We start from the raw sequence: 144179 nt of genomic DNA on the forward strand, positions 1-144179 counted from the left end.
GAAGTTGCCTAATAATTATGCACACCTGATATAGGGTGTTGATGTCATTAGACCACACCCCTTCTCATTACAGAGATGCACATCACCTGATATGCTTAATTGGTAGTAGGCTTTCAAGCCTGTACCGGTTGGAGTGGAACAACATGCATAAAGAGGATGATGTGGTCAAAATACTCATTTGCCTAATAATTCTGCACACAGTGTAGATACACACATACATACGTATGTATGTATGTACATGCATACATATAGCAGAGCATACATACATATATACATGCATACATACATACATATATACATACAGCAGAGCACACACACATACATACAAACAGTAGAGCATACAAACTTACATACAGCAGAGCACACACACATACATACACACATACATACACACATACAGCAGAGCAAGCATACATACATACAGTATCTCACAGAAGTGAGTTTACACTTCACATGCCATCACTTAAATGGCGTGTGATGACCGGGGGACCCTGTAAATGCGTGTCTGTATGGGCGTCTATTTTGAACACAGGTGAGGGCTGAATGTATCTGTATGTTAATACGGATGGCTAAAATGGATAAAGTGAGGTTATGTATGGTCGTTTATATATGTGGCTATCTGGGGCTCCCTGCCCTCTTGCCCGCATGTGCTGCTCCCTTGGAGGTTGTTGGGGATGGAACCAGGGGCTCAATGCGATGGGGAGTATAGATTGGGTTTAGATGCAGTTGGATGGCGGCATGTGGAAGGGTTGGCTGGGGTGGGGGATACGGGTTTGGAGATGTAAAACGGGTTGAGGGGTGGGGGGTCGGTTGGCTGGGTCTGGGGTGTGAATGTTAGAGGGTGGGGTGGGGGAATTTGGGGGCATTGTGATCTCTGGGGTGCCTGGCCGGGGTGCTGGGATGGGCCCAGCTGCCCCGGGGTGGTGGGTGGCCCTCGGGCTTGTGGTCCCTGGGTTCTTGCCCTGCTGCCCCGGGTCCCCTGGGGCTGGTGCTTTCTGGCCTTCCTCTGCCGCCTTCTCTCTGGATGCCGTTCTTGCGGTGGACTGTCTTGGTTCTGTTCTTTGTGGCGGCTGCTGGTTGCCCCGGGCTTGGGGCCCTCTCGTTCTGTGACTGATCCTTGGAGGGGGCGAGGTTTCATTTGCATGATCACTCAACACAATTCACCCCTAATGCTTAGTACACACACCTACACACACACATACACTAGTTGCTGTTGTGTTAGTTGCCGTTCATGGTTTTTACAGTTTTTCCTCTCACAGGGGCCCCTATAAATGGTCCGTTGTGGTCTCTAGAAGCCTTCAGGATGTTTCCTGGTTCTTTCCAGGTGCAGCGGCTGTTTAGTTTCTCTGTTTAACTTTGATTGCAGCTGTTGTGGTTTGTTTTTCTTTTGCTTTGTTCTTTTCTCTTCCCATTTCTCCTCTATCCACCTTTTTTCTCTGTTTCTCTGGTCCGGTCCAGCAGTTATAAGCAAAAACATATTTTAAAATAATAATAAAGAATAACATTTAAGATTAAAGGGGACCCCCCACATCCAACAGGCTCCTCTTGGCAGAGTAAATTTGTTCAGCACAACACGGCAGCCAGACCTTCATTCTGCTGTCATGACGCTGGACAGGAGTTAAAATAAAAAATACATTAAAAAAAAACAGAACCCTGGGCTCACTTTGCCAACACAGAAATTGATAATAAAAATTCTCTGACTTGTTTCCACGTCTCAAACAGATATTTCTTATGCAGTTACCATGACAATCATATTTCTCACTGTCCAGCAGCAACGACTGATCGTAAAGATGGCGGTCGTCTCAAACTGTCTGGTCCAACTGGTCCCTACACTGCCCCCTACTGGTTACTGGAATATTGCAGCATTTGAATGTGTAGCAATTTTTAAGGATGTAAAAAATGCTTCAAACAAACAGAAAACAAACCATGATGAACAGAGTAGCTGTAATTAAAAGCAAGTTTATTCTCACCCGCAGAATTCACCAAGTCAGGCAGATTCACTTTGTTTCAGCTCTGAATTTAAATAAACCAACTTAAGAGATGTAATCGCTCTCAGAAACATCCTCGGTGAAAACCTCTCCTACAAACTCTAACATTAAGACGTTTTTTATAACGTTTCCAAAGAACTATTTCAGAGCCAAAAATCCAATGATGAAGGAAAATCCGCCAACCAGATCTCAAAGATTCATATTTTCTGCAGTCTTCGTAGATCATTAAATCAGAGGTTCACGTAAAAAAAAAAATCAGCCCAAAGACAGAAAATCCACCAAACACATGAAGTACAACTGTTAGGAGACAAACCCTGTCCAGACTGAAAATATTTCTCTCGTCAGATTTGTTAAAAGAAACTCAGAAAAACAGATAAAGACAAAAGTTGACGTCATCCCTTCTGACAGGTATGTTTTCTCATCACGTCTCCTCATCAGTATCCACCTGCTCAGTGGACCGTCAGCGGTGGGGTGGGCCCCTGCAGCTCCAGACCTCTGAGGGGGGAGAATGGAGGCAGGTCTTCGAAGCCCAGCAGCTGGCGGGTGGAGGACTCCCAGTTCAGGCCAAACTCCAGCCGGCTGCAGACGCATGGATACTGCAGGTCGGCCAAGCACACCCAGTCCACTGCCGCCTTCACCTGCTGCAGACGCCCAGTCCTGGAGGTAGACAGCAACCATCAGATCAGACCCAAACACTGAGAACCGGGACAAGCACAGAACTGGATCCTAAGGCTCACCAAACCAGACTGAAAGCTTATTTTAGGTCAATGTTTGGAAATGATTTAGTTGCTGAATGTGATCAATGAATCATTGTTGGCATGATGTTAGTATGGAGTTAGCATAGTGTAAGCATTGTGTTATCCTGTTAGGAGAAAAAAAACATTCCTTCTCTGTTTTATTACAATATATTCAGACATATTAACAGATAACATTTCTGACTGGGAATCCACTCTCTGAGGTCCTAGATGAGGGCTCAGCCAGGTTTCCCTTGCCCTCCATCTGGGTGGGGCATGGTAGCAAGAGCCTGGTGGCGGAGCCTTTGCCCACTGGGCCGGATCGGGCTCAGCCCACCATCCATTAGAGGGGCCATGGGGGTAAGATGCAATATGAATTGGGCAGTGGCTGAAGCTTGGGACCCTGGTGGTCTGACCCTCGGCTGCAGAAGCTAGCTCTAGGGACGTGGAATGTCAGCTCTCTGGTGGGGAAGGAGCCTGAGCTGGTGCGCGAGGTTGAGCAGTTCCGGCTAGATATAGTTGGACTCGCCTTGACACACAGCTTGGGATCTAGAACCACTGCCTCGAGAAGGGCTGGACCCTCTTCCATTCTGGAGTTGCTCCCAGTGTGAAGCACTGACCAGGTGTAGGTATGGGCATGCTCACTGCCCCCGACTTGGCACCTGTACATTGTGGTTTACCCCGGTGGACGACAGGGTTGCCTCCCTCCACCTTCAGTTGGGGGAACGGGGCCTGACTGTTTGTGCTTATGCACCAAACAGCAGTTCAGAGTACCCACCCTTTTTGGAGTCCTTGGAGTACTGAGCACTCCTTTTAGGGACTCCCTCATTCTGCTGGAGGACTTCAATGCTGATGATAGTGAAACCTGGAGGGGCATGATTGAGCGGAACTAGGCCACAGTTCGATGATGAAGTTGTAGTCGCATCATTGGACTTGCGATCTTGGACACTCCGGTGAAGAGAGGGGCGGAGCTGTCACCTGATCACCACCTGGTGGTGAGTTGGCTCAGATGATGGGGATGGATGCCGGTCAGGCCTGGCAGGACCAGACATGTTGTGAAGGTCTGCTGGGAACGTCTGGCAGAGTCCCCTGTGAGAGAAAGCTTCAGCTTCCATCTCCGGCAGAACGTCAGTCATGTCCCAGTTGCGGTGGGGGACATTTGAGTCTGAGTGGGGTATGTATTGGTTGTCAGTGCCTGTCGTGGGGGCAAGCCCCAAACTTGTTAGTGGACACCAGCAGTGAGAGATGCCATCAGGATGAAGAATGAGTCCTATTGTCCCTCTTTGGCTTGTAGGACTCCGGAGGTATCGGCAGACTAAACGGAACGCAGCTTCAGAGGTTGCTGAGGCCAAAAACTCAAGCATGGGAGGAGACTGGAGAACAACTTCCAGACGGCTTCGAGGAGATGCTGGTCCACCATCCAGCGGCTCAGGCGGGGGAAGCAGGGCTCCATCATTAAGCGCTGTGTGATTGGGGGGGGTTGCAGGTCAAATGGCTGTCTGATGCGGTAGAAACCAACTACGGGGATGCCTGTTGTGAACCACCCTGCTATTTGTGAGCTGTTTGTAAATGGACAAAAAAAGGAGCGCTTATTTCTAAATGAAAGAAAATTCAGAGCTCTAAGAAATGGCTGTGGAGACTTTTTCATTCATGTGAGATGCTTTACCCTTCGAGCCTGCTGACTGTTCCATAACAGCTAGACCCCAACAATATGATTCATGACGCAAAAGCTACTCAACCTTAATACAACAAATTTACAAGACTACATCTGGCAATAACAGTCACATTTATCACAATTATCTCTTTCCCTGTGAAGGATGTATTTGATACTTGAATGTTTCTATAAAGCAAACCAATAAATTCAACCTAAAATGCAATTTAATATGGACAGACAGGGTTGTTCTTAATATACTAAATCATAAACTATTACTTTTCATTACATTTGCTTCTAATCTCGTTCTCTACTTGTACGTTTATTTGGGACAACTAGAAGCACAGGTCAGACCTCTGCAAGCCATGGTCATTGTTTTGATGATGAATGATTGAGGGCATCATCTTTTAAGCTGGAAGCTGTGATGTCTAACTGATCTCCCCATGGTATCATCCTTTAAAACATTCCTGGATACAGGCGGTGATCCGGATCACCCCGAGAGTCTAATCACTTGTTCCATATTCCATTTCTGACATTTCCTGAAAATTTCACCAAAATCCATGAATAACTTTCTGAGTTATGTTTCTGACAGACAAACATTCACAAACCGTCCTTTTCTCAGGCCCTTTTACTCATAATGTTCTCTGTCTGGAATTTTAAAAATTAAAAACTTACAAACGCTGAATATCTCCTCCTGTCATCTCGCTTTCCTCCATGTTTTACTAACTGCAGCTGTGCCATCCGCCTCCCATAACAACAAAACGCTTTCAAGGCGCCTTTAAAACCGGCAGCAGAGCAGTACCGATGTGGATACGCTAAGAAAGATACATAGCACATTTATCCAGCAGCTGTATCCGATGCACACTGAAGTTACCAGTGCAGTCGCATCGCAAACATCTGTCTCGGACCACTGATTCAGATCAGTGATCTCTCCGTCCCTAGTGTAAGGTGGGGATGGGGGGCTGCTGACTGCGACTCGGGACGTTGTGAGGCGGTGGAGGGAATACTTCGAAGACCTCCTTAATCCCACCAGCACGTCTTCCGATGAGGAAGCAGAGTCTGGGGTAGCTGGTGCTGGCTCTGAGGTGGCTGAGGTGGTTAAAAAGCTCCTCGATGGCAGGGCCTCGGGGGTGGATGAGGTCCGCCCAGAGTTCCTTAAGGCTCTGGATGCTGTAGGGCTGTCTTGGCTGACACGCCTCTGCAGCATCGCGTGGACATCGGGGACAGTTCCCCTGGACTGGCAGACTGGGGTGGTGGTCCCACTTTTTGAGGGTGTGCTCCAACTACAGGGGGATCACACTCCTCAGCCTCCCCGGTAAGGTCTATTCAGGGGTGCTGGAGAGGAGGGTCCGTTGGATAGTCGAACCTCAGATTGAGGAGGAGCAGTGTGGTTTTCATCCCGGTCATGGAACAGTGGACCAGCTCTACACCCTCTTCAGGGTTGGATGGATGGATGGGTGGATGGATGGATGGATGAATGGGTGGATGGATGGATGGATGAATGGGTGGGTGGGTGGATGGATGAATGGGTGGGTGGGTGGGTGGATGGATGTTATGTTTCAGATCCAGCATCATCTACTTGTGCTTTTTTCTGATCTGATTGTTTACGTTTTATTTCTTGGATTAAAAATCTCTTACTGATCAGTTCCTGATCAATTTACCTGAGCTGATGTGTGTGTGTTTTAGGTTTAATCTAAGCTGGTGTGTGTGGTCCATCAGACCTGGGGGGTGAAGTCTCCTCCAGGCGAAACAGGCTGCGCAGCAGTTTTCCTTCCTCCACCTTCTCCATCCTCAGCAGCTGCAGGACCAGGAGAGTCGCCACCATCCTAAGGATGTCTGTGTGGGCCTTCACACCTGTAACACACACACATTTTTTCCTGTTTACAAACAAAACACCAAGGATTACTTTACTCACCCCTAAGACAAATAAAAACTAACTATGGATTCTATGTCAACTTTGTTTTCCAGCTGTCAGGAACAACACTCAGCTGCCAGCAGCAAAAAGACTTTAAATGATTTCAGACAAACATTAAAGTTAAAAATAAAAATGGTTCCTCTCACCTAGAGAACTGATGCCTTTGCTCTTCAGGAAGATGTTGGTGAAGACGTCCACGTTCAGGTTTAACAAGTCTCCCAGTTCCGTGGTCAGATCCCAGAAACCGTCCTGCCACAGACGAACATCATCATCATGATCAGAGTAAAGACGAGGAACCGGGACACCGACAGAAACCGAAACCTCGGATCAAACAAGTCTCCTTAACTCTGAAACCTTTACACCGAATCAGATCATTGTTTCTCGGTAATTTTAGTCAAGTCTCAGGTCTGTTTATTCTCAGCTTTTCTGTGTCAGAATGTCATAAAAATAATGTGCTTCGTATCAGCAACTCCAGCCCTGGATGACAGATGATGGTGTTTCATTATTTACTGAACAGAAACTAAGAGTCAGAATCTGAAAATCTGTCCAACCTGAGGACAGGTGTGTTTCAGCACGACGACTGTTTTCAGTAAAACCTTTAATGAAAAGCTTTAATTACAGAAGAAACCTTTGGAAACTAATAACTAAACACTGATATCAGTCTCAAGGGTTTGTGGATCTTTGAGTCTATCTGGGAAGGGTTATGAGGTCATTTCCAAACTATCCCGAGGTACCAAAAATCCAGCCCAGTCCACCAAAGTTCTGGCCCAGCTCCAGCCCCAGAGTCCACCAAAGACCTGGCTGGATCCGGGCCAGGTCTTTGGTGGACTCCGGGCTAAATCCGGGCCAGGTCCTTGGTGGACTCTGGGCTGATCCGGGCCAGGTCTTTGGTGGACTCCGGGCTGAATCCGGGCCAGGTCTTTGGTGGACTCCGGGCTGAATCCGGGCCAGGTCTTTGGTGGACTCCGGGCTGAATCCGGGCCAAAGGATTTTTGCTATCTGGGTCTGGAGTCCATCATTCATTCAGCACTGAAGACAGCTTCCAACCTTCCCAGAAGCTGACGTTCCTACAAGTTCAGTGCAAGATCAGAGTGTAAAAAACCCAAGATCTACATCTAGTTTAATCAGAATAAACTTTAATTTGCTGAACATGTTCAGCAGCAGGAAAATCTGCTTTGTTCCAGCCTGTTGAGACACATTATTGAGGATGGACGCACAAGCCTTACAAACATCGTCATCCTCAGGAGGCAAACATTCCCTCCAGAATCAGACACGACAAACAACGGAGAAGGTTAGGGTTAGAGGTTACCACGAGAGAGGCGGAAAACCTCACCCAGGAAACCATGACTCCAACTTCCTGCAGCTGGAGCTTGTAGAAGCCGCTGGACCACGGCGAGGAGCTGGTTCTGACTTTTTCTGTTCAGTGAATAATGCTTTTACACGCTCATTCAGGACCAGATGGTTCTCACTGTGTCCTGAAGAAGGTGGAAGCTGCAGCACGGGCAGCTTCTCAGCTTTTAGTTTGTTATGAAAAGGATAAAAAGTGAAAATGTGTCACCAAGTGCTGCAGCTGGAAGATCTTCGTCCATTTCAGCTTCAGTTCTGCGTCCATCAGCTTCCTCCTGGAAAAAGCACACAGGTAACTCACAGCAGCAAAGCACAGACTAACAACACCTCCTTTAAACCAGGCGGTCAGTCACTCGGCCCTCCGGAGGGTCCGATATAAGTCATGTATTAGATAGTAATATTTTAATAAAAGTAAGGATTTATTTAGTTCTATATTTACATTCTCGTGTTCAATATAAATTTACAAGTTAAAATAAAAAACAGGCTAAACTCAAAATTAAAATATCACGCAAAACTTCAATTATTTCAGTAATTCAACTTAAAAAGGTAAACTAACATCTTATGTAGACTCATGATGTGCCACGTGAGATGTTTCCAGCATTTATTTCTAACAACTCTGATGATTCTGGCTTCCAGCTGATGAAAACCCATAAAATCTAAATCTCAGAAAATCTGAATACTGTGAAAAGGTTCGGTGTTGCAGCCACAATAACCAGCTGATCCATCCAAACACCTGCAGAGGCCTCCTGAGCATCTAGATGGTCTCAGTCTGTTCCAGTAGAGTCCAGCATCATGGGGAAGGCTGCTGACCTGGCAGCTGGACAGAAACCATCACCTCCCTCCACCAGGAGGAAAGGCCTCAGCAGGCGGCTGCAGAAGAAGCTGGATGATCAAAGTGCTGCATCAAAGCTCATCAAGAAGAAGCTGAGAGGAAGGAGAAGCTGGAACAAGCAGCAGGATGGAGCAGCTGGTGGAGCTTCACCAGGACTGAGGCTGGAGTTAGAGCTTCCAGAGCCACCACACAGACGGATCCTGGACCTGGACTTCATGTCGTAGTCAGGACCACAGGCTGGTAACATCCACGCTGCATGGAGGCAGGAGTCCATGCAGAAGCTCAGACCAAGACCTGGGTTCATATGCAGGACTAGACCGAGACCTGCTTCATATGCAGGACTAGACCGAGACCTGCTTCATATGCAGGCTAGACCGAGACCTGGGTTCATACGCAGGACTAGACCGAGACCTGGGTTCATACTCAGGACTAGACCGAGACCTGGGTTCATATACGGGACTAGACCGAGACCTGGATTCATATGCGGGACTAGACTGAGACCTGGGATCATACTCAGGACTAGACCGAGACCTGGATTCATATACAGGACTAGACCGAGACCTGGGTTCATATACGGGACTAGACCGAGACCTGGATTCATATACGGGACTAGACCGAGACCTGGGTTCATATGCAGGACTAGACAGAGACCTAAGTTCATATGCAGGACTAGACCGAGACCTGGGTTCATATGCAGGACTAGACCGAGACCTGGGTTCATATACGGGACTAGACCGAGACCTGGGTTCATATACGGGACTAGACCGAGACCTGGGTTCATATACGGGACTAGACCGAGACCTGGGTTCATATGCAGGACTAGACCGAGACCTGGATTCATATGCAGGACTAGACCGAGACCTGGGTTCATACTCAGGACTAGACCGAGACCTGGGTTCATACTCAGGACTAGACCAAGACCTGGGTTCATATGCGGGACCAGACCGAGACCTGGGTTCATATACAGGACTAGACCGAGACCTGGATTCATATACAGGACTAGACAGAGACCTGGATTCATATACGGGACTAGACCGAGACCTGGGTTCATATACGGGACTAGACCGAGACCTGGGTTCATATACGGGACTAGACCGAGACCTGGGTTCATATACGGGACTAGACCGAGACCTGGGTTCATATGCAGGACTAGACCGAGACCTGGATTCATATGCAGGACTAGACCGAGACCTGGGTTCATACTCAGGACTAGACCGAGACCTGGGTTCATACTCAGGACTAGACCAAGACCTGGGTTCATATGCGGGACCAGACCGAGACCTGGGTTCATATACAGGACTAGACCGAGACCTGGATTCATATACAGGACTAGACAGAGACCTGGATTCATATACGGGACTAGACCGAGACCTGGGTTCATATACGGGACTAGACCGAGACCTGGGTTCATATACGGGACTAGACCGAGACCTGGGTTCATATGCAGGACTAGACCGAGACCTGGATTCATATACAGGACTAGACCGAGACCTGGATTCATATGCAGGACTAGACCGAGACCTGGGTTCATATACAGGACTAGACCGAGACCTGGATTCATATGCAGGACTAGACCGAGACCTGGGTTCATATGCGGGACTAGACCGAGACCTGGGTTCATACTCAGGACTAGACCGAGACCTGGGTTCAAATGCGGGACCAGACCGAGACCTGGGTTCATATGCGGGACTAGACCGAGACCTGGGATCATACTCAGGACTACACCGAGACCTGGGTTCATATACAGGACTAGACCGAGACCTGGGTTCATATGCAGGACTAGACCAAGACCTGGATTCATATACAGGACTAGACAGAGACCTGGGTTCATATACAGGACTAGACCGAGACCTGGGTTCATATACGGGACTAGACCGAGACCTGGGTTCATATGCGGGACTAGACCGAGACCTGGGTTCATATGCAGGACTAGACCGAGACCTGGGTTCATATACGGGACTAGACCGAGACCTGGGTTCATATGCAGGACTAGACCGAGACCTGGATTCATATACAGGACTAGACCGAGACCTGGGTTCATATGCAGGACTAGACCGAGACCAGGGTTCATACTCAGGACTAGACCGAGACCTGGGTTCATATGCGGGACCAGACCGAGACCTGGGTTCATATACAGGACTAGACCAAGACCTGGGTTCATATGCAGGACTAGACCGAGACCTGGATTCATATACAGGACTAGACCGAGACCTGGGTTCATATGCAGGACTAGACCAAGACCTGGGTTCATATGCAGGACTAGACCGAGACCTGGATTCATATGCAGGACTAGACCGAGACCTGGATTCATATACAGGACTAGACCGAGACCTGGGTTCATATGCAGGACTAGACCGAGACCTGGATTCATATACAGGACTAGACCGAGACCTGCGTTCATATGCAGGACTAGACCGAGACCTGCGTTCATACTCAGGACTAGACCGAGACCTGGGTTCATACTCAGGACTAGACCGAGACCTGGGTTCATACTCAGGACTAGACCGAGACCTGGGTTCATATACGGGACTAGACCGAGACCTGGGTTCATATACGGGACTAGACCGAGACCTGGATTCATATGCGGGACTAGACTGAGACCTGGGATCATACTCAGGACTAGACCGAGACCTGGGTTAATACTCAGGACTACACCGAGACCTGGGTTCATACTCAGGACTAGACCGAGACCTGGGTTCATACTCAGGACTAGACCGAGACCTGGGTTCATATGCAGGACTAGACCGAGACCTGGATTCATATACAGGACTAGACCGAGACCTGGGTTCATATGCAGGACTAGACCAAGACCTGGGTTCATATGCAGGACTAGACCGAGACCTGGATTCATATACAGGACTAGACCGAGACCTGGGTTCATATGCAGGACTAGACCGAGACCTGGATTCATATACAGGACTAGACCGAGACCTGGGTTCATATGCAGGACTAGACCGAGACCTGCGTTCATACTCAGGACTAGACCGAGACCTGGGTTAATACTCAGGACTAGACCGAGACCTGGGTTCATATACAGGACTAGACCGAGACCTGGGTTCATATGCAGGACTAGACCGAGACCTGGATTCATATACAGGACTAGACCGAGACCTGGGTTCATATGCAGGACTAGACCGAGACCTGCGTTCATACTCAGGACTAGACCGAGACCTGGGTTAATACTCAGGACTAGACCGAGACCTGGGTTCATACTCAGGACTAGACCGAGACCTGGGTTCATACTCAGGACTAGACCAAGACCTGGGTTCATATGCGGGACCAGACCGAGACCTGGATTCATATGCAGGACTAGACCGAGACCTGCGTTCATACTCAGGACTAGACCGAGACCTGGGTTAATACTCAGGACTACACCGAGACCTGGGTTCATACTCAGGACTAGACCGAGACCTGGGTTCATACTCAGGACTAGACCAAGACCTGGGTTCATATACGGGACTAGACCGAGACCTGGATTCATATGCGGGACTAGACTGAGACCTGGGATCATACTCAGGACTAGACCGAGACCTGGGTTAATACTCAGGACTACACCGAGACCTGGGTTCATACTCAGGACTAGACCGAGACCTGGGTTCATACTCAGGACTAGACTGAGACCTGGGTTCATACTCAGGACTAGACCGAGACCTGGGTTCATATACAGGACTAGACCAAGACCTGGGTTCATATGCAGGACTAGACCGAGACCTGGATTCATATACAGGACTAGACCGAGACCTGGGTTCATATACGGGACTAGACCGAGACCAGGGTTCATACTCAGGACTAGACCGAGACCTGGGTTCATATGCGGGACCAGACCGAGACCTGGGTTCATATACAGGACTAGACCAAGACCTGGGTTCATATGCAGGACTAGACCGAGACCTGGATTCATATACAGGACTAGACCGAGACCTGGGTTCATATGCAGGACTAGACCAAGACCTGGGTTCATATGCAGGACTAGACCGAGACCTGGATTCATATGCAGGACTAGACCGAGACCTGGATTCATATACAGGACTAGACCGAGACCTGGGTTCATATGCAGGACTAGACCGAGACCTGGATTCATATACAGGACTAGACCGAGACCTGGGTTCATATGCAGGACTAGACCGAGACCTGCGTTCATACTCAGGACTAGACCGAGACCTGGGTTCATACTCAGGACTAGACCGAGACCTGGGTTCATACTCAGGACTAGACCGAGACCTGGGTTCATATACGGGACTAGACCGAGACCTGGGTTCATATACGGGACTAGACCGAGACCTGGATTCATATGCGGGACTAGACTGAGACCTGGGATCATACTCAGGACTAGACCGAGACCTGGGTTAATACTCAGGACTACACCGAGACCTGGGTTCATACTCAGGACTAGACCGAGACCTGGGTTCATACTCAGGACTAGACCGAGACCTGGGTTCATATGCAGGACTAGACCGAGACCTGGATTCATATACAGGACTAGACCGAGACCTGGGTTCATATGCAGGACTAGACCAAGACCTGGGTTCATATGCAGGACTAGACCGAGACCTGGATTCATATACAGGACTAGACCGAGACCTGGGTTCATATGCAGGACTAGACCGAGACCTGGATTCATATACAGGACTAGACCGAGACCTGGGTTCATATGCAGGACTAGACCGAGACCTGCGTTCATACTCAGGACTAGACCGAGACCTGGGTTAATACTCAGGACTAGACCGAGACCTGGGTTCATATACAGGACTAGACCGAGACCTGGGTTCATATGCAGGACTAGACCGAGACCTGGATTCATATACAGGACTAGACCGAGACCTGGGTTCATATGCAGGACTAGACCGAGACCTGCGTTCATACTCAGGACTAGACCGAGACCTGGGTTAATACTCAGGACTAGACCGAGACCTGGGTTCATACTCAGGACTAGACCGAGACCTGGGTTCATACTCAGGACTAGACCAAGACCTGGGTTCATATGCGGGACCAGACCGAGACCTGGATTCATATGCAGGACTAGACCGAGACCTGCGTTCATACTCAGGACTAGACCGAGACCTGGGTTAATACTCAGGACTACACCGAGACCTGGGTTCATACTCAGGACTAGACCGAGACCTGGGTTCATACTCAGGACTAGACCAAGACCTGGGTTCATATACGGGACTAGACCGAGACCTGGATTCATATGCGGGACTAGACTGAGACCTGGGATCATACTCAGGACTAGACCGAGACCTGGGTTAATACTCAGGACTACACCGAGACCTGGGTTCATACTCAGGACTAGACCGAGACCTGGGTTCATACTCAGGACTAGACTGAGACCTGGGTTCATACTCAGGACTAGACCGAGACCTGGGTTCATATACAGGACTAGACCAAGACCTGGGTTCATATGCAGGACTAGACCGAGACCTGGATTCATATACAGGACTAGACCGAGACCTGGGTTCATATGCAGGACTAGACCAAGACCTGGGTTCATATGCAGGACTAGACCGAGACCTGGATTCATATACAGGACTAGACCGAGACCTGGGTTCATATGCAGGACTAGACCGAGACCTGTGTTCATATGCAGGACTAGACTCTCACATGGTCACAGTTGTGGACCCAGTTTCCTTTTCTTGGATTTCATGTAATATTCTAATTTTGGGGTTTTCATCAGCAGCATAACGAGTCGGACTTTGTTCTTCTGTCTGTTCCTGTTTTTAAACCACAATGATTTAAAGGAAATGTCAGAAAATTAGAATTAGGTTTTGTTTTGTTTTTAATGTGAACTTCTATTTCCTTTTTTCTTCTCTTTTTACTTTGTTAAAAAATAAAGATAATAAACTAAAACTAATCTCTAACGTGTCCATGTGAGGTTTCATTTTTCTGTTTAGAGATGACGTTCGTTCAAGGTGAGAACAGATCTGATGATCTGATGTACGATAACGCAGCGTAGGTTCTCCGGCTTCCTCCCCCCGTCAACAAACATCATGACTGTAAATTCTCCCTACGTGTGAATGGTTGCTGGTCTCTGTGTTGGTCCTGCGATGGACTGCCAACCTGTCCAGGTGTACCTGTCCAGGTGTACCTGTCCAGGTGTACCTGAGTCTTACCTGCTAAATGCTGGGACAGGCTCCAGCTTCTCCGCGACCTGAAGGAGCCTAAGCGGTACAGAAAATGGATGGATGAATATAACAGAAATATAAACAATTCGATGTATTAAAAATATATACAAATCAATTAAATTAGTCAATTTTATAAATTTAAATAATTCTATAAATAAAATGTTAAATTGTAAAATTTCTAATTTTAAATGTAGAAAAGTGATAAAAAGTTTTTTGATCAATTTTATTTCTATATATAAATATAGATGTTTATATATAAGAACATAAATATTTTGTATTTATTAATGAATTTAAAAATAATGTATTTATATATGTATATATATAAACTTACATAAAAAATATCAGACTAAATCCATCAAAACGAATACAAATAAAATTAAAAATATAACATATATAAATGTGTAATTGAGATAAACTATAGCTGAAACCCATTTTTCTCCAGATATTCCAGGTTGTTGATGTTCTAAAACGATAGTCTTTGTACTACAACATTATTTCTTTGTACTACAACATTATGTCTTTGTACTACAACATTATTTCTTTGTACTACAACATTATGTCTTTGTACTACAACATTATTTCTTTGTACTACAACATTATGTCTTTGTACTACAACATTATTTCTTTGTACTACAACATTATGTCTTTGTGCTACAACATTATTTCTTTGTACTACAACATTATGTCTTTGTACTACAACATTATTTCTTTGTACTACAACATTATGTCTTTGTACTACAACATTATTTCTTTGTACTACAACATTATGTCTTTGTGCTACAACATTATTTCTTTGTACTACAACATTATGTCTTTGTACTACAACATTATTTCTTTGTACTACAACATTATGTCTTTGTACTACAACATTATTTCTTTGTACTACAACATTATGTCTTTGTGCTACAACATTATTTCTTTGTACTACAACATTATGTCTTTGTACTACAACATTATTTCTTTGTACTACAACATTATGTCTTTGTACTACAACATTATTTCTTTGTACTAGCAACATTATGTCTTTGTGCTACAACATTATTTCTTTGTACTACAACATTATGTCTTTGTACTACAACATTATTTCTTTGTACTACAACATTATGTCTTTGTACTACAACATTATTTCTTTGTACTACAACATTATGTCTTTGTGCTACAACATTATTTCTTTGTACTACAACATTATGTCTTTGTACTACAACATTATTTCTTTGTACTACAACATTATGTCTTTGTGCTACAACATTATTTCTTTGTACTACAACATTATGTCTTTGTACTACAACATTATGTCTTTGTACTACAACTTTATTTCTTTGTACTACAACATTATGTCTTTGTACTACAACATTATGTCTTTGTACTACAACATTATTTCTTTGTACTACAACATTATGTCTTTGTACTACAACATTATTTCTTTGTACTACAACATTATGTCTTTGTACTACAACATTATGTCTTTGTACTACAACATTATGTCTTTGTACTACAACATTATTTCTTTGTACTACAACATTATGTCTTTGTGCTACAACATTATTTCTTTGTACTACAACATTATGTCTTTGTACTACAACATTATTTCTTTGTACTACAACATTATGTCTTTGTACTACAACATTATGTCTTTGTACTACAACATTATGTCTTTGTACTACAACATTATTTCTTTGTACTACAACATTATGTCTAGGTTATTGTGCTTTTATTTGTGACCCGCTGGAGGCAGATTGGACGATGAGTTTGAGACTTGTGATTTAAAATGAGAAATCAGGAAACAGAATATTTCAGACTCACTCAGATGATGGAGGAGCTGCTGCAGGAGGAGCAGGAAATCCAACGCTGAATGATGCCCTTGAATACACCGTATCGAGGTCAAAAAGACCTCCAACAGGTAAAGTCTTTTTATGAAGAACTCGACGTGGAGCGTCATGTGTTGGCGGAGGGTCTTGTGTAACGGTCTCAGGCGGAGGGGAAGGTGACTCTGACATTAAAGACCTAGTGAAAGTAGAAGTTCTTTCCCACAGAGCTTCAGAACTGGACATGAGGGATCTGTCCACTGTGGTTTGAAGAGAACGCTTCCTAGATAAAGCTTCAGTTAGGTCTTTAGTTGGTTCTTCAGGTCGATCAGGAAGCACATCACCCTGAACAGATGCATCTTGGTAAGAGAAACGCCTCCTGGCTTCATCAGACTCGACTGTTGGCTGTGGCTTGGCTATGACCAGGTTTAGAGGTTCACTTGAAGGTTTGCTGCCAAGGAGCAGGGGAACACCAACAGCTGCTGGTGGCCAGACACCGCTGTCCCCTAGCTGAGTTAAAAGCTGAGAGCGGGGGAAAGGTTCAGCAAAACTGCTGCCAAAACCCTGAGGCAGACTTCCAACAGATGATCTCAGGATTCCTCCAACAGAGAAGCTGCTGGATGCAGCAATTCTTCCCATAAAAGGTTTAAGAAAGGATAGCTGAGGGGTTCTCCCCTCTGGTTGATGGGAGTCAGCAGCTGACTGTGTTCCTGCAGGGCTCTGTCCAAAAGGTCCACCTGCAGGGCTCTGTCCAAAAGGTCCACCTGAAGGGCTCTGTCCAAAAGGTCCACCTGCAGGGCTCTGTCCAAAAGGTCCACCTGAAGGGCCCTGTCCAAAAGGTCCACCTGCAGGGCCCTGTCCAAATGGTCCACCTGCAGGGCTCTGTCCAAAAGGTCCACCTGAAGGGCTCTGTCCAAAAGGTCCACCTGCAGGGCTCTGTCCCAAAGGTCCCCCTGCAGGGCTCTGTCCAAAAGGTCCACCTGAAGGGCTCTGTCCAAAACGTCCACCTGCAGGGCTCTGTCCAAAACGTCCACCTGCAGGGCCCTGTCCAAAAGCAAAACCATCAGTATTTTGATGTCCGATAACTGTAAGTCCAGGCTGTCCAGTGAATCCAGGACCGGATAATATTACTGGAGATCTTTTAGCCCGGTACACCTTTGATGATAGCACATGGACTGGTGGTGTCACATCGGACATGGAAACACTCACATATAGAGAAGGAGGGAGTGGAGCCGACCCGAGAGGAGCATGAACTGCAGGAGGAGGAGGAGGAGGGACGACAGAGGGGAAACACTTCACAGTAGAGAAAGGACGACGGTGGTGGGCTTCAGTAGGTGGAGGACCAGGTACATCTTCAGTGAAATTCTTCATTTTAACTTTCCCATATACACATAGACCCTACAGAAAGAGTAATGACAAGAAAACAAAGTGAATATGAATAAAAACTGAAGTACTAATGTCAATGATCACACTAGTGCTTCAGCCTGTGTTTGAATAAAGTTCAAAAACTTTATTATCCCCTCAGGGAAATATGCTCTACAGCCAGTAGAAAGACAACATCCAAACAAATGAGTTAGAAAAAAAATCACCCCCCTCACAGTTGTCATGAAGGTAAACTTGACCTTTTAATCCTAAAATGGATTTTTGTACCAGGCTTTAAACATGTTTATTTCTGCTGTGAAGTTGGTCTTTTTAACATGGGGATTTGCTCTGTTTTGGAGCCCCTAGTGGATGAGGGGGGAACTGTAACTTTTTACACTTCTGCATAGGCTTCACATTTTACCGCCGGAGGTTGTCGGCTGGAAGAAACTTACCATGGGTACATAAAAAGGGGATGTAGGTGAGTAATGGGGGGTCTGCTGCACTTTATCAGCCTATAACAGAGACAAACACAGACATGTTAACATGACACATGTTGCATTAAAGTTTATTTTCTTTATCAGTAAATGTTATTTAAATTACTTGCTGCAGTTTTTGCCCTGTTTCTACCCGCTGGAGTGCCTGCTGCTCAGCCTTAGTACCGATGGAGAACCGAACTTATACCCATATATCAGCAAACTGGCAATGGCGCAATTGTGAAAATGTATCATCAGCTGTTTAGGGATTTTGATGCTCCTCAGTTTCTGCAGATGGTACAGGCGTTGCTGGGCCTTTCCTACCACTGAGACCATGTTAATGCCTCAGCTCGTCACTCTGAGCTGTGGGGTAACTCAGGGATCAATTCAAAGCTTCTTTGTTTTCCTTATAGACTACATGTTTTCCTCTGAGGATGGCAACATGGCCTCTTTGCACCTTTCGGAACAGGCATGAGAATTTGTACTTTTCTTCTGACTACAGTTTGGAGTAATCGGCCTTCTGGGACTCTGAGTGGAGCATTGGCGGGTTTGCTGCCTGCACATGTGATTCGATTACGATTCAGATTCATGTGTGACTACTTGATTACGACTACTTTAAAAGTGGAAATGTGTAACATGGTTTCTCATATCTGGATGGATGGATGGATGGATGATGGATGGATGGATGGATGGATGGATGGATGGATGGATGATGGACGGATGGATGGATGGATGACAGAGTTCATTGTTTGGGTGGAAGAAGGCAGAACAGTAACAGACTGAAACCGATTGTGGCTAAATTCACAAGCTTCAATCAAAAAGAGCAGGTGAAGAGACGAGGACAGGAGCTGAGAGGAAAGGATTTCAGCATCAACAACCAGTTTCCCAAAGAGATCCTGGAGAGACGAAGGTCCTGTTTCCAATCCCGATAAAAGTTTAGAGAAGAAGGTTCCTGTGCAAACCACAGTGAAACAGTGAAATGCAGAGTTTTACAAAGAATTAGAAATCCTCAAAGAGGAGTCTTGCAAGACGTGATTTTACGAGAAAAACGGCTAATGCACTAAACACCATTCAATGGAAACACCTGGAAATCACAATAGTATGTCACATGTTCAACCAGAGCCTGAAACTGGGGAGAGTTCCACAGCTGTGGAAAACAAGGTGATGGTTTTGCGCCATCACCTTTGCTGCTGTAACAGTGAAATTTCCCCACGGTGGAACAAATAAAGGATTATCTTATCTTATCTTCCTTTGTCGAAAATTTAGAAATATAATTTTTATTTAGCAAAAAACTAAAATGGAAACGCAGCTAATGAAAACTTTTATTCTCCATAGAACCCACTACACAGGACAAAGGGTGTTCAAGATGGGTCAAGCACAATCAAGCATCTGCTCACATTGCACTAATAACACACCTGATAAATTATTTGATATTATTTGCATGCTTTGTGGTCTTGCACACCTGTTCAGAAGTTTTGCTTACAGGTATGTGAGGACCTTTCAACATGGTTTAAGTGTAATATTACTGCACATCCCACACTGTGCCTACTTGGTGACCTGGGTGATATCAACATAGAAATGAACTCAGCACACATGGCCCTCACTGCCTTATGCATCGTAAAGAAAACTATTCTCATGAATGTAAAAGCAAAAATAATCTGTCCATTAAACAGTTTAGGAATCTCCTTTCAGATTGCATCAGTAAGGAGACAGTGTCTGCCTTTTAAACATCAGCTGAATGACCTCAACTCTCTGTGGTCCCCTGTGATTGGCTCCATCACTTAGTGGGGGTGGCAGGTTGTGATTGTGCTGCTCCGAGCAATTTGGTACTGTCTTGGGGAGGGGGGTTTGGGTATGCCACTGCAGGGATGGGTTGGTGCATGGCCTGGTTTCCGGTAGGTGCTCTGGGGCCCACGGTGGGAGACACTGTGGAATGGGAGACACCTACCCAAGAAGGTGGGGGTTTGGGTAGGTTAGGGATGTGGGAGGAGGGGGTAGGTTGGGGATGTGGGAGGGAATTGGCTGGGTTAGGTTAATGGACGAGTGAGGGTGTAGGTTGGGTGACTGGGTAAGGTTGTTGGGTGGGAGGGTGGATAGGCGGGTAGATGGAAGAATGGGTGTGGTTTTGTGCAGGTGGGTGGACAAAGGGGGTGGTGATGGTGGGGTGGGAGGTTGTTGGGTGGGTGGAGATTAGTTGAGTGGGCCGGAGAGGGGTGGTGTGCTTGTACTATACAGTGTGGGTGTGGATGCGGGATGCACAGGTGATCATTAGATGTATGTTTGGGAAGGTGAATGTCTGTATATATAAGTGTTTGTATGTGTATGTGTGTGTGTGTTTATAATCGTATCCATAGAATAGAATAGAATAGAAATACTTTATTAATCCCTTTGGAGAGTCCTCAAGGAAATCATGTCTACATTATCATTTTAATTATCATTGTCATTATGATTTATTATTTTCGGCTATTATTATTATTATTATTATTACAGTTAGTACTCCCCAGGGGGTGGTGTGTGGGAGATATTTGGGGGGCGCTGTGGGTCCTTGGCTGCTGTCACTTGGGGCTCTGGGCTTGGTGGGGCCGGGACCGTCCTGCCCTGCGAGGGTCCCAGGAAACGGGGGTGCCTACTGTAGCCAATGGGGCGCCTCATCTTCTGGGGGGAGTTTCCCTTTTGCCTGGTTGTGCCACTCCTCACACCCCTCCCTCCCCGGCTCTTGCATTTACATCCACACACTTAGGGCTTTCGGGAGCGTGCACGTTGCACGGGGTGTGGTGGAGGGGCCTCAGTGGCTGCTTCTGCTGCACCCTGGGATGGCTTGCTCCTCAGTTTTAATCACACCTCATCTTTACATAAAAACAATGACACTACAAAAACACACACACAAAATGCTTTGGGGGGCGAGCTGTGTGGTATTATGTGGGAGGGACTCTTTGGGCGATCCTCCTTGAGGGCGTCGTCACCAGTTTTATCAATTTTACCTACTTTATAAACATGGCTGCCTTCCTCTGCCTCCCTCTGTCTGGATGCTGTTCCTGCGTTGGACTGTCTCGGTTCTGGTTTCCGTGGTGGCTGCTGGGTGCTTGGGGCTTGGGGCCCTCTTGGTCTGCCTCTGGTCCTTGGAGGGGACGCTGTCGATACGCATGATCACTCAACACAATTCACCCCTAATGCTTAGTACACATCCCTACACACCCAGACACCCCTATACATATACTAGTTGCTGTTGTGTTGGTTGCTGTTCATAGATTAACAGTTTTTCTTCTCACCCGACCTAAAGGGGCCCTATAGACGGTCTGTTGTGGTCTCTAGAAGCCTTTAGGATGTTTCCAGGTTCTTTCCAGGTGTAGCAGCTGTTTAATTCCTGTGTGGAGCTTTATTGCAGTTGTTGCAGTTTGTTTTCTATTTTTTGTTTTGTTCTCCCTTTTCTATTTTTACTTTTTCTATTTCCTATTGCGCAGTTTTAAGTAAAAAGATGTTTTAAAATAATAATGAAGAATAACATCTAAGATTCAAAGGAAGCCCCATATCCATACGCTCCTCTTGGCAGAGTAAATTTGTTCAGCAAACACAGCAACCAGACCATCATTCTGCTGTCATGATGCTGGACAGAACAGCTTAAAAAGACTTGGAAACAAACATGAGGTGAATTAAAGGTTTTATGACTAACCTGAAGTGGTCCACCATTCTTCCACTTAGTATGGTCCTCTAACCTGTCATCCAGGGACTCATAATTGGCACTGCTGATATACTTTTCACTCTGGAACGCAGATAAACACATACATCAGAATTATCTAGAAAAAATGAGAGGATGGATAGACGAACAGACGGACAGATGAAGTTTTGATTTCAGCAGTGGGGGGACAGAAGGATATTTTATAAAACTAATCTTTCAGCTCACCGTGTTTTCTAGTAGTTCTTCTTGTTTTCTGTTGCTACTTTTAAGCCTATTGTTCGTTTTTTTGGTTTGACTGGCTGTAAAGCATGTAGTAAAACATTATCACCCAATTCTGTGTTTAACCTTGTTAGTCAACTTCACACCAACTCAGTACCACCAGTTTTACTTATTTATGGAATACATCATTTATAGAGCTCCACCTGATGGTGGGCCGGTCAAACTCACAGGAGGGAAGAAACTGAATAAAATGTCCATTATTCAGTGTAAGCAGTCAAGTATTAATTTTATTTTAAATAAGTATAACACAATGTAAATGAAAAGTCAACAGCAAACCACAGACGTGTCAACATAATGACCTCAAGCCAAGTTTCCAAACACATGTTGTCTGCAATCATTGGCAGAGAAAAATTCCTGGCAGGTTCTTCGTGTTCAAGGATCAACTCTTCATGTAGCTGACAAACGGCCACATTAAGGTGTTTCTGCCTCATGCAGGTGTGAAGCAGGTCTTTAACCTCCTCAGTGCTGGAGCTCCTCTCAGCTTCAACAACAGCCTCACAAGGACCTCCACCTGGTTAACAAGGACCTCCACCTGGTCGACAAGGACCTCCACCTGGTCAACAAGGACCTCCACCTGGTCAACAAAGACCTGTGACTTCAGGCAGCATGTCTCATGTCCCTTTTTAATAATAATAAAAATAATAATACATTTTATTATCAGCACTTATAAAACTTATAAAAGAATACACTTTACAAGATTACTGTGAGCTTTGTAAATGAGGAAGATGAGGAGGATATGCTGCTTCATGGAGCCAGTGAAGGTGTTGCAGGATGGGTGTATCACATTTCTCTGAGTAACTTACACTTTGACTTTTAAAGAAGTCTCTTATGACCACTTTTCATTTTTTAGATATCCTGGCTGCGCCTAATTGTCAAACACACATGCGCACATGGATACAAATTCAAACGTTAATGTAAAACAAACTTCTGATATTACAATCCTTCCAGCTCACATGACCCAGGCAAAACAAACGCCCAACTTACAGCTGCATATTAACAAGGACTCCTGACCGCAGACTAGCTTACCAGTGAGCAAGCAAGGTGGAGTGACAGCGGGGACAGCCAATCACACAAGAAACGGCAGAGCCAATGGAGGAGCTTGTGGGCGGTCTAAGCTAAGGGGAACAGGCTTCAGCTTGAGCGGCCATTTTCCGCTTGGTCCTAGTGCTTGACATGTCTCTGTTTACTATAGCAAAATATTGTTCTTGGACAGTAAAAAGTGAAGGGTACCAAAACGAAGTAAGTACTCGTGGGCGTGTGACAGCAAGTATTTGTGAGCGTGTGACAGCGAGTATTTGTGGGCGTGTGACAGCGAGTACTCGTGGGCGTGTGACAGCAAGTATTTGTGAGCGTGTGACAGCGAGTACTTGTGGGCGAGAGTGGGTGTGTGACAGCGAGTACTTGTGGGCGTGTGACAGCGAGTACTCGTGGGCGTGTGACAGCAAGTATTTGTGAGCGTGTGACAGCGAGTATTTGTGGGCGAGAGTGGGCGTGTGACAGCGAGTATTCGTGGGCGTGTGACAGCGAGTACTCGTGGGCGTGTGACAGCAAGTATTTGTAAGCGTGTGACAGCGAGTATTTGTGGGCGAGAGTGGGCGTGTGACAGCGAGTACTCGTGGGCGTGTGACTGCGAGTACTCGTGGGCGTGTGACAGCAAGAATTTGTGAGCGTGTGACAGCGAGTATTTGTGGGCGAGAGTGGGCGTGTGAAAGCGAGTATTCGTGGGCGTGTGACAGCAAGTATTTGTGAGCGTGTGACAGTGAGTACTCGTGGGCGTGTGACAGCGAGTATTCGTGGGTGTGTGACAGCGAGTATTTGTGGGTGTGTGACAGTGAGTACTCATGGGCGTGTGACAGCGAGTATTTGTGGGCGTGTGACAGCGAGTATTTGTGGGCGAGAGTGGGCGTGTGACAGTGAGTACTTGTGGGCGTGTGACAGCGAGTATTTGTGGGCGTCTGACAGCGAGTATTTGTGGGCGAGAGTGGGCGTGTGACAGCGAGTACTCGTGGGCGTGTGACAGCGAGTATTTGTGGGCGTGTGACAGCGAGTATTTGTGGGTGAGAGTGGGCGTGTGACAGCGAGTACTTGTGGGTGTGTGACAGCGAGTATTCGTGGGCGTGTGACAGCGAGTACTTGTGGGTGTGTGACAGCGAGTACTCGGGGGCGTGTGACAGCGAGTATTCGTGGGCGTGTGACAGCGAGTACTCGTCGGCGTGTGACAGTGAGTACTTGTGGGCGTGTGACAGTGCGTACTTGTGGGCGTGTGACAGCAAGTATTTGTGGGCGTGTGACAGCGAGTACTCGTGGGCGTGTGACAGCGAGTATTCGTGGGTGTGTGACAGCGAGTATTTGTGGGTGTGTGACAGTGAGTACTCATGGGCGTGTGACAGCGAGTATTTGTGGGCGTGTGACAGCGAGTATTTGTGGGCGAGAGTGGGCGTGTGACAGCGAGTACTCGTGGGCGTGTGACAGCGAGTATTTGTGGGCGTGTGACAGCAAGTATTTGTAAGCGTGTGACAGCGAGTATTTGTGGGCGAGAGTGGGCGTGTGACAGCGAGTACTCGTGGGCGTGTGACAGCAAGTATTTGTGAGCGTGAGACAGCTAGTAGTCATGGGTACAGTGCAGGGGAGGCTGTAAGTGAGGGGTTCTTGGGTGGATCGATGGGGGTAAGGAGTAGTAAGGATACATTCACAATAAAGCCGGTTGGCGACGCGACCACGAGGTTAAACAGAAAGTCTATTTTCAGCCGTTGGGGATCAGTGATGTTGTGTTTTATATAGAGTTGTGTTATAGGAGTTATTGCATTTATAAAATGTAGCAGCACACCATTGTCGTACCGAGCTCCGTTCACCTGTGGGGTTCCTCAGGGATCAATGTTTGGACTCCTCTCAGAGCGCCACACTTGTGAATTATGCAAGACTCACCATTTCCATCAGAGACTGCTGATCAGAGGACCAGCTGACATAGGGGAGGAAGTCCACGTCCTCCTCTGCGATCAGCTTTGAGACGTTGGTGACTCCGTCTTCTGCTTGGTTCAAATCCTAATACAATATTAAAAAACTGATTCAGTCAGGAACTTGTAATAAATCCTTTAAATCCAGGTTTAATATGAGTGAACAGAGCTGAAACATACCCTCTCCTCGATGGCCACGAAGCTCGTGAACTGAGACAAGATGGAGAACTCTTTACTCAGCTCAATGATGAAGGACTTCAGCTCTGCTTTCTTACCCTGAAGAAGCAGAAAGTAGTGTCAACACGTGGCGCTCCGGCTGGACATGGACAGGACAGAAACATACCTCGTGTTCAGCTTCAGAGGTTTCCAGACTTCCGTCTTCGTAGTCTCTGATCAGGGCTCTTGCTGCCAGCTTGTGAAGAAACTGCACACAGATGAAACAGCCAGTGTGAGCTCTTAGTGTTCAGCTTTTCATTGCATTTAGTCGTAGACAGAGAATGACGGAGCTCTTACTGTGCCTCTGGTCTTCTGCAGCTCGCTGGTCGACACCATGGTCTCCAGCTCCACACCGCAAAGGTTTCCAAGAAGAGTCGCCTGCAGGAGAAAAACAAATTCAACCATTTAAATTATAAAACAAGAAAAAAGGTTTGCAGGTTCTGCATCTGGTGGATTTACAACCTGGCCATGCTGGACTGTAAATCAATTCAATTTATTTTCTTTACAAAGTTGAGCATCCAAAGATGAACGTCCAGCTTCAGTCAGCAACAGATCCATCTAGAAAGCTTGGACTGAGCTAGATTTTACCAGCCATATCATACTTTTACCACCTGAAGAACAGATCTAGAATAAGGGGATTAATGACTCAGCATGATTTAGAAAAAAACTTCATCATTATCTGTTTTAATTGGTAAATACAGATCTACTCAAGCAATGTGACATAAAGTTCCCCAAGGCACCGCGTTGGGGCCCCTATTGTTCAGCATCTACTGTACAAGCGAAGATGTTCAGTTTGTTTTCCTTCCGATGGAGGTTTTCCTTCCTGGATCTGGTTCCAATGGAGGTTTTCCTTCATGGTTCTGGTTCCGATGGAGGTTTTCCTTCCTGGTTCTGGTTCCGATGGAGGTTTTCCTTCCTGGTTCTGGTTCCGATGGAGGTTTTCCTTCCTGGTTCTGGTTCCGATGGAGGTTTTCCTTCCTGGATCTGTTTCCGATGGAGGTTTTCCTTCCTGGTTCTGGTTCCGATGGAGGTTTTCCTTAGGTATGTAATTATTTCTATGAACATAGTTATTATAAACTGGACTGATGTGGATCATATAATGGACGCATTTAATGTGGATTAGAATTGGACTGTGAGGATTCTGGATCTGGTTCCGATGGAGGTTTTCCTTCCTGGTTCTGCCTCCTCCTGTCTCCTCATGCAGCTCAGGATGGACAATTGAAGCAAAGACTGGACCCAGTCCGTTTTTTTTTTTTTTAGCTAAGTCATTGTTTTCATGAATTTGGGTACCTTTGAATCTTATTGTTTTCTACAGTAAGTGGGTTTTAGTAAATTGTTAGTAAATTGGGATGAATTGACTTGTAAAGTTTGTGGAAATAAAGTGTCCTGACCAGAGGAAGAACTCTGTGTCTGATGGACTGCATGAAGACTGTACCTGAGTGCAGTTTGGGACAAATCCATAAACCAGAGTGTGGCAGTCGCTGAAAAGAGCGTGCAGCTGTTTGGGGGCTTGAAGAGGAGGAGGAGCGGCAGGATTAAACTGCTGCCACTTCACCGACACAGAGCTGCAGCCGGGGGACAGCATGCGCTTCACCTGAGACGCCACCTGCAGAGCGAACACGCAGTAAAACATCTGCTCGCTGAAAAATGGGAGAGGAAAGATTAAATGTTTCACCTTCTCGGCCCAGCTGTGTTTGGCTTTACTGTCAAAAAACTCATAAGCTCCGCCCCCTGCCTGTGCCAGGGCTCTCAGCATGTGGCGGTTGGCTGTTGGGCTGAAAAGACAAAGAAAGTTGAACACACCATCCAGTGGCTGTAGAGAGCAAGACGCCGTGACCTACACACACCTGAGGCCGCAGGTGAAGAGGCGGCTATGCTGAGCGTTGTCTCTGAGCAGCTGCAGGGTGAAGGCGGCGTTCTGGATGTGGCCGTCCGACAGCAGAAGCAGGTTCCTCACACCGCCGGACGGCGGCAGCAGGCTGAGCGATTGCAAGGGCCGCCACAGCTCGGTGCTGCCCCCTACTGGAGAGAAGCGCTGGGGGAGGCAGAACAGCCGAGTTACTGAAGAGTCGGAGACGGTTAGTGGAGTTACTGAGTAATTATTAAGTAATTCTAAGTTACTAAGAAGTTTTTATCAGTTATTGATGAGTGGTTGTTATTTACATGTTAATTCAAATCTAAATAAGCGTCTCAGGAATTACTGATGACATTAATGAGTTAACTGACGAGTTATAACTGAGTTACTAACACGTTGACATGTTAACGAGTTAATGAGTTACTGACGAGTGAAAGACGAGTTCATGATAAATTAATGACAAGTTACTGAGTTACTATTAACTAGAAAAATCACTGACAAGTTATTAATGAGTTAATAATGACCAGTTGACAAGCTTAGAACTAAAATGTAACCTGAACGGATGATGATGTAACACCACGAAAAATACATTCAAATCAAACTTTATTGGTTCCAGTTAGCCGTGGGCAAAATATCCTATACATCCCTACCAATAGTACCTATATATACTATAGTATAGTAATAGAATTAAATCCTTCTTTACTTTAGTTTAACTTTCCCGTAATGGAATTTATAATGTTAGGACATGATCTGCAATATCTGTTATTTCTTTAAAAATAATGAAATTATTAGTAAATTACCAAAAGAAAAAAAAAAAGAAAAAGAAAGACCAGTAGAAAACACAACTGCTGATTTTCTTCACTCATGCTGTAAGAAAACTCTTGAGTGTTTGTAGGATTTATTCCGACCTGAGAACAAATCCAGGATAAGAAGATTTCCATGAATGCTGCAAACTTTGTGAAAACATTTAAGAAGGACTTTGTTAATAAGAGCAGCTGGTGAACGGGCCACAGATGTTCAGCCAGAAGCAAACAGCTGCACCGGCAGGTCTTTAACGGGCAGAACTCACCTTGATGAAGCTCTCTGCTGCCTGATGAACCCGAGCGAGTGGCTGTGCTGTGAGGAACGCTTCCATGTGATCTGACAGACACAAACAAGGAAAACTTCCCGTGTTAAAGACGACAGAGGAAGAGAAAAACACACACAGATACCAGGAGACAAAGCTTGTTTCTAAAAACTCTGCTACATGTAAACCGCGGCAGCACAACGCCACGGCAAAATAAAAGCCGCCATGCATCAGAATTATGATTCCTTTTTTCAGAGGTTACAAATGTCAATTATAAAGTATGACTGGATCCATAGAGCCATATGAACATAAAGTCTATATATGTGGACATTTACCGACTATAATTAGAGGGCAGTTGTGCTCAGGAAATGTCACACCTGCGAACAGCTTCATTTGAAAAACAAACACTGGTTTTAACTTCCTGTCTGGCTCTACTGCAGCTTGCTTTAGAGGGAGTGAAGGGAGAAAGAAAAGGCTGAGAGAAGGGTACCTAAGCAAGAAGAAGCTTACCCAATATTTTGCTCAAGCCTGTGAAAATGCCCTTAATGTGCCCGTGCTGCTGGTTATGATGTAATGTTGATGTTTTAGAGTAAAACGTGATCCAAAGTCTGCACACAGCGTTTTATTTTTAAAATATCCACTTTGCTCGGACTGACTTCCTGCTAGAACCTTCCGCTCTCTTCCAGATTCACCAGGTTTTCAAGCGTCAAAAACAGAACATATTTCTGGGGAAGCGGAGCGTCACAACGCTTCAGGAACGCTTCAGAAATGCTTCAGAAATGCTTCAGAAACGCTTCAGGAACGCTTCAGGAACGCTGCAGGAACGCTTCAGGAACGCTGCGTGGCGCCTGGTGGGAGCACTCTGGTTGGCTAGTGTAATATTTAGTGCTGGGCACGTTAACGCAACGCTTAATTAACGCCATTAATTATTTTAATCGCACGTAAAAAAAAAAAAAAAAAAATTCTGGCCGCTGGCTTTGATGACAGAAACATGGCATCCATGTCTCCCTTCCCTGCTGCAGCGGTGCGTCTGACGTGATCGGGAGAGAGCGGGTTTATTAAAATAAAGAGATGTTTTCTGTCTGGAACAGGAAGAAGAAAAAAAGAACCGACGTTTCTCTTTGTAAAATACATGCAGATGGACAGAACATCGTAATTTTTGGATGGAAAACTTTTTTATTACTATTTTTTTTAATAAATGCGGTTTTAATTTATGCAAGACAGCAAAGGTGAGACATGTTTTCTGACTTTTACAAACATGCAGCATAAATCGGGTCTTCTTCTGCCTCTGGTTCGGTGAATCTTGGTCATATTAAGATGAAACTTCCAGCTGTGGAATCTGTGAGATGTGAGCTTTCAGTAGAGGAGCCGTTTGTTCGTGTTCATGTCGTGGGGTGGACACGGGGAGACATCATTTGTGTTTACATATTTTTCGGACTTTGTGTAGCTGCTCTTTAAATAATTTGTTGTCTTAACTGTGTTTGTTGGTGATAGAAATGGTTTTACTGAGCTGGTAGCTGAGATTCTGGACTTTCTGTGGATACCACACATGTTTATAGTTACATCTACAGACCTGACGCTACACCCGGAAACCAGATGTTAACCCTTAACTCCCGGTAGCGGAGGCTGCAAATTAAAGTTTAGAGAATTTATATCCAGAAATGTGGATAATGAAGCAGTGAAGGTGCATGGATGGAAGTTATTGTGCATATTGTGAATATTTCTCTCTCCTCACCATCTAGAAGCTGTGAGATTCTCATCCTGCTTTCTGTCTGTTCACCTGATGCTGATATTCATCACATATTGTTCCTTCTGTGTTTAGAAGGAAGCAGCTTCACAGCTTTAAATTCATCCTGCTGACTTTCTACCTTTTAGTTAGTAAATCCTGAACATTTCATCCTTCTTTCTCATAAATATGTGATTTTATATATGAAGAAATATTTTAGCTGTTGCTGTTTAAAGAGAAAACTGCTGCTAAACCTGTTTATGTGTTTAGTGCAGGGGTCTGCAGCCTTTCCAATCCAAAGAGCCATTTTTCCCTCAGCCAGCTAAATAAAACTCCTTTAGAGACGCAAATGTTACGAGACTTTTCAAAAAGGCAACTTAATATATATTTTTAATGAAGAGCCACCATAGGAAGTTTGTTATTTTTGAAGAACCACATTTTTATTTCTCTTTTTAGGTTTTAAAATAAATAAAAACATAAACCCTTTATAAAAAAAAAAAGAGAATAAACAGACTTTCTGCTAAGGAATGTAGATATTTGTGTAAAATGATGTAAAAGAAAGAAAAAAAAAAGTCCCTGGTTTCCAACCTAATGACAAGAAAGATAGATTTAAAAAAAATATTTTAGCCACGTATTTAGAGGCATTGTGGAGGGTCCAGAGAGACACTTGCAGCTCCAGAGTTGCAGGTTGGTGACCCCTGATGTCGTGTTTGTAAACCAAAACTTGCTGCATTTTCTTTTTATAACTGTAGGCCTTTTTTTAAATTAAAGAGACATTTTGCACGTAACAATTAATCGCGATTAATCGCAGCATGTCATGCGATTAATTGCGATTAAAAATTTTAATCGTTGCCCAGCACTAGTAATATTATAATAAAGGTTACTGATATTAAAAAAAAAGTAACTGTAATAGTATAATGCATGTTTGGGTCATGGGTCTGGGCTTTCCCACTGTCCTGGTCTTCCTGGCATGGTGTGGGCCCTCTGCCTTTGGTGTGTGTGTGTGTGTGTGGGTGGGGGGGGTTGCCTCTGGGCTCTTGGGGCTTTGGGCCCTTCACTCTGACCAATCTGGATGGCCGGGGCCTGGAGAGGATGCTGATCACCGGGGCCTGTGCTACATGACCGGAGGGGGCTCTGGCTAGGCCTTCTTCTGTTGGGGGTAGTCTTTGTGGTGGGGTGGCTTGGGTTCCTAGTCTGGGATTGCTGCTGATCGCCCGGGTCTCAGTCTGTCTCTAGTCTCCGTAGAGGCGTGGTCATATTTGCAGGATCATACTCATCTCTGATCCCTCCTCATCCTCATGCTGACACAGCCACTGAGTTGTCCAGTGGGTTTATACACTAAGAACTATGCTTGTTTTTGTTTTTTTTTAACAGATTTATTTGCTCGAGAATAAAAAAAGAGAGGATCTCTTCAAAATCAGCAAAGATTTATTCTAATTCGGATCACAGGTAAAGCAATGCAGCCCTGGGCTCAGAGGACTGATCATCCTGCTGAACCATGAACTCTGGATGTGATCACATTTTGTCTTCTATAAGCCGGGAGACTGCTTCGTACGATGGGATGGCTTCACACACAACCAAAGGTAACTGGCCAGTTATCATAGATGTGAGCAGGCCACCCACTGCTCGTGGATGTGCTCTTCAGTGTGGGTGAATGATGAATTGAGGCGTGTATCTGATGTAACTAACCCGACTGATAACTGATGATTCTTAATCTTGCATGTCTGTCACTCTGTACTCAATGTTCTTAGCTGAAGGACACACTGAACCAGATGAGTTCTATTAAACACAACTTTTAAACATTCATAGCAAAGCTAACACGGTTACATGTGTCTTTGGTACTTTGGTTGTCGTGATACATCTTGTTGTTGCTGTCTTTGTATTGTATTATTTTTTTTTCTACGAACTCCAGATGATTGTCAGCTTAGTTTACTTGTCCAGAACCCTAAGGAACTCCAGGCAAACCTCATGCACAGCTTTTAACCACCTCAGCCCCAGATATAGGAGAGCCCACCCCAGGATCCCCCGGCTATGCTTCATCATCGGAAGACAAGTCGGTGGGATTGAGGAGGTCTTCGAAGTATTCCCTCCACTGACCCAAATCGTCTCAAGTCGAGGTCAGCAGGTCCCCATTCTAGCCAGAACCGCGAGGATCAGACCGCCAGGGTCTCCGCTGCCCGGCTCACACTGCTCCTGCCCGGTATAGCCCCTCCTGTAGGTAGTGAGGCCATGGGAGGGGGGATAAGCCCGACCGGGCCCCATGTGCAAAGACCCGGCCACCAGGCGCTCATCTCTGTGCCCCACTTCCAGGAGGAGTCATTCCCCAGTGGAGAAATTGCTCCAGGTGAGTCCTCATTTCGCTGTCTCTTGGCTTAGATGAGGTAGCGGGGGTTGATGTTTGGTTTGGCTTCTCCATGAAGATGTCATAGTGCCGATCTATAAAATCTGTCAGGATGGCCAAATCCTCCTTGCTGTGCTCCAGATTGTTCCTTAAAAGACACACTTTTTCTACTTTCAAGAATTTTTAGATTAAACTGGTGAAAATACAGTTCAATGAATGAATATTTGAGCGTGCCTGGTTTGAATCTGCAATCTCGCCGGAGAATGAGAGGGCTAAGATCCTGTGGGCCTTCCCGATACAGACCGACCGGTGGTGGCCAACCAACTGGACATGTGATCATGGATAAGCAGCAAAGCCGTAATGATGGACGTAGCCATCCCACCAATGGAAATATCAGGAAAAAGGAACACGAGAGCCTGGAGAAATACCAAGGATTCAATGAAGAGCTGGAAAAAGCCTGGAAGGTGAAGGCAACAGTAGTACCAGTGGTCATCGGAGGGCTGGGGGCCGTGTCCTAGTTGCTAGGTTTCGTTCTATTTGGGATGGGATGTTGCTGGAGGTCTACAGGCTGGGTGGGGCAGCTTTTCATTCCTACTATCAAAATAGATCTAGAGGAGCTGCAATCCTGGAAAATAAGGATTAGATTTATAAGGCGCTTTATCAAGGCACCCAAAGCGCTTTACATTGCGTATCCATTATTCATTCACACACACATTCACACACTGATGGCAGAAGCTGACATGCAAGGTGCTCAACCACAACCCATCATGTTTATAGGTTATGATGCTGTTACTGGTCCGACCCACTGGAGACCAGATCTGGATGTGGATCCTGGACTAGGATGAGCTGGACTCTCTGACACACTGAGATTTTATTTCTTGTGTTGGGAAGTTTTCCGTTTAATCCCGGGAAACCGACCTGTTCCAAAGAGGATGATGTTGAGTCTCAAGTTGTGGTCCAGCTTCCGGAGAACCTGCAGGGCGATTCTCTGGGCCGAGCGGAGCGCCTCCCCCCTCATGGACTCGGGACGGTGTCTAACAGCAGGACGACCTCATCGGCAGCCGAGGAGGAGCTGAGCTGGAAGTCTGGGTAGAAGACCAGCATGCAGGCCTGAAGGACAGAGGAGACGGTCAGAGGACAGCGTCTGACCGGAGTAAGACGAGAACGGAGGAGACATGCAGACACACCTGGCTGTTCTTGTCGGGGTGCTTTTCCACCCACATCCGGGGCAGGTGGACCTCGGACAGAGTAATTGACAGCTGGAACCCGTCTGAACCCATCACCTGACCCGGCAGAACGCTGAGCACCGCCTTACAGTCCGTCCTCTACATGTCAAACACAAAATGACTCAAATTAATAAAGAAAATCTGGATTTCATCAAACTTATTAGCTTCCTTTATTTTTAATTCTTATTTAACCTTTATTTTACCAGGAAAACAGGAAAAAAAATTCTTTAAACAGAACATCCTCGCCAAGACAGCAGCACAAAGAACAGAAACTAATGCAACCAAAGTAAAAACATAATGGAGGCAAAACACAAACACATCAAAGCTAAAAGACAAACCAGGAGATCTAAAACAACATGCTAATCAAAGCAGCTACACCAGGGCGTCTCCAGCTTTTAAGGAAACCCTGGGCTTAGTGTGGCTCACAAAACCCTTATGATGATGAAAAAACAAGGACCAAGGTTTCCCTTGCCCGGACGTGGGTCACCGGGGCCCCCCTCTGGAGCCAGGCCTGGAGGTGGGGCACGGAGGCGAGCGCCTGGTGGCCGGGCCTTTGCCCATGGGGCCCGGTCGGGCTTAGCCCGAAAGGGAGACATGGGCCTCTCCTCTCGTGGGCTCACCACCTACGGGAGGGGCCATAGGGGTCGGGTGCATTGTGAGCTGGGCGGCTGCCAGAGGCGGGGACCCTGGCGGTCTGATCCTCGGCTGCAAAAGCTAGCTCTAGGGACGTGGAATGTCACCTCTCTGGCGGGTAAGGAGCCTGAGCTGGTGCACGAGGTTGAGCGGTTCCGGCTAGATATAGTTGGACTCACCTCGACGCATAGCTTGGGCTCTGGAACAACTGCCCTCGAGAGGGGCTGGACCCTCTTCCATTCTGGAGTTGCTCCCGGTGAGAGGCGCCGAGCAGGTGTAGGCCTGCTCATTGCCCCCCAACTTGGCGCCTGTACATTGGGGTTTACCCGTTGGACGAAAGGGTAGCCTCCCTCCGCCTTCGGGTGGGGGACGGGTCCTGACTGTTGTTTGTGCCTATGCACCAAATAGCAGTTCAGAGTAACCCACCCTTTTTTGGAGTCCTTGGGGGGGGTGTTGGAGAGCACTCCTTCTGGGGACTCCCTCGTTCTGCTGGGGGCCTTCAATGCTCACGTGGGCAATGACAGCGAGACCTGGAGGGGCGTGATTGGGAGGAACGGCCCCCCTGATCTGAATCCGAGTGGTGTTTTGTTGTTGGACTTCTGTGCTCATCATGGATTGTCCATAACGAACACCTTGTTCAGACATAAGAGTGTCCACATGTGCACTTGGCACCAGGACACTCTAGGCCGCAGTTCGATGATCGACTTTGTAGTCGTGTCGTCGGACTTGCGGCTGCATGTCCTGGACACTCGGGTGAAGAGAGGGGCGGAGCTGTCAACTGATCACCACCTGGTGGTGGGTTGGCTCAGATGGTGGGGGAGGATGCCGGTCAGGCCTGGCAGGCCCAAGCGTGTTGTGAGGGTCTGCTGGGAACGTCTGGCAGAGTCCCCTGTCAGAAGGAGTTTCAACTCCCATCTCTGGCAGAGCTTCAACCAAGTCCCGGGTGAGGCGGGGGACATTGAGTCTGAATGGGCTGTGTTCCGTGCCTCTATTGTCGAGGCGGCCAGCCGCAGCTGTGGCCATAAGGTCGTCGGTGCCTGTCGTGGCGGTAACCCCCGAACTTGTTGGTGGACACCGACAGTAAGGGATGCCGTCAAGCTGAAGAAGGAGTCCTATCGGGCCTTTTTGGCCTGTGGGACTCCAGAGGCAGCTGATGGGTATCGGTGGGCTAAGCGGAGCGCGGCTTCGGCGGTCGCTAAGGCAAAAGCTCGGGCGTGGGAGGAGTTTGGAGAGACCATGGAGAATGACTTCCGGACGGCTTCGAGGAGATTCTGGTCCACCATCCCGCGGCTCAGGAGGGGAAAGCAGTGCTCCGTCAACACTGTGTACAGTGGGGATGGGGGGCTGCTGACCTCGACTCGAGACGTTGTGAGGCGGTGGAGGGAATACTTCGAAGACCTCCTCAATCCCACCAACACGTCTTCTGATGAGGAAGCAGAGTCTGGGGTAGCTGGTGCTGGCTCGCCTATCTCTGGGGCTGAGGTCGCTGAGGTGGTTAAAAATCTCCTTGGTGGCAAGGCCCCGGGGGTGGATGAGGTCCGCCCAGAGTTCCTTAAGGCTCTGGATGCCGTAGGGCTGTCTTGGTTGACACGCCTCTGCGGCATCGCGTGGACATCGGGGACAGTCCCCCTGGACTGGCAGACTGGGGTGGTGGTCCCCCTCTTCAAAAAGGGGGACCGGAGGGTGTGCTCCAACTACAGGGGGATCACACTCCTCAGCCTCCCCGGTAAGGTCTATTCAGGGGTGCTGCAGAGGAGGGTCCGTCAGATAGTCGAACCTCGAATTGAGGAGGAGCAGTGTGGTTTTCGTCCCGGTCGTGGAACAGTGGACCAGCTCTACACCCTCTTTGGGGTCCTCGAGGGGGCATGGCAGTTTGCCCAACCAATCTACATGTGTTTTGTGGATTTGGAGAAGGCATTTGACCGTGTTCCCCGGGGACTCCTGTGGGGGGTACTCCGGGAGTATGGAGTGCCGGACTCGCTTGTAAGAGCTGTCTGGTCCCTGTACGACCGGTGTCAGAGCTTGGTCCGCATTGCCGGCAGTAAATCAGAATCGTTTCCAGTGCGGGTTGGACTCCGCCAAGGCTGTCCTTTGTCACCGATTCTGTTCATAACTTTTATGGACAGAATTTCTAGGCGCAGCCGAGGTGTCGAGGGGATCCGGTTCGGTGGCCTCAGGATTGGGTCTCTGCTCTTTGCGGATGACGTGGTTCTGTTGGCTTCATTGGGACGTGATCTTCAGCTCGCACTGGAGCGATTCGCAGCCGAGTGTGAGGCGGCTGGGATGAGAATCAGCACCTCCAAATCCGAGACCATGGTCCTCAGCCGGAAAAGGGTGGAGTGCTCTCTCCGGGTCTGCGATGGGGTCCTGCCCCAAGTGGAGGAGTTTACATATCTCGGGGTCTTGTTCACGAGTGAGGGAAAGATGGAGAGAGAGATCGACAGGCGGATCGGTGCGGCGTCCGCAGTGATGCGGGCTCTGCATCGGTCTGTCCTGGTGAAGAAGGAGCTGAGCCGAAAGGCAAAGCTCTCGATTTACCGGTCGATCTACGTTCCTACCCTCACCTATGGTCATGAGCTGTGGGTAATGACCGAAAGAACGAGATCTCGAATACAAGCGGCCGAAATGAGTTTCCTCCGCAGGGTGGCCGGGCTCTCCCTTAGAGATAGGGTGAGAAGCTCGGTGATCAAGGAGGGGCTCAGAGTAGAGCCGCTTCTCCTCCACATCGAGAGGAGCCAGATGAGGTGGCTCGGGCATCTGGTTAGGATGCCTCCTGGACGCCTCCCTGGTGAGGTGTTCCGGGCACGTCCCACCGGAAGGAGGCCCCGGGGCAGACCCAGGACACGCTGGACAGACTACATCTCTCGGCTGGCCTGGGAACGCCTCGGGATCCCTTCGGATGAGCTGGTGAATGTGGCCGGGGAGAGGGAAGTCTGGGTTTCCCTGCTTAGGCAGCTGCCCCCGCGACCCGACTCCGGATAAGCGGAAGAGAGTGGATGGATATATGTATCCAGGAGTAGTATTACAAAAGTGCTTCAATAGCAGCAGTACTGTGTTTTTTCCTAAAACCTGATTGCAAATTTAAAAGAAGCTTTGAATATATATATATATATAAGATTTGAATATAAAAATTCTTTAAGTCGATCACACACAAGAGATTCAGTCATTTTTGACTTGAAATGTGATATCGACCTGTAGTTGGTTAAAACTGCCGGATCGCCTCCTTTTAAAAGAGGAACAACAGAATCTGACTTCCAACTGATGGAATTTCTGTACTTTCAATCCAAAGATTAAAAAGTATCTTAAGAGGCTGTGCGACAGCCATTTTCAAAAAATAAATCTCTACCAAGTCTGGTCCAGGAGGTTTTCTGTGATTTAAACATTTGAGGCCTTATGCACTCGCTGCACAGTAAAAGGTACAAAATGAAAACATTTGAGGGTTTATACAGGCAGTCGTTGAGGCAGCTCCTAAAGAGTTACACTCTGATTCACCGTTTCACCATGAATTAAAATCTACCAGCATGTAGCGAGTCCCAGGACCTTTTCCAGGTCGTTCCAGGAGCAGCGTTTAAAACTTTTTCCTGCTCTGACGTCAGCAACAGTGAACAGTAAGAGGTGCGATCAGACTTTATCCAGAAAAGCCTGTTTCAGCTGAAATGGTCTACGTAGGAGACATCTACAGATGCTTCAGTCTTATCAACGTCAGACCAGCAACACCAGCAACAGCAGATCGGCGAGAGCTTGTGATGAACAGGAGCGTCATGGTAAAGTGCATCAGGCCTTTAGAGGAAGCATTTAAATTATTTATTTTTTTAACTTTATTTAACATTAGTAGAAAACACAGAGAGCAGGTCCAATACACACACAGCAAGACGCCACATTCTTCTCATACGCAGAAGTTTACAATCAACAATGCAAGAAAAAATATTACAAAGCATAAAAAAGTAAATAAATAAAGACACAATTACAAAAAAACAATAAATAAAACATTTTTGGCTGAGAATGTTTCTTCATAAATGTTAGATTTACTCATCTCTTGTTTGTAGATACATGAACCAACATTTCTCATGGTTTTATTTACATGCTGCCAAATATGAAGAGACACGTCCCATCTTTCCCGTACGAGTCCATCTTCAGTAGCAACCTCGCTGTGATATTTTCCTTTCAGCCCGTTCACAGTAATTACTTTATGAGAAAGCTTTTTATTATTACAAGACAACAGTATAAAACAATTCACAAATATTACAAAATAGGCCTTATAAAATGCGACACCCCAGAAGCCATAGCTGGCTTATAAATGGGGCTCCACTAAACACACAATAAGATATTTATCCAATCTAATCAATTCCATCAATCTTGCGTAAGTCTAGAAAACTACGTAGAATTCTATATTTAAGAAGACATGTTTAGTTTCCAAGTTTTACTTCATTTGCAGTGAATGCAATCATAAGGGCTATGTTCCATATAAAGATAATTTATATTTAAATATTTGATTAATTTAATATACCAGCTGCATTTTATTTTAAACTAAATATATGTTAATAAAAGTGCTTGTTTTAATTTATTTTTATAGATGGAGAGAGATTGTACTTTAAGGGCTATCGTTAACAAAACAGGTCCGAGGGAAAATCAAATCACCACTTTCCTGTGGGAGCACTGATGTTTACTATTGTTTTACTGCTCCGCCGACTTCGGTCCAATATTTGTGTAATTTCGAGAAGTCCCAGAAAAATGTCGCTGCTGTCGGGCGCAAACCTCCCATCTCCAAAACTTTTCAAAAAATGAAAAAAAACTGTATGGTTTTATAATAACTTGACATAATGTCATCAAACTTGCTGTTGTGTTTTACATCCTATATCTTTGGTTAAATATTTGTAAAACTACAGACATAAAGGCTGACCAATAGTTCTTATTTACAAAGGAAAACAGAAATCACCAATTTCGGACACAGGAGGTTTTTGCCCGACAGCAACAATGTTTAAAATCAGCGACCTAGTCACAGTCCCAACAGAGTTCACGACGTTTCTGCTGAATTTTGATGTTTTTGTTTTTAAAATGTGATTTATAAATGAAGTGATTGGAACCAGACACTTTTAAAGGAAAAATCTCATCCGTAGTTTCCATGCAAATTCCCTCCAATTACAGATATTTCAACATCTGTGCCACAGCTCCGCCCACTCCTCATCCTCCACTATCATATTTATCTCCAACATTTACTCTCAGTATCAAGTGGTTGCAGTTACATCCAAATGAATCCTCTTATGAATGTGTGACGGTTTTCTGGGGGGTAGTCCTGTCTCAATCCAGAACTGTTTTGCTTCCTGCTTTTGCTGCCGTGCGGACGCTTCCTGCTCTGCTCTCCTTTCTGCTTGCATTTTTCTTCTTTTTTTCTTCTTTTTTCTTATCTTTACCGGCAAGAAATTTAGGAACAAGGACTCCTGGTCACTTATAAATCACTGGAACGAATATATTTTTTGATAAATTTAGTTGATTTCCATCGGAGAACTAGTGGAACGATGTCTCCTAACCCTGCAGTATCAGTGAGCTGCACTGAGTGTGAGCAACTTTCTTTGAGGATAACACAGCTGGAGAAGAGGATTGAAACACTGCAAGACATTCGTGTGAATGAAGAATTTATTGACTCTGTAGTAGCTTCTGTACATGCTACTGAGTTGTCAAATGGATTGAGTCACATCTTCATACGCGAAGGCATGTCGAATGTGGAGCCTCCCGCTACAGACCTGGCTGATACACTTCCCTGGATGTGTTCAAATGACATTGGAATAGCTGAGGAAAATCCCAAACCGGACCATCAGACTGATCCCTCCTACTGGAACACTGTTGGTGCCAGACCAAAGTCATCAACCCCGGCCAGAACCTGGTCTGATGTTGTTCGTCGCAGAGGTAAATCCAGCAGGAAATTTAAAGCTCCAGCACTCACTCCACCACCTGAAGTCTCACTGCATAATAAATATGATGTGTTGAGTCATATTAAAATGAATGATGATGAATGTAATGCAAGGATTTATCAAAATTCAAGAAATAGCCCTAAAACTCAGCCCAGGGCTAACCAGACCAGGAGGAGAGGCCAAAATCCCACAAACAGGAGGACTAGAGAAGCTATCAGCGCCTCCACACAAAAACAAATAGACACAATTCTGATTGGGGACTCTATAACACAGCATGTCAGGATGGCAAAGACGGAAAATTTAACACTTTTTGATACATCAGTCAGGGAACTGACAGAGATGTTGCCGACCATTCTGTCTTCACATCCAGATGGTATGAAGATTATTGTCCACACAGGGTCTTTTGATATTCTGAGGAGGAAAATTGGCTCTGAGATCCTGAAAAAAGACTTTTCTCTGCTGTTGGAGAGACTGTGTCAGTTGGGAGCACACCATGTTTACATTTCAGGACCCATTCCTACAGCGGGTAAAGGAATTGAACTTTTCAGCCTGAACACATGGTTATCAAACGCATGTATCACCCATGGGATAAAGTTCATTGATAACTTCAATATCTTTTGGAACTGTAAGGAGCGATTCAGACCTGATGGTGTGCATCCAAATCTAACTGGATGCAGATTACTTGGTGCACACTTGCGTCATGCTGTTGGGACGGCAAACCCAAACATGATGTACAGATAAGAGCGAAGGACACAGCAGAGAAGCGATCAACTGCCAGCTCTCCCCCCTCACCAGACCCTCTTCTCCACATCACCCAAGGTCTTAAAAGGATGTCTCTATCCATGTCTGAACCCCAGCGACCACCATCTACCAAGAAATACAGGGCTCCCCCCCCTCCCCCTCCTCATCCTCCTATTAGATCATCTGTCCTGACCGAGCAGGGCATGGGAGGAGGTTCCCAGAGCAGCAGAATTCACAACAAAGATAACATGCCATGATGTGTTCAGGGTCCTTGCTGTAGTTTTGCTACTACTGACAGCTGTTCTGAGATCAAGCCTGGACCCAGTAGGATTCCTGTGTTAGTAAAATAAGGAATCGAACACGGTCAGCTTGTGGGGTGAATCGATCTAATCTGTTAACTGTACCTTGTATAACTCAGAATACAACAGAGACCAGTGTAAACTTCATAAAGCTAGCTGTACTAAATGTTAGATCTCTGTCCAACAAGTCACTGTTAGTTAATGACTTCATCATTTCTCACAGTTTAGATTTTCTTTTTCTGACAGAAACATGGTTAACAGAAGACACAAGTGCTACAGTTCTTAATGAAACAGCACCCCCTCATTTTAGTTTCATGAATAAATGTCGAAACGGGAGGAAAGGGGGAGGAGAAGCTGCCTTATTTAAAGATTCATTCCAGTGTAAAGAAATGTCATTTGGTGATTTTACTTCTTTTGAATATCTTAGTTTTATTTTAAGGGGCATTCCTAAAATCCTATTTCTAATCATCTACAGACGTCCAGGACACTGTGTAAATTTTATTGATGAATTTTCTGAATTATTGTCGGTTATCTCTACTGATTTTAACCATTTCATCTTAACTGGGGATTTTAACATTCACATAGATAACATGACGGATGGTAATGTCAAGGAATTTTGTTCCATATTGGACATGTTTGGTTTGTGGCAACATGTTAAACAACCGACCCACATTCGAGGTCACATTCTGGACCTGGTTATTTCAAAGGGTGTTAATATTTCTTCTGTTGCGGTCACTGACTCGGCCTTGTCTGACCATTTTTGTATTTTGTTTGATTTACTGATCACTCAGAATGCTCAACCAACCTGCTTCTCCGTTAGGAAGAGGTACATTAATGAAAGAACAAGTGCTAAGTTTGTGGAGGCCATAGCTATGTTACCAACAACCAGTGCAGAGTCAGTTGATAGACTCCTGGATAATTTCAATCTGAAAATCTTGAATGTAATGGATGCTGTTGCACCGATAAGAATCAAGAGCAACTTGAGCAAACAGAAAACACCATGGAGAAACACCACTGTGGTTACCAGCCTAAAAAGAGAATGCAGAAAAACTGAGCGGAAATGGCGGAAAAATAAACTTCAAATTTACTATGAGCTGTACAAACAAAGCCTGCGTAACTATAACAATGAGCTGTGCAAGGCCAGAGAGCTGCATTTATCTGAAATGATTAACAGGAATGTCAACAATTCTCGCACTCTGTTGCTATGATTGAAAAAACTTACAAATCCTCCTAAACAGATAAGCCCAGAGCTCCTTTCCACTGAGAAATGCAACCAATTTGCAAACTTTTTTAGCCAAAAAATTAAAAACAATTAGGCAAAATATTAATTCCACACAGTCAAACAAGAAAATTAGTCTGTGTCTAAAACCCGGAAATAATTCTGATGTCATGTCACAATTTAAAATGGTGAATTTAAAAGTCCTACAAGAAACAGTTTGGCATTTGAAATCAACAACATGCACTCTGGACATGATACCATCCGACTTTTTAAAAACAGTTTTTACCTCAGTAGAAAGTGGTCTCCTACTGATAGTTAACAGCTCACTGGCATCAGGCATTTTCCCAAGTCACTAAAGATAGCTGCTATTAAGCCACTCCTAAAGAAAAGGACTCTAGACGCCTCTATAATGAACAACTATAGACCTGTCTCTAACCTCTCTTTTATTTCCAAGATTATTGAAAAAGTTGTATTTCACCAGCTTCATGACTTTTTAAATGAAAGTGGAAATCTTGATAAATTTCAGTCCGGCGTCCGACCTCATCACAGCCCTGAAACAGCTCTGGTCAAAGTGTTAAATGACATTAGGTTGAATACCGATTCTGGTCAAGTATCAGTCCTGGTTCTGTTGGATCTCAGTGCTGCGTTTGATACTGTAGATCACAGAATCCTGTTGCACAGGCTGGAAAACTGGGTTGGACTTTCTGGAGCGGTCCTTAACTGGTTCAGGTCCTATTTAGAAGGCCGGAGTTATTTTGTTACGATCGGCAGCTATGAATCCGAGCGAGTGGCCATGACTTGTGGAGTCCCCCAGGGGTCAGTCCTTGGACCTCTTCTGTTCAACTTGTATATGCTCCCTTTGGGTAAAATATTACAAAACTATAGCATTAATTATCGAAGTTATGCAGATGATACACAACTTTATGTGTCTCTGTCACCAGATGACTGCAGTCCAATAGACTTAATGTGTCAGTGTCTGGAGCAAATAAACACCTGGATGAGGGAGAATTTCCTACAATTAAATGAAGACAAAACTGAGATTATTCTGTTTGGTAGCAAAGAGAAGAGGGTCAGCATTGGCAAACACCTGGAGACTCGGGCTCTTAAAATTACCAACCAAGTTCGTAACCTGGGAGTGTTGATAGACTCAGATCTGACTTTCAGCAGCCATATCAAAGCTGTCACTAAGACAGCTTTTTACCAGCTCAGAAACATCAACAGAATTAAAAGTTTAGTCTCCCAGAAAGACCAAGAGAAACTCATCCATGCATTCATCTCCAGTAGACTGGATTACTGTAATGGTCTTTTAACAGGACTTCCTAAAAAGAGCATTAAACATCTGCAGCTCATCCAGAACGCTGCTGCTAGAGTTTTAACCAGGACTAAGAGATCTGAACACATCACACCAGTTTTGAAATCTTTACACTGGCTTCCAGTCAGTCACAGAATAGATTTTAAAACCCTTCTGATCATTTACAAATCCCAGAACGGTTTAGGCCCAGAATACATCTGTGATATGTTCAGAGAATATAAACCTAGCAGAGCTCTTAGATCCAAAGACTCTGGTCAACTAGTCCAGACCAGAGTCCAGACTAAACATGGAGAAGCAGCATTTAGCTGTTATGCTGCAAACAAATGGAACAAACTGCCAGTGGAGATTAAACTTTCCCCAAATGTAGACATTTTTAAATCCAGGTTAAAAACTTTTCTTTTCTCATGCGCCTATGCATGAAATCTGCACGGTAACTTTTTTTTTTTAACTTATCTTGCTTTTAATCATTTGAATGTAATTTATTATTTTATTGTGATTATGTGTTGATTATGTGTTGATGCCTTTTACTATTCTAAATATCTGTAATGTCTTTGTTTTATGTAAAGCACTTTGAATTGTCCTGTACATGAAATGTGCTATACAAATAAACTGCCTTGCCTTGCCTTGCCTTGTTCTAGGCTCCTTGGTGCTGTTCATGATGCGGTCCAGCCTGGCTGGTAAAAAATACAGAATGGAAGCCATTTTTGTTGCTCTTGGTAAGTCTCATTTCTCCCTGATCCCTTCCCATGTTTTAGAGGGAAATCAACCCACTCATTTTGGATCCTCAGTGTTTTCCACACTCCTGGGTTCTGAAAGGGGAGAACCACTAGAGAAGTGAACACTGCTCAGTATGGACCCACCTTGCTTCACCACCTTCTCTGATCCATGCCACCAGAATTCTTGACTGGGCAGCCCAGTAATACCCTCTTAATCCACCATGTCTTTTCCCAGAACACAAAACTTTTAGCCTTATCCTCAGCCTGTTCTGCCAAATTAAACTATCAAAACTTTGTCTTGCAATTTACTTTTACACACAATGCGTTAAAAGGAAAAGAAACTTGGGCAGGATGTTCATCCTAATCACCTCCACCCTTCCCATTAATGACAGTGGGAGCGCTAATCTGAGCAATAAGTTCACCATAGTTATCTGCATAAAGCTGCGAGGAGTTGGCGACGTTAACCCCCAGATATCTGAATGCCTGTTTTGCCCAACGGAAAGTCGCTATGTTGTCGAGCTGGTTTGGCCAGAACCCCGTCACCATCATGGCTTCAGACTTCCCTTCATTAACTTTGTACCCAGAAATCTCCCCATAGCTTCTAGACACTGCATCAGTGGGGGATAGATGTTAAAGGGTTTTATGAAGAGGAGAATATCGTCTGCAAACAAAGTTAATTTATGTGTTAAACCTCCATCTGTTTGTTCATTCTGCCCTATTAACTGAGCCAATGGTTCGATACTTAAGGAAAAGGTAATGTAACAGAGGACTCCCCTGCCTTGTTCCTCTTTTCAGCCTAAAAACCTCAGAACAACGTCCGTTCACCCGTACTCTGGATACAGGGTTTTTATTTAAAGTGTTGATCCAGTGTCTCCATTAAAGAGCAGCTCTGCATCCCGGACATCGAGCTTGTCGCCGTCGGACTTCGCCCATATTATTTGCCGAGGGAATTTACCAGTGTTATCGCCATAACTGTTTATATTCCACCGTCTGGTAACGCAGAAGCAGCGTGTGACGTCATCCACTCTGTAACTGCGGGACTACAGATTAAACAACCTGGGGCCTTCATCGTCATCACAGGTGATTTTAACCATGTGTCTCTCTCATCCACTCTACCAACCTTCCACCAGTTTGTTACATGCACCACCCGTGAAAATAAGACTTTGGATCTGCTGTATGCAAATGTTGAGGATGCATACAGCTCCACTGCACTGCCACCATTGGGCAGGTCAGACCACAACCTAGTCCTGCTCTCACCATCATATAAGCCTGTTGTTCAACAGCACCCAGTCACAGTGAGGACAGTGAGGAAATGGTCTCCTGAGGCCATGGAAACACTGCGTGGAGCGCTGGAGGCCACGGACTGGGATGCGCTGTATGAGCCACATGGTGAGGACATCGATGGCCTGACGGACTGTGTCTCTGACTACATTGGGTTCTGCATTGAAAACACCATCCCCACAAAAGAGGTTCGCTGCTACCCTAACAACAAACCGTGGGTTACCAGCAACCTGAAGATCCTTCTTAATGAGAAGAAGAGAGCCTTTAGATCGGGGGATCATGCTGAACTCAAGTGTGTACAAAGGGAACTAAAACACAGCATAAGGGAGAGCAGGGACAACTACAGGAGAAAACTTGAACGCAAACTGGGGGACAACAACACCAGGGACGTCTGGAGGGGGATGAGAGAGATCACAGGCTTTCAGAGGAGAGGCGGGGGTGCAGCCGAGGGGGACAGGCTACGTGCCAACGAGTTGAACATGTTTTTCAATAGGTTCAACTCAAACCCCCCCCTCCACTGGCAGGCCCTCTTCTGCATCTCAATCTCAATACAACAACTCCCCACCTCCCCCCACCAACACCAACACCACCACCTACTGGGACCCGTTCTCATCTCCTGCCCCCAGGACTTCCTCACAGCCCCCACAGCTCTTCCCCACCTCCGGCTGCAGACACCTCTTAGCACCTCTGTTGTCACCTCCACCACCCAGCCCACTGCTTACATCCACCTCAGAACCTGCTATACCCCCTACCCCCCAGTCTGGACTCCACATCACATCCAGCCAGGTGAAGAGAGAACTGGAGAGACTCAAACAGAGGAAAGCCGCTGGACCGGACGGACTCAGCCCTTATGTGCTGAAAGCATGTTCCGGTCAGCTCTGTGGAGTTCTCCAGCACCTCTTCAACATGAGCCTACGCCTTCAGAGAGTGCCAGTGCTCTGGAAAACATCGTGCCTGGTCCCAGTGCCCAAAAAAGGACGTCCTACTGCACTGGAGGACTACAGGCCAGTAGCACTGACCTCTCACATCATGAAGGTCATGGAGAGACTGGTTCTGGCGCACCTCAGGCCACTGGTGAGCCAATCACAAGACCCCCTCCAGTTTGCATATCAGCCCCATGTTGGGGTTGATGATGCAATCATCTACTTGCTGCAGAGGGCCTACTCCTCCCTGGATAGACCTGACACATCAGTCCGCATCATGTTCTTCGACTTCTCCAGCGCCTTTAACACCATCCAGCCTGGACTGCTGAAGGCCAAACTGCTGGACATGTGGGTGAGTGCTCCCCTCGTCGCCTGGGTAGACGACTATCTGACGGGCAGACCGCAGTTTGTGAGGTTACAGAGCTGCGTGTCTGATCGTCTGATCAGTAACATTGGGGCCCCCCAGGGAACTGTGCTGTCTCCCTTCCTCTTCACCACATATACATCAGACTTGAAGTACTGCACTGAATCGTGTCATCTGCAGAAATTCTCTGATGACACGGCCATTGTGGGATGTGTGGAGGGGGGGAGGGAGGCGGAGTACAGGGACCTGGTGGACCGCTTTGTGAGGTGGTGTGGGGAGAACCATCTACTGCTGAACGTGGCGAAGACGAGAGAGATGGTGGTGGACTTTAGGAGGAAAAAGCCTCTGCCCTCTCCTGTCTGCATCAATGGGACGGATGTGGACTCAGTGGACTCATACAAATATTTAGGCGTCACACTTAACAATAAGCTGGACTGGTCCACCAACACTGACGCCATCTACAAGAAGGGGCAGAGCCGGCTTTACTTCTTAAGGAGGCTCAGGTCCTTCCACGTCTGCAATAAGATGCTGCAGATGTTTTATCAGTCTGTGGTGGCGAGCGCCATCTTCTTTGCTGCAGTGTCCTGGGGTGCGGGCATCAAGGCAAAGGACGCCAACAGACTGAGGAAACTGATCAGAAAGGCAGAGTCTGCTGTCGGCTCTAAACTTGTCACCCTGGAGGAGGTGGTGGAGGAGAGAATGCTGGCAAAACTGCTGGCAATCAGGGACAACCCCTCCCACCCCCTCCATAACACACTGGACAAGCTAAAGAGCAGTTTTAGCAGCAGACTGATCCAACCCCGCTGCTCTAAGGAACGGTACAGGAGATCGTTCCTTCCTGCTGCAATAAGACTCCATAACTCATCTACCTCTGCCAGAGACACGATCACACAACTGGACTAAGTCAACCACTGAACTTACTGCAACCTATAGTTGTCGCTCTGATATACAATTATATAATATTTGTATCCTTTGCACATCATTCAACATTCTGTATTATCTTGCACTTCCTTTATTTACATAGTCATATTTACATATCAATATCTGATAGCTATTTTCATTATTACTCATCTTGCCACTGCACTTTATCTGCCAATTCACTCTTGTATTCGTTTTTTTTTTTCTCTAATTTATTCCACTGTGGATTTTTTTATGTTATTACTGGACTACTGTAACAACGCAATTTCCCTTCGGGGATAAATAAAGTTGTCTGTCTGTCTGTCTGTCTGATCCATTTGAGGAAAGTAGAGCTGAAAGCCATTGCTTCTAAAGTATAATCCAAATAACTCCAATCTAACCCATCAAAAGCCTTTACGGCATCCAAACTAAGCAACATTAAAGCATGTGTGCATCTCCTGGTCAGGGATTGCACATTTAAGGCTCTTTGTATATTATTGGCACCCTGACGTCTTGGAATAAATCCAGTTTGATCAGGATTCATTTTCCTACGCAGATCTGCAGCCTCCTTGCTGAGATGGAGCTGAGAATCTTAACATCAGTTCCCAGCAGACTAACTGTTCTGTATGAGTTTTTTCTTTCTTTATGAACTACAGATGTTATATCCTCTGACTAGCTCGTTTCTCTGAAGCATTATTAAGTACTTTACACAGTGCTGGTGTCATTCTGTAAAATTCACCGGGGAAACCATCTGTCCCAGGGGAATTTTTTAATAACCTCTTCCATTTCTTCTTCTGAAATTGGCCATGTCAGCCAGTCTTTTTCAGTCTCTGTGAGCTTCAGCATTTTAATATCATTACAAATTTCATTAAGCTTGTTTCTATCTTGTAATATATCTGATGTTACAGAAGGTCTTAAAAGCATCTGCAACCTGTTTTGGGTTGGAAATCATAGAAAGTGATGCAGGATGTTGCATTTTTAGGACAACTCTGTTAGACTGCACCTTTTTAACAGGAATGCTAGTAAACAACTAGCTTCTCATAATATTTCTGATTTGGCTATCTAAGTGCCCTTTCAGTTTTACACATGCTCAGAAAAATAAACACAGTGTAACTCCAAGTCAATCAGACTGTGAAATCAAACTGTCCACTTAGGGAGCAACACTGACTGACAACCAGCTCCACATGCTGTTGTGTAAATGGAAAAGACAACAGGAGGAAATTATCTGCAATTAGCAAATCACCCCCAATAAAGGAGGTTCTGCAGGTGGTGACCACAGACCACTTCTCAGTTCTGGTTTCTGGCTGATGTTTTGGTGACTTTTGAATGCTGGTGGTGCTTTCACTCTAGTGGTAGCATGAGACAGAGTCTACAACCCACACAAGTGGCTCAGGTTGTGCAGCTCATCCAGGATGGCTCATCAATGCGAGCTGTGGCCAGAAGGTTTGCTGTGTCTGTCAGTGTAGTGTCCAGAGCATGGAGGCGCTACCAGGAGACAGGCCAGTACATCAGGAGACGTGGAGGAGGCCGTAGGAGGCAACAACCCAGCAGCAGAACGCTACCTCCACCTTTGTACGTGGAGGAACAGGAGGAGCACTGCCAGAGCCCTGCAACATGACCTCCAGCAGGCCACAGATGTGCATGTGTAGCTCAAACGGTCAGAAACAGACTCCATGAGGGAGGTATGAGGGTCCGACGTCCACAGGTGGGGGTTGTGTTTACAGACCAACACCGTGCAGGACGTTTGGCTTTTACCAGAGAAAACACCAAGATTGGTAACTTCACTACTGGCGGCCTGTGTTCTTCACAGATGAAAGCAGGTTCACACTGAGCACATGTGGCAGACGTGACAGAGTCTGGAGATGCCGTGGAGAACGTTCTGCTGCCTGCAACGTCCTCCAGCATTACCAGTTTGGCAGTGGCTCAGTAATGGTGGGGGGTGGCATTTCTTTGGGGGGGCCGCACAGCCCTCCATGTGCTCGTCAGAGGTAGCCTGACTACCATTAGGTACCGATGAGATCCTCAGACCCCTTGTGAGACCATGCTGGTGTGGTTGGCCCTGGGTTCCTCCTAATGCAAGACAATGCTAGACCTCATGTGGCTGGAGTGTGTCAGCAGTTCCTGCCAGACGAAGCATTGATGCTGTGGACTGGCCGCCCGTTCTCCAGACCTGAATCCAGCTGAGAACATCTGGGACATCATGTCTTCATCCACCAACGCCATGTTGACCACAGACTGTCCAGGAGTTGGCGGATGCTTTAGTCCAGGTTTGGGAGGAGATCCCTAAGGAGACCATCCGCCACCTCATCAGGAGCATGTCCAGGCGTTGTAGGGAGGTCCTACAGGCACGTGGAGGCCACACACACTACTGAGCCTCATTTTCACTTGTTTTAAGGACATTACATCAAAGCTGGATCAGCCTGTAGTTTGTTTTTCCACTTTAATTTGGAGTGTGACTCCAAGTCGAGACCTCCATGGGTTAATAAATCTGATTTTCTTTGATAAGTTTTGTGTGGTTTTGTTGTCGGTACATTCAACTATGTAAAGAACAAAGTGTTTAATAAGAAGATTTCATTCATTCAGATCTTTCAGATCTAGGATGTCATTTTAGTGTTCTCTTTTTTTCTAATCTTTTCAGCTTACGGTTCAGTTGTTTGTATTTTTCATCTGTGCAGCCAGTTCGATATGATTCCTGCTAGTTACGGCCTTTGCTCCATCCCATAACACCATCACTGTCATTTATCATGAAATATTCTGCTATACTTTCTTTTAACTGTTCGAGGATATGAGCATCTGTTAGCATAGTGCTGTCTCAGCTAAAGCCTGATAGGCTCAATAAAACATCCCCGTCTGGTGCAGGTTTGTCTCTGAGATGTAAAAAAGGTCAATTTGTGAATGTGACCCATGTGCCTGACTGAAATCTTTTATCCCACGACTCAACGCTGTCTATCAGTCCTAACTCCTCCAACATGACCCTCGCAGCGCTAGATTTCCTCTTCAAAGGTTCTTAATCTTCAGGCATTTTATCAAGGTTCCCATCCATAATACAGTTAAAGTCCCCTCCATGAATAATAGTAGCTTTAGCTTCAGTCGCGAGTAGTAAGGCTAACCTTTAAAGAAAGCTGTGTTATCTTCATTTATTCATAACGGTGACTTCTTCTCCTTCACATTGACCGACTAACAGAATATATTTGCCATGTTTGTCCTTCACCTCTCTCTCTGCCCTCTTTCTATTTACCGAGCAGCGAGCTTAGCAGACCTGCTCCACCATCCTCTTCCCACTTTCTTATGCTCAGAATCTCTCAAATGAGCTTCCTGCAATAAGACTACAGAACTGTTCGTTTTTTAACCGATTTAGTATTTTTTTCTTTTAATGGGATTATTACCGTTAATATTGTTGAGATGTTGTAACTTATCATCGGCCATTTTTTCTTCTAAGTCTTTGAGTCCTTCTTCACCTCTTTTCTGCTCTCCAGGTAAGACGCTGCTCCAGCTTGTCCCTCTCACTCACCTGCACAGTGATGCTCAACTTCTCGAGTGTCGGCATGGCCTCGATCAGGGAGGGAACGTCTTTACTCCAGACTACAAATACACTCTCAGTTGTGCTGGGTACTTGCAGCTGGCTTTCCCTGTACAGATGTTCAGTTACCACTTGAACTTTAGCACTCTTCTTCTGGACATCAGAAGAAAAGTCTGTATAACACATTGGTTTGTCTCTAAACAGAACCCGTTTCTGGGCCCATGCTTGACGCAGCACTGTCTCCTTCACCAAGAATCCAGGAAACGTACGATAACGGAGGGTGGCGGAGCTGGCTGTCCTAGCACCGGTCCAGGAGATCTGTGGGAGCTGACCATGTTGCTATTCATTGTTTTCTGGGACAGTTTTGTAGATCGTCGCATGTTGTGGTGAAGATATCCTCCCGTTTCAACAGGTAGCTTATCGTTCTATCATGTCGGAGGACATTATCCTCATTAGCGCCTATCTTGTCCTCGGACTCCGTGGTTCTCTGTTCCATCGCTTCCATTCTCTATTTCAGGTCTGTCACAGATGCCGCCCACCTGGACACGGCAGCCATGGTGTCCCGGAACGTTTCCTAGTTTTTTTTCCTCAGTTCTCAGATAACTGTTGCGCTAGCCGGCGCTCTTAGCCAGGCTAGGTGTAGATGCTGAAATACATGTGACTCTATCATCTGCATAAACATGGAAACTTGCATTGGAAATACTTCAGATGATGTTATGGTTTAAATCTTTCAGAGCCGCCGCATTTGTGATGTTTGAAACCTGGACTGAAAAGGGGTCAAAAACACTGCTGTCAACCGGGGTGGTAGTTATGAAGGGTCAACATTTTAAAATGTTTTATTCCCTAATTTAATAATAATACATTTCTGTGAAGCTTTTTGAAGCACCCACAGCGCTCCTCATCCGTACCTGGCGATGGAACCTACATGTGTAGCCTCAGCTGTCCTGGCACAGACAGACGGAAATATGGCAGCTAACCAGAGCCAACGGCCTCTCCGACCACCACTAATCATTCATACACCAGCAACACCGACACTGGAGGCAAGGAGGGTGAAGTGTCTTGCCCAAGGACACAACAACAGATTGACTGGAGAAGCAGGACTCAAACCACCGGTCAATGGACGACCCGCTAAAACCAAAAAAGTATAAAAACTGCACATTCACCTTCATCCTGACTTTGTGAGTGGTGCAGAGGAGGCTGCGGATCTCGTGGGGCATCTCCACCGAAACATCCAATGTGAACTCTCTAAGGAACAGAAACATCTGGAGTTCACTGAAACTTCCACCCTGAGGGCAGGGAGCGCGGATTAAACTGGTTTAAACTGGATTAAACTGGAGGAAATTATGCAGCCCACCTTGTTTCTGTAGCATCGGTAACACACACCTTCTCCATGGAAACCTGATCAGACAGAAAACACACATTCAGCTCACAGATCATCAAGACAAACCAGTGTTGTCAGCTGGCTTGGGCTCCACCCCCTTACCTGTGTGGTCTGGTTGAGGGCGGCGCTCTGTTGCCATGGAGCCACACTCCCGGGCAGCGAGAACAGAATACTGCCGTCCTCCACCACCAGCTCGGATACGAAGGTCACCTTGATGAGGACGGTGGCTCCGGGCGGCAGGTTGCCTACGCTGATGGTGAACACGTCCTGCAGACAGAAGGAGGAAATGATGTCACAAAAGGTGAGAGATGTAGTCTTACATCATCAGAGGGATGGCGGACCTACCGGAGCATCCTGGTCCATCAGGTACGCTCCGTGGCCCTGTTCAATGGCCTGCTTGTACTCCTTACGAGCCTTTTCCTTCTCCTTCACCTGAGCCCCAAACACACACACACAGAAACACTTTGTTTTACTGGTGTCAAGGTGAAGGTGAAGTCAGACGAGTCGCTGGTCAGCTCACCTGACCGACTACATGTTTGCCGTTGATGAAAGCCTCAAACCCGCACACAGCTGCAGAATCATCCAGAGGGAAGACGTACTTGGCCTCGATGGGCGCAAAACTCTGATTGGTGTATTTCTGGAAAATGATGACCTGACAGGAAAACACGAGTCAAACACCATCAGACGACAGACACACTCCGGACTCAGACTTTCATCGCATCATCAATGTTTTCACCTGAGACAGCAGATCCATCAGTTTGCACTTCACATGGATGGCCTGCAGGGGGAGTTGCTGTCCTGAGCTGTCCAACAGGCCGGCCGTCACTTCCTGGAGAGGATTCTTCATGTGTTCGGCCTCCTCATCCTCCGACCTCAGCTCTACACAGATATATAGCCACGGAGTTAACAGCAAAGGCAGCACAGACACGTTTTCATTTAGATTTTTAGTTTTCATTCATTCATTTACACGTCCACTTCAGGGTTGGAGGGGGCTCACTTTGGTCTGAACATGTGACCTATCAGAGCTCACTTTGGTCTGAACAGGTGACCTATCAGAGCTCACTTTGGTCCGAACATGTGACCTATCAGAGCTCGCTTTGGTCCGAACATGTGACCTATCAGAGCTCGCTTTGGTTCGAACATGTGACCTATCAGAGCTCGCTTTGGTCCGAACAGGTGACCTATCAGAGCTCGCTTTGGTCCGAACATGTGACCTATCAGAGCTCGCTTTGGTCCGAACATGTGACCTATCAGAGCTCGCTTTGGTCCGAACAGGTGACCTATCAGAGCTCGCTTTGGTTCGAACATGTGACCTATCAGAGCTCGCTTTGGTCCGAACAGGTGACCTATCAGAGCTCGCTTTGGTCCGAACATGTGACCTATCAGAGCTCGCTTTGGTCCGAACATGTGACTTATCAGAGCTCGCTTTGGTCCGAACATGTGACCTATCAGAGCTCACTTTGGTCCGAACAGGTGACCTATCAGAGCTCACTTTGGTCCGAACATGTGACCTATCAGAGCTCACTTTGGTCCGAACATGTGACCTATCAGAGCTCACTTTGGTCCGAACATGTGACCTATCAGAGCTCACTTTGGTCTAAACATGTGACCTATCAGAGCTCGCTTTGGGCTGAACATGTGACCTATCAGAGCTCACTTTGGTCTAAACAGGTGACCTATCAGAGCTCGCTTTGGTCCGAACATGTGACCTATCAGAGCTCGCTTTGGTCCGAACATGTGACCTATCAGAGCTCGCTTTGGTCCGAACATGTGACCTATCAGAGCTCGCTTTGGTCCGAACATGTGACCTATCAGAGCTCGCTTTGGGCCGAACATGTGACCTATCAGAGCTCACTTTGGTCCGAACATGTGACCTATCAGAGCTCGCTTTGGGCCGAACATGTGACCTATCAGAGCTCGCTTTGGTCCGAACATGTGACCTATCAGAGCTCGCTTTGGTCCGAACATGTGACCTATCAGAGCTCACTTTGGTCTGAACAGGTGACCTATCAGAGCTCACTTTGGTCTGAACATGTGACCTATCAGAGCTCACTTTGGTCTGAACAGGTGACCTATCAGAGCTCACTTTGGTCCGAACATGTGACCTATCAGAGCTCGCTTTGGTCCGAACATGTGACCTATCAGAGCTCACTTTGGTTCGAACATGTGACCTATCAGAGCTCGCTTTGGTCCGAACAGGTGACCTATCAGAGCTCGCTTTGGTCCGAACATGTGACCTATCAGAGCTCGCTTTGGTCCGAACATGTGACCTATCAGAGCTCGCTTTGGTCCGAACATGTGACCTATCAGAGCTCGCTTTGGTCCGAACATGTGACCTATCAGAGCTCGCTTTGGTCCGAACATGTGACCTATCAGAGCTCGCTTTGGTCCGAACATGTGACCTATCAGAGCTCGCTTTGGGCCGAACATGTGACCTATCAGAGCTCCCTTTGGTCCGAACAGGTGACCTATCAGAGCTCGCTTTGGTCCGAACATGTGACCTATCAGAGCTCGCTTTGGTCCGAACATGTGACCTATAAGAGCTCACTTTGGTCCGAACAGGTGACCTATCAGAGCTCACTTTGGTCCGAACATGTGACCTATAAGAGCTCACTTTGGTCCGAACAGGTGACCTATCAGAGCTCACTTTGGTCCGAACATGTGACCTATCAGAGCTCGCTTTGGTCCGAACATGTGACCTATCAGAGCTCACTTTGGTCCGAACATGTGACCTATCAGAGCTCACTTTGGTCCGAACATGTGACCTATCAGAGCTCACTTTGGTCTGAACATGTGACCTATCAGAGCTCACTTTGGTCCGAACATGTGACCTATCAGAGCTCGCTTTGGTCCGAACATGTGACCTATCAGAGCTCGCTTTGGTTCGAACATGTGACCTATCAGAGCTCGCTTTGGTCCGAACAGGTGACCTATCAGAGCTCGCTTTGGTTCGAACATGTGACCTATCAGAGCTCGCTTTGGTCCGAACAGGTGACCTATCAGAGCTCGCTTTGGTCCGAACATGTGACCTATCAGAGCTCGCTTTGGTCCGAACATGTGACTTATCAGAGCTCGCTTTGGTCCGAACATGTGACCTATCAGAGCTCGCTTTGGTCCGAACAGGTGACCTATCAGAGCTCACTTTGGTCCGAACATGTGACCTATCAGAGCTCACTTTGGTCCGAACATGTGACCTATCAGAGCTCACTTTGGTCCGAACATGTGACCTATCAGAGCTCACTTTGGTCTAAACATGTGACCTATCAGAGCTCGCTTTGGGCTGAACATGTGACCTATCAGAGCTCACTTTGGTCTAAACAGGTGACCTATCAGAGCTCACTTTGGTCCGAACAGGTGACCTATCAGAGCTCACTTTGGTCCGAACATGTGACCTATCAGAGCTCACTTTGGTCTAAACATGTGACCTATCAGAGCTCGCTTTGGGCCGAACATGTGACCTATCAGAGCTTACTTTGGTCTAAACATGTGACCTATCAGAGCTCACTTTGGTCCGAACATGTGACCTATCAGAGCTCACCTTGGTGTGAGGAGGGTGGGGACAGCTCGGACAACACGTCCACGGTGGGACTGAACTCCTTCAGCTGGTCTCCATCCACACAGAATCGAACCATGTACCTGAGCCGGACCTGATCAGGTGAGTACACCACGTACTCGTCATCCTGAACACACCAACACGTGTTAGAAACATCTGGAAACCTCCATGTTCACCTGCTGATCTGTCAACACGTCACACCTCAAACTCAGACGTAGCGGTCCGGCTGCCTCGGACTCCGTGCACGCTGTGGTGGCCCTCGGGGGCCTGGGTCAGCATGGGGTCTCTCTTGTGGACGTGCTTGCAGCGTCCCAGCGCTACATCACATACCAGCAGCAGCCGGGAGCCGTCGGTGAGGCTGGGTTTGGAGTATTTGAGAGTAGTGCTATGGATGGAGATGATGGAGGGTAAGTGAACGCATCATGGTGACGTCATGAATCAGCTCCAACACAGTTTAATGGAATAAACGGTTTCAGTGTCGGATCTGGGACCAACCTGACAGCATTGCTGAAGTAGATCCCACTGCCCAGATTCCCAACGTCTGTTCTCTCAACCCCATGATGCTCCACACCGACACGAGGAAGCAGCAGGCCCCTGAAGAAAGGAGATGTTAACGGCATCACAGATAGAGGTCAGCTTTAAACGTCCATTTTCTGAACATGGAAGATGTTAGAAACTCATCTGTAGCAGCTCACTGAAGATTTATTTATGTAACTGAAGGAAGTGGCAGTTTTACAATGAAGTGTTCAGCAGAATAAGAGAAAATAATAGAAATTAGTAGTATGACTCTTCATGTGTCAATGGGAGATTTACTGAATGGACTTTTACTAAACTAATTAAAAGGTTTAATACATATTGGTGCAAACAGGGAGGATTCACTGTCTATTTACATAATAATAATAATAATAATAATCATTAATAATAATAATAATAATAATAATAATGCAGATGTTGCTGGAAAATCTGGGACATGAGTCTCGGGCCCCTCTCTGGACCCAGGCCTGGAGGTGGAGCACGGAGGCGAGTGCCGGGTGGCCGGACCTTTGCCCATGGGTCCCGGTCGGGTTCAGCCCGAAAGGGTGACCTCAGATTCTAATCACTGATGTGCTGCAATTGTATGATGCCGTCATGTCAATATGGAGCACAATCTCTGAGCAATGCTTTCACCTTGTTCAATCGATCACACACAGAATTAAGGACGTTCTGGTGGAAAACTTGCAGAACTCACCGGGACAGAATTCCTACGAAGTTGTTGGTACGGGAGGAATGGAGGAGGGGCTTAATGTTGTCGAGATCACTCCTGAAAGTCTGAAGCTCCAACCCTCTGCTGACACGCACAATCTGCTGGATCTGCACACTGCACACACACAGAAGCCTGGTCATGTGTGAAGCTTCCTGCATGCATGTCTGCGTTTGGTCCTAATGAAGACCGACGTACCTGCCGTGCAGCAGACGGGTGACAGTCTGGAACTCGGAGCTGCCGGGGGGGACCGTCTCGATGCCACACCTCAGAGCACGGTACTTCCCCACGCTGGACGGGGTCTGGCTGTTCAGAGTCATCTCACTCACATTCAGAACATCTCTGATCAACTGGAGGAACAGAAAAGACTCACAAACAGTCAAGGTGATCCACAGGTCAGCACCAGACAAACGGGACGGATGGATGGGTGGATGGATGGATGGATGGATGGATGGATGGATGGATTGATGGATGGATGGACGGACGGATGGACGGACGGACGGATGGATGAACGGACGGATGGATGGATGGATAAACGGACGGATGGACGGACGGATGGATGGACGGATGGATGAATGGATGGATGGACGGACGGATGGATGGACGGATGGATGGACGGACGGATGGATGGACGGAAGGATGGATGGATGGACGGACGGATGGATGGACGGACGGACGGATGGATGGATGGATGGATGGACGAATGGACGGACGGACGGATGGACGGATGGATGGATGGACGGACGGATGGATGGATGGACGGATGGATGAACGGACGGATGGATGGATGGATAAACGGACGGATGGACGGACGGATGGATGGACGGATGGATGGACGGATGGATGGACGGATCAATAACATAACATAACGTTAACCAATCATCTCCCTTCCCTCCACTGATCAGGTCTAATACAACAGCTGACAGACCGAGCTGCAGGTTCTGTGTTAGAGCCGGTTACCTTGGCAACGCGTCACAACTTTGCATCAGACGGTTCACGTCTCTGCGTCGTCCATTAATTTATGATAATGGACAGCTCGTCGGGCATTAACTCGCTTATACCATGGTCACTTATGAAAGAAACAAAAATGAAATAAATTATTAATGCGTTAATGTTGTTTTTTACCATTAGGTTTTTCACAAGAAGCGGCTGAGTGGACTATTTATTATCTCTCATTGTGATGCGTTGCCAAGGTAACCGGTTCTGACACAGAACCTGCAACTTGCTCGGTGAGCTGTTGTATTAAACCCGATATTAAACCCGGCCAGATGTTCAGAACTTGTCATCCATCTCTGCAGGAATTCATGTGACTGGTTGGAGGTTACAGTTCAGGAAAGCTGAGAATCTGAATCCTGACAGACTTCTGGAAACACAGGAATGTTTAAAAAGAGTCTAACATGGTATAAACCTTACCTGACAGAGGTCCAGCTTCTGCGAGAGCAGCTTGGTGCTGGGGGGTGGGGGCTGGAGTTCCTGGTGAGGCAGCAGGGTGTACACCTCCTCCAGGAGGGAGGAGGCCTCAGACTGATCCCCTGCCCTCAGCACCTTCTGAGCCTGAAGCAAGAAGCCCTCTGCCCTGCTCACCTGCATGAACACACACTGCTCAGAACTCAGTCTTGGTTTAAAGTCTGACAGGTTTTAGATTCTTAGAGGAAACCTCACATCATTCAGGCTCAGCTTGTCGATGGAAACTCTGAGCACGTTGCCGAGGCAACCCAGAGCCTCAGTCCATAGAAGCTCCACAAACAAACCCACTTCCTGTGATAAACTTCCTGTGTTCAGCTTCTCCTCCAGCAGCAGCTGTCAGTCAAGCAGAGCACAGATCAATAACCTGATCAGCAGCAGAAACACGTTTCTATCAGGTGTTCCAGGAGGTGTCTGAGTCAAACCTGTTGGAGGGGGGAGGACCCGAGGTCCTGGACCTGCTGAGGCAGGTCAGTCCTCTTCTTCAGGCCAGAAGCCTCCAGGGAGTTTCTCAGGGCCTCGAAGACGTCCAGAGCTTCCTCTGAGGAGGACGGGAACACCAGCTGATCCCTCAGCACCGCCTCCTGTTCACACAAACACCTCAACACCTCAAAGGTTTCTACACTCTTACAACAAGGTTAGGATATAAACAGAATCTCATCTCCACCCAGATTTTATTGCCAGTAGAATATAAACAACATCAGATGATATATCTAATGTGGACAAAGGTTCACCAATCTAAGAAAAACTGGGTCTAAAAATTGTGGAACAATAAAAAAAAAATGTTTGTCTGACTGAAGATCCATCTACAGATTCAGAGAATCAGGAGGAATCTCTGTGTGAATTGGTGAACATGAAGATCTACCCAGCAGTGGTTCAGTCTGTAACAGGGTCCGGTGACCCGACCTGTAACACAGGAAGGGATGACATCATACCTCTGCTGGTGCGTCGTCCTTCCTGTACCGGACCACACGATAGCGCCGTCCCTGCTCCGTCCCGACACTCTGCAGCTCCAACACACACCAGCTGTTCGTCTGTAGGGACATCAACAGCAGATTCAGAAGCAGAACCACAGACAAGAACTGGAACCAAGAGCTAGAGTCAGAAACAGAGGCAAGAACTAGAACCGAGAGCTAGAGACAGAGGCAAGAACTAGAACCAAGAGCTAGAGCCAGAAACAGAGGCAAGAACTGGAACCGAGAGCTAGAGACAGAGGCAAGAACTAGAACCAAGAGCTAGAGCCAGAGGCAAGAACTAGAACCGAGAGCTAGAGACAGAGGCAAGAACTAGAACCAAGAGCTAGAGCCAGAGGCAAGAACTAGAACCAAGAGCTAGAGCCAGAAACAGAGGCAAGAACTGGAACCGAGAGCTAGAGACAGAGGCAAGAACTAGGACCAAGAGCTAGAGCCAGAGGCAAGAACTAGAACCAAGAGCTAGAGCCAGAAACAGAGACAAGAACTGGAACCAAGAGCTAGAGCCAGAAACAGAGGCAAGAACTAGAACCGAGAGCTAGAGACAGAGGCAAGAACTAGAACCAAGAGCTAGAGCCAGAAACAGAGGCAAGAACTAGAACCGAGAGCTAGAGACAGAGGCAAGAACTGGAACCAAGAGCTAGAGCCAGAGGCAAGAACTAGAACCAAGAGCTAGAGCCAGAAACAGAGACAAGAACTGGAACCAAGAGCTAGAGCCAGAAACAGAGTCAAGAACTAGAACCGAGAGCTAGAGCCAGAGGCAAGAACTGGAACCAAGAGCTAGAGCCAGAGGCAAGAACTAGAACCAAGAGCTAGAGCCAGAAACAGAGACAAGAACTGGAACCAAGAGCTAGAGCCAGAAACAGAGGCAAGAACTAGAACCGAGAGCTAGAGACAGAGGCAAGAACTGGAACCAAGAGCTAGAGCCAGAGGCAAGAACTAGAACCAAGAGCTAGAGCCAGAAACAGAGACAAGAACTGGAACCAAGAGCTAGAGCCAGAAACAGAGACAAGAACTGGAACCAAGAGCTAGAGCCAGAAACAGAGGCAAGAACTAGAACCGAGAGCTAGAGACAGAGGCAAGAACTAGAACCAAGAGCTAGAGCCAGAGGCAAGAACTAGAACCAAGAGCTAGAGCCAGAAACAGAGGCAAGAACTGGAACCGAGAGCTAGAGACAGAGGCAAGAACTAGAACCAAGAGCTAGAGCCAGAGGCAAGAACTAGAACCAAGAGCTAGAGCCAGAAACAGAGACAAGAACTGGAACCAAGAGCTAGAGCCAGAAACAGAGGCAAGAACTAGAACCGAGAGCTAGAGACAGAGGCAAGAACTAGAACCAAGAGCTAGAGCCAGAAACAGAGGCAAGAACTAGAACCGAGAGCTAGAGACAGAGGCAAGAACTGGAACCAAGAGCTAGAGCCAGAGGCAAGAACTAGAACCAAGAGCTAGAGCCAGAAACAGAGACAAGAACTGGAACCAAGAGCTAGAGCCAGAAACAGAGTCAAGAACTAGAACCGAGAGCTAGAGCCAGAGGCAAGAACTGGAACCAAGAGCTAGAGCCAGAGGCAAGAACTAGAACCAAGAGCTAGAGCCAGAAACAGAGACAAGAACTGGAACCAAGAGCTAGAGCCAGAAACAGAGGCAAGAACTAGAACCGAGAGCTAGAGACAGAGGCAAGAACTGGAACCAAGAGCTAGAGCCAGAGGCAAGAACTAGAACCAAGAGCTAGAGCCAGAAACAGAGACAAGAACTGGAACCAAGAGCTAGAGCCAGAAACAGAGACAAGAACTGGAACCAAGAGCTAGAGCCAGAAACAGAGGCAAGAACTAGAACCGAGAGCTAGAGACAGAGGCAAGAACTAGAACCAAGAGCTAGAGCCAGAGGCAAGAACTAGAACCAAGAGCTAGAGCCAGAGGCAAGAACTAGAACCAAGAGCTAGAGCCAGAAACAGAGACAAGAACTGGAACCAAGAGCTAGAGCCAGAAACAGAGTCAAGAACTGGAACCAAGAGCTAGAGCCAGAGGCAAGAACTGGAACCAAGAGCTAGAGCCAGAGGCAAGAACTAGAACCAAGAGCTAGAGCCAGAAACAGAGACAAGAACTGGAACCAAGAGCTAGAGCCAGAAACAGAGTCAAGAACTAGAACCGAGAGCTAGAGCCAGAGGCAAGAACTGGAACCAAGAGCTAGAGCCAGAGGCAAGAACTAGAACCAAGAGCTAGAGCCAGAAACAGAGACAAGAACTGGAACCAAGAGCTAGAGCCAGAAACAGAGGCAAGAACTAGAACCGAGAGCTAGAGACAGAGGCAAGAACTGGAACCAAGAGCTAGAGCCAGAGGCAAGAACTAGAACCAAGAGCTAGAGCCAGAAACAGAGACAAGAACTGGAACCAAGAGCTAGAGCCAGAAACAGAGACAAGAACTGGAACCAAGAGCTAGAGCCAGAAACAGAGGCAAGAACTAGAACCGAGAGCTAGAGACAGAGGCAAGAACTAGAACCAAGAGCTAGAGCCAGAGGCAAGAACTAGAACCAAGAGCTAGAGCCAGAGGCAAGAACTAGAACCAAGAGCTAGAGCCAGAAACAGAGACAAGAACTGGAACCAAGAGCTAGAGCCAGAAACAGAGTCAAGAACTGGAACCAAGAGCTAGAGCCAGAGGCAAGAACTGGAACCAAGAGCTAGAGCCAGAGGCAAGAACTAGAACCAAGAGCTAGAGCCAGAAACAGAGACAAGAACTGGAACCAAGAGCTAGAGCCAGAAACAGAGGCAAGAACTAGAACCGAGAGCTAGAGACAGAGGCAAGAACTGGAACCAAGAGCTAGAGCCAGAGGCAAGAACTAGAACCAAGAGCTAGAGCCAGAAACAGAGACAAGAACTGGAACCAAGAGCTAGAGCCAGAAACAGAGACAAGAACTGGAACCAAGAGCTAGAGCCAGAAACAGAGACAAGAACTAGAACCGAGAGCTAGAGACAGAGGCAAGAACTGGAACCAAGAGCTAGAGCCAGAGGCAAGAACTAGAACCAAGAGCTAGAGCCAGAAACAGAGACAAGAACTGGAACCAAGAGCTAGAGCCAGAAACAGAGACAAGAACTAGAACCGAGAGCTAGAGCCAGAAACAGAGGCAAGAACTAGAACCGAGAGCTAGAGACAGAGGCAAGAACTGGAACCAAGAGCTAGAGCCAGAGGCAAGAACTAGAACCAAGAGCTAGCGCCAGAAACAGAGACAGAGACAAGAAATGGAACCAAGAGCTAGAGCCAGAAACAGAGGCAAGAACTAGAACCGAGAGCCAGAAACAGAGGCAAGAACTAAAACCGAGAGCTAGAGACAGAGGGAAGAACTGGAACCAAGAGCTAGAGCCAGAGGCAAGAACTAGAACCAAGAGCTAGAGCCAGAAACAGAGACAGAGACAAGAAATGGAACCAAGAGCTAGAGCCAGAAACAGAGGCAAGAACTAGAACCGAGAGCTAGAGACAGAGGCAAGAACTAGAACCAAGAGCTAGAGCCAGAAACAGAGACAAGAACTAGAACCGAGAGCTAGAGACAGAGGCAAGAACTGGAACCAAGAGCTAGAGCCAGAGGCAAGAACTAGAACCAAGAGCTAGAGCCAGAAACAGAGACAAGAAATGGAACCAAGAGCTAGAGCCAGAAACAGAGGCAAGAACTAGAACCGAGAGCTAGAGACAGAGGCAAGAACTAGAACCAAGAGCTAGAGCCAGAAACAGAGACAAGAACTAGAACCGAGAGCTAGAGACAGAGGCAAGAACTGGAACCAAGAGCTAGAGCCAGAGGCAAGAACTAGAACCAAGAGCTAGAGCCAGAAACAGAGACAAGAAATGGAACCAAGAGCTAGAGCCAGAAACAGAGGCAAGAACTAGAACCGAGAGCTAGAGACAGAGGCAAGAACTGGAACCAAGAGCTAGAGCCAGAGGCAAGAACTAGAACCAAGAGCTAGAGCCAGAAACAGAGGCAAGAACTAGAACCGAGGGCTAGAGACAGAGGCAAGAACTGGAACCAAGAGCTAGAGCCAGAGGCAAGAACTAGAACCAAGAGCTAGAGCCAGAAACAGAGACAAGAAATGGAACCAAGAGCTAGAGCCAGAAACAGAGACAAGAACTAGAACCGAGAGCCAGAAACAGAGGCAAGAACTAGAACCAAGAACTAAAGCCAGAGAGATGAGACAATAACTGGAACCAAGAGCTAGAGACAGAGGCAAGAACTGGATCCAAGAGCCAGAACCAGAGCCAAAAGCAAACTCAAACAAACTGTTTCTCTACCTTATGATAGATGGCATATTTGGCCACTTGGAAGTCATCAGGATACGCTGGAAGATCCACGTCGGTTTCTGTGAAGAGTCTGAGAAATTTAAACACCAAAATTACAAACATCATCTCCATCTGCTGTTCAGATCACATAAAACTTTATTTATAAATCAGTTTTTATACAAAAAAGCAGTTTTACAGAATAAAAACAAGCCTTCACAGACCCAACATACAACCTACAACAATATACCAGATAATCCACACTTTCACACACACACCAACCCCCCCAAACCCATTTTACACAAACATAAACTCATAGCTGCTGTCTCTTCAACTGAATATAAATATGAAAATATAGAATTAAAAATAAACAACTGTTACTTTAGTTTAAGGAATGCTGAGTTCTGGTGTCTCCCATGAAGGAAATATTAAACATCAACTTCTATAACTAAATATTTCCTCTGGTGGCTCCGCCCTCAGGACACTATTCACATGACATCACTTCCTCCTGGTCAGTTCTGTGTAACAGGAAGTGGTGATCAACCAGCTGATGGTAGACCACAGTGTGTGGTGAACGTTTGTTCTGCTTGGTATCATCGATCAGATCCTGAGACTGATGGAGCTTCCTTCAGGTTCCTCATGAAGTTGTAGAAAGAAAGAGCGACGCAAGGATTTCATGACGATATGAAGACTTTTATAAGAAGATCATTTATCTTCATCCACCAGGACGTATGAGCAATGAAGATCACATAGGCTGGACTCCTGCGTAGTATCTAGACCATGATAGAGTAAAACAGCCGGTTGCCGTAACAATGACAGCAGAAAAACAGCAAAAGTTCCAGATGTCAGTAACCGATCAGGAGATTAAATATTTCCTGGACAACAAAGAAGGATCTCTGACGTCACACACATCAACGTTTTAAGGCAGGGATGGCCAACGTCGGTCCTCGAAAGCCACAACCCTGCAGGTTTTCCAAATTTCCCTGCTTCAGAACACCTGACTCACATTAAATGGATCCAACAGCCTATGAGGATCTGCACAATGACTCGTTAGTTTAAGTCAGGTGTGTTGGAGCAGGGAAATTTGGAAAACCTGCAGGACTGTGGCTCTCGAGGACCGACGTCGGCCATCTCTGCTTTAAGGAATCAAGATCTGAACTCACATCAGCTGTGGAAAAACGTTATTTTGGTTCAGTAGATGTACAAGAACCCGTAAAAGTCACATGACCGAACACCCTGGGCTCCTCTCTGCAGCCCAGGAAGATGACCATCCTTCCTGGTTCTGGTTCTGAAGGAGGTTTTCCTTCATGGTTCTGATATAAAGTGGACTGACGTGGATCACACGATGAACCTGTTTAATGTGGATTAGAACTGGACTGTGAGGACTCTGAAGTTCTTCATACCTGAACTTTTCCAGAACATTCCCTCCTCTCTGGTTCTGACCACCGGGTTCGGCCTGGCCTTTGGGCCGCTCAGCTGAGGCTTCACTTGTTGGTACTTTGGACTCTGTAATGGAAAATTTACACATAACCCTTATAGTTTGTATTCTACACTTTGCATTGTTAAAGCTTGGCTTATGTTTTACTCAGGGAGGAGAATGACTGTGTACCCAGATAAGGATTTAGTGAGCTCCCCTTCCCCCTTTCCTTTTCTTCCTTGTACCAGGCCATGAGGGGTTTACTACAATGACCTTCGACCTCGATGTTATCAGCTCATGCTCTGGCTATATTAACCAAGCACACATGTACCTCTTCAGACTCGTGCAGCCAAAGCTTCTTTGACTGTGTGATCTCTCATTGCTGATCAGCTCTTAATTAAATACTTTGTTTGATTCTCACTCAGTGTGTGATCTTTGATAAATAAATTCCACTACAACTCTAAAACACAGAACACACACATTATCAACCACACACACCCCATCGAGCTGTCACACAGATTGACAGACTACGGTGGCCCTGAGGTGGACAATAGTCTTCCTGTTTTCTACATCAGCTTGTGTGTTTACTCTGAAAATGAAGTTCATGATAAGGTGCTGTAGCTGCTAGTGAGAGGAGTGGAGATTTGGGTGGAGTTCTGCTTCAGCTGGGACTGAGTGATGAATCAGCAGTTTATAAACCCGAGTCATGTTTTACTCCCAACCAGACGCTGATTTTAAGCTTCCAAACAGCCGCGACTCCTCTGTTGGTGAAACAGCTGCTTCTTAGAAATACCTTTCTGTGTGAGGGGAGCTGGTGGGAGGGCAGGAAGAGGAGGTGATGCTGCAGATGAAGTATCCAGCTTGTACTGATCCACAGGAAGCAGAGCTCCTCTCTCCACGCAGCCGTGGACGTAATCCAGCCCGACCACGGGCGTCTGGTGTTTCTGGATGCTGCGCAGCCTGCTGGGGCTCAGACTGGACACGTCGCTGGTCACCACCAGAGAGCACTGTGGGAAACGTAGGCAGGAATCAGACAACAGAAGGATTAAACCTGTAAATAACAGTCAGGTGTTCTCTCACCTGTTTATTGATCACAAAGCAGATGCTGCCTCCGTTTTCCATCACTGCAGATTTCACCTTCTTCTTCTCCTTGAAGCTCAGATATTTCAGCTCCAGAAGAAGCGACAAGTTCTGAAACACGGCCATGCTGAGGAGGAGAGGAAGTTTCATCATCCACACCAAACACACAGGTTTGATCACCTGAGACTGCGAAGGTGCAGACAGGCCCCGCCCACTTTACTGAGTAACGTAGCTTCATTACCAAACAAAAAAACAACTTTTAAATCCCAGACAACACATTTAGACACTTCAGAGGGGTATTGCACGAAACCAAGATAAGCGATTAAGCCGGGATATGTTGGTTATCCTGGCTGAATTTAGCCCTAAGTCGGTTGCATGAAAGCAGCTCAAACTAAACCCGGCCAAGTTACTGTGGTGATTTATCCGCTGCAGCTAGCCTGCTCCAGACCAGGCTAACTGCTCAGGCTAAGATTAATCCTAGCGAGTCACCTGCATGTCCAACGTCAATTCTGTGAGGAATTAATGTGTTTTACAGCATGTCCATGGTCTTCCTAAGTATGGCGCGTCATTTTAATCATCCAGTATTAAAATATTACATATACAGTCACTGTACATTTAATCGAAATCTGTTCGTAATCGCAACAGCCTTTTTATGTGGATTCGAGTTGTAGTATTATTATTCTATTCTATTCTATTCTATTCTACAGTCATTTAGCAGACGCTTTTATCCAAAGCGACTTACATTTGAGAGTAAGAACAACACAAGCATGAATTCAAACAAGATGGGACGTCATAATTAAGTGTTAGTCAGACCGCTTTTGAGTCCAGTTAGACCCAGGTGCTGTCGTGTAGTGCTAGTGCAGTGCATATAATTTTTTTTTAGTCATTTTATTTAAATACAGGATCACGATTTCATCACACAATATCAACTTGGTCATAAGTGCATGATTTCATCAGGCCAAGTGTTATATTGCTATGCTCATGAAGACTGCTCGTCAAATTGCTGTCAGAGGTTTTATAAATATGTGTTTTATTGCATTAATTGAGATTACAAAACACAGCGGATGAGGTTACAAAGGTGTATTCAAAGAAATCCGTGACGAGGGCAATGTAGAATATTCAGGTCCAACTCCCCTTCACCTGTTCCCTCTTCATAATGGCTTGCCCTTTTTTGGAGGATGTGCTGGACGAGGAAGCCCGCATCCTCAGAAGAGCATTCAGACGTGAACGAGTCTTCAGGGACAGCTCACATCCCCTGGCCTTTGGAGATGACTATGTCATTGAGAGATACAGATTTTCGGGTGATGGACTAAGATATTTATGTAGGCTGCTGAGTCCAAAAATACAGCACCAGACAGCGCGAAGCCATGCCCTCACTGTACCACAGATGATCTGTGTCACATTGAGATGGCTTGCGAGTGGGAGCTTCCTTTATTCTGTTGGGGATGCAGAGAACCTCAATAAAGGAACCATTTGCCGGACAGTCAGATGTGTTTGTCTGGCGCTGAAATCATTCAGCAATATATTCATCACCTTCCCTGGCCACAGAAGACCCCTCTACATCAAGGAGGAGTTTTACAAGATTGCAGGTAACCTCAATTTTAATGTGCACCCATTAGTTTCTAAGTATATCTGTCACAGTTGGATACTCACTATTTTTTGTTACAGCTTTCCCTAACATCATTGGGGCAGTGGAGTGCACACACATAAGAATCAGACACCCCTCAGGTGAACATGAGGGAGATTACATTAACAGGAAATCCTTCCACAGCATCAATGTTCAGGTAAGAGTGATTTGTGGTTATGACCTACATGAATCTGTTCTGTGCATTTAATGACCTTAATAGGCTACAACTAAATATTTCAGATGATCTGTGATGCTGACTGCCTTGTGAGCAATTTAGAGGCAAAGTGGCCTGGCTCAGTGCATGACTCTAGAGTCTTTCGGGCTAGTCCAATTTATGAGAGACTTTCACAAGGTAGCCCACACATTTGTACTGTAAGCACCTTGGACATTGTGTGTGTAACTCTGTTTTCTAAATTATATTTTGTATTATCAGGTGAATTCTCTGGTGTGCTGCTGGGCGATAAAGGATACGCCTGTCAGTCATTCCTCTTGACTCCCCTTGCAGATCCCCAAACCCCACCACAGCAGGCCTACAACCATGCACACACCAAGACAAGGGCTCGAATCGAGATGACCTTCGGCCTTCTGAAATCTCGATTTCAGTGCCTGCACCACCTGAGGATTTCCCCGGACAGAGCCTGTGATGTTATTGCTGCATGCGTAGTACTGCATAACATTGCAGGCCTAAGAAAGGAGAGACCCCCCGAGTGGCTGTTGATGTTGACTGGGAAAATGCTCCCATCTTCCCGGACAACATTAATGGCAGACTTGTCAGGGAGCAATATATTGCAAGTTTCTTCACTTAATTTTTGGATTTAGCCCCTTTATTTAATAAAAGAGCTTTTCCTGTGTGAGCATTTTGTTTAGCACTGGTGGTTCTTTGAAATTCTTTTACATTCATGAAAAGAGGACGGACACCAATGTTCTAGTTCTTTTTTTTTTATTAAGCAGTCATTTGTCTTGGTTGCTTGGATCCTACGACAGCAAAAGTAACAAGGATTAAAACACTGTATTGCAGATATGGTTACTGTGTGCATTGAAACACTCACTTCTCTTTCTAGTTTCTGGATTTCCAGGTCCAGTTTTCTGAGTGTCCGGCGTTTAATCTCTAGATCCAGCTCTATTTCTTGGAGCTTGCTCTTTTTGAGTCTGATTTTAACATCTGCCAGCTCTCTCTCTCTCTCCAGGTGCCCTGAATGAAGCGTTCTGACAGTTTGTGAAGTCTGTAAAGGAAATGTCAGTTAGCACAGCAGGATTTGTTCATAACGTAGATTTACTTTAGCCAATACTCACAATGTTACCAGGCCGCTTAGGAGACTGTGCAGCATCCGGGTCCTGTTACACATTTTCTATTAGTACCACATCACTGACTTCATATCCTTCATGGCATAAATAAGCAGGCCAATCCCATAAAACTGACATGCCTCAAGCCTTCTGGACTCCACTGACACAGTCTCCTCATCTGCAGACGTGCATTCTGCAGCTGCAGATGTGCCTTCCCCCTGCCGTATACATGCAGCGAGAGGACTCGGATTAAGATTTCACAGAACATACCAAGCCTGTGATTTGGAGACACTGTACTAACCGGATCATCTTCTGGTGGCTCCAAAAGTGTAATTGTGTTCCCAGACACTGCAAGGTTATCCAAAGTCAGACACTATATTATATTTGATTGTGTTCCATGTGCAGTAGAATTGCAGTACTTTGTGTACCTTGTATGAAGAGGACAGTTTCTGTGGCTGGGACAGAGTCAGTTATTGTCCCTCCCTGGATCCCCTCCATCACTGGCCTCCCTTTATTTAAATGGAGGCCAGTTCCTCTGCTGGAGTCACATCCTGGCTTGGTGGGCCGCCCCCTGTGCCAGTTCTATAGGCCTTTTTTTAACTGCTACAATCATACAGACATTGAACATGTCAGCAGACACCTCATCTATTCACCTCATTTGTTCTCGGTTATCTACTTTGGAGTCACTTACCAGCCTGCAAAATGTTCTTATATTTAATTTTTACTTGCTGCAGGTCCTTTTATGGCCAGACAGGTTTGTCCTTTATGAAGGACAGAAAGATAAAATAGATAAAAACGTTACATGAGGAAAATAGATTAAATGACACATTGTGGATAATTGTTTGCACCTAATCATACTCTACATTTCCTGAGTAACATGTACCTGCTTGTCACTCTTAAAGTATACAACAGTTAGTGGATTTGAAAAGTAATCCTTTAATTGTAGCCTAATTATGACAGTTCCAGTGGAGCACTGTTTATTAATTGTACAGTTTTTGACTACTTACGCATTGGGCCGGTCGGCTATTGTCTGCCAGGCTCTCTCGCGTTCTTTACTTATGGCATTGGTTTTGCCTTTTTTCCTTATAATATCCTTAACTTCGTCAGAGAACTCCGTCAGGAGCTGTTGTTCAGCGGCCGTGACGTAGGACGCGCGACTTTTATCCATTTCCCCATCGGTGATTCTGTGAGCGATCGCGAGGTCTGCTTCAGTATGCCGTGCACACACACTTATCCCAACTATCTTCACCTGGCTTAACCTAGCCGCACCTTCTCATCCTGGCTCAGCAAACGTGCAACCAATTAAGCCAGGATAGGCCGCGCAAGCTAGGTCAAGCTGGGCTTGCTTAATTATCCTGGATTTCTTTATTCTGGTTTCGTGCAATACCCCTCTGGAGTCACATCAACACATGTTATCATTCATCCCGAGGGGTATTGCACGAAACCAGAATAAAGAAATCCAGGATAATTAAGCAAGCCCAGCTTGACCTAGCTTGCGCGGCCTATCCTGGCTTAATTGGTTGCACGTTTGCTGAGCCAGGATGAGAAGGTGCGGCTAGGTTAAGCCAGGTGAAGATAGTTGGGATAAGTGTGTGTGCACGGCATACTGAAGCAGACCTCGCGATCGCTCACAGAATCACCGATGGGGAAATGGATAAAAGTCGCGCGTCCTACGTCACGGCCGCTGAACAACAGCTCCTGACGGAGTTCTCTGACGAAGTTAAGGATATTATAAGGAAAAAAGGCAAAACCAATGCCATAAGTAAAGAACGCGAGAGAGCCTGGCAGACAATAGCCGACCGGCCCAATGCGTAAGTAGTCAAAAACTGTACAATTAATAAACAGTGCTCCACTGGAACTGTCATAATTAGGCTACAATTAAAGGATTACTTTTCAAATCCACTAACTGTTGTATACTTTAAGAGTGACAAGCAGGTGCATGTTACTCAGGAAATGTAGAGCATGATTAGGTGCAAACAATTATCCACAATGTGTCATTTAATCTATTTTCCTCATGTAACGTTTTTATCTATTTTATCTTTCTGTCCTTCATAAAGGACAAACCTGTCTGGCCATAAAAGGACCTGCAGCAAGTAAAAATTAAATATAAGAACATTTTGCAGGCTGGTAAGTGACTCCAAAGTAGATAACCGTGAACAAATGAGGTGAATAGATGAGGTGTCTGCTGACATGTTCAATGTCTGTATGATTGTAGCAGTTAAAAAAAGGCCTATAAACTGGCACAGGGGGCGGCCCACCAAGCCAGGATGTGACTCCAGCAGAGGAACTGGCCTCCATTTAAATAAAGGGAGGCCAGTGATGGAGGGGATCCAGGGAGGGACAATAACTGACTCTGTCCCAGCCACAGAAACTGTCCTCTTCATACAAGGTACACAAAGTACTGCAATTCTACTGCACATGGAACACAATCAAATATAATATAGTGTCTGACTTTGGATAACCTTGCAGTGTCTGGGAACACAGTTACACTTTTGGAGCCACCAGAAGATGATCCGGTTAGTACAGTGTCTCCAAATCACAGGCTTGGTATGTTCTGTGAAATCTTAATCCGAGTCCTCTCGCTGCATGTATACGGCAGGGGGAAGGCACATCTGCAGCTGCAGAATGCACGTCTGCAGATGAGGAGACTGTGTCAGTGGAGTCCAGAAGGCTTGAGGCATGTCAGTTTTATGGGATTGGCCTGCTTATTTATGCCATGAAGGATATGAAGTCAGTGATGTGGTACTAATAGAAAATGTGTAACAGGACCCGGATGCTGCACAGTCTCCTAAGCGGCCTGGTAACATTGTGAGTATTGGCTAAAGTAAATCTACGTTATGAACAAATCCTGCTGTGCTAACTGACATTTCCTTTACAGACTTCACAAACTGTCAGAACGCTTCATTCAGGGCACCTGGAGAGAGAGAGAGAGCTGGCAGATGTTAAAATCAGACTCAAAAAGAGCAAGCTCCAAGAAATAGAGCTGGATCTAGAGATTAAACGCCGGACACTCAGAAAACTGGACCTGGAAATCCAGAAACTAGAAAGAGAAGTGAGTGTTTCAATGCACACAGTAACCATATCTGCAATACAGTGTTTTAATCCTTGTTACTTTTGCTGTCGTAGGATCCAAGCAACCAAGACAAATGACTGCTTAATAAAAAAAAAGAACTAGAACATTGGTGTCCGTCCTCTTTTCATGAATGTAAAAGAATTTCAAAGAACCACCAGTGCTAAACAAAATGCTCACACAGGAAAAGCTCTTTTATTAAATAAAGGGGCTAAATCCAAAAATTAAGTGAAGAAACTTGCAATATATTGCTCCCTGACAAGTCTGCCATTAATGTTGTCCGGGAAGATGGGAGCATTTTCCCAGTCAACATCAACAGCCACTCGGGGGGTCTCTCCTTTCTTAGGCCTGCAATGTTATGCAGTACTACGCATGCAGCAATAACATCACAGGCTCTGTCCGGGGAAATCCTCAGGTGGTGCAGGCACTGAAATCGAGATTTCAGAAGGCCGAAGGTCATCTCGATTCGAGCCCTTGTCTTGGTGTGTGCATGGTTGTAGGCCTGCTGTGGTGGGGTTTGGGGATCTGCAAGGGGAGTCAAGAGGAATGACTGACAGGCGTATCCTTTATCGCCCAGCAGCACACCAGAGAATTCACCTGATAATACAAAATATAATTTAGAAAACAGAGTTACACACACAATGTCCAAGGTGCTTACAGTACAAATGTGTGGGCTACCTTGTGAAAGTCTCTCATAAATTGGACTAGCCCGAAAGACTCTAGAGTCATGCACTGAGCCAGGCCACTTTGCCTCTAAATTGCTCACAAGGCAGTCAGCATCACAGATCATCTGAAATATTTAGTTGTAGCCTATTAAGGTCATTAAATGCACAGAACAGATTCATGTAGGTCATAACCACAAATCACTCTTACCTGAACATTGATGCTGTGGAAGGATTTCCTGTTAATGTAATCTCCCTCATGTTCACCTGAGGGGCGTCTGATTCTTATGTGTGTGCACTCCACTGCCCCAATGATGTTAGGGAAAGCTGTAACAAAAAATAGTGAGTATCCAACTGTGACAGATATACTTAGAAACTAATGGGTGCACATTAAAATTGAGGTTACCTGCAATCTTGTAAAACTCCTCCTTGATGTAGAGGGGTCTTCTGTGGCCAGGGAAGGTGATGAATATATTGCTGAATGATTTCAGCGCCAGACAAACGCATCTGATTGTCCGGCAAATGGTTCCTTTATTGAGGTTCTCTGCATCCCCAACAGAATAAAGGAAGCTCCCACTCGCAAGCCATCTCAATGTGACACAGATCATCTGTGGTACAGTGAGGGCATGGCTTCACGCTGTCTGGTGCTGTATTTTTGGACTCAGCAGCCTACATAAATATCTTAGTCCATCACCCGAAAATCTGTATCTCTCAATGACATAGTCATCTCCAAAGGCCAGGGGATGTGAGCTGTCCCTGAAGACTCGTTCACGTCTGAATGCTCTTCTGAGGATGCGGGCTTCCTCGTCCAGCACATCCTCCAAAAAAGGGCAAGCCATTATGAAGAGGGAACAGGTGAAGGGGAGTTGGACCTGAATATTCTACATTGCCCTCGTCACGGATTTCTTTGAATACACCTTTGTAACCTCATCCGCTGTGTTTTGTAATCTCAATTAATGCAATAAAACACATATTTATAAAACCTCTGACAGCAATTTGACGAGCAGTCTTCATGAGCATAGCAATATAACACTTGGCCTGATGAAATCATGCACTTATGACCAAGTTGATATTGTGTGATGAAATCGTGATCCTGTATTTAAATAAAATGACTAAAAAAAAATTATATGCACTGCACTAGCACTACACGACAGCACCTGGGTCTAACTGGACTCAAAAGCGGTCTGACTAACACTTAATTATGACGTCCCATCTTGTTTGAATTCATGCTTGTGTTGTTCTTACTCTCAAATGTAAGTCGCTTTGGATAAAAGCGTCTGCTAAATGACTGTAGAATAGAATAGAATAGAATAATAACACTACAACTCGAATCCACATAAAAAGGCTGTTGCGATTACGAACAGATTTCGATTAAATGTACAGTGACTGTATATGTAATATTTTAATACTGGATGATTAAAATGACGCGCCATACTTAGGAAGACCATGGACATGCTGTAAAACACATTAATTCCTCACAGAATTGACGTTGGACATGCAGGTGACTCGCTAGGATTAATCTTAGCCTGAGCAGTTAGCCTGGTCTGGAGCAGGCTAGCTGCAGCGGATAAATCACCACAGTAACTTGGCCGGGTTTAGTTTGAGCTGCTTTCATGCAACCGACTTAGGGCTAAATTCAGCCAGGATAACCAACATATCCCGGCTTAATCGCTTATCTTGGTTTCGTGCAATACCCCTCCGGTCTGATGTCTGAGCATGTTCAACTCCAGCTGGAGCTGATTAATGTTTTATTTTAATTGTGACAGGATGTGGTCTCACCTTCACTTCCGGTAACTTGATCAGCTGTTGTCCTGTGGCCTTCCAGTTAATCAGCTGATCAGGTCCAGTCAGCTGCACAGAGCTCCGGAGCAATGCTGCCCTCATCTGGCCGAGAAGAGGAACTGCAACCAAAGCAGGATCAACAGAAGCCGTTTCTATCTATCTATCTATCTACAGCTCCAGCCATGTAGTTCCATGTGAAACCATTTGACTTTGTATAGTTTTGTTTTAGGTGTTAAAATAGCACGAAAGACAACCATAGAAAACCACCAAAGACATGTTAACGTATATCTAACAGATTTTCAGCCTCTCGGGCAAGAAGTCATTCACTACAGAGTCTGGTGCAGGAAAGAGGAAAACCCGGGAGAAAACTGGACCAGCATCTTATTTAAGTTCCCCTGTGTTTCCTGTTTTTTAGGTTCGTTTGGTTTAGTTAAGTTTATGTTACATGTGAAACAATTACTTTAAAGATATTCTTATTCTTATTCTTGCTTCAGTTTTGTCCATTTGGCCTCTTTGAAGGGCCCAAGATGTTTTGTGAGTATTTTTGTGGGTGAATAAAACCTGTTCCTTTTGAAGCCACCTGTGTTCTTCTCCTTCATCGGCTGATCCCTGACATGCAAAGAAATCATTCCTGAGTCTGTTTTTGTTGTCGGTGCTCTGTAACGGCAGACATTCACACAGGTGTTGTCTGCTGAAGCATCAGTAACCAAATGTTCTTCAGTTGGTTTAAAGACATGTTGTTAAAGAGACTGTGGAGTGTTCCAGGTACCGTGTGATGCTGTCATATCAATATGGAGAAAACCTCTGAGGAAGGTTTCCAACACCCGCTTCATCTATCACACCAGGATTAAAAAGGTCCGACCCGGTACTAGAAGGTGGACCTGATGAAGAGGACGACCCGGTACTAGAAGGCGGACCTGATGAAGAGGACGACCCGGTACTAGAAGGTGGACCTGATGAAGAGGACGACCCGGGGCTAGAAGGTGGACCTGATGAAGAGGACGACCCGGTACTAGAAGGTGGACCTGATGAAGAGGACGACCCGGGGCTAGAAGGCGGACCTGATGAAGAGGACGACCCGGTACTAGAAGGTGGACCTGATGAAGAGGACGACCCGGGGCTAGAAGGTGGACCTGATGAAGAGGACGACCCGGTACTAGAAGGTGGTCCTTATGAAGAGGACGACCCGGTACTAGAAAGTGGTCCTGATGAAGAGGACGACCCGGTACTAGAAGGTGGACCTGATGAAGAGGACGACCCGGTGCTAGAAGGCGGTCCTGATGAAGAGGACGACCCGGTACTAGAAAGTGGTCCTGATGAAGAGGACGACCCGGTACTAGAAGGTGGACCTGATGAAGAGGACGACCCGGGGCTAGAAGGCGGTCCTGATGAAGAGGACGACCCGGTACTAGAAGGTGGACCTTATGAAGAGGACGACCCGGTACTAGAAAGTGGTCCTGATGAAGAGGACGACCCGGTACTAGAAGGTGTACCTGATGAAGAGGACGACCCGGTGCTAGAAGGTGGACCTGATGAAGAGGACGACCCGGTACTAGAAGGTGGACCCGATGAAGAGGACGACCCGGTACTAGAAGGCGGTCCTGATGAAGAGGACGACCCGGTGCTAGAAGGCGGTCCTGATGAAGAGGACGACCCGGTACTAGAAGGCGGTCCTGATGAAGAGGACGACCCGGTACTAGAAAGTGGTCCTGATGAAGAGGACGACCCGGTGCTAGAAGGTGGACCTGATGAAGAGGACGACCCGGGGCTAGAAGGCGGTCCTGATGAAGAGGACGACCCGGTACTAGAAGGTGGACCTTATGAAGAGGACGACCCGGTACTAGAAAGTGGTCCTGATGAAGAGGACGACCCGGTACTAGAAGGTGGACCTGATGAAGAGGACGACCCGGTACTAGAAGGTGGACCTGATGAAGAGGACGACCCGGTACTAGAAGGTGGACCTGATGAAGAGGACGACCCGGTACTAGAAGGTGGACCTGATGAAGAGGACGACCCGGAACTAGAAGGTGGACCTGATGAAGAGGACGACCCGGTACTAGAAGGTGGTCCTGATGAAGAGGACGACCTGGTGATGAAGAGGACGGTCGTGATGAAGAGGACGGTCTTTGATGAAGAGGACGGTCGTGATGAAGAGGACGACCTGGTGATGAAGAGGACGGTCGGTGATGAAGAGGATGGTCTTTGATGAAGAGGACGGTCGGTGATGAAGAGGACGGTCATTGATGAAGAGGACGGTCTTTGATGAAGAGGACTGTCGGTGATGAAGAGGACGGTCATTGATGAAGAGGACGGTCGGTGGTGAAGAGGACGCTCTTTGATGAAGAGGACGGTCGGTGATGAAGAGGACGGTCGGTGATGAAGAGGACGGTCGGTGGTGAAGAGGACGGTCGGAGGACGGTTGGTGATGAAGAGGACGGTCGGTGATGAAGAGGACGGTCTTTTATGAAGAGGACGGTCGGTGGTGAAGAGGACGGTTGGTGATGAAGAGGACGGTCGGTGGTGAAGAGGACGGTTGGTGATGAAGAGGACGGTCGGTGATGAAGAGGACGGTCGGTGGTGAAGAGGACGCTCTTTGATGAAGAGGACGGTCGGTGATGAAGAGGACGGTCGGTGGTGAAGACGGTCGGTGGTGAAGAGGACGGTCGGTGGTGAAGAGGACGGTCTTTGATGAGGAGGACGGTCGGTGATGAAGAGGACGGTCGGTGGTGAAGAGGACGGTTGGTGGTGAAGAGGACGGTCGGTGATGAAGAGGACGGTCGGTGGTGAAGAGGACGGTTGGTGATGAAGAGGACAGTCGGTGGTGAAGAGGACGCTCTTTGATGAAGAGGACGGTCGGTGGTGAAGAGGACGGTTGGTGATGAAGAGGACAGTCGGTGGTGAAGAGGACGCTCTTTGATGAAGAGGACGGTCGGTGGTGAAGAGGACGGTCGGTGATGAAGAGGACGGTCGGTGGTGAAGAGGACGGTGGGTGGTGAAGAGGACGGTCGGTGGTGAAGAGGACGGTTGGTGGTGAAGACGGTCGGTGGTGAAGAGGACGGTCGGTGATGAAGAGGACGGTCGGTGGTGAAGAGGACGGTCGGTGGTGAAGAGGACGGTTGGTGGTGAAGACGGTCGGTGGTGAAGAGGACGGTCGGTGATGAAGAGGACGGTCGGTGGTGAAGAGGACGGTCGGTGGTAAAGAGGACGGTGGGTGGTGAAGAGGACGGTCTTTGATGAAGAGGACGGTCGGTGATGAAGAGGACGGTCGGTGGTGAAGAGGACGGTCGGTGGTGAAGAGGACGGTCGGTGATGAAGAGGACGGTCGGTGGTGAAGAGGACGGTCGGTGGTGAAGAGGACGAGGACGGTCAGTGGTGAAGAGGACGGTCGGTGGTGAAGAGGACGAGGACGGTCGGTGGTGAAGAGGACGGTTGGTGGTGAAGAGGACGAGGACGGTCGGTGGTGAAGAGGACGGTCGGTGGTGAAGAGGACGAGGACGGTCGGTGGTGAAGATGACGGTCGGTGGTGAAGAGGACGGTCGGTGATGAAGAGGACGGTCGGTGATGAAGAGGACGGTCGCTGGTGAAGAGGACGGTCGGTGATGAAGAGGACGGTCGGTGATGAAGAGGACGCTCTTTGATGAAGAGGACGGTCGGTGGTGAAGAGGATGGTCGGTGGTGAAGAGGACGGTCGGTGGTGAAGAGGACGGTTGGTGGTGAAGAGGACGAGGACGGTCGGTGGTGAAGAGGACGGTCGGTGGTGAAGAGGACGAGGACGGTCGGTGGTGAAGAGGACGGTCGGTGGTGAAGATGACGGTCGGTGGTGAAGAGGACGGTCGGTGATGAAGAGGACGGTCGGTGATGAAGAGGACGGTCGGTGATGAAGAGGACGCTCTTTGATGAAGAGGACGGTCGGTGGTGAAGAGGACGGTCGGTGGTGAAGAGGACGGTCGGTGGTGAAGAGGACGGTCGGTGATGAAGAGGACGGTCGGTGATGAAGAGGACGGTCGGTGGTGAAGAGGACGGTCGGAGGACGGTTGGTGATGAAGAGGACGGTCGGTGATGAAGAGGACGGTCTTTTATGAAGAGGACGGTCGGTGGTGAAGAGGACGGTTGGTGATGAAGAGGACGGTCGGTGGTGAAGAGGACGAGGACGGTCGGTGGTGAAGAGGACGGTCGGTGGTGAAGAGGACGCTCTTTGATGAAGAGGACGATCGGTGATGAAGAGGACGGTCGCTGGTGAAGAGGACGGTCGGTGGTGAAGAGGACGGTCGGTGGTGAAGAGGACGCTCTTTGATGAAGAGGACGGTCGGTGGTGAAGAGGATGGTCGGTGGTGAAGAGGACGGTCGGTGGTGAAGAGGATGGTCGGTGATGAAGAGGACGGTCGGTGATGAAGAGGACGGTCGGTGGTGAAGAGGACGGTCGGTGGTGAAGAGGACGAGGACGGTCGGTGGTGAAGAGGACGGTTGGTGATGAAGAGGACGGTCGGTGGTGAAGAGGACGAGGACGGTCGGTGGTGAAGAGGACGGTCGGTGGTGAAGAGGACGGTCGGTGGTGAAGAGGACGGTGGGTGGTGAAGAGGACGCTCTTTGATGAAGAGGACGGTCGGTGGTGAAGAGGACGGTCGGTGGTGAAGAGGACGAGGACGGTCGGTGGTGAAGAGGACGGTTGGTGATGAAGAGGACGGTCGGTGGTGAAGAGGACGGTCGGTGGTGAAGAGGACGAGGACGGTCGGTGGTGAAGAGGACGGTTGGTGATGAAGAGGACGGTCGGTGATGAAGAGGACGGTCGGTGGTGAAGAGGACGGTCGGTGGTGAAGAGGACGGTCGGTGGTGAAGAGGACGAGGACGGTCGGTGGTGAAGAGGACGGTCGGTGATGAAGATGACGGTCGGTGGTGAAGAGGACGAGGACGGTCGGTGGTGAAGAGGACGGTCGGTGATGAAGATGACGGTCGGTGATGAAGATGACGGTCGGTGGTGAAGAGGACGGTCGGTGATGAAGAGGACGGTCGGTGGTGAAGAGGACGGTCGGTGGTGAAGAGGACGGTCGGTGGTGAAGAGGACGGTCGGTGGTGAAGAGGACGGTCGGTGGTGAAGAGGACGGTCGGTGATGAAGAGGACGGTCGGTGGTGAAGAGGACGGTCGGTGGTGAAGAGGACGGTCGGTGGTGAAGAGGACGGTCGGTGATGAAGAGGACGGTCGGTGGTGAAGAGGACGGTCGGTGGTGAAGAGGACGGTCGGTGGTGTTCATCCTTTGATTTACTGGTTATTTTCTGGTATAAAGAGGAGGTGAATTCTTCTGTGAAGTTTCTACTCGTCATGCAGCATGAACTCCTGCAGGTTCTTATCGGTCCATGTCACCTGGAGGAGCACTACGTGTTCTCCATAGTACAAACCAGTTTTTAACCTTAAACTCATCCTTCAAGCAGCAGGACGAGTGGGAAAAGCAGCAGAACAGCAGCTCAGAATCTTGACACCCTTCCAGGAGGATGGACGAGCAGACTGAGGCTGCAGATGTTGGACATGCTGCTGACAGTGTGAGGAGGTTCTCACGCAGTGGGACGTCTGATGTGACCATCTGAGTCCCTTCATGAGTGCAGATTTACATCCTGTTATGCTCCCTCCTGCAGGATAACGTTCCAGAGCAGCTTCATGAGCATCACAGTGAGTTCAGAGGCCTCCCCACTCACAGATCTGACTCCGGTGGAGCTCCTCTGGGAGCTGGTAGGAGTGGAAATGATGTGATGAATCATGTGAACGTGGAGCTGAAGCTTCCAGCACCTCATCAGGAGCTGAGAGCAAAGAGAGGCCAACCCAGCACTGGTGTGATGTTCCTAACAAAGAGCTGTGAGTGTATTTTTCCTCACATCAAAACTAATCCGAGGTCTCCTGCACACCCCCACACAGCTCGCCGTGGGGGTTCTCACAGCTGCTGTTTCTGCCTGCCAGGACTTGCATCACCAGGCAGCAGAAATTCAGAAAGCTGCAGAGAGATGAGCCCATGTAGAAGTGAGAAAATACTGTAAAATTACAGGATTCTCTCTTATTTTATAGAAGATACATCTCCCCAGAGACAGCCTGCAGCTATTTTCCTTTATATAGAGCCTCGTTAAAGCTCAGAGTAATAACAGACACCACTGATCAGCTTCTTCTGCTCCTTCACACTTACAGTTAATTGGAGGATTTCTACACAGAGGGCTGATTGCAGAAGGTCTGTGATACCTTGACCCCTCAACAGAAACACCAGACAGATTTATTCAGAGAAGAAGTTTTTCTCATTACAGTTTTCTGTTCAGCAGGTCCCTCCTGGAGTCGCCACATCCGGATCAGGTCATGCAGCACCAGCTCACAGCCAGAGAGGAGCTCAGGACCATAAAGACACATTTACAGAAGGAAAAATCAGGTTTCACAGAGAGGGTCTGATAACTGGAGGTTCTGGTTCCTGGAGACCAACTGGAGCCTGTTCTACAGAGAGGGTCCGATAACCGGAGGTTCTGGTTGCTGGAGACAAACTGGAGCCGGTTTCACAGAGAGGGTCCGATAACCGGAGGTTCTGGTTCCTGGAGACCAACTGGAGCCGGTTCCACAGAAAGGGTCCAATAACCGGGGCCTCTCATTCTACTTTTAGAACCTCCAGGAACCACCAGTAAACCTGCAGCCTGAAGAAGACGCTCTGATGGGAAAATCTGGAACTCTGAGGCTTCTTTTCCACTAAAGACGAACCGGTGCTGGTCTGGTGTTGGTGCTAGGGCCATTGCTTAGCTGGTGCTTCCAGAGGACCTGTTTGGTTTTCCACCAGACGGCGCCAGTGGAAAAGTCAGTGCTGCGTCATTGAGTTATCTGAAACGTCTTACGGAAATGGCCGGCCTACAGAGGAAGAAAGGAGAATCTGGCAGATTGTAAACATGGAGGAGTTTGTTGTTCCCGTACAAATTCCGCTCTTCCTAACTTGTGTTGATTTTCACCGATGGACAGTCATCTGTTAATGGCTGTCGGCCAACGATTAATAGCCAAGCGCAGAGAACGGCAGTTTGTACAGAACTTCCATGTGTCGCGGGAATCTTTCCAGTTCATCTGTGATCAGAACAAACCCTTCAAGACCCCTCCCAGTCCACAAACGAGTAGCAACTGCCATCCGGAAACTGTCTACCGGTGGTCTCCCGGTGGTCTATTGGTACTCTATCGGTGGTCTACTGGTGCTCTATCGGTGGTCTGTCAATGGCCTACCAGTGGTCTATTGGTAGTCTACTGGTGGTCTACCGGTGGTCTTCCAGTGATCTATCGGTGGTCTTCTGGTGGTCTATCAGTGGTCAACCGGTGGTCTATCGGTGGTCAACCGGTGGTCTATTGGTGCTCTATCGGTGGTCTACTGGTGCTCTATCGGTGGTCTACTGGTGGTCTATTAGTGGTCTTCCGGTGATCTATCGGTGGTCTGTCAGTGGTCTATTGGTAGTCTACTGGTGGTCTACCGGTGGTCTTCCAGTGATCTATCGGTGGTCTTCCGGTGGTCTATCAGTGGTCTATCGGGGGTCTATTGGTGGTCTATCGGTGGTCTTCCAGTGATCTATCAGTGGTCTTCCGGTGGTCTACCGGTGGCGAATACAGGACGGTCTGCCATCTTTTTGGCGTAGGTGTGAGCAGTGGTCAGCTGTGTCCAGGAGTTTTGCAATGCTGCCATTAAGGTGCTTCTTCAGTGCATACTGTGACCCCTGATGCCTCAAAGTTATTGGAGAGGGCCACATATTTTAAAAAGTGCTGCGGAGCCCCACAATGTGTGGGTGCTGTAGATGGCAGCCATATTCCAAACACTGCACCAGGAAATTATGCCAGGGATGGCATTCAGTTGCTCTGCAAGCAGTGGTGGATGGGAAAGGACCCTTGTGGGATGTGTGAGTGTGTATGATGCTAGAATCCTGCATCAGTCTGGTTTGTGGGGACTTCTCAGCACTGGTCAGTTTTCTGGAACAAAATAATGTCACAATTTCTTTATTGGATACTTTTTCTAGAATAAATAAAGTTGTACAGTAAGCGGTCAGTACTAAGTTTTTAAATGATTTATGGTGAAGACTGGTCTCAGTGAAGTAACTGGGTGTAGCCTGCTCTGTGATGGTGTGAAGAACTTAGTACTTTTTAAATTCAGAGTCATTTTTATGTCCAACGACATCAGCCCGTATACAGGAAGCTACAAAGTCTGATCACTGCTGGTCACCAGAACACTTAACTGAAGGGCATAATGGCTTTAATGTGCTTTTTTAGTGGGTTGGTCGTGTTCTTAACATGTATTACAGGTCTGCTATATGAAGATGAGGAGGATGAGGAAGACGGGATTCCAGGGGAAGGTGAGCTACACACCATGCGCCTCCGAGTTTCCTCTCTTTCTTCTGTATCCAGGGACATCAACAAAAAAGCATCTTAGTTTGTGGTCACCCCAGAGAATCTAACAACAGAGGCAGAGTTACGCTGAAAGCAGGGCTGGTTTCATTAGAAACAGGAAACACGTCACGCTTGTTTGGCTATTGTTAGCAGCTGTTAGCATGTTAGCATGAACCACACTATCCACGATCTATAACATATCTCATGTCACAGGTACAGGTAACGGTTCAGCAAGACAGAGCGGTCGTCTCGTAACCCGAGGGTTGCCGGTTCGATCCTCGGCCAAGTTGAGTTCATGTCGAGGTGTCCTTGGGCAAGACACCGAACCCCTGCATGCTCCTGATGGGTCGTGGTTGAGCGTCTTGCATGGCAGCTTCTGCCATCAGTGTGTGTGTGTGTGTGTGAATGTGATGTATGATGTAAGGCGCTTTGGGTATCGTTCCAGGTAAAGCAAAGTGCTGTATAAATACGGACCATTTACCATTTCTCTTTTTACATATGGTAGTAATGCCATAAAACTGCGGGTTCAGTGGCCTTCGCAGCCTCCACCGTGGAACCGTCCACCGTGGAACCGTCCACCATGGGCAGGAGGATGGACTCGGCTGTGGTGGAGTTTGAGGCCCCGGTTGTCTGGTTCACCGGCTGTTCTCCAAGGACAGAATTCAGTTTCAGTGTGTCGCCCGTTGCTGCTACGTCCCAGCTCCATTTTCTGGTCCCTGAAAGCTTTTTCAGCTTTTTTAGCTGGTTTACTGGCTGGGCGGCGCTACGTTCGTACCCAGCTGCAGACATCTCCCTCTGAAGCTCCACAAAGACTGCCTTTGTCCGAGTGGCCCGTCCAGTTTATGCTGAATTTCAGAGGACCACCACAATGCCAGGAAACACGGGTCTCCTCTTTGGCCAAACTTCCTTTCTTTTAACAACCCATGGCTTCCCTGGTGTTTGAATGATGAATAGTTATTTCCCTGAAGATATTTTCCATTTTGTTTTCCATTTGGGAATATTGCTTCCTCTTGTTAGTGGCCTGGTGATTTCAACTTGCTCTCATATCAGGTTTGAAAGCAGCGTCATTTCTCTCTGTTGTTAAAATCGAACAGATTTCCTGGTTTTTTTCAGGCTGCTGCAGCTTCAGGCTGTTTTCTCCAGACTGCTGCAAAATGTCTGAATTTCCATTTTCTATAACATCCAGCTGGTCGCTTGTTAGAAAAACAATCACTGGTCTCCTTTTCTTTCTTTGATAGATGAAAAAATAAAGTTAAATATTTGAACTGAAGCCTCTCACTGCTTTGATTTATTTTTCTGTTTGTTCTTTATTTGTTGCAAAGAGGATTAACAACGACCTGCGATGACAAGATGAAGCTGCAACGTATTAATATGTAGAAATACTTTCACTTTCCTTAGCTAGGTAATTCTTTTATTGATCTGATTGGTAAAGGGATGGTATGTCCTTCACATCCTCGGGCATCTGGTCAGAACACCTCCCTGGGGAGGTTTTCTGGACACGTCGCACTGGGAGGAGACCCAGGACATGCTGGAGGGACTGGTACAGTTGTTTCCACCAACTGGTCCAGGTTGGTACGTTGAAAAGCAGGTTGTGTTAGCTTTTACCTTAGCTCGCCCCTGAAGGATTAAACTGGTGAATGTGCTGTGTGTTATGTCCCAAACAGCCCATCATCAGTCCGTTCTGAGTAAAATTGGTCCAGTAAGAGGATGAACAGCTGAAACATCAATCTTTAAATTTATGTATCATTGTAAAGTTATATCCGGCACGCAGCATCCTGCTGTTTTTCAGTTAAACTGGTGTTATTGTTGTTTCATTATTTATGTCTGATGTTCCATTAAATAAAAATAGACATATTTACATGTCTGTGACAGCAGGTGTGGCAGAAAGTCACTTTCTACCACACCTGCTGATTATTTATGGTTTTATTTATGTTTATGTTTTTTTAATTTCCTTTTATTACCCACGGAAAAGACGGGTGTGACGGGAACTGTATGAGAGGACACGTCCTCCGTCCTCCTGCTGTCTTTGCAGGTGGAACATCTGCTCTGAGTGGGTTTGTCAGCAGAAGCTGGTGGGCAGTGATGTGCTGAGCGTTCAGCAGATTGTCTACAGCAGCTGCATCCTGAGCCTACAGGGACTCCACCGTCAACACTTTCCACATCATCACAGGTTATCCTGATGCTTCATGGAACAGGCTGGGAACCAGGTGGTCATCTCTAAAAGATAACTCGGGTTTTTTCTGTTATCACAATGCCTAAATTTCTCTTTGTTTACTCGTAGATTTCTTTCTCTTGTACTCAGATGAAGTCTAAGAAGTAGCGTAGCACCAGTAAGTGACTGAGATGAATCCATGCAGAGCAGCAAATGAATCATGTGGATTTTCTGATAATTGCTCCTGTTGCTCACCTGAACATCAGGTTGCAGTACCAAACCCTGTCCACTGGGAGGAGCTCTGGCTCCGACGAATGACAGGGAGGCTCTGAGATCACTGACCCAGTAAATGGTGGTTAGTGTGAGGATCTCATGCAGCTCACATACCTTCTTTTGGGAGTCTCGCATGCTCATAATTTCCCTGAATGCAAGTCATTGCCTCAAACGCTGCACATTTGTTCTCCTGACTGATTCTATTCATGCACAAAAAGAGTGCAGGACACTAAAACTCCTCCTCAGCTTCTCCTTCCTCCATCTCTGTCTCCTGGTTTGAGACATTACTGTTCACGATGTTGCATCAGTTGGATATTTTTCCACCTGTTTTTTTATCTGTCTTCAGACTCCTCCTCCTCTGGTTCAGTTAAACCTGATGGTGGACGCGTCACCTGCACATCTGCAAACATGTAAACATCAACCAGCTTTTTCTTTTCTTGTCCTCCTTCTGGAGAATAAACCAAATCTTTCTGACACAATCAGGTGGCTTGGTATGGAGTTACTTCTTTGCTTTATGAGCAGTGACCTGAATAACAGGTGGAAACATGCAAGTTTATTTTCAAACAACAGAAAGTGACATGTTAGATTAGCATACGAGGGAGAATTCAGCCGTGCTGCCAGCCGAGGGAGGCTGCTGCAAACATGCTGGTGTTTAGTAACCTTTACCACGTTCAGTCTTTTCCACGCAGTCTGCAGAGAGAATGCAGCACATTAGCATGGCCTGCAGCTTCAGTCAGCCAGAGTCCACACAGGACTCCCAGCTTCAGGTCCACCACACAGGGACTGCAATTATACGTGAAAATGTAAAGATATTACCAGAGAACGAAGCTTTAACCCTCTAAGTTCTCACAGGGTTATCCTTCTAATTACGGTTCATGTCTTTATGTCACTTTCACCAAAAACACCTTCCAGACAGGCCGGGCCCTCTGGAGGGACGGTTTCAGCCCCTGGGCCGTATGCTTGATTTCAAGAAAAGAAATCAACAACTGAATTTATCCAGCGAGGGTTCGGATGAGGATCATCATCAGAAATCATCTCTCTCCAGTTTTATCTTCTCCTCATCGGCTTCCCGTGAAATCCAGACTAGAATCTCCTCACACATAAAAACTGGATCTTAAAGATCTCAGAGTTCCAGATTTTCCCATCCAACCACTTCACCATCAGGCTGGTGGTTCCTAAAAGTTCTAAAAGTAGAATGGGAGGCAGAAGCTTCAGTTTCAGACCCCTCTCTGTGGAACCAGCCCCAGTTTGGCTTCAGGAAGCAGAACCTTCCTGGTTCTGTTGGAGGTTTTTCTTTCTGTTTTTTTTTAAAGATTAACCTCAGTATAACCTTATTTTAACTTATGTTCATGAGTGGGCCAGCCTCCGTCCTGAACGCTGCAGGCCCCCTCAGGTAAACCCAGACTGGCTCCTGTCTCAGCTGAACCATTAAAGGGAAAATGTGCACATGGGCTGAAAATGGGAAACACAACTGAGACCAGTTTAGGTTTAATGAATGAAGGTGGAAGCACACACACGAGGCCTTCAGTTTTATCCTGGGTGATTAACACTGGACCAAACTCTGGGGGACCTCATACGGGACTCGTTTTAAACCTGCAGAGGCCCAACAAACACATCGTAGCTGGATATTACAGCTTGTTTTTAAATAAATATGGTGAGAATTTTCTTATGCAGCATGTGGTCTGGAAGCCATGATGACAGTTAACCTGCACAAAGTATTGTCCCAGTGAGTCTGTGGGAATGATTCTGGGAGTAATGGAGCTGCCAGCGTTGTGGAAGTTGTGTGCACATGCTGCTCAGAGTTCAACTCCACCCCCTGCAGTAGGATTTCAGCCCCCGGCTCCTTAACAGATTTATTCTGCCATCATCCAGATACGTGTTTGTTTCTGCTTCCTGCAGTCCTGCAGCAGATTGCTCTGCACACTACGCTGATCCTAACAGCCAGCTGGAAGGATTTCCTGCATGCTCCGCTCCCACTGATGACAGAAACAGGGTCCAACTAAGAGGGAAACATTTTTATTTTGATGGAGGGGCTCGTTGTGGCAGCTGGAAGCAGGAGCTACCAGTTAGGAATTATGCCGACATCGATTTCCTTCCTTCAACACGAGGTCTGAATGTGAGCACCGTGTCCAAAGCCAGACGGGATGACACCAGAAATGTGCTCGTATTTCAGTCTGAAGCACCAGATCTCTGAACCTTGTTTCAGAGCTGGAGTGTATGTTGGGTCGCTGAGTCTCCAGACGGCTTTCGTGTGTCTGCGGGAAGCTGGAAGCCCGGTCTCAACCTCTCTTAGTCTAATCTTTCTCTTTCTTGACTTCAGGTGGGATTCATCCCACGGAGAATCCAGGATCTCTCTGAGTAACCTCGTACAAGCTGCTACTTCAGCTCATGGATCTGGAAATTTCCTCCTTCTTTCAGCCAGTATCCCAGCATCCCCATTTCACCCAGTTACTTCACAGAGAAAACTAATCTGGTGTTTTCTTTTATCTGAAGAGTAATTACATCTGCTCAGTGGAGCAAGACCACTTTTAATGTAAAGGTTCCTGGTCCAGGCCTTGGCTAGTTGACAGGTTCTCCGTATGTGGGTTCTGTCCAGGTTCTCCATCGTCCTCACACAGTTCAGAAATGAGATGAAAACTGGAGGTCCTGCATTCATTTTAGCGAGTGTCCATGGTTGTATCTCTCTGCAGTTCAGTCAGGGTTAGGCGTAGGGTTTGCCTATTGTCTGGTAACAGCTGGAATAAGCTCCGCCTCCTGTAATCCAGCATTGGATTCGTTTCCACCAGCGGGTCCAACTCGGTACCTGCAGTACAGCTCTGCACAATGACTCATTTAAGTCAGGCGTGTTGGAGCAGGGACACATTGAAAACCTGCAGGGCCCTGGTCCAAAAGGTCCAGATTGGTGATCCCTGGTCTAGCATAACAAACCCACAACACTCTGTGGAAACGCCAGTACAGAGAAGTTGGAGACGCACATCGAGGATTTTTTACCGGAACATTACGTCCTGTCTGAAAATGAAGTCTAACTTTACTTTATTCTTTATTTCAGATGCATTGATTCATATCAACAATAATAAAACAAGAAAACAAGAGTAAATTTTCAGTGTAAATGAAGAACAAGTCAGAACTTCAGCTTCATCAGCGTCTAATTAGAAGAAGTGGGGTTAAAGCATCTGTCCGGTGGGAGAAGACATTTATATTTCTACATTTTGCTGCATTTCCTTTTCTTGCTTTAATATTTAAAGTTGAGGGAAGCTGAAAAATATGTCTGTCTTGTAACTTTTGAGGAGCACTAGCACCCTGGGGCTTCAAGGCTACAACAATCAGTGTGGGTCACGTGCCATTTATTTTACAATGACTAAAACTCTAAGATCAAGACAGCAGACTGTCATGCTACGGCTGGGAAACCTGAAGGGACAAGGGTTATACTAGACCTTCTCTGTACCCGTGGGGCACTAACTTCAAAGAAAAACACCACACTAATAATCATGTGCAGCCCCCAACCAAATCAAAGTGAACTCTGGTATCCTAACTACACCAGTGACTGGAGGACACCAGCCGCAGCACTAGAGACAAAATGTTAAAACTCTAAAGCTAAACAGACTCAAATCCTACACGACAACAAAATCAATGAAGCTAAACTATATAACACTAAACTAAAACCAACGGCAGACAGTTTTCAGTCTTTACAGACAAGTTACGGCAGACTCACAGTTACAACCTCGGGGTGCATGCGCCCTACAATACCCCAACACTTAAAATGCTAATATGATTATAAAACTATGCTAAAACCCCCAAAAGTCCATCTTAGCAGAGGCACAGGGAATCAAAACTGTCCAGTGGAGTTTGCACAAAGAATCTGAGCCAAGTGAACGCCTGCATCACACCTGCTAGAAATCAGTCCTCCTCCAGTTCCCATCTCCCCTGGTTGGTCTCCAGCTGCTGCAGAGTCCTACGGACCTACTGCTACAGTCCTGCTCTGTCCACACACCTGTTCCACATGCAGAGCTACTTAATGTGATATAATCTAAGGTCTAATGTAACACTACACTTTCTTTTCTCTCTCAAGTTCAGTCTTTCACTTTTACTTCTAAACTGAAAAAACTTTGAACTTGATGAGAAGCATGAACCTGCACAACACTGGATGTCGTGGTGAACTTCGTCCTCTGGTCCAACGTGGAACGTCTTCTCTGGGTTTTACAGGACATGCTGGAGACATTTTGTTTGATGGCAGAAATCTTTGCCTTCAGAGCTGGAAATCCTGCCAAAAGTTGATGAAAGCAGCTGAAAAACAAGAGTTATTCATCCATGAAAAGAACATCTAAATAACTACCTTCACTTTTTGATTGAAGCCTTATCGGTGGAACCTGCAGAGTTAAAACACAGAATTAGTTTGTGGCATAAATAACAGTGGAAATGTGAGGAAATACAGCGTGCAGAGATCATCCATGTGAAAAAGCCTTTTGCTCCTGCACCAGCTCATTATGAAATGAAAGAAACGTGCACGTGACTGCGGAGCTGAAATTAAGGTTGTTGTTTATTACTGCCAAGTGTTAACAGACAATGAGCTTCTCTTGTCAGAAAACAGAAAATCATCCAGAGCAGTTCTGCATCAGGGAGCACTAATAGACACTGAGCAGATAATACTGAGACACAGGTGCAAACACCTCCGCAGAATGAAGCTCAACACATTTATTTCAGATTCCAGGTCAGACAACAATCCAGCCTGGACTGAAATGTGACTCCTTCCTCCAAACACTATTAAATTGGCTCATTTTGTCTTTGCTATACTTGCCGGCCGGCGTCTGATAACACATTCAATATAAAGCTGGCAGCAAATTAATGGCTCCTGACATTATAAACAGAACTCGATAGCGTTTGTTTGGCTTGTGGCTGTGAAAGCAGTTCTCTTCATTAATGTTGGCAACAGGCGTGCAATTAATTTATGAACTGTCAATATCTGTAGTTAACAGCAAAGGCATCATATCAGCAGCTGCAATAAGCAGCCAGTTAATTCTGCTGTTCAGTCATGAATACAATCACTCTCGTTCAAGAAAAGAAGAAATAGTTTATGTTCCAGGACGTTTTCTAATCTCATTCAGTCTTTCATACTGTAGCTTCAGTTCTGAATGGATTAAAACAAACCTATGCTATGTAAAGTAATAGAAAAAGCAGTTTAATAACAACTTGACAGATTCTTGGCACTTAACTCTTTTATGTCTTGCAGTCAGGATTTAAACCACAGCTCAGCTCTGAAACTGCCCTCAGGAACTAGACAGGACCTACTTGGAGTCAGTATCTATAGATCTACTCAAAGATGACGCGTGTAGTTCCCCAAGGCTCCGTGTTGGACCCCCTATTGGTCAGCATCAACACCCTCCCCAGCTCAGATCATGGAAACAAACCAAATATCTGATCATAATTATGCTGACGACACTCAGCTCTATGTCACTGTCTCACCAGGGACAAGGCTTCAGTTCGTGTCTCGGTCAAATCAATACTTGGATGTTCCAAAAGTTTCTTAATCTAATGTAACCCAGGTCCCATGTTGTTAAAATAAAGCTGGAGTAGTTAATACAATGAGACTGGGCCTGGGCTCGTTATATGGAAATAACTGTTTTTCCTATGCTATTTGGTTAACGTATACTGGATAACCGTTAATGATGACCACCACAACTGTATCTTGGTTAAGAAGATATTTACAAAGATTTATTTACAAAAATGAATATAGATTTGGGTGTCTTAAAATAAATAAAGATAACTCACAAAGTGACACAACTCAATAGTAAAAAAGGGTTCAAAATAAAAACCACCAGTAAATAAACCTTTAGTTTCTTAACACAAACAACTTAACTGATCTTAAATAAAACCCAGCCCGTTGCAGGCCTGTTCGGTGCTTGTGTGCGGTGGGCCTTAAAACTGTAATGGCCGATTCACTCAAACTGAGCATAAAATAAAAGCACGTGCATTGGAAAGAATGTACTCACGGATCCAGAGTTATGTCAGTAAGGGCAGAAAGTAAATGGGGAATACAGGCCTCTCTATGGCAAATGGTGATGGGGATGACTGTCACCAAAAGGAGAAAACCGGCAGGACACGGGCCATGTGCGACAGGGTACCGCAGCCAAACCGCAGGGGGCACAAAACAGCAGGGCTATCGGCTGGAAACCAGTCTCTCTCTCACCAACGTCCGGCTCCTTAGAACATATTATCTTCATTGAGCCACATTATCAAACACTATCTCTTGTTGAAGTTAGCGTTAGTTTTGCTTCAGCTTCAGAAATATTACAGGCTAAAACTAGATTATGTGGGCCATTGGCACTGAATGCGGCTGCTAGCTAGCACGTTACTAACCACATTACACATCCAGCCTCTTCACTATAACAGTTCGATATAGTACAAAATACAGGCATATACAATCATATTCACCTCTTGCAAGTCACACTGAAAGTTCTTATCAGGACCACGGGTAGTTGACCTTCACAACGAACTTTAATGCTTCCTACACCACGATGCCTTCTCGATTAGCTCTCTGTTCAACAGCTTCTTTATCTCTTTTTCTCGCGTGCCCACTACTCTCCACACTAACCTGTGCCAGTAGTCCCGCCCCTTAACGGGTGATGGTACTCTGATTGGCTCGTGAGGATAAACAACCAATTGCAAAACAGGAATCAGAAAATTGACCTAAAACGGGTAACAGGTTAGGTTACACATTACCACAGTTTCTCTCCTCTCTCAGATAAACCCAAGACTTTGATATGAATTTATCTTTTAACTGTAAATAGTCTCATTAACTTGTACATATTATATTTATGCTTTTAAACCAGCATGCTTTTTAACCATTTTAACCATCATGAACTCTATTTACAAACTCTTTTCTGAAACTTATACTTTTATTACACTTGTAATTGTCTTTTATGCCCTGTAACTTATATGAACTGTGTACAGGGCTACACTAAATAACAATAAATCTGAAATTGTTGTGTTTGGAGCCAAAAATGAGCATCCAAAGATTATTGTCCAGCTTCGGTCAGTGATGTTAAAACCAGCGGATCAATCAGGAAACTGGACAGTCTGGTTACCAGTATGACCCAAATGAGAGAAAAAATGTTGTTATTCATTTCTTCTGCAATAGATGTGTGAAACCAGTTGAAATCATACAGAATAGATTAAGAAACATCAGTACCAGGAAGCTGTTGTTGACTTTTAGGTTACAGACGAGCTGTTAGTGTTTCTGATCCTGAGGAGGTTCAGTCTGAACTCTCAGCTCTGGAATTAAGGAGGTTAGTTCTCTCAGAGCATCTTTGCATCAGCTGATATGTGACTATCCTTAAAATGAAAGAAAACATTTAGATATCTTGGCCCATCAGTGGTAGAGTTTATTTATATCTGTGGAATAATTTATTATTCAGTTTAAGAGATTTTTAAGACATACCAACATTTTTCTTTGAAGATTTTTTTATAAAATATTTTAACCCCAAGCAATTGGACTTCAACAAGTCAGCATCATGCAAAATAAAAACGAAAACATGTGAAATGGGAATCCTTTCAGATCTGGGGAGACTTCAGCCTTAAAAGATGCTGTTGCTGGTGGAAGCTTCTCATGTTTTTCTCCAACTGCAGTCAGTCACTTTCACTGAAGCTGCCTCCTTGAAATTTAATTTCATGCAGCTTTCACCACGCACCGTCCTCTGGTTACGCCGCTGATCTAATATCTCAGCTCTTAGATTTACACTGACACACTCCTATTTCGACCGCTTTTAACGTAATAACTCAACTTCCATCCTTTTCATATTGGTGTCAGGACTTTTTGGGCTCCAAAGTGATTGCTGCACAAACAACATGATATATTAAACAACAGACAGGATGCGTCATCTTTTCTGTGTACACACTCCACATGAATATGTTTAATATGACCCATCTATGCATCTACTGACCCTCTGAAGTGTTTGTATCCAACAAACCATATCCATTCCTGTTATTAGTCTGTCCAGTTCCATGGGGTTTAGACTCACCAGACCATGCGAAGTAACGCACTGTCCATCGTCAAACCAGTGAAGTTTTTATAAAGAACCAAACAGGTGTGATCTAGTCCCACCTCCGAAACCATGTTTGCCAATCAGAAAGCTGACAAAACCAAACGATGACACTTCCAGGTACAACCCTAGTTCCAAAAGAACTAGGACTATGTGAACAATGTAACTAAAACATGAATTCATCTTTTATTACCAGTAGAAGATAAAAACATGTCAGAGGATGAAACGGAGACGTTTCACCATGAGATGAAAATATGAGCTGATAGTGAATCTGATGGAAAAAGCTGGAACAGGAGCAACAAAAGGCTGGAAAAGTACCTGGTACAAACCAGAAACACCTGGAGGAGCATTGGACAACTAACCAGGTTACCTGGTAACAGGTCAGTAACATGACTGGTATAAAAGGAGCATTTCAGAGAGGCAGAGTCTCTCAGAGGGAAAGATGGACAGAGCTTCACCAATCTGAGACAAACTGGATCTAAAATTGTGGAACAATTTCAGAAAAATGTTCCTCAGACTTTGAAGATCCTCCATCTACAGTGTAGAACATCATCAGAAGATTCAGAGAATCAGGAGGAATCTCTGTATGCATGGGACAAGGCTGAAGGTAAAACTAAATGCCATCAAGAACGAGAAGCAGAACCTACATGTATCAGACCCCCTCTCTACCTTCAGATCATCTTCTAACGTTCCCTCTCTGCTGGGGGACATCCCATGATGCACCGGGCTCCTCTCTGCTGTGGGACGTCCCATGATGCACCGGGCTCCTCTCTGCTGTGGGACGGCCCATGATGCACCGGGCTCCTCTCTGCTGTGGGACGTCCCATGATGCACCGGGCTCCTCCCTGCTGGGGAACGTCCCATGATGCACCGGGCTCCTCTCTTCTGGGGGACGGCCCATGATGCACCGGGCTCCTCTCTGCTGTGGGACGTCCCATGATGCACCGGGCTCCTCCCTGCTGGGGAACGTCCCATGATGCACCAGGCTCCTCTCTTCTGGGGGACGACCCATGATGCACCGGGCTCCTCCCTGCTGGGGGACGTCCCATGATGCACCGGGCTCCTCCCTGCTGGGGGACGTCCCATGATGCACCGGGCTCCTCCCTGCTGGGGGACGGCCCATGATGCACCCGGCTCCTCTCTGCTGTGGGACGTCCCATGATGCACCGGGCTCCTCTCTTCTGGGGGACGTCCCATGATGCACCGGGCTCCTCTCTTCTGGGGGACGTCCCATGATGCACCGGGCTCCTCTCTTCTGGGGGACGACCCCTGATGCACCGGGCTCCTCCCTGCTGTGGGACGTCCCATGATGCACCGGGCTCCTCCCTGCTGGGGGACGTCCCATGATGCACCGGGCTCCTCCCTGCTGGGGGACGGCCCATGATGCACCGGGCTCCTCTCTGCTGGGGGACGTCCCATGATGCACCGGGCTCCTCCCTGCTGGGGGACGTCCCATGATGCACCGGGCTCCTCTCTGCTCTCTTTATTCTCTGAAATATCTGATGTTGTTGTTGTCATTCATGTGTGCTTCTCTTCTTCTTTCTCTTCCCTTTCCTGAGCTGTGAGCAGCAGCAGATCCTCAAAGATGCTGCTGCTCACCTGTGAGGTGATAAAATGGCAAAACTTGCCAGGAATAGGAATAATTTTGGACTCCACTAGATAAAATAAAATATAAATATGTAAATAAGTTGAATAGCAACATCAAATAAGCAATAAACAGTAAACAAGTTTCCAAGGTAACATGACATTCTAACCAACAGCAGCTTTATTTAGAATACACATGTAGAACACCAGGTCTGTTTTTTCAATTTGATTTATTTTTATTAGATTTATTTTCTTTTATTTATGTATTTATTTTATATCATCCGATTACTGTTTTAAATGTATTTTTTCTTGTCCTGTCTCTTTCTTTTTTTTTTTTCTCTTATTTTTCTCAGTTTTTATATGACTGTAAATAAATGAATGATCCATAAAAAATAAAAGGCAGAGCCTTAGCAGAGCAAGTCTCTTTAATATCTTCCATTTTAGCTTCAGTTCATCTAAGAAAGTGACAAACTGCGGGCTTGTTGCTAAAAGGTGAAAGAAGAGAGAAAGGTGCTTTTGCAGCAGAGCCTGAAATGAAAGGACTTTCCCAACATTTACAGCACACGGCTGTCCTCATTCTGCCTGGAATAAAGCCATATCAGAGGCTTATTGATGCCCCTGATTGCTACTAGATATTTACTCTGTGTCCTGTTGGAAAGGACACTTCACTGTGTGGATGCTGCAGATGCAGCTCTGCTCAGACCTGAAGGAAGTAGAATAAAGTGGGAATGAGTAAATTCCGCTCATTTCCCTATAGTATCCTTTTTGCCCAATAAACATCATCCATCCATCCATCCATCCATTAATTTTCTGCCGCTTATCCAGAGTCGGGTAGCGGGGGCAGCTGCCTAAGCAGGGAAACCCAGACTTCCCTCTCCCCGGCCACATTCACCAGCTCATCCGGGGGGATCACGAGGTTCCTCCAAGACCAACCAAGAGATGTAGCCCGTCCAGCGTGTCCTGGGTCTTCCCCGGGGCCTCCTCCAGGTGGGACGTGCCCGGAACACCTCACCAGGGAGGCGTCCAGGAGGCATCCTGACCAGATGCCTGAGCCACCTCATCTGGCTCCTCTCGATGTGGAGGAGCAGCGACTCTACTCTGAGCCCCTCCCGGATCACCGAGCTTCTCACCCTATCTCTAAGGGAGAAAACTCATTTCGGCTGCTTGTATTCGTGGTCTTGTTCTTTCAGTCACTACCCACAGCTCGTGGCCATAGGTGAGGGTAGGAACATAGATCGACCGGTAAATCGAGAGCTTTGCCTTTTAGATCAGCTCCTTCTTCACCACGACAGACCGATGCAGAATCCGCATCACTGCAGACACCGCACTGATCCGCCTGTCGATCTCCCGCTCCATCCTTCCCTCACTCACAAACAAGACCCCGAGATACGTGAGCTCCTCCAAAGACCCAATTCTGAGCCCACCAAACCGGATCCCCTCGACACCTTAGCTGTGCCTATAAATTCTGTCCATAAAAGTTATGAACAGAATCGGTAACAAAAGGCAGCCATGGTGGAGTCCAACCCTCACCGGAAACAATTCAGATTTACTGCCGGTGATGTGGACCAAGCTCTGACACCGGTCGTACAGGGACCGGACAGCTCGTACCGGGGGGGCGGCACTCCATACTCCCGGAGTACCCCCCACAAGAGTCCCCGAGGGACCCGGTCGAACGCTTTCGCCAAGTCCACAAAGCACATGTAGACTGGTTCAGCGATGCCATGCCCCCTCCAAGACCCTGAAGAGGGTGTAGAGTGAAACCAGCTCAGTCTCGTTCTGGCTGGTCCAAGCAATCTTTAAACTAGTTACTCTGCGTTGTGTGTGGCAATAAGAGGGGGGACGGCTGGCCTGTTGACCTGGCTGCAGTTTATTCTGAACAAACAAAAGGATGCTGGTCACGGTTGACTCCCACAGACAGGAAGCCTGTTAATCATGGCGAGGTTAGCTAGCTTAGATCATCACATCAACATCTGGGCATAAACATACAACTCAACCATTCATCCTGTAAGTTAGTAGCAGTTAGAAAATATACTACGCCCCCACGTTCACAAGAAAGCATCCATGCAACTCGTAATGCACTATAGTGCGGAGTGCTGCACCAGCCGACCTACCTGCATGTCTGTCTCATCAAAGGCAACGTTCTAGTGGCATTTACGACCAGTGCTGACAGAGAGCACCTGAGAGCAAACATGTCACATGGCTGATACGCTTCAATATCTCCGCTGATACGTGGAATAACAGGACCTTAACTCTCTTACAAGAGCTGGTCCACTGGTCCAAGACCAGGACGAAAACCAGACTGGTTGCTAAACACAATGAAGTAAATCATGTAATAAGTAAATCTATAATAAATATCTGAGAGTTCAGCTTGGTGTGATCTTTGTGCCCCTGAGATCATCTAACATGAGTTCATCAGGCCTAGATTTAGTCTGGAAGGGTACTGCAGAGCCTGTGGGGGGTTTAAATAATAAAAAATATGGCTGAAAAATTCCATAGATACAATAGATAAAAACATCAATCATTCTCATTTATTTAGATTAACTGAATATTTTAATGTGTGTTGACAAACTTTGATTATTTATTTAATTATGCATTTTACTGGTAATTCCTGTCTGAGTTGCAAAGCTTTCTATAAAAATGTAAACTATAAATTCCTTTTAAATGTGGTGTGCATGTGCAGAAAGCAGAGGTAGGACGTTTCCACGGTAGGATGAGGTGTAGGACACCAGCTCTGGGCTTCATGGAGCAGGAAGGGAAACGGTTCCTCCTACAAAGCTTCAACAGTCAGCGTCGTGAGAGTTAAAAGGAAAGGTGATGGAGCCCAGGAGGGAGACAGGATCCGGACCCTGACAGACTGGAACGTGTTCAGATACCAGAATGAGAGCACATCCACAATAAAACAATAAGTTCGTCAGTTTGAACATTAAATATGGCATTTTTGTGGTGTTTTCAGGCTGAACAGCGTCTGTAAATCATTCTTTCTGGTTCTACACGATGTCCTATCTTCACTGGAACTGGAGTTAAATTTTAGCCAAGTTTTATAAAGAAGCTGAAGACATTTTAGCTCCGCCCAGTAAAAGCTGATCCACGTAGACTGGCCTGGTGTGGGGACAAGAGGATCCCTGAAGCAGACTTTAAACTACAACATACTGTCCAGAAACAGAGTTGAAGACTTGTGTTTCCACCAGATTCATTTTGTTCAACAAGCTGAAGTTCGGGTCCGAACGAGGAGCTCAGCAGCTACTAATCCCTCCCTCTTTAAAACAGAAAATGCCAGAAGACATGCTGTTCCTCCTCTCCTGACCCCTCATCCTCAGCCCTCCTACGTACTTCCACCATCCTGCAGCCGTGGAAGCTCATCTTCCTCAGCGAGCACTTATCAGGAGCAGCAGGCCGACTCGGGGTCAGCTTCTCCTCTGAACGCGTCCTCTGAGACTCTGCTCCATGTTGACATGATTCATCACATCATTTCAAAACGCGTGAGCTGCTGGTTTATCCTGCCAAGTTCCCACTGATCTACCTGAAGGTCTGAGTCAGGGGAAACCACACAGATTAAACGATTCCTAAAACTTCCCACAACCCACTGAGACCGGAGGAGGCTTCCTGGAAGAGACAAGAAACATCTTCACAAAAACAGAAGACTCTCAGGACGACGGGAACAGACGTCTGTCGTCTGCGTTGCGGTCGGACAGACGGATGCACGTGACTCCAGCTTCCATCACTTCCTCCATCTGCCCCGGACAGGAAGCCCTCTGCTCTCTGATTGGACAGCTTGATTTGTCATCACCAAATCAGATAGAGGTGTAAAAATTTATTTACAGCTGCCAAATCTTTACGGCTTTAAATGGAGCCCATAGACCGGTCTGTTCTGGAACCTGGAGAGCAGATTAATGTCTGAATCAGGTCCACAAACCAGTGATGGAAAAAAACGGTTTGTCTGGAAAACACGAAAGAAGCTGAAATGACTTCAAACTGAAAGAAAAATCCTCGACTTTCTGATTCATCAGTCATTTGTTCCATCAGGCGCTGCGAGGCTGGTTTGACCATTACATGTTTTACGTGAGGTTGCACCAAACGGGCTGCGTGACCTTGATCAAACACGTTATGCATATAAATGAACGCTTTCCACGCTCTTTGTTGTCTATTTTAAGTGAAGTGCAGGAGGCTGTATTTCCTGACTAAACAGCCTGTGTTCCTGCAGAATTATCAAAGTCTTATAACCGGTTTGGGAGCCGCGGATCCCAGAGGTCTCTGCATGCAGACGCTATTACGCCTGTAACTTTGATTTGCTATTAAAGCAGAAATTACCTACAAATCTCACTTCAGAGGAATCCCTTGGTTGATTCCTTTTAATTCTTTTACAAAGGTTGGAGGCAAATTGAATAAAGCGTGACTAAACCCTGCAGCTTCCTGTGGGATTTTACCTCCAACGCTGCAGCTCAGCTCTAGCAGGGCGAGGTAGAATAAAGACAATGAAATCCACTTTGATTGTGTTCTTCAGGGCTCATAAGAAGGTACATTTTAAACGTTTCAAGCTGGCTGAGATGGAAATTCCCTGCTGTCCTTGAAATAAAAGAAAAATCAACTTTGAGAAAAAACAGGATTTTTTTTAAGTGACTTTTTATTTTTGCTCCTCAGTTTTTTTTGTATATTTTACTGTAACTAACTAAAGGTGTGACTCATCCTTTCTCTGCTTTCTTTTTCACCCATAACTTTTTGTCTTTCATTCGAACACATTGGGCTGGTTTTCAGGACGGGGTTAGATTAGGTGTCAACCCTTAAAACTTCAGCAGGTCTCCGAGGTTCCAGAAAAAAAGTTTCAGAAAAATGTTCCTCAAACTTTGAAGATCCTCCATCTACAGTGTAGAATATCATCAGAAGATTCAGAGAATCAGGCGGAATCTCTGTATGCATGGGACAAGGCTGGATGCTGGTGATCTTCTGCATTAAAAGCAGACATGATTCTCTACTGGAAACCACTGCATGGACTCAGGAAGACTTCCAGAAACCACTGTCTGTGAACACAGTTCACCCTGAAACCCACTAATGCAGGTTAAAGCTCCATCATGCAGAGAAGAAGCCAGATGTGAACAGGATCCAGAACCAGCTTCTTCCATCTTCTCTGGACCAAAGCTCATTTAAAATGGTCTGAGGCAAAGTGGAAACCTGGATGAAGATGTGAACTAGTTTGTGGAAAGCATGGACGGCGTGTCCTGCAGACTAAAGAGGAGAGGGAGCATCCAGCTTGTTATCAGTGGACAGGTGAAAAGCTGCATCTCTGATGGGATGGGGCTGCATTAGTGCCTATGGCGTGGGCAGCTTCCACATCTGTGAAGCTCCATCAATGCTGAAAAGTACATGGAGGTTTTAGAGCAACATCTGCTCCCATCCAGACAACGTCTCTTTCAGGGAAGGCCTTGCAGATTTCAGCAAGACGATGCTGAACCACATCCTGCATCCATCACAGCAGCATGGCTTCACAGGAGAAGAGTCCGGCTGCTGAACTGGCCTGCCTGCAGTCCAGACCTTTCACCAGTACACAACATCTGGAGCATCATGGAAGCAGAAATCCAGCAACCAAGGTCCAGGACTATAGAGCAGCTAGAATCCTGCATCAGACCAGAATGGGACAACATTCCTCTCCTAAAACTCCAGCAACTGGTCTCCTCATTTCGCCTTCAATCATCACCATTCGACGTGTTCCACATCACGGATTTGAAGTGAAAGTTGAGCAGATTCAGAAAACAAAAACAACTTTTCACCAAATCACTTCTTTTCCTAAAGTTTCTCGTCCTGCTTTAGCCTGAAATGCAGATATCATCCAGTTTCTTCTTGTTTTTCCTTCCTGGTACAGAGAAACTGTGTCAGCCCAGCAGGGCTTCAGCAGCAGGGAGGAAAACCTAACGTCTGCAGACTCAAAGCAAATAGCTGGTGCTGTGCAGTTATTCTGTCGCCCCATATTAAAACAGCGAGGAACACAGCCGTGCCCCCCCTGAGGAACACATGGGGTTATCAAAAGAATTGCATAATGAAGAGAAGGAAAAAACCCACCGGAGCCACAAGGAAAGAAGTCAAGCATGTAATCATCACGATTACACAACTCAGGCTTTTCTGTTGATGGGATGAAGAATTTACTGAAGAGCGGCTGCAGAAACCTGCAGCTGTTTACCAGAATCACAAGCAGAGTGTCGTCATGAACCACCACAGCTGAGGCCCACCTGTCAGGTAAAGGGCTGCTTCATGCAGAGTTCCTCCTGGGAATATCTGAGAAGACTAAACATTCAGCTGGGAGTTTATCCTTTTTTAGGGTGGATCACAACATTTAATTCAGCTTTATTTATACAGCACCAATCACAGCGCAGTCCACTTCATTACAGTTCAGTTGGAATAAATCCAGGGACCCAGTAAACAGTCTGAGAGGGAAGCTCTGATGGGAAAATCTGGAACTCTGAGATCTTGATGCAGTGGACCTTGGTCAGTAAGAGCTTTACATGTGAGGAGAATAATTTTAGATTCTCTTCTGGTTTTAACAGGAAGCCGATGAGGAGAAGATAAAGTGACTGAAACTGAAACTGGCTGCAGAATCACAGGAAGACATTTTCCTGTCTGACGCAGTTAAAACAGTGAAGCACATTTGGAATAAAAACTCAATAAAAAGATGACGAAGAAATAAAAAAGGAGCAAAGCTGTGGTTATATGTGTAATGTGTGTTAGTAATATTTCCATCATGTTGTTCCCAGAACTACATGCCAGGCTTTTAAACGTCCTTCTGAGGAGAGCCATTTTATGCCATTTAAAGGGCCAGTTCACCACTTCTTTCCTGCAGAAGACAAGTTTATTAACTGTGACATGAAGAGAAGGAATTATACCAGATTCTGCAGGCTGTTTCTAAAAATGACAGCTTTCTGAGACAGATTAGTTTATTATTTCAGACAGAAGGCAGGCCTGAGACTGACGGACGGAGAAATGAGCCGTTCCAGCCAGAATCAGCTTTCTGTGTTCAGTCCTGTCGCTCTGACTCCAGCATCCTCAGATTAAGAGGGTTATCCTGACTGATGTAAAAGACACAGACAGCTTGGCTGATCATTCAGCCCCCAGTTCACCCAGTTTACACTCATTGTGCTGCAGTGTAAAGCAGTCTGAGCACCTGCAACCAAAACCACGATGTGCAGCAGAGAGTGGTGCCGACACCAGCAAGCTTTATCCAAACCTCCACAGCAGCCACGAGGCTGAATGGACCATCCAAAGACCCCGGCACCAGATTTAATCTCAAAGCGTTTACAGTAGAGAAACAGGTTTCCCGAACAATGAAAACTTTACTTAGTCATCCACACTGAATACCACAAGAATTTAAAACGAGTATAAAAGTACAAGTATACAAACTGAAATAAACTAAATGACAACAACCAAAACAAAGATTAAAACCTGTAAAATGTCATGCAAGAGAACAAAGACATAAAAATTCTACTACTAGAGAAAAATCTATATTTACATAAATGTGCAACATCTGGGTCAATGTGCAGTCTGTCAGAGGTGAGCAGCATGTAGAGAACCTTAAGTTACAGAGATATGATAACCATGGTGTTTATATTTGTACGTATAAATGTAAGGAGCGCACACAGTTTCCCAGCTGAGTGTAAGCACTAACAGTCAGTGCGGCTGCTGTAGACTCCTGTCAGCTGGAGAGAAAAAGACTTCCTGAATCTGGAGGTCTTGAACTTCAGACCTCCAGACTGGGGGGAGGAGGGTGAACAGTCTGTCCTTATATATCAGTGTTATATAATCTGCAAAAATACCTCCAAACACCACCTCCCAGGACAGCCTCACCATCCAGTTTCCTCTCTTTTAGAAGCAACTTATTTACCAGGACGTGTTCATTCAGACACCAGTAAGCTTTTCCCAGTTGGATTATTGATTCTATCATCAGTTTCTATTTGTATCTTCTAGCTAGAATCTAGATAAGATAATGAGATAATGACGTATAGGACAAGATAACATACATGAAGTTCTGTCTCTGAGTTGTTTTAAATATATGAGATTTTAACTGATGTTATAAACAGAGTGAAGCTAATCAGCTTCACATGCGGCTAAATAAAATAAACCGCCAGCAGTTAGCTGTGGTGGATAATAGCTCCTGAACTCCAGTAAACCTGGTAATGTGCTACTAAATGCCGATGTTCACGGCTTCAAATGAGACTCGTCTGGAGATTCTGTCTGCCATCGTTTAACAATCCAAATAAAACCAGTGACTCATCCCCCGGCCTTTAGCAAGTTAGTCAAAGATCCAGTTAATAATGAAATATTCTTACAAGTGTCCTCTCCTGTGACTTATCAAGCAAGACAAAAAATACATTTCATATTGTATTTATAAAAATGGACTCATATGAAGGTATCTGTGGGTGTGAGGTTAGATAGTTTCACTTGTTTTGGAATTTTCTTGTTCTGTTGCCGGATAATTTTTCTTACTGTAAGCACTTTTTCTAGTTCTTGTCTTGTTTTTGAAAGCTGACTTTTTGCAGTGTAAGCCAGCGTTGTTAGGAATAAATGTGTCCATGCTGAATTACTCTCTATTCCCCTCTAAAGCCTGTGAAGATCAGCGGGCTGGAGACCCCTGAGCGAGGCTGACCACCACTTCAGGACTAATGAAGCAGATGAGACTTGTTCTAGTTTCACTCCATTTAGCCGCCGTACTGGGGCAATGCTGCAACACAAGGATGTGAAGCAGTGTGAAGAAACAGTGTGACTGCAGGTCATTATGTGCACAGCTGTGTTTAACTACAGCTAGAGTTACACTTTAATTGGACCACCTTTTTCCAGTTTAACCATCTGACAAGAGAAACAGCAAACGGAAGCAACTGGAATCCAGCTGAACAGATTTAAACTGTTTATATATAAAAAAAGATGGAACTTCGGAACATCTGAGGAACATTTTAGTCTGGTTCAGTGTTGTATTTCCAGTTTTGACTGACACATAAACTGTGTCAATCAGAAAATAAAACAAAATAAAAAGGAAGGAGTGGACGCCAGATGAAACACAAGCAGTTTCCTAATTATTCAACCCTTTAAAATGTTGACATACAGCTGCACATATTTCTAAAAGAGATTTAGTCTCTGTGCAAGTATAACTACTAATGTTTGGGGCTATTAACCTGATGTTAGCATGAAGCTACTTACAAGTGTTAATCCAGTTGCTAGCACTAGATGAGTTTAAAGATAATGTGGGGAAACCAGGTCATATTTAGTTTTCAGTGAGTGTATTTAGGGACAACACATCAACTCAGTTCATCAAGATTTCCACATTGGAGCTGAAAATAAACTATAAAGATGCTCAAAGAGAAGCTCAGTATCCACGTTACTTAGCGCTGACTAAGCTAACGCTACACGATTGAGTAAAATTTAAACAGGAGGCTAGCAAGGTTGCTAGCTGGTTTTAATGTAGCTACAGCATGAAAGTGTGGAGAAACAGATCCTGGAACCAGTCTGGTTTAGTAGAGGAAGATATCAGAAGAGAAAAGGGAGATATTTAATTTTTTTATGTAAAGAGGAAGGACACTGATCAGGCCGCAACCCAAAGACTTCACTGTTGTTCTTTTAAGGAAATGTTAGCATTTAGTTTCTTCTGTCATGACTGTAGTTATTGTTCATAATCCCTTGTTTGGGGAAACAACTGAACCCTGGACCTGAAGTACTCCTGCAGAGGACAGAAGTAGAACTCAACCAAAGGTGACTCTGAGTCTCTTCTTTCTCTTTTCTTTGCAAACTTCTCTTCATTCACATGCTACAGGTCTCTTCTGTATTGATAACATTCAGTGTGACAAACAGGAGAGAATTTTGGTGACAGTGTCTCATGGAAGGTGGTGTTACAGAAGGTTTTTATTGTGATCTGTTCAGCTCTGTCTCAGCTCATCCTCCACCAGCCTTCATCACACATTCACACCAAACACCAGGATACTTTCAAAACCAAACACACAGTGGCTTCTTCAGGAAGTTAAGATGAATAGAAGCTTGTGCATATCACATTACAGAGTCATAAAAGCCAAACAGAGCAGCTTTGAGATGCATATTTTAACTTAAGGACTCCATCGCTGCTGCCTGCATGACACTGACAAGCACTGTTTGAACAATCCTAATGCCTCTACCTTTGTGTTTCATCCCTGCACAGAATGGAGGAGGACAAACTGCAGGCTGAAGAAGCATCACTTTCATATTTTAACATCATTACAAATAACATTTTTTCTGTTGAGGGCCAACTCAGTATCATAGAGACCAGGTAAAAGCTCAGTATGTGACATAAGTAGCTGATTTAGGACATGTTCCTAAACCTAGCCACGGAGTCTTTTAAACCTACACCAGAGACCAAAACCAGATGTGAAGTCTAAAATGAATCAATTTAGAAACAAGAACTGGATCAGATGTAGTTAGACAGTTGGTTTCTTGAATTGTGTCTAATTCTGATTTCTTTATATAGAAGTTTTCACCTTTTAAAGCGATAATCACTTCTTCATGATAAGGTCAGACTTAAGGGGCTGAGTTGTGTTGTTACCATGAAAATCAGGAGTTTTCTCTTTCAATGACCTTAATGCTTTGGGTGAAATCATTCTATCCTCATTTATTCCAACCAGATTTTAAAGTTCTGTTGATGTTTTCTAGACTGCAGTATTTTACTCTAACTGGGTGTCTCAACTAACCAAATGTAGGCAGAAAACAGCAGAAAACATACTTATTTCAACCTCCATGATCTCTGTGCAAACATTAAATTTTTAGTTTTATCCTCAAATTTTCTTCAGAATCTACCAGAAGTTGTATGAAATGTCTCCAGACTCCCAACACGAATCTAACTTCATCTGTGAGATTAGATGACACTTAAAAAAAAAAAGGTTTACCAAGGAAAGGAAGGCAAGGCAAGTTTTCTTGTGTAGCACATTTCATGTCCAGAACAATTCAAAGTGCTTTACATAAAACATTAAAAGCATCACAGATGGGGCAAAGAAAACATTCAGAAGAAGTAAAAGGCAGCAACAAATAGCAAAATTCACAATAAAATCAGCAATTACATAGAAATGATTAAAAGAAAGATAATCTAAAAATCAGTTTTCATGCATAGGTGCATGAGAAAAGAAATGTTTTTAACCTGGATTTAAAAATATCTACATTTGGTGAAAGTTTAATCTCCACTGGCAGTTTGTTCCACTTGTTTGCAGCATAACAGCTAAATGCTGCTTCTCCATGTTTAGTCTGGACTCTGGTCTGGACTCTGGTCTGGACTCTGGTCTGGACTCTGGTCTGGTCTCTGGTTTGAACTCTGGTCTGGAGTCTGGTCTGGACTCTGGCCTGGACTCTGTCTAGACTCTGGTCTGGACTCTGGTCTGGTCTCTGGTCTGGACTCTGGTCTGGACTCTGGCCTGGACTCTGGTCTGGACTCTGTCTAGACTCTGGTCTGGACTCTGGTCTGGTCTCTGGTCTGGACTCTGGTCTGGACTCTGGTCTGGACTCTGGCCTGGACTCTGGTCTGGAGTCTGGTCTGGTCTCTGGTCTGGACACTGGCCTGGACTCTGGTCTGGACTCTGGTCTGGACTCTGGTTTGGACTCTGGTCTGGAGTCTGGTCTGGACTCTGGCCTGGACTCTGGTCTGGTCTCTGGTCTGGACTCTGGTCTGGACTCTGGTCTGGACTAGCTGACCGGAGTCTTTGGATCTCAGAGCTCTGCTAGGTTTATATTCTCTGAACATATCACAGATGTATTCTGGGCCTAAACCTTTCTGGGATGTAAACCATCAGAAGGGTTTAAAATCTGTTTCTGGGACTGACTGGAAACCAGTTTAAACTGGAAACCAGTGTAAAAATGTTATAACTGGTGTGATGTGTTCAGATCTCTTAGTCCGCTCCCTCATGTTATCTTTTCCATCTGTGAAACTGCCGCGCTGCTCGGCGGCCGCTGCCTCAGTCTGCCTGATCCTGTTTATGTTTATATATTGTTGTTGTCTAATCTTGGACGGGTTTGTACTGGAAAAAAAATTTGTTGCACTTGTTGCAATGACAATAAAGTTTCATTCATTCAAAATTCAGCGGCCACTGAATCCCCCAACCCACACATACACACACACTCTTATGAGGAAATGATACCTTGGGGATCCACCCCAGGAGCCACCATGACCACAGAGGCTGCCATCACAGGGACGGGCCAGGTCCAGGCAGGCTGGGGGCCCACACCCCAGACCTTTGGGGCCCCTAGACACCCAGACCACAGCCATACTCCTGTTTTATATGCTGCATGTTGTAGACCTAAATAAAAGGTTTTTGGGGATCTGATGAAGCATTTACACATTACAGTAAACGATCCTGTGAATGTTGTTGTGCTGTTTTATTTCCTGGGGAATTTATTTGATTTTAAACCACCAGTTGCTCCAGATAATTTAATAAAATCTAAATTAGATGGAAAGTTCAGTAAATCATGAGGTGTGTTGGAGTTTGTTCGTGTTTCTGGAAGTTTCCTTTAACCCTGTCAGACCTCAGGTGAGCAGGGATCCTCTTCCTCGCAGCTGATGTTCTGGTTAGAACCGGTAGGAACCAGCTGGTTCGGAGCTCACTGATGAGACGTTTCTGGGTCCAGCTGGAGAAACTCTCATGTTGACATGAGCCTCCTACATGTTGTTCACTACCTGACTAATCTGTTTCCTGGACTGGTAACGTGATGGCTACCAGAGACATCACCATGGCAACGTAGAAAATGTGTTTTGTATTTAGCATTTTAGCTGCTCGTCTCAACGTTTCCTTGAACTCAACTGAGCTGGTTGAGCATCAAACTAAAAGAAGGAAAGTTCAGACAGGAAGTGACTCCGGATCAAGCCAAAGACCAGCCGTTCTCTCTGGGATCCCTGCAGCCGTTTTCCTGCTAACCAACCTTCATCTTATCAAAGTGACTCCGCTGGATGGAGAGGGAGCTATTTTTAATGCCATCTCTTCTTGAAAGGTCACTAAGTCCTTAATAGGGACCAGTGAAACCTCATTACGGGGGGTGGGGGTTCTTTTTCCCACCGTATACTCTGGAATTATGAACACTTGTCTGAAAAAAAGGACACCCTTCAGAGTTTTTCCAAGACGTGGGACGTCAGGCGTGAAATAGAGCTGCTCTTCCTGGATGTGACTCTCATGTTTTATTATGGTCAACCCCAGAGGGGTTTCCACATGCCTCGATTTGGGCCCTGTGCCACATGTGACCCCTGGAGGAGATTCTGTAACAGCCTGGACCCTGGAATTTTTCACCAGGGTCAACTTTACTTCACAGACTCTGACATGTAAACTAATGCCTTGTTTCAGCCTTTTCCTGGCACCTCTGACTTCGGCTGCTCTATTCAGGACATTTTCTTTCATTTGTTTTCTGTCATGTCCAACCTGAGCCCAGATAGAAACAAATGTTTGGCCCAAATCTGGTCCAGAGCTGCATTTTTATTTGGTCCAGATGTGGCCTTGCCTTGCGGTGTAGCTGCCCAAACCCAGCCACATGATGGCCACATTAGTCCCACAAGGAAATTACCATAAGGAAGGTTTCCCGTATCAAGACTACGGAAGCAGCCAGGCTTGCAAGTTTTTTTTTTTTTTTAAAAACCAACGCAGAGACAAACATGCAATCAAACGCACAGTCACTCCTAGCAAGACTCAAACCAGCTTAACATCATGTCTTTGAACTGTAGGAGGAAGCCAGGAGAGAACCCATCCCTGAGAAACCTACTGGTTCTTAATATATTATAAAAATAAGATATATTAAGTATGCACATTAATAAATTATATTTGATTTTATCGAGTGTTTCAGGTTTACTGGGAGATTCATGGCCCTCCTCCAAGTGCTCCATCATGCTTTGGATGCAGCAGTCTGTCTCTGAAGGAGCTCTGCAGGGCTGTCAGTGTTCGCGGGGGAGCAGAGCTGTTTTACTGCGATGTCTCAGTACAGCAACAGACGCAAGCTGACGTCAGATCTGACAAAGGATGAAATTGCGACGTGTCTGTTGGGTTTTACCAATCACTCATTTTTAAACTTTATCTTGAGATAACGAGTAAATTAACTCGTTATCTCAAAACTCGTTATAACTTTGTTTTTTGTATGATGAGATAAAATAGCCAGTTATCACAAGAAAACAATCCTCATTATCTTGAGATAATGAAAAAATTCACCCCCAATCTCAAGATAATGATTAAAAAAGAATAATAGCCGATACTGGCCGCTTTAGGCTTCCGTACAGGACCACTTTGGCCCACACAACACTTGTGCCATAACTAAGCCATAAGTGGCCCGGATTTGGCCCAAACATGTCTTCTACCTGGGAGAGGCTTCATCTCTTATTTTTCTTGATTTTTCCTTTCTTTCATTTATTTTTCAGCAGTTGTGATTTTCTGGCTTTTACCTCAGTGGTTTGGTGACTGTCAGCTGAACCTGTCTCTCCTCCCGGACCTTGCCCTCCCTTCATTTAGTTTCCTGTGAAACTGATATAAGTGCAGGCAGTGGTGCTGCCACATTTTACATGCTCACCTCCAGGATGATGTGATGACTGGAACTACATCCTGTCTTTATTTTTTTATGTTTGACCAAACTTTAAATAGAAAAATAATATATATAACATATGAAAATAAAAAATATAAAAAGGCATTTACAATGGATGATAAATAAATAAAATAGACCCGGTTGTGTACCGGGGAGGGACCAGTGAATTATTTGTCAGACTGTAAATAAATGATGGCTAGAGCTGCAGCTCTGATCCTCTCTGACCCCGGTCACCCTAGTTTTCAGCTGTTCCAGTCTTTCCATCAGGGAGGCGTTCTGGAGCATCAGAACAGGTGCTCCTGATGGTTGTCTGCTTTGTCTTCATACAGAGGCTGTTTCCAGGTGCAGCAGCTGGTTGTCTGCTTCTCTGTTTTGATTATGTTGCTTTTCCTCTACTTGTTCTGATTCTTTGTGGATGCACTGTGTATTGCTTACAGCACTTAGGGCAGCGGTGGTGGTTTTAAATGTGTTTTATAAATAAACCATTGACATTGTTTTGTATTTTTGTTTTGTTTTCTGTTGGTTTAATTAATTATACATTTTTTTTTATCATCTTGATTTAAAAAGAGTCATCTACGGGAGCTTCATATCCACAAACCTTCATGTCCTTTACATCCATAAAACTCTGCTTGGCAAAGTAAAAATGTCCTTGTTCTGCAGCCTGATGCTGGACAGAACGAGGAGGAAAACTAAGACAGAAGGTGGGAAGTGAAGGCATCATTGGTGTTTGTGGCAGATCCCAGTAGCATCAGTTCACTTATTTACAGCTGATCCTACAGAGACCCTCAGGACCAGGACCAGACCTCTGGTAGAGAACCTGAGGCTGAGCGGGAGAAAGCCCACACGGTGGCGAGAGGGGAGTGTGTCTGCAACATAATGATAAAAATAAAATAAGTGGAAGAATGACAGCTGATGCATCTTCCGGCTGGTTTTCATGCAGACGGAGTTTAAGTGGAACGTTACTGAACTCTGCTGCAGCTTTGCTGCATTATTAATACCCGACAATATGTGTGTTGACAGCCAGAGAGGTTGCAGCACGCAGCTTTCACCGACACTTCCTGTCATCCATTATTTGTGAATCATAAAGCCCTACACTCCAGCTGCACACACAACTCTTAGCTCATCTCACTTAATGTGTAACTTCACCCCGCAAACACACCACTCTGGTCAAAGGTTTGTTTCTCCCAAAGACTCAAAGTTGCTTCCTCAGAACAAAAAGCAACAGTCGAAACTTGAGTTTGGATCAGGCTCCTGTTTCTGGTCATCATTAGGTTATAAGTCTTGGTCAGATGATGGAGGAGAAGCCGTGGGCGTTGATCTCTGAAGTCGGGGGTGATCGGGGTTACCTTCCAGAGCTCGCTGACATCGTGAAGCAACATTTCCAAATCATCTGCTGCAACGACTTCCTGCAGAACCCGGAGCTTCACGCCTTCAAGATCCAGGTTCTGCTGAACTGGAAGTATTTCCCCGCAGTGGAGCCGGCGCTGCTCAGACTGCTGCCCTCCCTGAAGGTGGTGGCCAGCGGAGGGGTGGGTGTGGACCACCTGGACATACCCTTCATCAACAGCCTTGGGGTGAAAGTGGCCAACACCCCTGGAGTGGTCAGTGACTCCACAGCGGATTTAGCCATGGGCCTGATTCTGGCGTCAGCTCGCAGGATTGTGGACGGTGAGATTAAAGTTTCTGATCCTGTCAGGGTGAAGGCGGATGTTCTCACAGGTTGTCTGAACCCGGCAGTAATGACTCCATTCAGGGACCTAAAAATTACATAGCATCTGATCCAGAATGTAGAATTTTTTAACCTAAATCAGTGATTTTTGACCTTTTCTGTGCCTGAAAAATTGCCCATAATTTCATTCAGCTTGTGTTTGTAAATGATTCTCATTCTCATTATTCATTTAAAAGAGCTGTTCAAAAGAATTCATTCATTCATGAACGTCACATCTCTAGCGTAGACTGATTCAGTCTTTAAGTAAAAGAACTAAAAAACTCAAGTAAATCTGACTGAGAATAATTAGTTCAAACAACTAGAGGGCAAAAAGAAAACGGGCAAAGTGAACTAAAGGCTTTTAGTCGTTCAGGTTAATACAACTTAACGCGTTTAGACTGAATGTTTGAAAAACTGAAGTGAGCTGAAGTTAAGTGAACAGGTTTCTACCTAGTTTCTAGTAAAATCGGGATAATCAAGGATTACAGTGTATGGTCACCAGCTGTGGATGACCATACACTGAAAGAACCGACTCATGAATACAAGCAGCTGACACCTGAGAGCACATGCATGCAGGTTCCTCCTCAGGGTGTCTGGACTCTCCCTCACAGATAGTGGGAGAAGCTCGGTGATTCAGGAGGAGGTCAGAGTAGAGTCACTGCTCCTCCTAGATGAGGTGGATCAGGCATCTGGTTGGGATGCCTCCTGGAGGTGTTCTGGGTGCATCCCACTGGGAGTAGACCAGGGGAAGACCCAGGACATGTTGGAAGGACTACATCTCCCAGCTGGTCTGGGAATGCCTTAGGATCCCCCTGGATGAGTGGGAAGAGGTGGCTGAGGAGAGAGAAGTCTGGGCTTTCCTGCTGCTGCTTCCCTCTTCAGGTCTATAAGAAATGATGAATCATTCTTTTTTATTGCTTTTCCTCGTAGGTCACAGGATAGCTACAGATCCAGAGACGGTCCATATCCCACAGAACCTGATGGGAGTCCAAGTCTCAGGGTCAACTCTTGGGATCGTTGGAATGGGGGAGATCGGATATAAAATCGCCCAAAGAAGTAAAGGCTTTGAAATGAGGATTGTGTATCACAACAGGACCAAGAGGTAAACAGAAGTTGAGAAAAACCTCATCCCATGTTTTCTGAACCCATCAGGAACCTTCGGAAGAACTCATCTGTTGAACTTCTTGTTCCATAGCAGGAGTGCAGAGGATTGAGGAGGGCGGTTGGAGCAACGTACTGCCAGACCCCGGAGGAGCTGCTCAGATGCTCAGACTTCATCGTGATCGCCGTCAAACTGACCTCAGAAACCAGAGGCCTGATTGGCTACAGGGAGCTGTCCCTCATGAAGCCCACGGCGACGCTGGTGAACATCAGCAGAGGTGAGAACTCAGAGGTTCCTCAGTGGAGGTGATTCCTGACCAGGTGAAGACTCCTGATTCTTTGTGTCTCAGGTCAGGTGGTGGACCAGGATGCCTTAGTGGAAGCTCTTCAGTCAGGAACGAATCCGGGCCGGCGGCGCTGGACGTGACCCATCCTGAACCGTTACCGAGGGTCTGGTGTCTATAAACTCACCGTGAGGAGGACAGCTGGCGTGATGGCGCTGACAGCTATGTCCTTCTGCTTCCTGTGCAGGAACCACCCCCTCCTCAGCCTGTCCAACGTCCTCATCACCCCCCACATCGAGGATCAACACCTTCCAGACAGCCAGACAGATCGTGGAGAAGATGGTGAGAAAACGCAGTGGCCGCAGTCAGAGGACTTCCTGTTCCAAACCAAGTCAAACCATATATCAGCTCTTCATCAGTGGCTCCTCCTCCTCCTCTTCAGAGGAGAACTGAGTTAAGATGATTTCTCTCTTGGTCAGTGTTGTTTTAGAGTTTAATCTTTACACAAAATCCTGAAGATGATTGTTTGAAGGTTAAACATCAGCTGACTGGACCTGGAGCAGGAACCAGTCTGAGCTGGTTCCAAGTCCAGGACCTCCAGTTCTCTTATTCAGAGAAAAACTCCCTGGATACCATCCCACAAATAAAATCTAACATTCTAGTTATTTTCTACCTTGATTTAACCAGAAAAGATCTCCATGAGATTAAAATCTCGTTTCTGGTTGGAAGGGGAGGTTCTGGTGAAGTGAATGAGGGAACCGGATCTCCTCAGCAGGTTCACAAAGGGATGGCCGTACCGATGCTTCGATGCTTTTAAATGTCCAAGTACCACCGAGGTAATACAAACATGTCATTTTCATGCCACTCAGGCTTCAAGCTGCAGCAGCTGCTTTTATCTGATCCTCAGGGACCTGATTGGAGCTGATTGCTCAGTGATGACAGCTGCTGGACCAGCCTGCAAAGCTTCATCCTGAGCTTCTGATTCATTTTTCCTGCCATATGTTTCCACTACATTCATTCTCTGAACCACTTAGTCCATTACAGGTTGTAGGTAAGCTGGAGCCTATCCCAGCATTAACAGGTGAGAGGCAGGTACACCTGGACAGGTCACCAGTCCATCGCAGGCCAACACAGAGACAAACAACCACAACACACACACACACACACACGCACCACACACCTCACTCACTCCTAGGGAGAAATTTAGAGTCATCAGTTAACCTAACATGCATGTCTTTGGATGGTGGGAGGAAGCCGGAGAACCCGGAGAGAACACACACATACACAGGGAGAACATGCAAACGCCACACAGAAAGGCCACGCCCCCCCCAGGTTGGAACTCCCCCCACCACCTGATGCTCAAAACCGGCGACCTTCTTGCTGGGAGGCTGCGGGGCTAACCATCACACCACTGAGCAGCTGCGTTTCCACAAACAGTTTTCACAAAATAAAGAGATATTTCTAAAATTACAATGCAGGTAGAATTGTGATTTGCAGGTGTTTCCATTGAACGGCGTTTAGCACAATTAGTTGTATTCTCGTAAAATCTCACGAGACTCTGGTTTGAGGAGGAAGTATTTCTAATTCTCTGTGAACTCTGCATTTCACTATTGTTTGCTAGTTAGATTTTTTCCTTTAATTAGCGGTAAAAAGATTCTTCTCCTCTGCCCTACGCACCGCGCCATCTGTACCATGAAATTAGCTGGTCACATGACCCTGCGTGTCTGGAGGCGTGTAAATGTGAAAAAAAAAGTTTCCATTAAACTTTTTCGATATACTTCCATATCGATACGTCTGAAAAACCACCTCATGAGAACGTAAATGCTTTTAGCCAAATATGAGAGGTGTCTAGAAATGTAGGAGTTTCCATCACCGGATTTTTAATGGAGTTTAGATAAAGTGTCAGCTGTCATGATGATTATTCAACATTTAAGGCAAATTTATGTGTACAGCACATTTCACGTACAAGACAGTTCAAAGTGCTTTCCATGGAAAGCATCACAGCGAGCTGCAGGAAGCAGCAAGAGCACTAAAACAACCTTTAAAAATAGAAAGAAATTAAATAAAATAGGAAAGAATTAAGGTTCTTTCAGTTTAAGGAGTTTGGTTATAATTATATTTTATTCCATCATTTAGAGAAGATCCATTTGAATCTTATTACATTTAATTCTCTGAACATTTTTCTGAAATTGTTCCACAGTTTTAGATCCAGTTTGTCTCAGATTGGTGAAGCTCTGTCCATCTTTCCATCTGAGAGACTCTTCCTCTCTGAAATGCTCCTTTTATACCCAGTCATGTTACTGACCTGTTGCCAGGTAACTTGATTAGTTGTCCAATGCTCCTCCAGGTGTTTCTGGTTTGTACCAGGTACTTTTCCAGCCTTTTGTTGCTCCTGTTCCAACTTTTTCCATCAGATTCACTATCAGCTCATATTTTCATCTCATGGTGAAACGTCTCAGTTTCATCCAGGGCCGGTTCTAGGAATGCATACATGAGGGGGCAGGCATAAATTTGAAGGGGGCACTATGAGTACATACTTCAGCATTTTCTTGTTGTTGTTTTTTAAGTGTTTCTTTAAACGGAACTGTGCTGTTAGTGGAGTCCAACTTCAAAGAAATGGATTGCACTTTGTCAGGCCTCTACTCTAAGACCTGTCCAGCTTGGGTGTCCCACCTGAAACCAAAGCTCCTGCTGGTATAGCTCTTAGAGTCACTGAGGCACGCAAACCCCCTGACCACAATAAGGTGGCAATCCCTCAGGGGGGGAACAGAAAATATCAATAACAAAATGAAGTAAGAAAATAGAAAAGAATGATCCATTATCAAAGCTTAACAACCAACAAAATAACAATTGCCCTATTGGACAGCCATTAGATGTCTAAGCATTTTGAATAAATTTGAAAACTAATAACAATAAACTCAACTATCTGTGTGTTTGTTTCTGTCTGTATATAGACCATAATGATTAAAGAATCATAACTATCAAGCACAACAATAACAGAGCAAAAAAATTAAACCCCCTACCAAATAAGGCAGTGAACCTTCAGGGGAAATAATGATAATAATTAAATGAAAATGAGTAAAAACTAAATGATCCTTCATCAAAATTTTAAGAACCAACAAGGCATACATGAAGCTCTGAGCTGAACTGCTGAAAGCAGCGGGAATGTAGAGTGAAACTTTTCTGTTATTTTTTTCTTCAAACTAGCATGCTGAACTAAGCTGGGCGGAGCTTGAGGGGTCTCATATGCGCAGCTCGTTTTCCCTCAGTCTAGTACCGAGGAGGCAGTAGTCACATCTATGGCCCGTGCGTGATTGATCACTGCTCCTACTAACAGGCGTAGACACGTTTAAATAGAACAGAAACAAACCCCAGTTGACAGAATAGATGCAATAAATAACGTCTGTTATTATAAGTATTTATTCAGTATCGCTACAACACATTTACAGAGCTTTACTCTATAAGTTTTACCGCTGGAGCTCAGCAGCCGCTCTCTCTACGAGGGGGAGAAATATGACACCGCAAGATCAGGCTGTATGTCAACCTCATTGCATACTAACACTGATTGGTTGTTTTTCTGTGGTGGTGGGAAGGACTTGTTGAAGACAGTACAATGGATCCTGTGAAGCTCCGACACACAGAGTTCAGTACAGAGGGGAGAGAGCGTTTGAGAAGATTTGCCCATTTCGGCGCATTTGATTGAGGGGGCAGAATGTTTGTTTGAGGGGGCACTGCCCCCTCTTGCCCCTGCGTAAAGCCGGCCTGGTTTCATCCTCTGATGTGTTTTTATCTTGTACTGGTAATAAATACAACCTGATGAGGTTCTGGTTTGTTTACATTTTAAACAGCATAAATGATTTTTTCTCAGTGTGTCCGGTTGGTGCTGAGCCGGTAGGTTAAGGTTAATACTCGGTCTGTTACGACCATCACCTTCCACCACCCCGTGGTTGGTGGAAGGTGATGAGGAGGCAGGAGGATGAACCCGAGTTCAGAAATAAGTAATTAATCTTCATCCTGCCTCTTTTCTGATTAATAGTCAATATTTTTAATTTCAACAAATCTTTTATCTTCTTTTTGGTTTTTTTTTATGTCATTTTTCATCAAATAAACAGAAAAATTACCAAACATGAAATGTGAAGGAGGAATTAATTTTATGTCTAATTTTATCAGGAGAATTAGAGGAATAAATATTTCTCCCTTTTCCCTTTTCTTGTTTAAATGAAGTTGATTATTTTCCTGTTTGACTGGTTTTAATGGAATAAATGATTCTGGACTGGGAGCACGGTGACGCTTGCGTGTGCATAGGTCATGCATGTCATCTCATATCTCTAACATCTTTTACTTTATATTTCCTAAATTCATTTTCATTTCTTATTTAAACATGTGCATATGTTTGAATTTAATGCATATAGATAAATAAAGGTATCTGCTTATAGAACTCAAGTCTGTAAATGCACCGAAGTTTCCATCAACACGGGACGAGGGAGGAAACACAGAAGCATCTGAAAGGAAGAGCAGACGGTGGAAATTTCAGAACCAACCAGAGATTTGTTTCACCTGTTCCCTTATCAGTTCAGCTCAGACCAACTTTATTGATCCCAAATTATCTGCAGCTTTCACACAACATGCAAAGATCGATGATCATCTCATGGAAACATGAAGAACGTGAGAATGAAGTCGTCAAATCACTCATAACAAGAATAAAAATAATATTTTTTACACAATACAAAACTCATTTTAAAATAATCAAGTTTAGTCTAAATGGAGTTTTTAAAGCTTAATATTAGCAGCACAGAAGACTGAGAGCAGCAATGACAACTGATGGTAAATGTGGACTAATTGGCTGATAATTATCTTTATTTTTGCTTAAATTTAACAACCTTCATGCAGACTTTGACTGCGTTTAAGGAGTCTTTTCCTTCACAGAAAACCTGCTGAGCCAGCAGACGAAGGACGAAGATAAAAACTCTGTTTTCCACGTTTTTCTTTAGAGATGAAAATCTTCGTGTTTATATGATCTGTGAGAAAATTATTTTCCTTGCTATTAATAATAATCTACGGCTTCTTTAAAAAAGGATGAATGTATAATTTGTGCGTTTCTTCATGGTGAACCTGACCCAGAAAAAGCTGCAGCATCATGTTTGCTTCAGCTGCTGCGTTCATGGACGCACGCCGCGGTGGGACAGACGGCGCTCAGCCTGCCACTCACGTGCTGTGATTGTATTTTAAAAAGGGCACGCTGTCTAGAAATGAAGGGCGCGGGTCTCCCTGAAGCCCGCCGAGCGAGCGAGCGGCTCTGGCTGGGCTCCCTCAGGGCCTCTCCTATAAACTGTGAAGGTGTCCCATATGGTGAGGGGAACATTAGTCCATCGCAGATGTGACCTCACTGAAAACCGGAGCTGTCCTTGAGATCATCTGATTGTACAACAGTTTAATTTACTCCACAGTGCTGGCGTCGTGCACGTGGACCAGTCTGTTTAAAATGATCCGTTTGTCTGCAGCAGATGAAATGAAGTTTCCAGGGAGAACTAGGAATAAAACATGGACCAGTGTAATTTACCGGCTTCCAGATGACATTTTAACCACAGTGAAAATTATAGGATGTCTCTGACACACGGACGCTACGCAGGATTAGCCTCAGGAGGAAATACCAGCATCTACCTGGATGACCTTCACAGGGTGAGGGTTAGCTAATCCTTCCGGCAGAGCAGGTGGGAGTGAGTGCACCTGATGAGTCATCAGGTGCACCAGCTGTAGCAGGAAGCAACACATCACTAATCAGCCAATCACAAGTCATGTAGACGTCGTTCAAACTGAGCATCAGAATGAGGAAGAAAGGGGGTTTAAGAGACTTTGAATGTGGCATGGTTGCTGCTCTGAGTATTTACTGGGATTTTCACCCACAACCATCTCCAGGGTTTCCAGAAAATGGTCTGAAAGTTAGCACCGAGGGAGGGAATCGCTTCAGGGCTGGTGCCCTGGGCCAATCAGCAGCAGGAGGAAGGGGTCCTCACTCTGATCACCCCTCTTATCACACACACACACACACACACACACACACACACACACGCACACACACAGCTGAAAGGGGAGATTGTGAAGAAACAGCACCACCAGGGATTGAATTGCCGCATTGGGCCCACAGCACCAGACTGGAAGGACAATTAAACAACAGCCACAGGGCGACACACTCGTGTGGACCACATACCATGCAAATGAAACATTAAACAGAAAATACGGAACCTATACAAAATAACGCAAACAAGTTAAAGAATAAATGCAACCAGGATAATTAAATTAAAGTCATTTAAAACAATGGGTGTCCTTTTACATCTGGTCCCTGTTCCAGACAGCCAAGCAACGTTCATGCAGTGGTCCTTTTGGCCGACAAGCCACGTCAGAGCCGGAGCAAGCAGGATGCAGGGCTGAACCGGCAGCAGGAAGCCATAAAGAGCCAAAACAGTAGCGGTCCTCTACGGAGTGGTGGCTGAAAACCGCCTAAGACCTGGCGCCTCTGAAAGGAGGCTGAGGGATTTATTTAACAAGGAATTAATTAAAACTTTAAACTGGGAAATCAGATCATACATACCACATCGTTGGCATGGGCATAGCCCCGGAAAGCCTGCAGAGGAGAGCCTGTCATGACTCAGGTGATTGGACTCAGTAATACTCAGAATCCCAGGGATAGGTATGAGGTCTTTTATTGTACAAAGTGAATAATATGAATGTACAATCCGGTCTCTCTTGGTCAGTTGTCTGCGGACACACGAGAACAGGGGTTAGGAAGCAGGTAGAAATAAGATGATACTACTGAACGAGTGGAAAGGGTCACGTACCAGCTGATGTGAGTCCAGTGTTTGACCTTATGAGAACTCCAGAGACTGGGTAAGAGAAACCAGGAGGGTGACGGCTGGAGTGTGGGAGAGAACTGCTGGACAGAGAATACGTTAGTGAAGGAGTCACGGGGCTGAGAGCAGGGGTACCGTCAATCCAATATCCGATCCGAATTTATCTACGACACTGTTAACAAATCCAGAGGTCAGAGAGCCAGGTGATCCAAACACAAGCACAGCAGAGTATCAGACAGGGAGCAGGCAGAGACGAGAATCCAGGTCCAAAAGGGAAGCGGTCAACGGCAGGCCGGCATGCAGAAGAATAATGCTGGATACGTGCAGGGATGAACCAAGACGATCTGGCGAAGAGAGGTAGACGGACTCCGTCTTATGAAGCACACAGTACAGGTGAAGTGCATCAGCAATCAGAGAGAGTGGAAGGAGGAATGCTTTCAGGGCAGCTGGGAAATCCAAACCCCATAAGACGGAACATGACAGAGCCTCAAAGGTCACGGCTCATTTGTGCTGTGATGCAAAACATGTAACACAATAACCAGCTGGAAGCCGAGTGAAAGGCAAAAACCTAAAGCTACCAAAGCGATGAGCGGACATTAGCAGTGCGCACACATCTGGCAGAACAGTCCGTTTTAATGGCCCAGCAGCTGCATGGAGAAGGCCCGGCACTATCCGGGGATAGATTTATACTCGCGTGGTGTCTGCATACGGTCATTATGGCATAGCTGACACTGATGAGTTTTGCTCTCGCACTCGAGCGAAGGGGTACGCATCGGTTTGGTGTCGTGTTGCAGTTTCTCCTCCTAACCTGAAGGTGGCAGCAGGGGTGGTATCAGCCGGTAAAACTCACCCGGTCGGAAGTTCTTTTGATGGTTCTCTGGCAGTTCGGTGGTATTTTTCTGTTATAAAACAACAATGGTGGCCAGTATGGTTCAGTTTGTTAGCTTGTGGAAGAAAAATGAAGAAATATTCGATCAGCCTTAATGAATCAACTTGATTCATTGGGTGGTGTTTTTAAAAATGGTGCTTACCACACAAATTCAGCAAGAAGATCCAGAAATCTGGAAACTCACCAACTAACCAATCCCAAGGGAGTACCTCTGTGTAACCCGTCTGCGTAGCAGGGGTTGCCGTCAGGTCTGGAAGAGGTCGGGTGAGCCTCCGCGGACCTACGCAGCGCCTACGGCGGTGACGCAGACGCTGTGCGAGTATAAATCCTCCTTTAGCCACGCCAAACCACAAAAGATGGGAGGAAGAGAGGCCGGCTGGCAAAAACATCCACGTCTAAGATGCAAGGTGGCACAACAGAACAGAAGCAGAAAAATATAGTATTCAGTGAAACTGTTGAATCAAACTGTGGGACCCGTGGTCTCCAGCAGCTAGCTGTACATCTTGTTAGCCACGAAATCCACGTTTATCTGGAACAAACAGTACATGAAACAAAAGGAGAATATTACAAAAAATATATTAACCATTTTTTCACTGTGTAAATGGAGGTATTTTTGAATCCCAATACTTAGTAACTAAGGAGTAGCATCATCGATACCGATAATGATACTTTTTAACTGGGCTAGGTACGCATTTGGATCTGCCCACCACTAGTATCCACTTTAAAAAAAGGAGTAAGGGGAAGAATAAATCTAGGGACAACCAGGATGCACTCGGTCACTGGGCTGTACTAACAGAGGGTAAAAGAGCGTGACTCCCCCTTCTGGAGCTGGGAGGTATTACCAATAAAAGGACCATTAAAACAGAATTTAATCTGCTGGCTCTTAGTGCAGATTAAACTAAAACTAATCAGCACAGAAATCAACGTGACAGTTACAAATACGCATGAAAAAAACATTCTCTGAATAAAACCCCAACACATGAGCCAGCAGTTTCTGGAGCTAACTGGACAATAAAAGATGGAGAAACGTTGCTGGTCTGATGAGTCTCCATTTCAGCTCCACATTCAGATGCTTGGCTCAGAATCTGCTGGAAACATCATGAAAACATGGATCCATCCTGCCTTGGATCAACGCTTCAGGCTGCTGCTGGTGTAACGGTGGGGGGAGATTTTCTTGGTCCACTTTGGGTCCCTTAGTACCAACGTGGCCTGGTTTAACCAGCACAGCCTACCTGAGTATTGTTGCTGACCATGTCCATCCCTTTATGACCACAGTGGAGCATCTTCTGATGCTACTTCCAGCAGGATAATGCACCATGTCACAAAGCTCAGATCATCTCCACCTGCTTTCTAGAACATGACGATGAGTTCACTGGACTACAACGGCCTCCACAGCCACCAGATCTCAGTCCAGTAGAGCAGCTTTGGGATGTGGTGGAACGGGAGATTCTCATCATGGATGCAGCCGACAAACCTGCAGCAACTGTGTGATGCTGTCATGTCAATATGGAGAAAACCTCTGAGGAAGGTTTCCACCACCTGCTTCATCTATCACACCAGGATTAAAAAGGTCCGACCCGGTACTAGAAGGTGGTCCTGATGAAGAGGACGACCCGGTACTAGAAGGTGGTCCTGATGAAAAGAGGACGGACCCGGTACTAGAAGGTGGTCATGAATGAAGAGGACGACCCGTTACTAGAATGTGGTCATGATGAAGAGGACGGACCCGGTACTAGAAGGTGGTCCTGATGAAGGAGGACGACCCGGTACTAGAAGGTGGACCTGATGAAGATGGACGACCTGATGAAGAGGACGACCCTGGTACTAGAAGGTGGTCCTGATGAAGAGGACGACCCGGTACTAGAAGGTGGACCCGAATGAAGAAGGATGACCCGGTACTAGAAGGTGGACCTGATGAAGATGGACGACCTGGTAGAAGGTGGTCCTGATGAAGAGGACGACCCGGTGCTAGAGGTGGTCCTGATGAAGAGGACGACCCGGTGCTAGAAGGTGGACCTGATGAAGAGGACGACCCCGGTGCTAGAAGGTGACCTGATGAAGAGGACGACCCGGTACTAGAAGGTGGACCTGATGAAGAGGGACGACCCGTACTAGAAGGTGGTTCCTGATGAAGAGGACGACCCGGGGTACTAGAAGGTGGACCTGATGAAGAGGATGACCCGGGGTACTAGAAGGTGGACCTGATGAAGAGGACGACCCGGGTACTAGAAGGTGGTCATGAATGAAGAGGATGGACCCGGTACTAGAAGGTGGACCTGATGAAGAGGACGACCCGGTACTAGAAGGTGGTCCTGATGAAGAGCACGACCCGGTACTAGAAGGAGATCCTGATGAAGAGGACGACCCGCTACTAGAAGGTGGACCTGATGAAGAGGACGACCCGCTACTAGAAGGTGGACCTGATGAAGAGGACGACCCGGTACTAGAAGGTGGACCTGATGAAGAGGACGACCCGCGGTACTAGAGGTGGACCCGAATGAAGAGGACGACCCGGTACTGAAGGTGGACCCCGATGAAGAGGACGACCCGGTACTAGAAGATAGACCTGATGAAGAGGACGACCCGGTACTACAAAGTGGACCTGATGAAGAGGATGAACGGTAGTAGAAGGTGGACCTGATGAAGAGGACGACCCGGTACTAGAAGGTGGTCCTGATGAAGAGGACGACCCGGTACTAGAAGGTGGACCTGATGAAGCAGACAACCAGGGTACTAGAAGGAGGACCTAATGAAGAGGATGACCCGGTACTAGAAGGTGGACCTGATGAAGAGGACGACCGGGTACTAGAAGGTGGTCCTGATGAGAGCACGACCCGGTACTAGAAGGTGGACCTGATGAAGAGGACGACCCGCTACTAGAAGGTGGACCTGATGAAGAGGACGACCCGCTACTAGAAGGTGGACCTGATGAAGAGGACGACCCGGTACTAGAAGGTGGACCTGATGAAGAGGACGACCCGCTACTAGAAGGATGACCCGATGAAGAGGACGACCCGGTACTAGAAGGTGGACCTGATGAAGAGGACGACCCGGTACTAGAAGGTGGACCTGATGAAGAGGACTGTGGGTTTGTTAAATGACTCCGTGATGATCCTTCTGAACAGAATCCACAAAATTCCCACTTTACTTTTGGAAACAGAGATAAAAGAATGAAATGAAAATTAGACTGAGGAGATGGAAAAGTGGGATTCTGGTGGAATTGTTGCTCTCAGAGATCTGTTTTGAATCAGAGCTGCAGAAAACAGAAACAGACATCAGTTTCTTCCAGGCTCCTCTGGGGTTTGTATTTGTTCACAGCTTTCAGTTCTTTCTCCATTTCTAACTGCTGAAGATCAAAGCTTCCCGAGGTTTTCTCTTCTCAAAGGTCAGATTCATCTGAAAAGTAGTTCTTATCAGAAGCACCATTTCTGTGTTATGTTTTGAATGTGGAGGAGGAAACTCAGAGAAGCAGAACATTTGTGAGAAACGGCTGGTAAGCTTTAGTCTCATCAAACACTCTTGATTTTTAAATAGATTTATGCGTGAGGCAGGAGAGGTGATGGTGGTAGAAATCATGGGACTTCTGGAGATCTGGGTCAGATTTCTGTTCTGTTGTTTTCCACCAGCTCACCTAAACGCTGTTTTATCTGCCCTTTTATATATTTTATACACAAACACTGCGTCAGCCAGCACGCAGATGGCTTTATTATAAAACACGCAGACGATTCAGGTCTGTTTCGCCTGCTGAACGGTGATGATGAAGATGGCCATGGCCAGGTTCTGGAGGAGGTTTGCATTTACTTTAGACGAGCATCTCCAGTTCTTGGCGGAGTAATTAATAACCAGCCAGTCGAGCCGGTGACCAGCTATAACTGACTCGGCGTGATTTAGAGAAAAAACCCACAAGGAGACAGAACAGCAGCTCATTTTCAGCCATAATTATACAGCTCTTTTCACAGCAGCTGGTTTCAGGAGGTGTCATCATCATCTCCGCCCATCTTTTTGTTTTAAAATATTTATTTAGGATATTTACATGAAGAAAAACACATTAAAATTAAAAAATAAAAAAGAATACAATCTTTCCCATCTGAAGAGGCCAAGAAGAAAATGAACATATTTAACCCAAACCTTTTCCATGTCTTAGCAAGGCAAGGAAGTTTATTTGTACAGCACATTTCATGTACAGGACAATTCAAAGTGCTTTACATAAAACAAAGACATTACAGATATTTAGAAATAGTAAAAGGCATCAACACATAATCACAATAAAGTTATAAATTATTAAAATGATTAAAAGCAAGATAAGTTAAAAAAGTTACCGTGCAGATTTCATGTATAGGCGCATGAGAAAAGAAATGTTTTTAACCTGGATTTAAAAATGTCTACATTTGGTGAAAGTTTAATCTCCACTGGCAGTTTGTTCCACTTGTTTGTAGCATAACAGCCAAATGCTGCTTCTCCATGTTTAGTCTGGACTCTGGTCTGGACTCTGGTCTGGACTAGTAGACCAGAGTCTTTGGATCTAAGAGCTCTGCTAGGTTTATATTCTCTGAACATATCACAGATGTATTCTGGGCCTAAACTATTCAGGGATTTGTAAACAAGCAGAAGGGTTTTAAAATCTATTCTGTGACTGACTGGAAACCAGTGTAAAGATTTCAAAACTGGTGTGATGTGTTCAGATCTCTTAGTCCTGGTTAAAACTCTAGCAGCAGCGTTCTGGATGAGCTGCAGATGTTTAATGCTCTTTTTAGAAGTCCTGTTAAAAGACCATTACAGTAATCCAGCCTACTGGAGATGAATGCATGGACTACCTCCATGCCTTGTGGTCCTGCACACACACAGGGAAGTTTGCTTCCCTCTGGACGTACATCCCAGGACCCCTCTTACTTCCCGCTCTCTCTGTCTCACACACACACACGTAGGGAGTTGGGAGGCGTGGGGCCATGCGGGGTGGAACGGAGGAGACCATTCAGTGGTCTCCTTGGATGCACCCCGTGGCTACTCGCCTCTCAGTTTTAATTGCACCGAGACACCAAAACACAAGAAACACAACACACAAACAACACCTGGGGGGCATGGCATGCGGTGCATGGCGGGCGGGGCCACTTAGGTGGCCCAGCTCGCGGCTCATTGCAGTCACTGCCCCTCAATTTTGATTGCACACAACACACACTACATAAACAGTCAGGAGAGGGGAGGGAGAGGGTATTGTGGACCTCTCACACCCCTGCTCCCCCTGTGTATGGTGGGGGGCGAGTGGGGGGGGTGGTCCCGGGGTGGCTGCGCTGGTGGGCTGCTGGCTCTGTGGGGGTTGGGTCAAGGGGGGGGGGGGTGCTTGGGGCTCTCTGTCCGCTGGTCCGCCTGGGGGTGTCCCCCACGGGGCATGGTGAGTGGGTTGTGTGTGGCGTGGCTGTGTGGTGGTGGGTGGTTGTGGGTGAGGCGCGGGGGAGGGTGTGAGTATGGGGTTATATGGGGTGCAGACTGAAGTAGGTGGGGAGTGGGGGGAGGGGGCCGATAGCACCCTGGTTCCCGGGGTGTGCGGCTGGAACATCGGGGTGTGTGCTGGCCTATGCCCGGTGGCTGTCTGGGGGGGCCTGGTCCTCCTAGGCATGTTGCGGGCCCTCTGCCTTTGGAGGGTGGGGCGGCTGCCTCTGGGCTCCTGGGGCCCTGGGCCCTTCGCTTGGGCTGCCCTGGGTGGGCCGGTCCCTGGCGGGGCCGGCTGCTGCTGATCTTGGCCCACTGGGGCCTGCGCCCCGGGACCGTGGGGGGCTCTTGCTGGGGCTCTCCTCTGCCGCCCTTTGGGTGGGGCTGGAGTCGTCTTTGTGGTGGGGTGGCTTGGGTTGGTGCTACGGGTCTGCTGCTGAGGGCTCTGCCCAGGGCCTGGTCTGCCTCTGGCCTCCGTGGAGGCGTGGTCGCATTTGCATGATCTCACTCACCACTCTTCATCACTGATCACTCCTCTTCCTCATGCTCTGCATGCTGACACAGTCACTGAGTTTTCCAGTGGGTTTTTAATACTAAGCGATAATTATTAATTTTTTTTTTTTTGTTTTGTATTTTTCCTGTGAGTTAGTATCTGGTCGCTGTTATGTCTTTTTGATTTGGTTATTATTTAAAAACTCTTAATGACTGGCAGCCCTGTTTTTTTTGTGTGTGTGTTTCTGCTTTTGTAAAAGTTGTAGGAAATTTTCTGGTGTGTTCATGTACAGGTGTAACAGTTTGTTGTCTGGTGATGGTGTGGATTGAAGGATCGTTTCCTTCCTTTTTGTCTCCTTTCTTCTTTTGCTCTTTTTGCTATTTTCCATCTTTTACCCATAGGCCTCCCCTTGGCAGAGAAAATTTGTTCAGCACGATACAGCAACCAGATTATCATTTTGCTGCTATGATGCTGAACAGGACAAGTTAAAATAATAAAAAAAAAAACTGCTAATAAGTTGGCTATGAACTGTGCTGCTTTGCTAGAAACTCCATCAACGCCTCTTTTGTTTGAGGAAACTTGTAAATTCCAGATAGATCGGAACCAGATGAAAATGTTTTATAGTGCTTATACTGAATCTTTCATTTCCTTTTCAATCATTTGTTGTTATGGAAACCCTGGCATCAAGGAAAAGGAGAACTGTATGCACAGCATCTAAAGTGTCCGGTGAAATTCGGCAGCCTGGATGACGTGTTTAACATCAGGGGGATGAAGAAAGTGAAGACAGAACTCATCCTTCTGGTCTCCGCCTGTATGGTCCTCCAGCTACTAAAAACCAATCCAGGTTTTCCTTTGTGCCTCCCCATCCGGGTTCTAAAGGCCACGGACAGGAAGAGGTAGCCGCAGAGACTTCGCACCTCTACTTATTGGTTTTTTGTTTTCCACTGTGTATCTTTTTGATGATTATTCTGAGCACATCTGTTTTAATTAGCTGCTCATCACTTATAAAGTTTCATGTTTTTTATGTCTTGTTTTAAATGTGACTGATGACTGTACATGTGTGCTGCAAACCAAACTGGCCTCTCGTGGGACAAATAAATGAAGTGGCATCAAAGTCAGCAGCTGCCTGCATGTTCAGAAACATCATCAAACACCATCTAAAAACAGAAGTTTGGTCAGTTTGCTGCTCCACAGCATCCAGGCGCTTTAACACAATGCCAAGGAGGAAAGACATCAGCAATGAGCTGTTGCTTCCCGACAGTCTGCGAAGGTAAGGTCTCAGTGGTCCAGAGTCCAGACCTCATCCTGATGCTGTGGTGGACCTTTGGCGAGTAGCAGAAACCAATGACCAATGGGAAGAAGAGAGGAACAGAATTCCTCCACCACCACGAGAGAGACTGATGATGTCGTCCAGGAAACCATGACGTCAGCTTCCTGCTGCTGGAGGAGCTTCTAGAAGATGCTGGTCCTGGAGAGGAAGTCTATGTAAATAATGACCAGTAATCTGTCATGATGTCCATCTGAGGTTGGAGTTATTGCATTCAAAGACCAGGTTATTTTTATTTTGTCCTGATCTGTAAAAACACTGTTTTACTGACTGGCTTTGTGTTTTAGATCAAAGTCTTGTCCATTCGGGACTTTAACTTTGACCAGTTAAAGAGTGTTTTCATGTTCCTGTTCAGCTGTGAGGTGGTGCTGATGCTGAGCTCGGGGGATGCTTTGTTTGTGAAAGTTGCAATTCCCACCAGAGAGGCTTTAATTAAAACCTAAAATTCAGGTTATGTTGGTGTTGTCTGTTCTTGGGTCCTCTGGTGATTCTAATTAACAGCTTTGAAAGTGTTAACACGCTGAATGTGGGAGAGCTTCTACACTCGGAGGGTGTTGGTGAGCTCCAGGGAATCTGCAAAAAAGAAACAGAAAGCTTGTATTTTTAACCGCCATGGTGATGGCGTCGTTACAGCCAGAACACTTCCTGGCTGGATGCCTGGCTGGGTGGCTGGTTGGCTGGCTGGCTGGCTGGCTGGGTGGTTGGGTGGGTGGCTGGTTGGCTGGGTGACTGGCTGGGTGGCTGGTTGGGTGACTGGCTGGGTGGCTGGCTGGGTGTGTGGCTGGCTGGCTGGGTGACTGGCTGGTTGGCTGGCTGGGTGTGTGGCTGGCTGGCTGGGTGACTGGCTGGTTGGCTGGCTGGGTGGCTGGTTGGGTGGCTGGCTGGGCGGGTGGCTGGCTAGCTGGGTGGCTGGTTGGCTGGCTGGCTGGGTGACTGGTTGGGTGGCTGGCTGGGCGGGTGACTGGCTGGTTGGCTGGCTGGGTGGCTGGTTGGGTGGCTGGCTGGGCGGGTGGCTGGCTGGGTGGCTGGGCGGGTGGCTGGCTGGGTGGGCAGCGTTTAAAGCTATGTCCTCGCTGTCGCCCCTCATCCACGTCGCCGTCATGCAGCTGCCTTCGTCTGGGAGCTGCAAACCAAACTGGAACTTCTATAAACTCCTTTTAGCTCCTTGCTTTGATTCACACTTTGATCCTCAGTGGCAGCAGATTTATTTCTGTATCTTTGATGCCAGTGAACGTGTCTGGGAGACTTTCAGTGTGATTCACAGTCGATGCAGCTGTCGGCAGCGTGGTGATGACAGGCGGACGAAGCTCTGAGCACTTTTCTGATCACAGGGAGGGAAAAAATTCATCATGCAGCCATTCTTCTTCTCAACTTAAAATGTTTCATTTTTCTCCTTCAGACTGAATTTCTTTGTGAATATTGATCCGTTTAATGTTTAACGAGAGGTGGGTGTAGCGTTGGGGAGGGCCAGCAGGGACATGGCCCTACCCATGTCCAGCAGACAGATCTCTATCTGCCAGCAGGGCCAGTGGCTCCCTGGTCTCCGGGGCATCATGGTCGCAGGGCTGTCTGGCTGGAGCCTTCCTCTGCCGTCTTCTGGGCGGATACGTGGTCATCTCTGTGGTGGGCTGGCTGCTCTGAGGTGGTGGCTGGTCTTTGAGGTCCTGGGGGCTCCTGGTCTGCCTCTGATGTTTACAGGGTCCCGATCACACTCATAACTGATCACCAGTCATTCCTGATATTTTCCCCAACATTCACTCACCTGCAGAGCAGAGGTGTCAGGATTCATGGTGTTCTAGATCAGGACCTTTACCTGGACCTCTATCTGGAACGGGACCTCTACCTGGGCTGTCAGGATTCACGGTGTTCTAGATGATGAAATAATTAGATTATTCTGCTTTAATTAGTTTCCCATCACTATAAATGTGTAAAACCACATAAACGCTCCTTCAGGCCTTTAAGTTTTATTTACGTCTATATTTTATGTCAATATAACAAAATAATATAGAAACAAAGTAAATTCCGTATGAATCTCTGCTGTGTGCAGAATAATTCCATCATTCTAACTCTGGATTTCTCTCAGAGAAACAGATGAAAGGCTGAAGGACCTCTACCTGGACCGGGACCTCTACCTGGACCGGGACCTCTACCTGGAACGGGACCTCTACTTGGACCGGGACCTCTACCTGGACCGGGACCTCTACCTCTAACGGGACCTCTACCTGGACCGGCACCTCTACCTGGAACGGGACCTCTACTTGGACCGGGACCTCTACCTGGACCGGGACCTCTACCTGGAACGGGACCTCTACTTGGACCGGGACCTCTACCTGGACCGGGACCTCTACCTGGAACGGGACCTCTACCTGGACCGGGACCTCTACCTCTAACGGGACCTCTACCTGGACCGGGACCTCAACCTGGACCGGGATCTCTACCTGGACCGGGACCTCTACCTGAACCGGGACCTCTACCTGGACCGGGACCTCTACCTCTATTGTGACCTCTACCTGGAACGGGACCTCTACCTGGACCGGGACCTCTACCTGGACCGGGATCTCTACCTGGACCGGGACCTCTACCTGGACCGGGATCTCTACCTGGACCGGGACCTCTACCTGGACCGGGACCTTTACTGAACCGGGACCTCTACCTGGACCGGGACCTCTACCTCTATTGGGACCTCTACCTGGAACGGGACCTCTACCTGGATCAGGACCTCTAATTGGATCGGGACCTCTACCTGGACCGGGACCTCTTCCTGGACCTCAACCTGGACTGGGACCTTTACCTGGACCAAGACCTCTACCTGGAACGGGACCTCAACCTGGATCGGGACCTCAACCTGGACCACGACCTTTACCTGGACTGGGACCTCTACCTGGAACGGGACCTCTACCTGGAACGGGACCTCTACCTGGATCAGGACCTCTACCTGGATCAGGACCTCTAATTTGATCGGGACCTCTACCTGGACCGGGACCTCTTCCTGGACCTCAACCTGGACTGGGACCTCTACCTGGACTGTGACCTCTACCTGGAACGGGACCTCAAGCTGGAACGGGACCTCTACCTGGACCGGGACCTCAACCTGGACCAGGACCTCTATCTGGACCGGGACCTCTACCTGGAACGGGACCTCTACCTGGAACGGGACCTCTACCTGAAATGGGACCTCTTCCTGGACCAGGACCTCAACCTGGACCGGGACCTCTACCTGGACCCGGACCTCAACCTGGACCGGGACCTCTATCTGGACCGGGACCTCTACCTGGAACGGGACCTCTACCTGGAACGGGACCTCAACCTGGACCGGGACCTCTACCTGGACCAGGACCTCTACCTGGAATGGGACCTCTTCCTGGACCAGGACCTCTACCTGGACCGGGACCTCTACCTGGATCAGGACCTTTACCTGGACCAGTACCTCTACCTGGAACGGGACCTCAACCTGGACCGGGACCTCTACCTGGACCGGGACCTCAACCTGGACCGGGACCTCTATCTGGACCGGGACCTCAACCTGGACCGGGACCTCTATCTGGACCGGGACCTCTATCTGGACCGGGACCTCTACCTGGAACGGGACCTCTACCTGGAACGGGACCTCTACCTGGAAAGGGACCTCAACCTGGACCGGGACCTCTACCTGGACCAGGACCTCTACCTGGAATGGGACCTCTTCCTGGACCAGGACCTCTACCTGGACCGGGACCTCTACCTGGATCGGGACCTTTACCTGGACCAGGACCTCTACCTGGACCGGGACCTCAACCTGGACCGGGACCTCTATCTGGACCGGGACCTCAACCTGGACCGGGACCTCTATCTGGACCGGGACCTCTATCTGGACCGGGACCTCTACCTGGAACGGGACCTCTACCTGGAACGGGACCTCTACCTGGAAAGGGACCTCAACCTGGACCGGGACCTCTACCTGGACCAGGACCTCTACCTGGAATGGGACCTCTTCCTGGACCAGGACCTCTACCTGGACCGGGACCTCTACCTGGATCAGGACCTTTACCTGGACCAGGACCTCTACCTGGATCAGGACCTCAACCTGGAGCAGGACCTTTACCTGGACTTGGGAGGCTTCTTTCTGAAACTACAGTATAAAAATGCTTTTGAACATCTCTTTAGAAAGTAGGAAACATCTGGCCTGCTTTGACTTGCAGCTTCTTTTAGCTGCGGTTGAACTCAAAAATAATCCTGGAACAGTGGAAAGAATGAAACCAGACCACATAATTAAATATATAATTTTATAGGTCATTTGTATTCATGCACAGCTTCAGATGAAGATGGAGGCACATTTATGTAGTAATCTGACTCCATATTAGTGGTTTGTTTCTTTTATAATATTTATTATTTTTGTCTTGTTGACCTGTTTGTTATCTGAACACAGAAATAAAACCAGTGGCTGATTTGAATTTGGTGTAAAAACAGCGAGTCTGAAGCTGCAGTGTCTGCGGTTTGTTGTCTCCAGGCAGATCACATTAGTCATCCTGCTCTCCTGGTCCCGACCCGCCTCATGTTTCTGTCAGCTCGCATTGTGTAGCGGCCAATCAGAGCTCAGAGGCCGAGGAGTCCGACACCTCTCGTTATCCCGAGGGCTCAACTTGTGGGAGTTGTGGTTGTCAGAGCTCGGCGGGTCACGGAAGGCAGCCTGAGCAGGCAGATGTAGTTTCTTCTGTCTCCTCCACTTGGTGACGAGTGGGGTCTATTTTCTGTCACAGTCCTGTTTTCACTGCATCATTAAACAGCTGCAGGTCTGAAGTGGATTCTTGCAAAGTTTTATGTGCTAGTTTTATCCCGATGAGCTGCAGCGTCTAAAACTAGCTACACCAACATTCTCCAGAGTTAAAATCACACCCATGAAAACAGAATGAAACAAAAACAGAAAATGATCATTCAGGTGTTTTATTCTACGTTTAATCAGCAAGTCTAAATCCTCTAAGACGCCAAGGTGTGAACTGTCAAGGTGGGGGCACAAAGGAGGAGCAGCCAAGTGGGAGCGCCAAGAGGGGACGCCAAGGTTGGGGCGCCAGGAGGGGATGCCAAGGCGGGGGCGCCACTGAGGTGTGAACGCCAAGGTGTGGACTGCCAAGGTTGGAGAGCAAAGGTGGGGGCACCAAAGTGGAGACACCAAGGCTGGGGCGCCACTGAGGTGGGGGCGCCAAGGTGGAGACGCCAAGGTGGGGGCGCCAAGGTGTGAACTGCCAAGGCGGGGGCGCGACTGAGGTGGGGACGCCAAGGTGGGGGTGCCACTGAGGTGGGGACGCCAATGTGGGGACTGCCAAGATGGGGGCGCCAAGTATCGCGTCAAATTTTTGTCAAAACCAGGGAGAGCAAAATAAACATGCTCGCGCGCAGATTACACTACCATCGCGCAGAAATTCATTTACCGAGAGGACAAAAGATCCTCTCGCGTGACAGACGACCAACTCCCGCGCGCGTGTGGAAGGCCTCGCGCGCGCATTTTACGTTCCGAGCGCGCGAAGCTGGATCAGACGCGCGCGCGTTTCTGTCATGCCGCCCCCGCTTGAGGATGGCTGCGCTCTCGCCAGCGTCTCTGCCCTCGCGGTGACGTTTTCCTCGCGCGGATCAAAATGTGTTTTGACACATGGGGCGGGACAAATCTCCATTCTATAAGCCTTCTCCTGATTGGTCCGCGTACACAGGAAGTTGTGTCAGGAAGACCTTGACTGACAAGACGGCTGGAGCCGGGACAGTTGCGGTGGTTTTGGCATTTTGGCAACGATACTTTGCTTGAGGTAAGTGGAATTCACAGCAGTTCTTCCCGAAAAGTACGGATACTCCTCAGTAAACTATGCCGTTTTCGAATTAACAATTCTACAAGGACAAAAATCAATTCGATAACTTAGAATTATCTAAAAAACCAGTCTGTTTTTGGTTTCTGCAAGTGCCTTTTATACCAGGAAAACAAACTGTCAAAAAGTACCTTGGTCTATTGACATATTTTACTCGTGCTAACTACATATTCCTAAGCAATTCTAAGTTATCGAATTGATTTTTGTCCTTGTAGAATTGTTAATTCGAAAACGGCATAGTTTACTGAGGAGTATCCGTACTTTTCGGGAAGAACTGCTGTGAATTCCACTTACCTCAAGCAAAGTATCATTGCCAAAATGCCAAAACCACCGCAACTGTCCCGGCTCCAGCCGTCTTGTCAGTCAAGGTCTTCCTGACACAACTTCCTGTGTACGCGGACCAATCAGGAGAAGGCTTATAGAATGGAGATTTGTCCCGCCCCATGTGTCAAAACACATTTTGATCCGCGCGAGGAAAACGTCACCGCGAGGGCAGAGACGCTGGCGAGAGCGCAGCCATCCTCAAGCGGGGGCGGCATGACAGAAACGCGCGCGCGTCTGATCCAGCTTCGCGCGCTCGGAACGTAAAATGCGCGCGCGAGGCCTTCCACACGCGCGCGGGAGTTGGTCGTCTGTCACGCGAGAGGATCCTTTGTCCTCTCGGTAAATGAATTTCTGCGCGATGGTAGTGTAATCTGCGCGCGAGCATGTTTATTTTGCTCTCCCTGGTTTTGACAAAAATTTGACGCGATAGCCAAGGTGCGAACTGCCAAGATGTGGACTGCCAAGGTAGGGGCGCCACTGAGGTGTGGGCGCCAAGGTGGGGAAGCTGCTAAGGTGTTACAGCTGGACGGTGCTCTAGCTACTACTGCAATTTTAAAGCTTATTTGTCCATTCAGAGACACCGTAGTAAAAATGGTGGCAGCTACCATGTATGGAGCCATGGTGAGTAGATAGAAATGCTACATTCTAAGGGAATAAAAACATTTATTTTAGTAAAGTCAGTTGATACCAATAGAAACACAGTTTTTAATGATTCCATTTTTGTTTAAATTATTTTTTATAAATTTTTTTTACAAACTGCACCTTTAATTATTTCCTCTCTTTTAAGGATAATGTGACCAACACAGGATAAAAAAAGATAAAACTGATTCAATAAAAGCATCATCATGTTGGCATTTAATGATCAAAATAATTTCAGTAACTACATGTTGTCTAGTTTTAATTTGGCTAAAGATGATTGAACGATCTGAGAAAAAGAGGTGGAAAAGAAATGAATCTGTAATGTTTCATTACAGCAGTTTTTGTTACAGGAAATTTACCAACATGACTCAAATCCATCTGGAGCTGAAGGAACCAGAGTTTAATAAGGAGTTAAGCTCATGAGGAGAGGTGTGTGTTGTGTTTTAACAAAGGTATAGACCCTCAATTCTATAAATCTCATGGTTCAGAATTTTAGTTAAATCAGATCATTTTTCGTTTGGAAATTCATGAAATAATGTTTCTTCCCCTGAAGTGTAAATGATAACATTATCAGTGCTCTTCCTAATTAAGCTTGGTTATATGAGAAGTTATTTCTGCTAATTATTCCAGGAATTCATCACACAGACTGACCTGGAACTTTTGCCCATATAGCTGTTTAATACCTGACATCGCTGATGACACGTCTTCTTTCTAATGTTTCATTTTAATTAGAGCAAAATGTCAGCACTGACACAGAAAATTAACTTGTCCTGGAGGCCTCTGAAAACATTTCCCCATAATTTTTCTCATTATGAGGCTCTCTGTGGAATATCAGGGCAGCCGTGTGCTAATGAAAGCGTTGCATTTCAACTTAAATATTCCAGTCTGATGGCATCTTGACAAATGTGGAGCTCAGAGGGAGGCGGCACATGAGGTGGTAGAGATCCGGCAGAGAGTTGCCGTGTGCAGCTTCCACATCTGTGAAGCTCCATCAATGCTGAAAAATACATGGAGGTTTTAGAGCAACATCTGCTCCCATCCAGACAACGTCTCTTTCAGGGAAGGCCTTGTAGATTTCAGCAAGACGATGCTGAACCACATCCTGCATCCATCACAGCAGCATGGCTTCACAGGAGAAGAGTCCGGCTGCTGAACTGGCCTGCCTGCAGTCCAGACCTTTCACCAGTACACAACATCTGGAGCATCATGGAAGCAGAAATCCAGCAACCAAGGTCCAGCACCGTAGAGCAGCTAGAATCCTGCATCAGACCAGAATGGGACAACATTCCTCTCCTAAAAGTCCAGAAACTGGTCTCCTCACTTCCCAGATGTTTCCAGACATGTTAGAAGAAGAGATGTTACACCATGCTGAACATCACCCTGGAACTACTTTTTACACCGTGCTGAACATCACCCTGGAACTACTTTTTACACCATGCTGAACATCACCCTGGAACTACTTTTTACACCGTGCTGAACATCACCCTGGAACTACTTTTTACACCGTGGTGAACATCACCCTGGAACTACTTTTTACACCATGCTGAACACCACCCTGGAACTACTTTTTACACCGTGCTGAACATCACCCTGGAATTACTTTTTGCACCGTGCTGAACATCACCCTGCAACTATTTTTTACACCGTGCTGAACATCACCCTGGAACTACTTTTTACACCGTGCTGAACATCACCCTAGAACTACTTTTTACACCGTGCTGAACATCACCCTGGAACTACTTTTTACACCGTGCTGAACGTCACCCTGGAACTACTTTTTACACCGTGCTAAACATCACCCTGGAACTACTTTTTACACCATGCTGAACATCACCCTGGAACTACTTTTTACACCATGCTGAACATCACCCTGGAACTACTTTTTACACCATGCTGAACATCACCCTGGAACTACTTTTTACACCGTGCTGAACATCACCCTGGAACTACTTTTTACACCGTGGTGAACATCACCCTGGAACTACTTTTTACACCGTGCTGAACATCACCCTGGAATTACTTTTTGCACCGTGCTGAACATCACCCTGCAACTATTTTTTACACCGTGCTGAACATCACCCTGGAACTACTTTTTACACCGTGCTGAACATCACCCTAGAACTACTTTTTACACCGTGCTGAACATCACCCTGGAACTACTTTTTACACCGTGCTGAACGTCACCCTGGAACTACTTTTTACACCGTGCTAAACATCACCCTGGAACTACTTTTTACACCATGCTGAACATCACCCTGGAACTACTTTTTACACCATGCTGAACATCACCCTGGAACTACTTTTTACACCGTGCTGAACATCACCCTGGAACTACTTTTTACACCGTGCTGAACATCACCCTGGAACTACTTTTTACACCGTGCTGAACATCACCCTAGAACTACTTTTTACACCATGCTGAACATCACCCTGGAACTACTTTTTACACCGTGGTGAACATCACCCTGGAACTACTTTTTACACCGTGCTGAACATCACCCTGGAATTACTTTTTACACCGTGCTGAACATCACCCTGCAACTATTTTTTACACCGTGCTGAACATCACCCTGGAACTACTTTTTACACCGTGCTGAACATCACCCTAGAACTACTTTTTACACCGTGCTGAACATCACCCTGGAACTACTTTTTACACCGTGCTGAACGTCACCCTGGAACTACTTTTTACACCGTGCTAAACATCACCCTGGAACTACTTTTTACACCATGCTGAACATCACCCTGGAACTACTTTTTACACCTTGCTGAACATCACCCTGGAACTACTTTTTACACCATGCTGAACATCACCCTGGAACTACTTTTTACACCGTGCTGAACATCACCCTGGAACTACTTTTTACATCGTGCTGAACATCACCATGGAACTACTTTTTACACCGTGCTGAACATCACCCTAGAACTACTTTTTACACCATGCTGAACATCACCCTGGAACTACTTTTTACACCGTGCTGAACATCACCCTGGAACTACTTTTTACAGAATGCTGAACATCACCCTGGAACTACTTTTTACACCGTGCTGAACATCACCCTGGAACTATTTTTTACACCGTGCTGAACATCACCCTGGAACTACTATTTACACCGTGCTGAACATCACCCTGGAACTACTTTTTACACCGTGCTGAACATCACCCTGGAACTACTTTTTACACCGTGCTGAACATCACCCTGGAACTACTTTTTACACCGTGCTGAACATCACCCTAGAACTACTTTTTACACCATGCTGAACATCACCCTGGAACTACTTTTTACACCATACTGAACATCACCCTGGAACTACTTTTTACACCATGCTGAACATCACCCTGGAACTACTTTTTACACCATACTGAACATCACCCTGGAACTACTTTTTACACCCTGCTGAACATCACCCTGGAACTACTTTTTACACCATACTGAACATCACCCTAGAACTGGTGGATATCCAGGCATCTATCCTGGAGGATAGATGCCTGGATATCCACCAGGTAAGGTTACGGTTGCTGTGGAAACGCACCCAGGTTACAGTTTACAGACCTTATCCGCACCCTTACCGCCCCGACCCGTTGGTGGAAACCAGGCTTTGGAGTAAGGTTGCAGACCCCTGGTCTTGGCTAGCTGAACGTCTTCTTCTGCTTATGAAAGTTTGTTAACTGATGCATTTCTGCCACCGAGTGGTGGGAAGCTGTATTACAGCCGAGGTTAGAAAATTTGTTATTCAGCTGTTTTTATATTCTTTATTTGCATCTAGTAGGTTAGATGTGTTTGTTAGAGCGTGGAGAGGGAGGGAGATAACTTCAAGCTTATGGATGGGGTTCATCCTTCCCATGAAACCATCTGCAGGTTGTAAACGCTCTTGTCCCGGACCTGGAGAAGCTGACTGACTCTTCTCTTCTGCATCAGACACCTGCAGACTTCAAGGTGCTCTGTCTCATCCCTTTGAACACAAATTTAATAAATATCTGTTAAAGACTATTTGCAGCTTTTCAGCTTAGAGATTTCACCGCAGGTTCTCATGGAAAGCAGGAATATCTCTTGTGCCTTCAACGTGTAACTTCTGCGGTCCTGCAGCCCTCTAGGTGGCGCTCAAGGCCCAGGCATGGGCTGTGGCCCCGTGGTTCAGACTCACTGTTTTAGACCAAAGTAAGTGTACAGATGTAGTTTATATGTATGATGTACGTGCGGGGCTGGTCAGGCTGGGCAGGTGTATGACTGCATGCTGTGTGACTGAAATCTGGCTGTTTGTAATCCTGGTTTTAACAACGGATGTAAATTAGTCTAAATCCTGGTTTTCTGTGATGTTCAGTTCCTTCCAAACAGCTTCTTGTCTTCGCAGCCACGAGCTGAGACACGTGGACACGTTTGTTCAGCTGATGGAGCGTCTCCAGAAAGTTTTTGTTGTAATTTTTTGTTTTTCTGAAACATGAACAGATGGTTTTAACTTGTTTCTCTGTGATGTGACAACACATAACAAACAGAAACATTGGCTTTATTCTGACTTTAAATGATTAATCACAGAACTCTGATCTATTCTCAGCTCATTTCATCTCCGTCTCTGAGCTGCTGCGCTCATGTTGCCGTGGATACCGTCACATCTCTGCGTGGAGACAGGAAGGCTGGTTTGGTTTCTGGGGATGGTGACTGGCTCCAGTTCAGGTGGGAGAGTCTGAGTTTGTGATTGTGTGGGTCTCTTCTCATCAGAGGTGTTTTAGTTTTCATCCCTCCTCCGTTTGAAGTTGCTCTCTTCAGGCCTGAAAGGCGGCCGCATCCTTTTCATGCTGCATCATTAAATTTGTTGCATTTCCACTGAAAAATGTTCCAAAGGTTTCATTGTTGAGCAGTAATCCAGGTAAGCTGTGAGTAGTTGTACTATCAGTCCTCCTGCAGGCCTGAGGCAGCGCGGGTCTGAACCAGAACGCAGACATTAAAGTTTCCCAGCGTTGTTTCTTCGGCTGAATTTTCATCTTTCCTCGTTTGCTGCAGCGAGCAGAGCTCAGACCCCGAGTGTGTTGGCAGGATAACACCAAGTCAACAGCCTTGTTGCAGCTTGTGAGGGAGGCTTGGGAACAAAGATAAGGGCCTCTTAACATGCTGCATCGGAGGAAGAGCTCAGGTGTCACCGAGATTTCAAGCCTCCACTCTGGACTCTTATAAAAGCCACAGAGTCGCTGAGCTTATGAGAAGGATGTGAATGTTGTTTCTCTGACTTCAACATCTGCAGCCTTGAAAAGTAAGTGTGTAAATATTTCTCTGCAACATCCATCCTCCTCCGCTGACCTGGTAGCTGGAGGAACAGCATCGCGGCTCGCCGGCTCTCTGCAGACATCCCCTCCACCGCCGGTTTTCTGACTCTGACTCAGTCTGACTGCAGCTCAGCTCTACAGATGAAAGAACATTGATTGAGCTGCTATAAGCTTCGCATGAATATTGATGAAAGCACCTCTCCTGCATCTCTCTGTCCTTGGACCATCAAATATTCCCACAGTCGTTTCAATTATAGTCATACAGAGAAATGAGCATTTTTTTCCACTCAACGTTTCAGATGGCACACTAGAAAAGGACATTAGAGATGAATCGTTTTTCATGAAAAAATCATTTTAATTAAACGGCTCAGAAATCTGTGTTTGCTGTGGTTCAACATGTCTCCGACCAACAGGGACTCCATCTCGCTCATTTCTTCTCTCTGTCTCTCTGAATGATCAGAAACAGGAGCAGATGATTTCCGGTTGGCATCGTTAACTGGATGAAAAATGAGGCGATGACCTCCTGCAGGAGCATGGGAACTGAAAAAACCTTTACAATTTACAATCTCAATTCCCCAAAAGTTGGGATTTTGTGTAGATTGTGAATAAAGACAAAATTCAGTGATGTGTATGAAAATGCAGTGGTGTCCAGTAGAGAATCATGTCTGCTTTTATTGCAGAACATCACCAGCATCCAGCCTTGTCCCCAGCACACAGAGATTCCTCCTGATTCTCTGAATCTTCTGATGATATTCTACACTGTAGATGGAGGATCTTCAAAGTCTGAGGAACATTTTTCTGAAATTGTTCCACAGTTTTAGATCCAGTTTGTCTCAGATTGGTGAAGCTCTGTCCATCTTTCCCTCTGAGAGACTCTGCCTCTCTGAAATGCTCCTTTTATACCCAGTCATGTTACTGACCTGCTGCCAGGTAACTTGGTTAGTTGTTAAATGCTCCTCCAGGTGTTTCTGGTTTGTACCAGGTACTTTTCCAGCTTTTTGTTGCTCCTGTTCCAACTTTTTCCATCAGATTCACTATCAGCTCATATTTTCATCTCATGGTGAGAACCACAGCCCTCCAGACTCACCTGAATATTTTCTGATTGTCTAAGATGTGATCTGCACTGTTTGTTTGTCTCAAGCTGCATGTTTACACACTCACAATTTTTTAATCATGATTAATCGTATTGTTATGAGCAAAGCATCCTTTTCCTCTAAAAGCAGGGCTACTGCTATATGAAGAAAATGCAGTAAATTCTGGTTTACAAACACTAAACCAGGGGTGTTCAACCTGTGGCTCCAGAGCAGCAAGTGGGTCTCTGGACCTTCCACAATGGCTCCTAATACACGGCTCAACATGCTAAAGAACTTAAGTTTTATATATAGATATAATAAATGCAGGTTTTAGCAATTTTTCATGGAATAATTGCATTAGATTTCCACAACACAATGACACTAAAAGTATTAGTAAAAAAAACAAACAAAAATATATACATAAATATATATATATTCTCTACCACCTTCGGAGGTGTTTCCCATCTGGTAATGGAAAAAGGAACATGAGGAACTAGATGAAAGACTTCGGCTGTTGCTGCTGTTCCACCTTTTTACAGCTGAAATGCTGAAATGTTTCCGGTTGTGCTTCTGATATGTTTCTGTTCTACTAGGAATAAATTATGTGAACATAAACTGTTAAATCTATAAAAGTGTTATTGTTCCTGCAGTAATAAAACTTGAAGGTTGTTTTTGGGAACCCAGAAATATGAGTGAGACAAAAGAGAAAAAGCACCTGAAAGACAAACAGAGAAGGAAACGAGGTTAGCATGGAGCACGCCTGATGGAGATGGTAGACACCGTAATAACTAAAAACTGAAAACAGATTTTCATTTGGTTAAATGAAGTTGTTCTCCATCTGCCGGATTCATCTGATGAGTTTTCATGTTGCACTGAGACTCAAACATGACAAAAAGCTGGGAAATCAATGACAGCATTTATAGATGCCTCACAGACAGAGAGGATCTGCAGCCTGACGTCTCGTCCAGATCAAACCGCCTGCAGACGCTCAGAGCAAACGCTGCCGCTCTGCGCCCGATAAACGTCGTTCATCCTGTCTCTGCAGCTCGTCTACAAAACACCACTAAACCTCCATCATCCGGATGAGGAGACGGGCTGGGAACCAGTTCCAGACCAGCATCACAGGAGCCTGTAGACACGGTCCCAGACCAGTATCAGAGGAGTCTGTAGACACCAGACCAGTATCAGAGGAGTCTGTAGACACGGTCGTAGACCAGTATCAGAGGAGTCTGTAGACAAGGTCCCAGACCAGTATCAGAGGAGTCTGTAGACAAGGTCCCAGACCAGTATCAGAGGAGTCTGTAGACACGGTCCCAGACCAGTATCAGAGGAGTCTGTAGACACGGTCCTAGACCAGTATCAGAGGAGTCTGTAGACAAGGTCCTAGACCAGTATCAGAGGAGTCTGTAGACACGGTCCCAGACCAGTATCAGAGGAGTCTGTAGACACGGTCCTAGACCAGTATCAGAGGAGTCTGTAGACAAGGTCCTAGACCAGTATCAGAGGAGTCTGTAGACACGGTCCCAGACCAGTATCAGAGGAGTCTGTAGACACGGTCCTAGACCAGTATCAGAGGAGTCTGTAGACAAGGTCCTAGACCAGTATCAGAGGAGTCTGTAGACAAGGTCCTAGACCAGTATCAGAGGAGTCTGTAGACACGGTCCCAGACCAGTAACAGAGGAGTCTGTAGACACGGTCCTAGACCAGTATCAGAGGAGTCTGTAGACAAGGTCCTAGACCAGTATCAGAGGAGTCTGTAGACACGGTCCCAGACCAGTATCAGAGGAGTCTGTAGACACGGTCCTAGACCAGTATCAGAGGAGTCTGTAGACAAGGTCCTAGACCAGTATCAGAGGAGTCTGTAGACAAGGTCCCAGACCAGTATCAGAGGAGTCTGTAGACACGGTCCTAGACCAGTATCAGAGGAGTCTGTAGACAAGGTCCTAGACCAGTATCAGAGGAGTCTGTAGACACGGTCCCAGACCAGTATCAGAGGAGTCTGTAGACACGGTCCTAGACCAGTATCAGAGGAGTCTGTAGACAAGGTCCTAGACCAGCATCAGAGGAGTCTGTAGACACGGTCCTAGACCAGTATCAGAGGAGTCTGTAGACAAGGTCCCAGACCAGTATCAGAGGAGTCTGTAGACACCAGACCAGTATCAGAGGAGTCTGTAGACACGGTCGTAGACCAGTATCAGAGGAGTCTGTAGACAAGGTCCCAGACCAGTATCAGAGGAGTCTGTAGACAAGGTCCCAGACCAGTATCAGAGGAGTCTGTAGACACGGTCCCAGACCAGTATCAGAGGAGTCTGTAGACACGGTCCTAGACCAGTATCAGAGGAGTCTGTAGACAAGGTCCTAGACCAGTATCAGAGGAGTCTGTAGACACGGTCCCCAGACCAGTATCAGAGGAGTCTGTAGACACGGTCCTAGACCAGTATCAGAGGAGTCTGTAGACAAGGTCCTAGACCAGTATCAGAGGAGTCTGTAGACACGGTCCCAGACCAGTATCAGAGGAGTCTGTAGACACGGTCCTAGACCAGTATCAGAGGAGTCTGTAGACAAGGTCCTAGACCAGTATCAGAGGAGTCTGTAGACAAGGTCCTAGACCAGTATCAGAGGAGTCTGTAGACACGGTCCCAGACCAGTAACAGAGGAGTCTGTAGACACGGTCCTAGACCAGTATCAGAGGAGTCTGTAGACAAGGTCCTAGACCAGTATCAGAGGAGTCTGTAGACACGGTCCCAGACCAGTATCAGAGGAGTCTGTAGACACGGTCCTAGACCAGTATCAGAGGAGTCTGTAGACAAGGTCCTAGACCAGTATCAGAGGAGTCTGTAGACACGGTCCCAGACCAG

General features: G+C 46.4%; 2 protein-coding genes and 2 pseudogenes across 2 annotated transcripts; 2 read left to right on the forward strand and 2 right to left on the reverse strand.

Moving 5' to 3' along the window:
* Nucleotides 1–2014: 2014 nt before the first annotated feature.
* On the reverse strand, nt 2015–75193 carry LOC121650520 (protein mono-ADP-ribosyltransferase PARP4-like). The gene is given in 40 exon segments (XM_042002075.1): nt 2015–2645; nt 6095–6227; nt 6435–6537; nt 7847–7910; nt 14578–14625; nt 16393–17438; nt 17604–17792; nt 18209–18268; nt 21900–21989; nt 25110–25226; nt 25319–25414; nt 25482–25562; nt 25652–25732; nt 26790–26960; nt 27030–27129; nt 27202–27389; nt 28279–28349; nt 33261–33369; nt 33372–33452; nt 33530–33667; nt 52546–52627; nt 52737–52780; nt 52866–53030; nt 53109–53195; nt 53284–53415; nt 53500–53642; nt 56302–56443; nt 56518–56701; nt 56812–56910; nt 57545–57673; nt 57755–57906; nt 58970–59140; nt 59219–59356; nt 59446–59604; nt 59956–60054; nt 64260–64338; nt 65648–65750; nt 66455–66668; nt 66742–66868; nt 75164–75193. Coding segments are annotated over 39 exon segments (5622 nt in total). The 5' UTR covers nt 66868; nt 75164–75193; the 3' UTR covers nt 2015–2437.
* On the forward strand, nt 67898–69217 carry LOC121650719 (putative nuclease HARBI1). Its single transcript, XM_042002407.1, has 4 exons — nt 67898–68330; nt 68410–68525; nt 68609–68720; nt 68802–69217. The coding sequence occupies exons 1-4, from the start codon at nt 67898–67900 to the stop codon at nt 69185–69187; spliced, it is 1047 nt and encodes a 348-aa protein (XP_041858341.1). The 3' UTR covers nt 69188–69217.
* LOC121650521 lies at nt 72934–74223 on the reverse strand (annotated as a pseudogene).
* A 36149-nt stretch (nt 75194–111342) lies between the features above and the next one.
* LOC121650723 lies at nt 111343–114215 on the forward strand (annotated as a pseudogene).
* The last annotated feature ends 29964 nt before the right edge of the window (nt 114216–144179 follow it).

This window comes from Melanotaenia boesemani, chromosome 12, assembly GCF_017639745.1.
Source record: "Melanotaenia boesemani isolate fMelBoe1 chromosome 12, fMelBoe1.pri, whole genome shotgun sequence".
Lineage (NCBI taxonomy): Eukaryota > Metazoa > Chordata > Actinopteri > Atheriniformes > Melanotaeniidae > Melanotaenia > Melanotaenia boesemani.

Coding starts and splice junctions, on each gene's coding strand:
- LOC121650719 (XM_042002407.1), top strand. CDS start 67,898: ATGGCTTGCCCTTTTTTGGAGGATGTGCTGGACGAGGAAGCCCGCATC. Junction 68,331..68,409: donor GGAGTTTTACAAGATTGCAG/GTAACCTCAATT, acceptor TTTTTGTTACAG/CTTTCCCTAACATCATTGGG. Junction 68,526..68,608: donor TCCACAGCATCAATGTTCAG/GTAAGAGTGATT, acceptor TAAATATTTCAG/ATGATCTGTGATGCTGACTG.